The sequence below is a fragment of the Mauremys reevesii genome, linkage group 5 (assembly GCF_016161935.1).
Source record: "Mauremys reevesii isolate NIE-2019 linkage group 5, ASM1616193v1, whole genome shotgun sequence".
NCBI classification, from domain to species: Eukaryota; Metazoa; Chordata; order Testudines; family Geoemydidae; genus Mauremys; species Mauremys reevesii.
In genome coordinates this window covers 99,474,163-99,611,347 of record NC_052627.1, presented here as the reverse complement: position 1 = coordinate 99,611,347, position 137,185 = coordinate 99,474,163, and the positions used below count along the sequence as shown (strand labels likewise).

The 137,185-nt window shown below is 39.2% G+C and overlaps 1 long non-coding RNA gene across 1 annotated transcript; it reads left to right on the top strand.

Moving 5' to 3' along the window:
• Positions 1 to 42,998: 42,998 nt before the first annotated feature.
• Positions 42,999 to 89,461, top strand: LOC120406647. The gene is made up of 3 exons (XR_005599442.1): positions 42,999 to 43,170; positions 45,019 to 45,149; positions 89,361 to 89,461. It is a non-coding gene; the product is annotated as an uncharacterized LOC120406647 (long non-coding RNA).
• Positions 89,462 to 137,185: the final 47,724 nt, after the last annotated feature.

Here is a 137,185-nt window from a genome sequence, read left to right as displayed (position 1 = left end):
CTGCCTGGAAAATGCCATACTCAAGAGGTTAATTAGTGCACATTAGAATTTTTCAATATACTGGAAGTTTAAAAGAAGACCTCTTTCACAACAGATCATTTCTTATGAGAAGTCATTATATATTGCTCATTTAAAACTCCCAGAGTTAAGCTTTTATGAGCACTGAATATATTCTAGAAAACTATTAAAATTAAGGCTCAGAAAAAAGGTAAAATTTTATCCTCAGAAAAGTTAAATATGGGGGAAAATGTTTTCCCTAAATGTGTTAATAGTTTATCCTGTTTGTATAAACATTATGTATTCCATCCTGAACTAAGAAAAGTGCACATGACAGAGAAAATAACAAGTGACTCAGGTCAAATTTTCAGATCTGGGTGTTTAAAGTTAGGCTGTTGAATACAAGTTGCCTGAATCTTCAAAGATGCTGAGCAGTTTCCATTGTTCCAATGAGTTTTATGGACACTCAGTATGTCTGAAAATTAGGGCGTTTATGTTTAGATGCTTAAATATGTAATTAAAAGCCTACATACAAGATCCAGATATGAATACTTTAGCTTAATGGTGGTTCAGAAAAGGACATTCCCGAATGCACCCATCAAGAAGCAACATTTCAAAATATTATAGCTGTCCAAAATATCCTGACCAAGATTTTAAGGATTTATTATATGTAAATTAAAAGCATACAATAGAAATACCTTTTTAGGCCCCAATGAAGGAAAACATTTAAAGCGCACAATGCAACTTAGTAAGTACTATCACAAATAGGGATACTCTCCTGAATCAGGGCCATAACGCATTGAATAGAGAATTTTGGACTATAGCATACTGTGTTCATCTTACTTGAGGGAAGATACAGTGTACAAATTTTAATAGCATCTAAGTGACGTAGGAGCCTAAGTCCCATTTTCAAAAGTGCAATAGGTATTTATTTTATCGAGATGTAGGCACCTAATTCACGTAGGCAATTAAAAAAAAGTTACCAACAGTCAATTTGTACCAATTACTAGATGATAAATAAATAGAAGAGTAAAACATAATATATGTGGGGGCACTGACAGATAATGGGATTCTTAATTGAAAAATAAAAATAAAGTAAGAATTAACCTTAGAGCAACTAGCTAAAGGACAACATGAAATTAAGCTTAATGGTTTATTTGAGGATATAGGCTTGATCAGAAAAAAGGACATATATTTATATTAGGAGTAAATTGAATGTGCTGTATAGAAACAAAAGTTAAAGGAGTTACTGCTTTACAGAAGAATGTAGGTTGAATGCACTTCCAATTGTTGTGGTGGTAGAAACAAGGGACTCTATTCTCAGCTCTCCCATGGCCCTGTACCCCTGCTATGCAAGTGTTCAGGGGTCACGAAGCAGTTGGATTCCTCCACGAGGTAATATCCTAGGAGCATAGGGCAGTTTTAGCAGTTCTCTGCTGAACCCCTGCCCTGCAGCTTCTGGCTTGGTGGGGGAGGGAGGGAGGGAGCCTTTTGGTGGAAGATGGTGGTGTTGCCAAAGTGCTACTGCAATTCTGGGCTGATGCAGGGTCTACAGGGAGCCACTGCAGATTGCCCCAAAGACAACTCAAGCTCATTCTGAGGGACACTCCAGTCCATGGTTGCCTCCAGAATTTGGGAGGCGTTAACTCTAACTGTAATTCTATTATTCTTGAAATATTTTGTTTCCAAAGATATATGTTGTACAAAAATACAAACCACAAGATACTAGAAATTAGATTCAGTACAAAACCACTGCTCAGAATATGGTACGCATGGTCTCCACTTTTAATTTATCATCAATGCCACCTTATATCAAAATTAGAGTAATTACATGGGGCTTTTTCAAATTCTGAAACAGCAAAAAATTAGCAGGCCAGATTGTACTACTCAATATCTGCATTTTAGTGGTACTTCTTTAGGGCTAGTCTACGGTAGAAGCATAATTACTCCACCTCTGTGAGAGGCGGAAGCAATGTCAGCGGTAGAGCATCTCCTGCTGACACAGCACCAGCGTGGACAACAATTAGGGCACTATAACTTGTGTCACTCCAGGGAGTGGTTTTTCACACCCCTGAGTGACATAAGTTAGATCGACTTAAGCGGTAGCGTAGACCTACCCCTAGTGTCATACTACTACTTGTTCATTTCACACCAGGTAGCAGCACAAAACTGACAAGCAAGGAATGATGATCTATAATGGCACAAATATGTCAAATAGATGTCAAAAAATACACATCACTGCTTCACTTATAAAATAAATCCTGGAAATGTTTGTCTCTCGCATTACCTATCTTTCACCTTGTAACCTGTGAATGATACACTCAGCCTGATTACGTGCCATTCTGATAACTATGCACACTCACCAAATCAGAACACTTAAAATTACAATAAAAATACACAACTTTTCTAAAGTGCAGAAATAATTATGATAAGCAGAAATGGTGGTATGTGCATTTGTGAGAACAGAGTTTATTATCTAAATACTGCTTTAGAGACAATATGGGAGAACAAACAAATTATTTCCTTTATGCATTGGTACTTCGCAAGGCTTTGCATAGAGGGACAATGCTTACCTACAGAGTCAATAATCATTGTTAGTCTATAAGGTGCCACAGGACTCTTTGCTGCTTTTACAGATCCAGACTAACACGGCTACCCCTCTGATAATAATCATCTTGCATTAGACAGAGAAAGGAGTTCTCCAGGCTGGCTGACTAATCTCATTTTTCCATGCATCTTCCCTCCATCCTTTTTTGGGATGAGACGTAGGTCTGCCAAGCCCTCAAACCTATGATCCTCATGGAACCACAAAAGAGAAGGATGGTCTTGTGGTTAAGGCCCTGGACTCAGAGGAAGGAGATTTGGGTTACATTCCCAGCTCTGCCACAGACTTCCTGTGTGACCTTGAAGAATTCTCTTAAATCTTTGTGTGCCTCAGTTCTTCATCTGTGAAATAGGAATGATAATACTTCCCTGTGTCACAGGGTGTGGTGAGGATGAATTAACTAATGCTTTGAGTCACTTAGACTCTGCTGGGGACATCATCTACCATAAATATTTACACAGGCAAACAAAGGTCATCTTCATGGTGATTATGTGCTTTTACATCACCTCTAGGTTCCCAGCATCTTCTCTCTCATTCCCTAGTACAGCTGGCTGAAACTTTGCTATCAATACTTTTCTTGGACTGATAATCTGTCTTCCACAGGCAGAATGATAATAGTTGAGCAAAAATTTCATTTTGATCAATGGTTTTCATTTTGAAACAAAAAGAATGATTTCATTTTGGTGAGTGAATTAAAATATGTAAGTTTTGTTTTCCTTTGCCCCCTCTTCCCTCTTCCCCCCCTCCCCCCACTGCAACAAGAGTTGGCGGTTAGAATGAACAAGAAATGGGGGGGAAACATTATTAATTTTTTTCTCTCCTTTTTTTTTTTAATGGTACAAATACAAGACTGAAAGAAAGTCTCCGTGAAAACTCACCACAAACTTTCCTCCTTTTCTTTTTTCTTTTTAATTGTCACCGGAAAAGCAATTAAAAAAGGAATGAAGTTTATCTTTTGTATTTTGTCATACAAATGTCCTTTACTTCTTCAATATATACTATTCTCTAGAAGCACAGCCAGCAAATGTCTCCTCAGGCCATAACTTACTCAGAAACCTTCTGAAAGCATGGGTTAACAACATAAACAATAATTCAACCTATTCTATCTAATCTCCCAAGGTAACTGTGGGGTAATGCTTTCCTACCCATCTTTTGCACAGTCTTCCACAGGCAGATTGTGTCTTATCTAACAAACATATAGCAAAATATGCATATATTATTTAAAAAATCCAAAGCAAAACACTCCACTGCACAGACTTCTCCCCCTGGGATGAGGATGAGAGAACAAAGATGTGACAGATGTTTGTCACAGTGCTTAATATATCAGTGGAAGGCACTCAGATACTATGGTAATAAACATGGTATAAGAACCTATATAGAAAGAATAGGGAGAATATGATCTAGTTGTCAGTTTTTATTTCAAGCCAATGGGGCTCAAACTGAGTCAGGTATTACAGTGAGTATAAATTGAGGAAGGACTTCAAGGTATGGCCCCTCAATTAATTGTCCACCTTACCTGGATGGAAGTAGCTACCTTAAATATGTCTCTCTGCAGATCAGCAACATAATAAAGATATTCACTCTTGCTCCAACAAGGCACCAGGAGCGCAGCTATACTCAGCTCACTAAACAGATGAGTAGCAAAAATATCAACTAAATCAGCAGAGGAAAAAATATGTGTGGGTTTTGACAAACTACATGTGATCTGATCTTGCACCATTAAAACCAAGGAGAGCACTGGGAGCAGGATCAGCCTTTTACTCCTTCCCAAAACCTTACTTGTAAAATTAATTCAATTTAGAATGACTAAGAACACTGCAGTGTAGACATTTGGGCTCGGGCTGCAGCCCAGGCTCTGAGACTTCACAATGGGGAAGGATCTCACACCCTGGGCCCCAGCTTGAGCCCAAACAGCTACGCTGCTATTTCTATCCCCACAGCCCAAGCCCTCTGTGCCTGAGTCAATTGATGAGGGCTCTGGGATTCAGTGCCACAGAAATTTTATTGAAGACTAGATGTTTCCATAGTTAGACCCTGTGTGGATAGAAAATTTGTATCCACATCCAATCGGCGATCCACAAAAATTATTTGTGGATATCCAGGGATATAAAGCGAATATCCAGGGATTTTCAGGGCTCTATCCATAGTATCTACTTTCACTTAAACTGTACTTATGTCCTTGGATCCAATTATTCTCTCTTTCCTTTAAAAAAAATCAGAGTTGGTTGCACCTCTTTGCAAACAACCCTCCTGTCTACTATCAATATGTTATTGATTTTGCATAGCTACCTTTAGTTGAGTCAAAACTATTTGCCTTAAAATGTGTTTGGCTCAGCAGAATCTTGGTAAGCAGGTGTTTCTCCATAGTTCTTAGATCCTTTTTTTTTTTTTTTTTTAATTCAAGGACTATTTCTTTTGATTGCTTCCCTGGAAACCTTTTATTAGATGCTAAACCTGGACAATAAGGACTTCCATAGGCCCATCACTTCCTTGCTAAAAGTATTGTAGAGGTATTGCCTAAACCATTAATTCCATCGCTGTCCAATATTCTTTATGAGTTATGCAGCAAACTCTTCATTTTCTCTGGGGGAAGATAAATAATCTCTCCCCTTTAATTTCAAGACTCCACATAACTGCAATGAGTTTGGTTCACATACAAAATCTCTTGCTGTGTAGATTAAGAAATCATCATGTCCTCTATATAATATAATGATTTCTTAATCTCGATAGAGATTTTATATATAGAACAGGGAAAATGATACCATATCACAGTAATTTTTAATAAAATATATATGAACCATCCTCAGAACTGATCTTTGGTCAGCGTTGTGTTAGTATTGTAGATAAGTGGGTTTGGAGGTTCGAGGCTGGGGGAGGGGGAGACAAGGAGCAGGAAGGCAATTCTTTACAGCAGGTATCTATTGAGTGGCTTGCATGATATAAAATATCATCCTATTTCTATAGATGGCATTTGTTGTTTGTTTGAGCAAACGTGCAGTATCAATAGAAATAACTACTCAGAAGAACACTATATCCAGTATTCTTAATTAAGGCTATACTCCTCTAACATATTTTTGTAATCAACTCTCTTCTCTGTTATATGAGCATTTAACTAGAATGAAAATTTGAATCACGATAAAGAAAACACTAATTTTAATGAATTATATATATATATATATATGCTTTTGAGAGGGAAGAGAAAAGCTGGAGCCACAGAAAGAGGCAGTCAGGAAGAAGGAAAGGAAGAATAAGAAAAAGTAGATGTGTTATGGGAGGCTATTTATTCATCTGAAAGCTGCAAGAAAGCAGAACATTCTTTGAAAAGACATATTTTTACATAACTGAAAAATACTTCCAATGTTTGATTCAAAACTGACTTTGCAGCAGTGCTAGTTGGTAGCTAAGAGAGATGCTGCCAAAAAACATGAATTCATTCATTTAAAGTTTGAAAAGACTAATATTTTGCCACTTTGAGAAAAATAAGTCCTTTTTAGTTTTCCTATGATGCTTGCAAGTTGCTGAAAGAGACTTTTAAAAATGTGATTCATGCACATAAAAATTGAAACACCAAATTATGTTTAGAAAGACTAGTTTTCCCCCTTCAAGCAGGCAGCATTACTATAAAGTTTTCTATTGAAGGTTGGAAGACTTTTCCTTCTGATGTGAAAAGATTATGTTTTTTTATGTTATGCTTTCTTTCAATTTTTGTGACAAATGAATCCACTCTCTTGACAGAGTCTCTCATCTCCGCAGCCTGCAAGCATTACTGAAAATTATTTCACAAAGGAATCAGGAGTGAGGCCTTCCTTACAAACCTTCCAAAGCCCTGTGTTTTAAATGTAACCTGCATTTCAGTTGTTACCTGAATAATCTTTTTAGTCTGAGTGATAGATAGATAGATAGATTAGATAGATGATTTAAAAAACAGTAATTTGAGAGTAAAGTTAATTGAAGTCCATTGAAATCAGTGGAGTTTCTCTGGATTTCCTCTATTAAATCCGAATGTGGCTTTGGAACATAAGAACGGCCATACTGAGTCAGACCAAAGTTAAATGATCAGACAGCAAGTGTGAAAAATCAGGACAGGGGGTGGGAGGTAATAGGCACCTATATAAGACAAAGCCCTGAATATCAGGACTGTCCCTAAAAAATTGGAACATCTAGTCACCCTTGACCAAAGGTCCATCTAGCCCAGTATCCTGTCTTTGGACAGTGGCCAGTGCCAGGTGCTTCAGAGGGAATGAACAGAACAGGTAATCATCATGTGATCCATATGTTTATATATATGGCACCAGATAATAATCGGGGAAAGTCATATTCTGATTTCATAGAGGAAATCCAGAGAAATTACATTGATTTCAATGGATTTCAATTAAATTTACTCTAGAATTACGCTGATGTAAATAAAATCAGAATCTGGTGTTAATTAGCTACAATAAAATCAAAGAGAACTTTTTTAGGTATCACCATGGATATACATAGGTATTTACTTTTACTTTATGTACAATACCCTTCTACACAGCTTAGGCCCCTATTCAGCAAGGCACATGAGTATGTGCTTAAGTATTTTGCTGAGTTGGGGTGTTAACTTTGTTACTTTTGGAGGAGTCTCTGCACAGGACAGATCTACAACTGCAACACCCATTTGCACTCTTAGGGCCAGATTCACAAGGGAGACTTAGGGCATGTCTACATAGCCCTTGACAGTGAGCCTACCAGTGCAGGCTAGTAACATTGTGCAATGAGTGGTTTGAATTTGCAACTCAGGCTGGATCTCGGGCTCTGAACCCAAGGGAGGGAGGTGGGCTTCAGAGCTTGAGCTCCAGCCTAAATCATAACTTCAAAGTGCTGTCCATACAGCTATTTTTACAGAGCTAGTATAAGTCCTACTAGCCTGAGTCAGTCAACCCAGCTTGGGAGGCAGAGGGCGGAAAGAGAAGGAGAGTGAGGCAAATCTGTTCAAGTCATTATTCCAGAATGACTTTAAATTACCACATTTTTGGTAACATTTGTTAAATTACCACAATTAAACAATACCACAATAATTGTTAAATTATTGAAAGACTCTTCAATGTTAATACATAGTGTATTAACATAGATTACATAGTGTATCTTTTTTATCTTATTTACTATGCCTATTCAAAATAGTGACCACAAATAATTAGTACTTACCCCTATTTTTCATTTTACATACCCAGTGTTAAACTGTAATGTGACATAATTAAGTTTTCCCTTTGTTAATGGGTCCCTTTCTCTGATTCATGTTTTCATTGTACAATGATTAGGGAAAAATATGAATATCTGATAAACTTTTAAAGAGGCTTAGTCATCATTATGGCATGAAACTTAGTTATGAATATGAGTGAGTTGGTCAAAACTTACAGGTGAACTGATAGTTGACTATTTTAATATCCATTTTGTAAAAAGTCAATCAATCACTCATGATTAGTCAGAGCATAACAATTAAAATTTAGTGGAAAAAATTGTTTTATTTCTTATTTGTATTGTTTCCCTCTATTTATGGTAATTGCATAACCATTAAATTATGTAAAGCAATTATTGGCAATCATTACAGCTTGAGTAGCAATAACTGTTTAACTCATTAATTAAATGCTTATTTAGGGCACTTCATCTCAAGTGTTACAAATATTTACTAATTCCCTACTATCAAAACCTTGTTTATAACTCATAAGAAGAGCTAAACATTTGTCTCTCAAGGATAATTGAAGAGCTGGAAATAATACTTTATTTGCAAAAGTTAAATAAGCATTGCATGTAAAAGGTTGTTAATTAAGATATGGTATGACATACAACTTTTTTTACAGTAATTTATAACAACCTTTAGCTACCCAATCATCATTCTGGTGGATATCCTAGCTGCATGCTAATTAAATTCTTTTAAAGGTGCTATTTTGTAGCAACAACATTTATATCTGTATAATTTGTAAATTCAAGTGCTGTTTTCAGGACTCCAGAAGTATTTATTAAATTTGCTAAGTAATTATATTTACTCATGATAATTTCAATTCGACAGTGCAAATCAGCACAGGTGTGACTAGCAGTTATATTTCTTCATTCTGTGATTCCCTGCAGTACATCAAGCTTCCACGATTAATTTCCTTAGTTCTGGTAATTGCCTGAGCCTCTCTTTTCACCTAATTTGTTGGTTTCAGATACTATTCACATTGAAGCTAAAAGTCTGAAGAGAGGCCACTTATAATTGCATGAATTGAAGTACATCCACATTTTCAACTAATATAAATTAACATTTAGTCTTATATGTCTCTGACATGCATGTTATAGCTATCAAAGAAATAGAGACAATCAAAAAAAAGCTTTTTGCTGATGTTTTACAGTGGATGAACTAAGGCCAAAGTTCTCACTTTGCTATCTAAGGTTAGATTACCCTATTTTGAAGAGATTGGCCTAGATAACATCTGTTGTGTTTTGAATTCATACTAAGATTATTTGGCTAAATCCTCAAGGATTTTTTACCCACAAATATCTTTGCAAAAAATTATCCTTTTTGTCAACATTGCAATGAAAAATGTTGTTAAAAAAACTCAAATGTGGATAATTTCAAACAGCTCTAGTTGAATCCAGTTAATGTCTTCTCTTCACTAAATTAGAGAACAATGTAATCCATATTTGTAGATGGGAAATACATATTTTCTCTCATCCATTTCAGTGAAAAAATATATTACTACTGGATTCAACCAAGTCAATGAATCATCAGTAGACTTACCATGCAAAAATTATTTTCTGATTATAATTTCACTGGCAGGTTGTGACTGTGTTAGCCAAGGTTTGATCTTGTAGACTACCACTTTGCAACAAGGCAAGAGCTCATTCACCTCTTTCAATTCATTTCCACCAGAGCCGGCGCACGTATAAGCAGACTAAGCAATTGTGTAGGCCTCCACACAGCATGTGTTGTTGGAGAAAGGGGGGAAATATTACTTCTTAGGACCTCCAATGGACTAACACCCCCTCTGATTTCCACTACTCAACCAATTCTGAATTTGTGGAGTTTGGGTGACTCCTAAAGTATCACTGGCGGACAACTTGGTAGAGAGCTAACTGTAGCTATACTTCCCTCTATGGGGGAAGAGAACTTCTTCCCTTCTGGAATACTGTGTACCTAGTTTATGCAGCTAAAACAACACTGTGGCAATTTTTCCCATTCCCCGACATATGGGAACTCCTTACACTCTAGATCTTCAGGCCACAGAGTGCATACAAGTTAATAAGAGGGCAGCTCAACCCTTATACCCAGCACCAAAACCTTCCAGGAAGAGAGAGGTTAATTCTTAGTCCATTTTAATTTCTTCTCTGCCATTTTTTTCTCGGTCACTCCCTCCACTTTCATTTTCTCCTGGGTTGTTCTTGTGTAGTATTCCATTTCTTTTCTTTAACCAACATTCATGTCCTGTACAACTTTTCTTTCCACACACTTCAACTTGCTACCGATTAATACTTCCTCACTGGCTGTCCTATCTATTCACTGTGAGTGGTGCCCTATTATTTTTGTGCCTGACCTTCATTTTAAAATGGTCCATTTCCAACTGCCCAAAATTGATGGAACTCTTATAATATTCAGTACCTCTTCTTACTAAAGGAATTACATTCAATACAGTTGAGGCCTGATTCTCTAGCATGCTTCAGCCCCTTTCAGTCACTCTTATGACTTAAAGGATTCAGAAACTTGCCAGTTCTCATCAAATGAGAATTTACCTGCCATTGGGCATGTTTGTGTCCTCTGGTGGTGTACATGTGGTATCATGAACTCCTATGCCATCCCTCCCATTCTGGTTCCAGTTTAGGGAGTATGCTACCGCTGTGCTCCAGTTAATCTCAGCCTGTGAGCAGACTTTGGAGCTACAGTAGTTTGGGAATGAGTGAGCCCCTGCCCAGCAGTAAGAGTTTTCAGTGGCAGCCCCTCCTGGTGGTTAGGAGTAGGGGAGCCTGGCCCCTCCCACTCCACCAGGTTCCCACCCGGAGCTCCCTTGTGCACTGTAAGACTGGTATTTGCTACCTGTGATCTGGATCCCTTTCTCCCACAGTGTCCCTCCTCATGGAGTGTCGTGGCTTGTGGCTGTCCCTGGTAATCCAATCTGTGGGCATCTGCAGGCTAGGAAATTCCTGCTTTGCTCTGCAGTCCTCCTGGAGGTGTACCCTTCTGGTGTGGTCCTTCTGTAGCAGTACAGGTTTGCCTCCCTCTGCCAACCACCTGGCTGTGCTGATCTGTCTCCATTTTAAGCTTCTCCTCCAACTGGATCATGCCCAACAGGCCTGCCAGGGTAGTGTTTCCTGGGCCTAGAGTTGTTCCTGTAGCCATCTCCCTAGTGAAAGGTTTATCCATCCCATTACAGCTGCCTATGGGTATGAGAGCGCCTACATGAGAATCAGGGAGCGCTCCCCTGTGCCCCTTTCCCCTCAATGTACTCAGAGGAAACTGGATGCAGAAGAGAATCTGGGTCTTTGTTGAAATAGGAAAAAGAGAGGAAAGGATTTTCCCATTATACTCTGAAACGAGAAAGCATCATTATTTATACATGAAAGTACAAACTGCCATTTTATCACCAGCTGCATTGAAGGTATGAGGGTACCCAGATGCACCTTCCTAGGGGGATGTTAGCCAATTCATACATGTTGGGCATAGTATACACCACATTAATAAGTATTATGAGCACAATATGAATATAATATACTCATTTATGTTAAATGAATGTATTATGCTCTTCCAACAATTCTAGTCACCCATGTCAACCATCTCCCTCTCTTTAGCAAAGCTGAAGGCATCTTTGGCATCAGAAAATAGGAAACTCATCAAAGCAAAGATGCATTAATACTTTGTACCAAGTTAGGGAGTACTTTCATGGTGCATCAACACTTTGATTATAGTATTCAAAATGAGATATGGGAAAGAATGGGGAGGTTCTAAGGACAAAACTGGCATCAATTGGTGGGTTAAACTTAAAGTTTAAGCAATATGTAAAGAGTTTTTCAACTTGTAAAATCATACTATAAATATGACTAGCTGAAATGCATATCTTTGAAACACACCTTATGTGTAAAGTGAACAGGATGTGAAAATTTATTTCTCAGAAGGAGGGTATGTCTCTTTTTTGTATTGTACCACTTTGTCTTTAAACAATAAATTTGGCTAAGTTTCGTTATTCAGTCTCTTGAACATATTTAAAGAATGAACTGTGAGTGCAGTCAAACAATTAGCTAAAACCCTTTGCTCAATAGGGAGCTTGAGGAAGTGGCCCTGTGCATTTCAGGAGTGCACAGATTTGTTCAACTATAGATTGACGCAATCCACTCCCTATTTCTTACCTGGCCTACTCTGGGGAAGGGGTCATGTTCAAGTAGGTACAGAGGGGGTGAGCAATGCCCTGTTTCCCCAACAAATGCACAAAAAAGCTGGTCACAATGTGACCCAACATAATGAAATTAATGTTTGTATGAATATAGTGATAAAATAAAAATAATCCTGGCTTGTTATGAGTTTTGATGGAATCTGTGGCTTTCAGACATGAAAAATTAAAATAAACCACTTGTACAGATGTTGCTTCACCCTAGCTAACTGAGTCCCCTCACATGTGGTGAACTAGCCACAACAATTTCCATAATGTATGATATAATATGGGGGTGGAAATGAATCAAAGAGGTATTGCATGGCAAATATTTCTTAGATTTTAATGATTCCTGGGAGTAACAGAAGGCTGCTGAATTAAGTCATAGAAACATACACACACTATAATGATGTATTACTTGTCTAAAGGACTATTGTACATATATTGAACATACATATCATTCCCCACTCAAAGGAATGGATTCACTTCAGCATTAACCTGAGATTTGCTTTCCAGAAATCTCTGGGCACTGGTTACCTAGGGAAAAGCATGAGTGAAATTCTGTACTCAGTTGCATCACTATAACTCCGTTTTAATACTTAGCTCTTATATAAACCCATTGACTTCCATTACAGTGAATTTACAGTGATGTCACAGAGCAGAATTTTGCCCTAAAACTCAAATGGGAACATAGGAGAGTCAGTGGAAACAGTTGCAGAGGAAAGCTTGAATGGATTTATTTTCCAGATTAAAAAAACAAAAAAACAAACTAATATTTACTAATAAAACATGTCACTAAAGGCCTGGAGTTTATTCAGAGTATTAAAGTGACAGCAGTTCATAGTGATTCCTGCTGGTCTTTGAGTGTACACAGAGAGATAAATACAGACTAAAACTAGTGTCATGGTCTTCCCCTTCTGCAAGCAGCACAACGTGGGTGCCTGTCTGAAACATTTCTTACAAATGGTCAAGACAAAATATCTGCATGATATTGGACAATGATAGCTGAAGTCACAGTTAGAGGTTTAATTGCACCTCTCTCTCTCCCTTTCTGGTCTTTCTAAGTGTGCCTGCTCAGGCCTTAAGCTTTGAGCCTTTAACTTTCAGGATTCTGAAGTTCTCCCACTCTTACGCACACAGTAGCCCAAGCCTGGTGTATCAACTTCTCACCCAGCAGGTCAAGTCCAGATGAGTTTGGGAATCTGTAATTCTTCCTTCTGGGAGTCTGTGACCACTAGTTTATAGTATATAGTCATTGAACATATGTATTCAGGGTGGCTAGTCAGCCCTACCATTAGTGCCACTGCAGTTACACTTTTTAGCATGCTAGCTCGGTCACAGTCTGGTTGCCCCAAACAACTTCCCCCTCTCTTGAAGGAGTGTTCTTTTTTAAACCTGCCAGAGTTCTTTTACTCTCCTGTGGTCATGGGTCACTTCCGGTCTTGGCATTATCCCTTAATGACTTGTGTTTGAGGAGAGTCTCTTTATCTCAAGCCATTCTTTTTCCTTGTCTTTTTTCCAGACAGTCTCAGATTTAAACCAATATATTTCCATACAGGAAACGCCTCCAACAAACAGCCCAACATACAGTATTAATAAATGATTACAGAGCAGCTCCAAATCAGTCACAGATAGATCATTTTGGCAGTGCGTGCCAGGGGAACAGGGTCAGGCCTTGAGTCAGCAATCAAATTGCTTCGGTGTATGCCGACTGAAAAGTGTCCATATTGTTCTGAAACAAAGCGTCTTTTTCTGCACTTCTAGAAACTCATAGTGATCCATGTACTAACTAGATTTTGATGTTAGCAATGCCTATTGATTGCTCTTGCATATGCCACCCACCCCAAAAAAGGTTGCATCTGAAGTCTGTGAATTCAAGAGACTTATTATCTTACTGCAAGTTTCAGAAGAAGCCAGCATGCTTAAGTACTTAAATCATCAATGAATGAACTTTGAGGGTTGGAACACAGAGTGAATGTCTGTTGCAGAGTGAGGTAGATATTAACATATAGTCTATATTTTGAAGTACTTCTGCAGAGAAAAAAAAGAGAGAGTGTGTTTTGAAATAAAGATATTTTATAGCAGGTAGCATATCTAAGCATCAAGCAGGGATAAAAGAAAATCAGAGCCAGACATCATTAAACCTACACCCCCAGCATTAACTCTGGTTCAGCAAAAGAAAATGTATGGTATAATGAAAATGCAAAAGGTAAGAAAGAGATGTAAAGAGAATAGATTGCAAATAGAAAATAAACCTGAAATAAGTATACACTATCCTGCATGCTTGATTGTGCAACCCTTGCTCACGCTGGTGTGCACTTACACAACCAAAGCAAGGGATGCACTGTCAGGCACTGTGTATTTAAACAGAAAATACTATTTCACTTCACATAACTCATGGGAAAAAACCACTGAAACAGATATTTTCAGATTATGCAACATTAAGAAATGTCACAAATGGCGTAGAAGTGGAGCAACAAAAGTTTTATCAGTGTCATGAGAAAAGAATGCGAAACAAAGCTGAAGATTTGGATATGATCAGCCCATTCAGGGCTTGTTCACTCTACCAAGCAGTCTCTCTCTGCATTTCTCATGAACTAAAATATACAAACCAAAATGTGAATAAAAACAGAGTTACAACAATAAGTGGTATAACGTTGCCCAAACTTACCTACATCTACCTAAATCTACAGCACATCTACTTGGCCCAACCTAAGAGCCAGATTGTAATAGATACTGTGCAGCTTATGAACTCCAGTTAATTCCAGTGAGTCAATGGGCTCAGTCTTTTGGATCCAATCTTGCAAGTGCTGGTTGTCTGAGGTACTGAGTGCACCCAGCTCCCATTGGCTTCATAGATGTGGGGTGCTTACTATCTCACAAGAGGCTCTCCACCCTTGCAGGGTTGGAACCAAAGTAAGCTGGAAGCGTTTAGAGGATGCTTGAAGTCTCTCAAGCTATGCTCAAAGTTGGTAGATATAGAAAGCATTTCTGCAACCAAAGTAAGCATTTTAAATGCCAAATGATCCATTGTGAAAGTGGCATTGCTAATGATAGATTAGAGCAATCTCTCATTGTCTACGTTTCCATGCATCACAGCTCATAACAGAGCAAGTGTTAATTTTCATCAAATGTTCAGCTATAATTCATACTTTTAGTATCATTCTCAAATTGTTAATTGAAATCTTTAACCTTGCAGCAGGTTGCTCTCATAATTCTATGAATGAGATTAGGTAGTCACAAATGGAAAGCTGAATCTGATTTTGTCAGGATGCAATTTTCACTAAAATGGTAAAAGCTCTTGATCAAACAGAACTTTATTAGATTATAGTATAGTTTCCCAAAGAATGCTCATCACCTGAGTCATTTCAAAACTGGACTGGGTACAGTACTGGAAAATATACTTTAGGAAGTAGGAATGTATTGTTAATATGATAGTTACTATTAATTGGGGGAGGCCAGGTGTCCTAATTGGTCTTTTCCAACTCTTATTTTCAATTGTTCTATGCTCTCATGGTTAAATTTGACTGTCTTATGATAGGAAATTACAAAAGAAAAAGATCCCTGCTGGAGCCACACGAAAGTTGTGAAAATGTCTTCATGATCTTTCAGTTGCAAATTCATCCTTTCATTTCAGGTCATGTCATGACCCAGAATTTTTATTCTGAAATTACAGTGAAGTGGCCATTGGCAAATATATATAAAATTAGGTCAATTGATTTTTGTCCAAAAAACAGTTTGAAAATATTGCTTGGAAATAACAAAATATTGCAGGTTTTTCCTGGGCCAATTTAAAAACTATAGGAAAATGCAAAAAATCTCTCTGCTTGGAATTTTCTTAAATTATATTTTAAATTATGTACCACAGACATTGACTATGTCCCAGTGTAGGGATATTAAGAAGGTTTATATTAGACATGGTTTATATGAAAAATGATTTATTGTTAGAAATGATTTATTGTTAATTGATACTTTATAACTGAAGGTTTATATTAGAAGTAAATGTGATTCCCAAGATTTAGCCTCTAACCTGCAAGCCACCAGCTGTGTCTGTGTGAAGCCTGCTCAAAGAAATACTTTGTATAAAACTTGTTAAACATTAATTAACTCTAAGTAAGCCAAAACAGTAGCTGTTATAATATATAGATAGAGACCCCCACCCTCTGTAAGTTTTCATCTCACTTTATTTTTGAATGTTAAAAGACAGGGAGTCTCACATAAATTGGTAACACCCCAAAAGGTAGAGACAGTGAAATAGATGTGATTAAGATAGAGAATGTATGTGAATAAGTGCCTAGTTTAAATAATGAATGAATGGTTAGGGAGTTACCAGCCTGAAGAATTCAGTGTCGGCCGAAGAAGATGTCAAGTGGGATCAACCAGATGACCCCCGGAGGGCAAACTGGAATCCACCCCACCACCTCAAAGGAAGAAAAAACAAACATCTGACAACATGGAGCCAGCCACCTGCTGATTGATTTAGCAACAGCAGAATGAAGCAACTATCATGGACTGACATAGGAATAAATTCCTATAAAACTGAACTCTGAAGACTAAGGATTTTGAGTCTATGGTTCTGCTGCCAGCCTCCAGAAGCATCAGGTGCATCTGACACAGACTCGGCTCCATCCTCATGACCAAGATACCTGGCCAGTAACTTGGCATGAGCAACGTCTAGGCTGGTAACTATAACACCTATACAGAACCTGAATGAATGATTGTGTGAATGAATATATATATATGTGTGTATAAGGAATAAGTAGTGATAGAAATAAGTAGTAAAACAACATTGTTTGCTTTTATCTTTTGCTTTACTATTATATTTACAATAAATGTTGCATCTTTGCCTTATCCTTCTTAATAAGATCCTGCTGGTTTTTACTATATTGGTATAACACCAGATCCATTGAGGCTTGTATATATTGTTTTGGATAAACAGTTTCAATTCCTGTATTTCCTGTTCTAATTTTACAAGCCAAAATTTCCACTTTTCCCCATCCATTTTCACACCACTACAAAGAGCAATGACAGTATTTGGGGGGAGGAATACTTACTGGAGGATAACAATGGCAGTGTTAGGCACCTGCAACCCATGCAATAGCAGGTGGCCCCAAGGAAGCAAGCAGTCCCCGAAAGCCAGATACGGCCTGATGGATGCTCTGCAAATTGGCACCCTCCATACAGGATGACTTTGCATTCACTGTACATGTGAGATCACCAGTACGGGTCCTGGACCCGAGCTTCATAGAGGGCCTTTCAGGAAAAACCCCATCACTGGGTATAACAATCATGCTTTTACAAGTGAATTGTACTGACTGAAGCTAGCTCAGTTTGCTTTTAAAGCTACAAGGGTCATCCCTGAGCATCACTTTGTTCCGTTCTAACCTACACCAGGGCATTGGCTGGCTAAAAAATGCCGCTCAGAACTTGATCCTATACTCAGTGAAGTCAATGATAACATTCATATTGATTTAAATGATGCAAGATCAAACATTTAGATCAGAAACCAGCCAGTGTCTTCTTTAGGACTTACATAATTCTTATCATTCCTACTTAACATTAGTTCTGCTTTCTATCAAATATGATTTGCTCATGGACAGATTAGTCAATCTAGTACAGTAATTAACCTAATTAAGATAACATTTATTGTAACTCTATTCCTTTTACCCTTGTTTGTTTGCTCTCATTTATTGTGTTATATCTAAAGATAGATAGAGGCAGAGGCCATGGTTTATTTGTTCCGTAAAAGCACCTAGCATACTTTAGGCAATATTTAATTAATAATACATTTTGTTTTCCTAAATTAATGCGGGAGTGTGCATGTTTGCTTTTATTGCTGTTGTAGTGCTAAAAGCAGGTCAATGGTTATTTAAAGATGAAAAGACAATTACGTTTCTAATTTGGGAATGCTGTCTAATAGATTTTCAGGCTGTACTCATCCCCTGTGGTATTTCAACATCTGAATAGGTGAAATTGACTTCTGAAATTCCTAAAGGCCATAGAATCCATAACAAAGAAGATAGCACAAAATTCTCCCTTATATATATACACACCTAGGGCTGTCGCCCTCTATTTGTTACAAATATATATATTTGTATAGTCACAGTCTATATATATATATATATATATATATATATATATATATATATATTTGTAACAAATAGAGAGCGACAGCCCTAGGTGACTCAGAGCAGTAGTCATTGCATGTGGAGAGGAAGAAGGACATAGCTAGCTAGCTTTCTGATCCTGGAGACTGCTGGGCAAACTGGATACCCTGGTGCAAGCCAGAGCATCTGCAGGGCAGCAATGGAGCAAAGGGTCTTACAAAGCTGAGAATCTGGCCTGCAGTTTTCAATATTTTAGTTCAGCTCTTCACCATATATTTAATATATCTTGTAGAACTGAAAAAATTAATCAACCATGCCATAATATTTTCTGTTCAAAATTTTGTACCAGAGCCCATCCATATCATTTCAAACACTCCTTTTCACTCGTGGGAATGGCATGCTATTTCCACAACCAGTAAAAGCAATGCAGCATTGTTTCTGGACTGTGACTAATTATACATGTCTAGTTTTATGTTTCCGATCTAGTGTTTACAGACATATAAATAGTTTCAAATGCTGCATTTGTTCAGTACCTGGACAAAAGACGGAATACTGATGTGTCACATTTTTTCCACAATGTATTAATATATATATATTTGTATAATAATATATATATATTTGTAACAAATAGAGGGCGACAGCCCTAGGTGACTCAGAGCAGTAGTCATTGCTGCATATACATATATATATATACATTCCCTGTTTTTAAAATTTAACAAAGGTAAAAACTGATGAAACTAAAAAAGCTCCACATACCCTTAGTAAATTCTCCCCTGTAAGTCTTTACAGAATCAAGTTCTCTCTTTTATATGCCAGCCTTTTTTCTTTGTACAGACTCCACAACTGCTGGCCACCTCCACCATCTGTCCCAAAAGCTCTATAGCATATATCCTAGTGACTACACCTTTGTTTTTAAAGTGTAACTAGTACTGATAGTACTTAAAGTTTTTAAAAGAAGAAGAATAATCTATGAGAATGATAGAGGCAATAAATACACTTTACTAATGGTCTCATTCTAAAAATTAAATTAATTACAAATACTAAAAATCCTAAATGATTCAAATAGTGCCATAAAATCTCAATGGATAGAAATTCCATGTTTGAATAACAAGAGTATAGCTGCAGGAATATATTACCAACCACCTGACCATAACAGTGATGGTGATTGTGACATGCTCATGAATATTACACTACAAAAATAGAAAACCAAATAATAATGGGGGGCTTCAACTATCCCCATATTAAATGTGTACATATCACATCAGGGTGGGATACAGAAATACATTTTCTAGACACCATTAATGACTGCTTCTTGGAGCAGCTAGTCCTGCAACCAATAAGGGGAAAGGTAATTCTTGATTTAGTTCTAAGTAGAGCACAAGAGATAAATATAGCTGTACCATTTGATAACACAAACATAATGTAATGAAATCCTTGTAGGGAGGAAATACCAAAGAAACCCACTACAGTAGCATTTAATTTGAAAAAGGGGAACTATACAAAAATGAGCAGGCTAGTTAAATGGAAATTAAAAGTTACACTCAAAAGAATGAAATGCTTGCAAGCTGCATGGAAACTTTTAAAAAAAAAACCATCTTAATAGAGTCTCAACTAAAAGTATACCTCAAATTATAAAATAAAATAGTAAGAAAACCAAACAAATGCCACCATAACTAAACAGAGTAGAAGAGACAGACAGAGACAACAAAACATCTTTTAAAAATTGGAAGTCAAATCCTACTGAGGAAAATAGAAAGGGAATATAAACTTTGGCAAGTCAATGTAAAAGTATAATTAGGTAGGCCAAAAAAGAATTGGAAGAGCAACTAGCAAAAGACACAAAAACTAACAGCAAAAAATAAATTGAGTACATCCACGATGGGGAGCTACACTCTCTTCCTAGTCACTCTGGGGAACAGCTTGCCAGGCCAATGCCCTTTCCTGCAGTTGCACACCATCACTCACTCCCGGTCTGCAGCATCTCTCCCACTGCCTGAGCTGCTGCTACTGCCATTGCTCCCTCTTCATGACTCAGCCCTCCAGCCAGGTCACTATATACTTCTTCCCCTTCCAGTGCATCAAAGTCTTTCTCCCTAGCTGTCTCAGGCAGTCGTCCCTTTCACTGCCTTCTGGTGCCCCTCAGTGGTTGACAGAGGAATCCAGACCCACCCTCTACTCCAGTGCTCCCTTCTTCCAGGGAGTGACTGCAGACTTTCCCATCAGCCCTCTTCTCAGCCTGATTTAATCCTTTCAGGGAAAGTCAGGGGTGAACTCCTCATCACAACGTCAGAAGCAAGAGCCAGCCAAACAATCAGTAGGGCCACTAGATGATTGAGGTGCTAAAGGAGCACTCAAGGAAGACAAGGCTGTTGTGGAGAAGCTAAAGCAATTTTTTGCATCAGTCTTCACTGCAGAGGATGTGAGGCAGATTCCCACACCTGAGATATTCCTTTTAGGTGACAACTCGGAGGAACTGTTCCTGGCTGAGGTGTCAGTAGAGGTGGTTTTGGAACAAACTGATAAATTAGTTAGTAATAAGTCACCAGGACCAGATGTGATTCACCCAAGAGCTCTGAAGGAACTCAGATATGAAATTACAAAACTACTAACTGTGGTATGTAACCTATCACTTAAATCACCCTCAGTATCAGATAAAAGGCAGATCGCCAACACAACATCAACTTTTTTTTTAAAGGTTTCAGAGGTGATCCTGGTAATTTCAGTCAAGTAAGCCTAACTTCAGTACCAGGCAAACTGGTTGAAACTATAGTAAAGAACAGAATTGTTACTTACATAGATAAACAAAATATATTGGGGAAGAGTCAACTTGATTTTTGTAAAAGGAAGTCATGCCTCACCAATCTATTAGAATTATTTGAGGGATAAACAAATGTGGACAAGAGGGATAAACAAATGTGGACAAGTGGATTAGTGTACTAAAATTTCAGAAAGCCAAAGGCTTTTACGCAAAGTAGGCAGTCAACAACTGGCTGAAAATAGGTAAACAAAGGGTAGAAATAAAAAGTCAGTTTTCACAGTGGAGAGAGATAAATAGAAGAGTCCCCCATGTCTCTGTACTGTAATCAATGCTGTTCAACATATTCAGAAATGATCTGGAAAAAGGGATAAACCGTGAGGTAGCAAAGTTTGCAGACAATACAAAATTACTCAAGCTAATTAAGTCCAAAGCTGACTAAGAAGAGTTACAAACAGATCTCACAAAACTGAGTGACTGAGCAACAAAATGGCAGATGAAATTCAATGTTGATAAATGCAAAGTAATGCAGATTAGAAAATATAATCCAACTATGCATACAAAATAATGGGGTCAAAATTAGCTGTACCACTCAAGAAAAAGATTTGGAGTCACTGTGGATATTTATCTGAAAACATCTGCTCAATGTACAGCAGTAGTCAAAAAAGCTAATTGATTGTTAAGAATAATTTGGAAAGGGAATAAGACAGAAAATATCATAATGCCACTACATAAATCCATTGTTTGCCTGCACCTTTAATACTGTATTCAGTTCTGGTTGCCCCAGCTCAGAAAAGATATAGATGACTAAGAGTAGATATGATAGAGGTCTATAAAATCATTAATTGGATGCAGAAGGTGAATAGGGAAATTCTATTTACCACTTCACATAACAGAAGAACCAATTAATGCAGGCTTAAAATAAACATAAGGAAATACTTTTTCCACACAACACAAAGTCAGCCTGTGAAACTCATTCCTAGGGAATGTTGTAAAGGCCAAAAGTAACCAGGTTCAAAAAAGAATTAGATAAGTTCATGGAGGATAGGTCCATCTATGGCTATTAGCCAAGATGGTCAGGACACAACCCTGTGCTCTGGATATCCCTAAACCTCTGACTGCTAGAAGCTGAGATGGGACAACAAAGTATGGACCATTCAATAATTGCCCTGTTCTCACACTGGGCACTGTTGGAATACAGGATACTGTCTAGATGGACTTTTGGTCTGACCCAGAATGGCTGTTCTTATACCAACACATAATTTCTCTATGTACAAATCTGAAGCTCCATTTAAATTAACATCAGTTAAATGTACAGTTCTATACGGAATGACAAATAGAATGACAGAGCTATGGCATATAGGTACCAGTAAACTGGAATTTTTTGATGTAGAAAATATATCTGTTTGAATTATGAATATAACACAGCCAAGTGGAACAACTAAAAGCTCGACTTTGGTACTCAGGGGGCAGCTTTTCCACAGAAGATAATAAGTCTGTCAGACTGTCTGGAGTGGTTCATGACCAAGAATACCAAATTCAGGGCAGACTGTCAAAAGCAGGGCAGTCAACCCAACCTGGTGGTATGTTCTATAATTAGATTGCACCAACCCAGTAACAAAAGTGAACTCCGGGATCACAGTAACAATCTTTCTATGGAGTCCCCTTAGGCTCTCCAGTCTATCTTGCCACCCAGGCAAGCGGGACTTGGAGATAAATGGTCACCATAGGCGGCACGTTTGTATAATTTTTGGTGGGGCCCAAAATGGTGGTGCTCCCCCCACTCCCGCCCTGTAAGCCGATATAAAATGAAGCTACAACGCGTCAGTGCCACAAGATTACAAAGGTCAATTAAAAGTGGAAAGTCAGAAGCAGCACTTGCCTACTTCAATATACAGTATTATATTTTGTTGCACCTGTTGTGATGAAGTGGGAATGTCCTTAATATTTTCTCTGAATACTGTGTGGGTGCCTGTTTCCCCTGCAAGATGCCAACTGAAGGTGTTGGGGACAAAGATCAGGTGGCCTCCTTGTCCGGAAGAGACACAGAGGCCAGAGGAGGGAGTGTCAGTTTGGAGCTGGCTGGGGAAATGGGGAGAGACCCAGAACTTGGTTCTGGGCTCCCCACCCCGCAAGATGGACCTGACAGAGGGGTTCTGTTTTCTGTACCAACAAGCTCTGTTTAAACTGTGTTCCCGTCATCTAATAAAGCTTCTGTTTTACTGTCTGGCTGAGAGTCACATCTGACTACGGAGTTGGGGTGCAGGGCCCTCTGGTTGTCCCAGGACCAGCCTGGGCAGACTCACTTTGGAAAGTGCATGACGTGGAAGGGCATGCTGAATGCTCTGAGGTCAGACCCAGGAAGGTGTAAGCTTCTTGCCCTGGAGACAGTCTGCTCAGAGAGAGGAGGCGCCCCCAGAGTCCTGACTGGCTTTGTATGGAGTTGTTCCAAAGCATCACAGCATCCCCTTCCACACCGTGCACTTCCCAGAAGTCCACACAGGCACTGACACTCCCTCCTCCGGCCTTTGTCTGTTTTCCAGGCATTAGGAGGCCACCTGATCTCTCTGTTCTCCAACACCTTCAGTTGGCACCTTGCGGGGGAAACTGATTTGGGAGAAATGAAGTAAAAGCTGCCCAAACCGAGCTTGAGCACTCCTGAATTTTGAGGTGTTCAAATCCGGAAGGCAGGTGCTGGGGGTGGGAGAGGGCTGTGGGCTCCATGGGGGAGCATGGCAGCAACGGGCGGGCGCGGCACGGCGCCAGACACGCGGGTCGGAGGGGCACAGTACGCGGTCGGGGGGTGGGAGAAGAGGTCCGGGGTGCCGGGGGGTAGTCAAGGGAAAAGGAGCAGGGGGGGTTGGATGGGGCAGAGGTTCGAAGGGGCAGCCAGGGGACAGGCAGCAATTGGATAGGCATGGGAGTCCAGGAGGTTTATCAGGGGATAGGTAGGAGGTGCGGTCCTGGGGGGGGGGAAGTTGGGTGGGGTCTCAGGAGGGGGCCGTTGGGGACAAGGAGAAGGGAGGTTTAGATAGGGGCTGAGGTCCCAAGGGGCAGTTAGGGGCAGGGGTCTCGGGAGGGGGTAATCGGGGAACAAGGATCAGTGGTGCTTAGATAGGGGGTGGAGGTCCTGGGGGGCAGTTGGGGCAGAGGTATGGGGAGGGGGCAATCAGCGGCCAGGGTCTGGGATTCAAAGGGCGCTGGGCTGCTGGCAGCCGCGGGGATCCCAGAGCCCTTTAAATCCCAGCCCCGGCTGGGAGTCAGAGGGCTCTGGGCTCCCCTCGGTTGCAGGCAGCCCAGAGCCCTTTAAGTCCCAGTCGCGGCTGGGATTTAAACGGCTCTGGGCTGCCTGCTGCGGCGGGGAGCCCAGAGCCCTTTAAATCCCAGCCGCGGCTGGGCTGCCTGCCTGCGGCGGGGAGCCCAGAGCCTTTTAAATCCCAGCCGCAGCCGGGATTTAAAGGGCTCTGGGCTCCCCGCCGCAGCGGGCAGCCCAGCCGCAGCCGGGATTTAAAGGGCTCTGGGCTCCCCGCCGCAGCGGGCAGCCCAGAGCCCTCTGACTCCCGGCCGCGGCTGGGATTTAAAGGCCTCTGGGCTGCCGGCAGCGCGGAGCAGGGGAGAAACCTAGCTCCAAATATTGCTGGAGCAGAGCCCCTGTCTGTGAATATTCCTGGGGCGCCCATATAAGTTGGTGCCCATGCTGGTCACTTAACCCAAAAATCACAAAATATTCAGGTTGCTCCCAGTCCTAAGAGACTAGTTACTTACTCCAGAACAATTTGTACCTTATATATAACAGGAGATCTAATTAAGGAATTATTAACTAGGAAAAAGTAGTGGGAGAGTCATTTACATGTCAAGCAAGCAACCTAAGTACACCAGTGATTTCAGTCTATGGTTCCAAAAGGTGACAGAGATATTGTAATCTATCAACACTGAATAGGCTAACCCAGATTGATCCTCGGGATTTCTGCTTTACGTTTCTTAGCTGCAAACCTTGTAAGAGTCCAAACAATAAAGAGATGAAAAATCTTCATGTCAGCTGTCTTTATTCCCCCCCTTCCTGAATGCAAGTTGATGGGTCATGCATTCTCTCAGGTAGCATCTTCATGGGTGTAAGAGGACCATTAAACCAGCCTTTCTGTTGTAATGTTCCATAATGGCCCACTTAATCTTGATAGTTCTTCTGATTGGGCGAGAGAAACACTTTCCCTGCCTAACTTCAAATTAGCAGGTATTTTTTACAATTATAAAGCAAAATTTACATATTACCTTGTAGTGTGGGATACAGACATTACAAGTGAGATTAATGCATGCAGCAATTTACAAGCATTCCTGAGAGTCTAAACACTAAATACATTCTTCCAAGTTCAACAGCTATCTTGAACAATATTAACACATAGTTGAGCTCCTCTGGTTTCCAGATAAGAATTTGTCAGTGCTCAGCTGATGCCTACAGACTTCGCAAGAGCTGGCACCTGGTTTACTGGTGTCACAAAGTCTACGAGATATTGATATAGTAACTATCTTGTTTCTTAAAATAGCTCCCATCTGTGTGTGTGATGCACAAATAATTATTTCCCAAAGGAAAATTAAATTTAAAATTCATGAAAAGTGATTACAATCTCTGAAAGAACTGCTAAGCATCAATTAATTACCTGTTTGACATTATCTCTCAGATTTCCATTCAGGATTTTAAAATATGGTTGCTGCTTCTTTTAAACATGTACCTTTATGTTTTCTAAATGACTATTTTTTTCTTTTCCATTTTTACCCTTGTCTTTCCTCTATCTCATTTTTAATTTTTTTTGTTCCTTTTCTTTCTTTTGCACACTTTCCTCCCTTTTCTGGATCCATTACTGTTTTTTCTATATTTTATTTTATCCACTTTCCTGCCTTTCTCTGGTCTTGACCTTTGAACAAATCCTGGACTACATTTCACTCATGATGCCTCTGTAGTTCTAAGCTACTAACAATGTTTTGAATGATGGTTCCTCACATAGTGAAAGATCAATCTCTGAAATTTTAAGTTCCTTTGGAGTTAGACTTGGCTATTTTCTCAGCTGAAAACCTTCTGCTGTGTACTCTGAGCCCATTTACACTAGCTCAGTAGGTGCAGTAGTACCACTCTCATTAGTTCTCATTAGTAGTTCTAGAACTACTCTTTGCAAATAATGGATTAGGTGGATTTAGCCCTCTTTTTAGTTCATAAATTGTCTGTGAAATCATCAGACCTATTATAATTCATGTATAAGCTATGGGTTGATCACAAACTGCTCACAGTAAATATTCAGTTAATTGTTAATAAATATTCAAAACTCCTTATATGAGCTTAGTGGTTAGCCACTTAAGTCACATGCTGTTTCTGTTTTCTTATTGGATGACTTACATCTTCTTGAGGAATAAAGAGTTCCCATGTGACAAGCACCAAGTATGGATGTAGGAGCTGTAGAGCTGGAGGAGGGGGGAATGAAGGCATGTGAGAAAGAACAGTATGAATATATAAAAAGTGACCTCTCCACAGTTGGAAGAATACAGATTGCACATTTTCTATTTCTTTATGATGCTTGTAGATGCTTTGTTATTTCAGAAGGATTTTGGTTCTATTTTCCCCTATTTGTGTTTTGATTGGTTTGGCTTGGGTTTTACTAGCTTAGAAATTCAGGTCTTATCTCGCCAGTTGAGTCTACTAAGGCCTGGCTAACTAGCATGTTTTTTATATCACCAAAACAAAACATATGAAACCTAACTGATTAAAAATCACTTTCTCTCTCTTTCTTTGTTAAAGATTTTTAAATTCTTTTTTCCCTTCCATTTGTTTTGTTGACAACAATTTTACTCAAAGCCTAATGAACGGCTGGAAGAAAATTTCACCCTAACATTTCTAGGTCCTCCAATGAAGATCTCCAGGAAAACAAAATCTCAAGACTAGACAGATCTGATACATAGTTCTAAAGTTAAAAAAAAAAAAATCACGTAAAAAAACCCACGGAAACACCCTCTCACTATTTCTCAAGTCCTTAATGTCAAAATGGATGGAAAAAAGGACAAATGCCCTATTTTCAGATGAGTTTTAAATATCCTGTCAATTTATCAAGAATGTAGAGAAACTGGAAAGGATCCAGAGGTGAGTGACAAAGATGATCAAAGCAATGGAATGCAAATTATATGAGCAAAGGCTGAAGGAATGGGTATGTTTAGATTGGAAAAAAGGAGATTAAGGGGGGACATGATAGTGGTCTTCAAATACTTGATAGGTTGCCATAAAAAAGATGGAGAAAAGTTGTTCTCTTTTGCCACAGAGGACAGGATAAGAGCCAATGGGTTCAAACTACAGAATAGCAGATTTAGATTAAATCTCAGGAAAAACTTCCTAACTGTAAGAACCAGGGGCGGCTGTAGGCACCAGCAAAACAAGCTGGTGCCTAGGGCGGCCAAATCTAGGGGGCGGCAGGCTGCGCCAGCGGACCTTCCGCAGTCATGCCTGCGGGAGGTCCACCGGAGCCCCAGGACGACCGGACCTGCCGCAGGCATGACTGCGGAGGGAGCGCTCGTCCCGCGGCTCGGCTGGACCTCCCTCAGGCATGACTGCGGCAGCTCAAGCGGAGCCGTGGGATCCGCGAACCCTCCGCAGCCGCGGGAGGTCCAGCCGAGCCGCGCGACCGGCGGTCCCTCTGTGGTCATGCCCGCAGGAGGTCCGCTGCTCCCGCGGCTCCGGGGCGCCTCCCGCGCAGGACTGCTGGGGGCGGCCAAAACTGTAGAGCCGCCCCTGGTAAGAACAGTAGGACAATGGAACAGACTGCCTTGGAACATTGTGGAAGCTTTCTCACTGGAGGCAAGAGAGCCATCTATCTTGCATTTTTTAAACACAACAAATTCTGCATCTTGGCAAGGGCTTAGACTAGATGACCCTCTTGGTCCCTTCTAACCCTATGATTCTATGATTAGTATAAGACCTCACTCCAGCATTCTAAAGGTATCTCTCTGCTTAGAAATATATATATATATAGAGAGAACTTTTGTGTGCAAAATACATAGTGTAGTTTATCAAGACTCTAAGATTCTGAACAAGAAAGGAAGAAGACCACTGCCTGTTCCAAGGACTGAGAGCACTTCTGTCTTAAGGTAGAACAAAAGCCTTCCACTTACTCAATCTGTATTCTGTCCCATTTTTTCTTGAGTTCACATGGTCAATGCTTGTACTAGTTTTATCATTTCAGGACAATGGACAATATTTCATTCCCTAAATAAAACAGACTTAATTGCTAAACAAGATTTCAAGGAACTGAACTTCTTTTAATCACAAACAAGCTGCAAGGCAATTTTCAATTACAGCAAGCTTTTTATTTTTATCCAGCTGTGTATCCCTGCTGATTCCTGAAATTACATGTAAATTGTCCCAGATTTTGAAGTGGTGTACCTAGTGAGGCTTTTCTTTTGTCAGTTGATGAAGTATCTGTGATTAGAAACTAACTAAATTGGCATTTCTAAGATGCATTACCCCACCCTGTATAATTTTGGACTAGATGATTGAGTATGAAGAAGGTTTTAGTTGTTCCCAGCAACATTATTCTTCCTAATTAGGCCACTGGTGTTGCAAACCACTCACCTATTCTGTATCAACATCAAGAGGTAATATAGGAACTAAGCTTTAGAAAAGAGTCTGTGGGGTATTGGGGAATCAGGTCAATAACTTTTTTTTTCTTTTTTCTTTTTTAAGTTTTAAATAAATTCACTCTGGAAGAGTTTACTGGCTTTATACTTTTACCACTTCTGTATTAATTATTCAAAATTATGATTAAATGTACAAATATAAGTAGGGTTTATAGAATTTCCATATGATCACTAACTCACTTTTTCTCATGTATAGCTATGAATTAGAGGTATTAAACTAGCAGACTGCTTGTTTTAATTTAACTTGTGTTGATCCTATTTAATCACATTACCTATTCCCATACAATGTTTAATAATGTTTCATAGCCAAATAGAAAAGTAAGGATCAATATTTGTTTAATATTGACAATGAATCTGTATAACTATTCAAAAGGTATTGCAATGCTCTACAGTTATGCTTCTTAACTCAGGCGCCCACTAGATGAATCTCCAGCCTAGTGGTTAGGGCACTCACCTGGATGCTGAAAACAGGGACCTCAACTGGGTGACCTAGACAAATTGGAGGATTGGGCCAAGAGAAATCTAATGAGGTTCAACAAGGACACGTGCAGAGTCCTGCACTTAGAATGGAAGAATCCCATAAGAACTGCATTCTCCCTTTTGATTATTTATTATCATAGCCCCTTTTCCTGCTAATATCCATTAGGAATCTACAATTACATTTAAACACTCAAGATTTTAGAATTCAGCTGGTCAGAAACAAACCCCAACTTTAATTATAAAACAACAATCTTATATCCTCTGGCTTATGATGCAAGCTCCATTTTACTTTAAATAAACCAGCAATGCTGCATCTTTTGAAACAAGTAAACTACATAGGAATCACACCCTGAGGAATATGGAAATGATAAAATTAGAAAAAGACTAGCTTATTCGCATAATTTTTTTCCTCACTGTCTTTTTTGGTTCTTTACTGGATCAGTGCCAGGCCGCTGCTCTGAGCATTCTGCAAATTACAGTTGCAAGTACGTTTTACAGAGCATTCTTAAGTGTTATTTTAAATATAAAACAAAAGGTAATCATAATTGAATTTCCTTTTGTGAAACCTGCATACAGCTAGAAACTACTATCATCCATTTGTGTGCTACCTTGCCTTTCTTTACATTTGTCAAGTGTTCCACCTCTCTCAAAGGTTGGTCAGCAGCTTTTCCATTTCAAATTAGCATGTCCACTCATAAAGAGAAATTAATGTAAGTAGGCAAATACTTCTGTAACGTCACCGTGTTGGTTGGTTTAATAATGCAAGTTTAGTAATTTCTTTCCATCCATGTTACCTGCAAGCAGGGGCGGCTCTAGGAATTTGGCCGCCCCAAGCACGGCGGCATGCCGCAGGGGGCGCACTGCCTGTCGCTGGTCCCGTGGCTCCGGGAGACCTCTTGCAGACGTGCCTGCGGAGGGTGCGCTGGTCCCGCGGCTCCGGTGGACCTCCCGCAGTCATGACTGCGGAAGGTCTGCTGGAGCCGCCTGCCGCCCTGCCGCCCCAAGCGCGTACTTGGCGCGCTGGGGTCTGGAGCCGGCCCTGCCTGCAAGCTTTATAATTAAACTGTGTAAAAAGTTATTACAACCTTATAACTAATAACCAAATATGCAGCCTAGTGTCTTCTAAAAATAAAAAAACAAAATAGCAAAATAGCTTATGTATAAACAAAATATAGTTGTTGCTCTTTATTATCTATATTATTGCTAGTTATTGTCTATAACAAAAGTATAAAAGCTTGCTGTAATTGTTTATCAGTTAAAAAACCTGTCCAAAACTAGGGCGACCCTGTGTCCTATGGCACTCTCTCCCTCCATTGTAAGTACTAAAAAAATAATAAAGTATTTAATTTTACTGCAGCCAAACAAAAAAGCAAAAACTAAGTTTTTCTCCGACAATTTGGGGGCTCGTCCGGGATAGCAACGCCCACAAACCCACAAATGGCTACTACAAATCATTCCCCTTCGAACCCCATGGCGCCACATAAAAAGTATAAAACCTTTAAAAATATCTATTAAAATATCAAAAAAAACCTGTCCGTAAAAACGTCTGTCTCTGTTGGGCTCACGCCATCTAAACTTATTAACTGTGCAGCAAAATCAAATGCAAAGTAATATTAAAAAAAGGCCCCAACAAAGTTAGTTTATAGCAGTATTAAAAACTGCTGAGTTGGCCAACAAGGTAATGCATAAATAAATGCATAAAATAATGCATAGGTAAATGCATTAAAATGCACCAATGCTAAGGGGGTTTTACCACCTCAAGAGGGGTTGTCATACTGCCTCATAATATTAGTCCAAACCAAGTAAAAATGCATCATAATTAAAAAAAAATAAAAAAAAATAAAAAAAAATAAAAAAATAGGCCTTAGTATGTGTGTATGTGTACACCAGTGTAAGTAACTGTTACCAAAAAATGCCCAAAATACCCTGTAAAGCAAACGCTCGTAATCAAAACTACTCTAACGCAAGCCCAATAACTAGTAAATCTTTAAAAAATCCAACCCACGGTGGGCTAACTCGGCCTAGCATAGTCCAGCTAAAAAGCTGCCTAAGTCTAAAAGTATGTAAACCCATCTTCCCTCCCCTTTCCTTTCCATGTGGGCTACTAACAGTCTAATCATCTCACTAAATGCAATCAAAGTAAGCAGCGACATCGCCCAAAAACTAGCCAACGCTCTTTGCTAAAAAAAATATAAAAAAGTTGTAATCATCCTCGTTAGTCTCTCCCGTGTGAGTACCCTATAAAAAAAATCCTTAGTTTCTAAGCCGCTAGCCCAAACAAAGCACCCTCTCTATGTATATAAATAAAAAATAAATAAAAAACAGTCTAAACATTCCACCTCACCCCCTAAAAGTACCCCAGCATATTACATGTACGTACATTATAGTCCGAAAACCTACAAATATTTAAAAAATTAAAATCTTCACACTCATAAAAATCCATCTAAACAATGCCCATTAAAAAAATACCTTCAATCTAAATAAAATCATACATCTCAAAAAAACTTTTAATCACCAAAAAAAAGCCTCTAGCACAGTGTAAGCAATTTGTCTAAAAACAAATTAATTTAAAATTCAGCTTAGCCCAAAAATAAAAAAAAGTTGCTTTGTGTTCAAAATCAAAAATCAGCACAAACTATGCTAAGTGCAAAAAAAACTGCTTTCAGCCCAGCTAATTATAAAAAAATAAAAACAAAAACAAACCAAAAGCAATACAAATTACAAAACTAAAATTACATTTACAAAGCTTAACTGTTCAGTAAAATCCAACAGTCTTTGCAACCACAAAGCCGGACAGGCAACTAACCTAAACTAAAATCTCTAAAAAAAAACACCGCAAAAAATTCCAAAGTGTAAAAAACAGCCATCCCAAAAACAAAAATATGTTAAAAATTCTAAACAAGCTGTATACAAAATATTCTCCCGTCCACCTATTCCCCCTTCTCTAAACGTTATACACAGACGTGGCCAGTCTAAACTTGTGTAAGTATTAAAGTAGCTTAAAGCTTAAAGAATTCAAATTCCATGATGCAGTCCTTTCTGTCCTTTCCATGGGCTTTTGACCATGTTTCACAGCATTTTTCAATTACCCCTGTTTACTGTGTGTCTACCATCTCTGTCTGAAAGGATGGATACCACACTGCTCTCTTTACTCGCTGTTATGAAGATATCATGGGTGGTCATGCAGTATATCAAGAGTTCCCAATCTGAACAGGAATCAGATTTTTCTCATTAATCAGCAGTAATGGAAACAGATAGATATTTGTTTCTTGTCATAATATGCACATGTAGGCCTTGTCTACGCTATAGAGTTTTGTCAGTGCAAGTAAGCCTACCATCAAAAAACAGTATAATTATGTCACTTGTGCATGTTGACACTGTGTTCCTTCTGTTGGCAGAGCATGTCTACAGTTATTGTTCTAGCACTGACAGAGAGAGCAGTGCTCTGTAGGTAGCTACCACACTGTGCTACTTGTCACCTTCTGCAGCTAAGAGATGTGGGAATGTAGAGTGGATCTCAGAAACATGAGGGTGGGCTCAACATTCCCTGATGCAGTCCTTTCTGTCCTTTCCATGGGCTTTTGACCATGTTTCACAGCATTTTTCAATTACCTCTGTTTACTGTGTGTCTACCATCTCTGTCTGAAAGGATGGATACCACACTGCTCTCTTTACTCGCTGTTATGAAGATATCATGGGTGGTCATGCAGTATATCAAGAGTTCCCAATCTGAACAGGAATCAGAGTTTCTTGACATGCTGTGTGCCATGGAAAGAAACAACACCAGATTACTTTTGGCATTCCTAGAGCAGCTGAAAGTGATGGACCATGACTTTTGGGCTTGGGAAACAAGCCCTGAGTGGTGGGATTGCATCTTTATGCAGGTCTGTGATGACGAGCAGTGGGTTCAGAACTTTTGGATGTGGAAAGCCACCTTCCTGGCACTGTGTGCGGCACTTACCCCACCACTGGAGCACAAGAACTCCAAAATGAGAACTGTCCTCTCAGTGGAGAAGCACATGGCAATTGCTGTGTGGAAGCTCGTGACTCCAGACTGTTACCGTTTGATCAAAAATCAGTTTGGAGTTGGGAAGTCACCATTGCAGCTCCATTAATGAAAGTGTGCAGGGCCATTAATCGCATCCTGCTACGAAGGACTGTGACTCTTGGCAATGTGCATAAAATAGTGGATGGCTTTGTGGTAACGGGATTCCCTAATGGTGGAGCGGCAATAGATGGCACGCATATTCCAGTTTTGGCCTTGAACCATCTTGCAATGGAGTACATCAAGAGAAAGGGGTTCTTCTCTATGGTATTGCAGGTGCTTATGGATCACCATGGTCGTTTCACTAACATCAGTGCGGGTTGGTCCACAAAGGTACATGTTGCATGCATCTTCGGGAACACTGGCTTGTGCAGAAAGTTCTAAGCAGGGACTTTCTTTCTAGACCAGAAGATTCCAGTGGAGGATGCTGAAATGCCCATAGTGATTCTGGGAGACCCAGCATACCCCTTACTCCCATGGCTCATGAAGCCTTACACACAAAACCTGGACAGCTGCAAGCAGTGCCTCAACAATAGACTGAGCAAGTGCAGAATGATCATGGAATGTGCCTTTGGCAGATTAAAAGCTCGCTGGTGATGCCTTTATGGCAGGTGAGACCTAAGTGAGGAAAACATTCCCCTGGTCATAACAGCCTGCTGAGTGCTCCATAATGTTTGTGAGGCTAAGGGTCAAAAGTTTTCCCCAGGGTGGAGCACGGAGGTGAATCACAAGGCTGCTGAATTTGAGCAGCCAGATACAAGTGCTATTAGAGGGGTACAATGGGGGTGGGTGGGTGGGTATTCAAATAAAGGAATCTTTGAGGCAACATTTTGATAATGAGCTCCAGTAGGGACAATATTGTAAATTCTGCCACTGTTTTCACAGGCAAGGGTCACTGAAGCCAATATCTCACTCCTGAGGGTAAGCAAGGATGCAAAGATACATCTCCTGTATGCATGTGGCTTCAAACGTAGTCCATATGCTTCTTGCCTTAGTACCACTTTGGTCCCTGCACAAGTTATTGCTGAGTGGTGCAGGAAAGTTTCCTACAATGGAGGAAGGAACAAAGCAGCACTGCCAAGGAATCTTCAGCAGAAGATTGGTGAATACCTCCAGGAAAGTTTCCTTGAGATCTCTCCACAGGATTCCCATGAAATCTCAGTGTGCATTAACACACTGTTCTGCTGTACTGTTTAGTTGCACCGGGGAATGTGGAGCACACTCAAACACAGCTAGTCTTGTACATTTCTATCCCTTCAGCCACTTCTAGAATATACAAAGCAAAGGACACCTCTACCTCATATAATGGAGCAGCATCAACTCAATGGACCACATACCAGGCCCCTCCTCTCCTGCATCATATGCACCAGACACAGTGTCCTGAGACTGGCTAGGCCCCTCTGGAGTGGAGAAGAGGTCCTGCTTGCCATACCATGGACAACCCTGCCATGTGCTCCACATCGGCATCCAACTCAACCTCCTTGTCCACAAATTCTCTGAGTTAGGTCAACTATCCTTGCCTCCAGCCCTGACAAAGTATCCATGGGGTTTTTGGTGGTGGAGGCATGGTCACCACTAAAGATGGTGTCTAGCTCATTATAGAAGCAGCAGGTCTTTGGCGCAGCACCAGAGCAACAGTTTGCCTCCTTTGCCTTCTGATATGCCTCCTTTGTTTTCACATGGCATTGCTGCATGTCTCATTCGTAGCCCTTATCCAACAAGCCATGAGAAATCTGCCCATAGGTATTAAAGTTCTTACAGCTGGAGTGGAGATGGGACTCCACAGCATCCTCTCCCCATGTTGCCAGTAGATCCAAAAACTCAGGCATTCTCCAGGTAGGAGTGCATTTGCTGCACGGAGCCGCCATGGTCACCTGGGACCATTGTGGGACACCTCCTGGAGGCCATTTACAGTCACGTAACCAAGTACTGTGTCGATACTGACACTTTGTCAATATAACCGTGCCACAAAAAAACACTCTGCCTCTCAGAAAGGTGGTTTTATTTTGTTGGTAAAGCAGGAGAGTTTTGTCGGCAGAAGGAGCACTGTAGTGTGTACACCTCCACTGTTTTGTTGACAATACCTGACTTTTGTCAACAAAACTGTGTAGTGTAGACTAGGCCTTAATTTTACTTTTGTGTTCAGTAGCAGTAAAGGGCAACTGTCCATTGCTGTGGTCTAATGGTGTGCCTCCCTGTTTCCAAACTGATTTATCAGTCTGTCCTTCTGAAAGACAAAACATCATAGCCAGTAGGACACTAGCATTTTCTGCTCAATATCAGTTTAATATGTTTTTTTTTCTGAATAATATAGAGTATTGTGAAAAGGAAGGGAAGAGAGATGGAGAGAGAAGCAGAGAGGAAGGGTGAGGAAGATGGGAAACGAGATAGAAAATAGTAGCAGGAGAAGGAGGAAGAGAGGTGATGATGGAGAGAGGGAAGAGAAAGCAGGAGGGAGAATGGATGATTGTTAATGCAAAGAGAAAAAAACAAAATGTGAAATATTAAATTAAAGAAAAGGTAGTAGGGAACTATGAATAAAATCATTGAGGACAACATATGCACACTGTATTGTCATACTGCTAAATATCCCTGATACCAATTCTTCAGGGACTAGAAGGCAACATACTCTAATGAGAAAGACATAGTCAGTGTCACATGTGGAATGTGAGAATAAGCAACCATGTAAAGAAGAGAAGCTGTGCACATAGGACTTAACCCAAAGCCCATTAAAAACAATTAAAAGACTCCCATTGATTTCAGTGGGCTTTGGATCAGTGAATGTCACATTTATATCTAGAAGTTCTCTGTCTGGACTGGAACAAAACAAAATGTGGGCCAGATTCCAATACCTTTACTTAAAATGAATAACATTTTAGTTCTACAGACCACCCATGAATCCCTAGCCTTGGCTGCTGTAAATCATCATAGCTGCCCTGACTTAAATGGAGCTATGCTGATTTATACCAGCTGAGGATCAGGCCCTTTGAGTTCAATGGGATTTCTTGTGAAGGTATCAGAACATGGCTATAAGTGTCTGACTGTTTTGGAGAAATAAATCAAATTTGGTAGGCAGGAGTGATCTGTTGAAACTGCAGTTCAGTGCAGTGTCCATGGCTCTTTGCAGATGGTCCAGAGACCCATTTTAAGAAAGGCATCCAGATACTTACGTTTTCTTGACAGCATGTGCATTGAGTTCTGAAAAGGTGGTAAGCAATCACTGAACTGCTAAAGAAAACTTTTAAATATTTATATTGTACCACCAGAGAAGGTCATCCCCATTATAAACATATTCAGTGTGCCCTTTGAATGATATTCAAAAAAGTTTTACATAGTTACCACAAAGCATTAAGTGATATCTTCAATCAGCAACTTACTTTTCATACAATATTTAAATACCAGATCAAAACAGAGAGTTTTGCATTAATATTATTATTCAGAAGTTTAAAAATGGTATCAAAGAACTCAGTGGCTGTGCTGTGTTTCTTATGAAAGACTATTACTGTGACAGAAGAAATTCTTTCAGGAATTTCTGTATTTTCTCTCTTTCCATCAGTTCATGCTTCTCTTTTTTTGCACATGCCCTTCTCAAGTATATAAGAGAGTGATTAATATAACTTGCCTCCCCAGTTTCTGAATACTCCATGAACGTATATTCATTGTACATTCATTCTTATTTATTAATTTCAAAGGACTCATTATTGAGCACATAGGATAGGATTTAAAAAAAAATCAGTATTGGCCTAATTGTGCACCCACTGAAGTCAGTAGCAATGGGGTCAGAATTCAGTCAATGCTGAGTGTTTTTGAAAATACCATTCATAGCATTAAGTAGTTGGGAGCATATTAGAATGATTGTTTATTAAGAAATGTGTCTCTGAAAAGAGATTTCAGGTTCACTAGCAGTTGCAGACCTTTCCTTATTGTGCAAATTCTGATCCAAATTCAGTTGACGTCAATGGTAGACTTTCCACTGAGTTCAACTGATGTTGCCAAGAGATTTATTGGTAAGCACAATAAGCAAACAAAATACATTTAAAAAAAACTCCTCACTATGTTAAGTAACTTACCCACTGCTTGGAAACATCCATGTCTCAGATTTCATATACTTTTGAAAGTCTGGAAAAGGCCAATTTAACAAAGTAAGAATAAAAATAGAGAATTAATGTATATATTATTTTCCTTTTCTACTGTAAATTGTTTTAAGATGTCACGTGAACTGCAAAGAGTGTTACTGTTGTACCAACAAAAGGAAAAGAAACCTTGCGGAATACTGATTGAGGGTGTTTAAAAAAACACACACAGAGAGAAAAGGACTGACAATCAAGCTTCTATATTATTGTTTCATGTGTTATTCCTATTTCAGTATCACTTAACTGCAGTATTAAATGGTGTGGAGTATTCAGAAAGTGTGCGCACATGAGCATGCACATATACACACACTTTCTTATAATATTACAGGATAACACAATTGTGCTGGCTGCTATAAGTTTTTTTTTAGTGAATCTGCTTTTGGCCTTTATCTGAAAAGATTTTTTAAAAGCATGATTAGCAATAATGCTCAGGAGAGTGAGCTTAACATTGTACAAAGAAAAACAGATATTGAACATAATAGGAGGATTTGTCAAATGTTATGCACACGCACCCTCCCCATCATACACCCCCCACTCCTCCATATAAAAGAGAAGAAGATAAAATGGAAGAAAGAAAATTCAGTAGGCTATACATGTACATTTGGTGTGAAATCTGTCTGGCATATAGAGAACACATTTAGATGGGAAAGCACAGAATTCTGACAACAAAGCAGTCCTAATGGAAGAAGAAAACCTCCAACGAGCAAGTAAAACCAATTATGCCTGATGAGAAGGTAGAACTTGGAAGCTCATTGGGGAACTTTCAAGAGGTCTCTGTAGAACTTAGAAATAAATGGGAGAAGAACTACAGCCACAGCTCCCTGTGGGACAAATACTATTTGCAAGGGGGAGCAAATTCCTGGCTGGGGGGGAGGAGAGAGCTGACATTAGTTTCTTCTGAACCCAGTAAGCTAGTAAGCATAAGCATTTCAGGTCACAGGAAGAAATTGCAATGCATTGCAAGGAAAGAGTGAATCTTACAACAAATTACTTTGTATTGCAGACAAAATAAATGAAAGGAGGGCAGTTGGAACATTGTTTAAAATCAGGGATTTAAGTATTAAAACACTGCAATGCAAGGTATTACTTTTTTCATCTCCTTGAGAAAAGGGGATATTTGTAGTTTGTCTTCTCCCCACCCCCCGCCAGTAATAGAGGAGAGAATGGAAGAAGGGTGCTGGGTGAATATATCATGTTAATTTGGTCACAGGTTCACTACTGGCCCAGAAAGTAGGTTCACACTTCTTGCCAGGCCTGTGACTCAGGCCCAATGCTAGCACTGCAATGTAAAACATTAGGATACTTATATTGTTTAGGCTGTCATCCTTTGAAGGAGATGTAACTATCTGGGGATAGTCCAGAAGGAATTTAAAAAGCTAATGGCCTTTTTTTTTTTTTTTTTGCAAACAATGGATAACCCCAGCTGGCAGATTCAGGCCCTTAAACTGCTTCTCCTTAAGCCTTTTCTGTGCATAATTATCTCCCAGAATTTATAACAGTACATCTTGTGGGTGACTTCCGAGTCTGTGCCTTTTGTGACCAAATCTCCAAAGTGATGTATTCTCCTGCAAACATTCTTTCATTGCCTCTTCTTAGTCATTGGGCAGATTGTTTCAGTTCTTTAGAACTGTCTGTGGGAAATCCCCAAGCAGTCTAACATACTGTGAACACCAGGGGCGGCTCTAGGTATTTTGCCACCCCAAGCACGGCAGGCAGGCTGCCTTCGGCAGCTTGCCTGCGGGAGGTCCCCGGTCTCGCGGATTCGGCAGCAGCCTGCGGGAGGTCCGCTGAAGCTGCGGGACCAGCGGACCCTCCGCAGGCATGCCGCCAAAGGCAACCTGCCTGCCGCCCTCGCGGCGACCAGCAGAGTGCCTCCCGTGGCTTGCTGCCCCAGGCATGCGCTTGGCATGCTGGTGCCTGGAGCCGCCCCTGGTGAACACTAAACAAATAATAATTAATCATATCCTGGCCAACATTTTCATGTGCAATACATGTCATTTAATGTCCAAGGCTGTGTGTGAGCTATTAATGAATGCCTAATGACAGGGACTGAACGAAATAACCTACTATTTCGTCACCATTTGCACTGACCTGGAACAAGATTTCTTCTACCTCAGGCATTAAAGGACTTAGTATCAATAGTGAGTGGATGAACACAATATTTCCAAACAAAATTTGACTATAGAATCCTATTGCTGGTGGAAGGCTTATTCACAGGCATCCGTCCAGGTGAATGTTCTTCACAGAATGACATTGGGAGTGTCAGCTAAGCTGGAAAACCCACTGTCATCCAGAAACTGCTGCAGGTATTGGCTGAGATTTCTTCATGCTGTCCACAACAAGTGGAAATGTTCTGACTTTTCCTGATTTCCCAAAAGCTTCAGTCATGAAATAATCTCAGCTATTGTATCTGAGTTACCTGAATGATGCAACCAGCCAAAGATAATTCTGAACAGAGCTGGTCAGACAAATCAAAGATTTGTGGCTATATTAATAACTAAACCTGCTGACTCTGCTCTACTGCCATGCACAGGCTTATATTATTTTTTAATCAAGAATATGTGGTTGATTGCTGTATTTCTGAAATGCTCACAAAACTTAGAAAGCTTTATGAAATATAGCAGGAATAATTATCCTTTTGAAATTTGTTTTTTTCAGGCATTTATTATTCCTTACTCAATATTCATCAGTCTCCTGTTTAAAACATTCAATTGATCTATTTGGGGAACAGAACCAATATCATGTCACGAAACACAACTCACAAGTACCAAAATAGTCAATAGTCAAAGAGAACAGTTCACAAACACCACACACACTCGAAAAAAGGTCATTAAAACAGTCATCCTATTCCTTGTTTGAAAGTGGGGAAGAAGGGCTACAGAACATTCACAACAAACACAGTTTTGTACCACATATTTCAACCAGCTCTATTCCAAAAGCTTGCAATAAATTGGTCATGAGCTAACTCCTTGTGATGGAGGAAAGGGTGTGAGCATATGCCTGCCAGGCAAACACAAAGAAAGGAAATGTAAATATGAAATCTGAAAGCGCAATAAGTGAGAGAGGAACGGAGATGGAAAGCTCAAGCATTAACAAAAACATGCAGGATATTTCCCTGTGTGAATGACCCTAGTGGAGACAACATAGCTTTAAGCAATTTTTTTTTGTTTATTCCATGGTAGTATTAGCCTATACTTTGTGACCCCACAAAGGCCCTTAGGCAATATACAGTAGAGCTCACTGGTGCCTGTTGTGACTTGGGAATTGTTCTGAATTATAGTTATTTATATTTAAGAATGCAATTTATGGGAAACTGCACTCTGCACTTTCCCATAGTATCACCTAAGCCTGTCTAGTATTGATTACCTGGTGTACAGAATTAAGTATGGAGAGTGAGTTGTATAATGAGGTTTGTTAAATAAGGTCATTTTGATTTAGAAAAAAAAATAGAATATTGCAAACACAATGATTCAAACATAAAGGTGGAAAATGAAACCCCTGATAATCCTCCAACAGTGAGGCGGTTCCCAATGAGTCAGTGTCAGGGGGGCTGTGCCCAAGTCCAGCGGTATTGCCCAGCTGCGAGGGTCAGTGGAGCCAGCGATAGGGGAACCTAGATCCTCCCTTCTCCACCCATTTCCAACTCAGCCCTTGTGACTGGCTGATCAGATATATGGCCTTGGGGCAAACACCTCCAAGCCTGCTACCTGGGTCACCTACTACCATGGCCTCTGTCCTCCAAAGTCACCACAGGGTATGCATATGGACCCATAAAAGGGGAGGCTTCCTCCCTGGCCATTATCCAGAGGTTCTTCTCCATCAGTAATGGCCCGTTCCTGGTCTCCCCAGAGGGACCCCTCTGGCAGCTCTGCAGTGGGGTCCGGTCCTGATGATGTGAAATTCCTGCTGCCTCTTTGCTGAAGTTGACAGTGTAGAACTTCTCCCTTGCTCTGTCCATCCTCACTGAATTGGAATGCTACCTTTTGAATTCTGCCTCCATTGTGAGCAAACCCAGTAGGTGTCATGGCTTGGTGGCACCTTCTGGACAAAGAGCTGCTCATTAACCCTTGGTTCCCTGGTGTGAGGCTTATACAACCCATCACACAGCTTCCCCCTCAGGCTAGAACCCAGAGGCAGGTATTCTTCCTGCCACCCGTCTCCATTCTGAGAGTAGAAATCAGTATTGTTGTGTGTCTTTCCAAGGCAATGGAGTACCTGGAAGTCAGAGGGCTGCAGGAAAAGGTATGTCATTATCTGGATGTTGGTATCCATGGAGTTTAGCCAATGGATGTGGCGCATGGTCTATGATGAGTAGGAAGGGGTTTCCTAGGAGATAATAGTGCAGTGCCTCTATGGCCCATTTCATGGCCAGGGCCTCTTTCTCAATCATCAAGTTGTTCACATCACAAGGGAACAGCTTTCTACTCATCTATGGGATTGGATACATGGTTCTTCGCCCATAACCTCTACGTTTAGCACAGCCTTAAGGTCCACTTCATTTGAAAATGAATTGTTTTGTGAAATCAGGGTGGAAGAAAACTGGTCCCTGAGTTAGCTAGTTCTGTAAGACTCTGAAGGTCCTGTGGCAGGCCTCCATCCATTGCACCTTCTTGGAGCCTTTCACCAGGTCTATAAAAGGGGGAGGCTACTGAGGTGAAGTCATGTACAAACCAACTATAATAGCCAGCCAAGCCTAGGAAGCATTGTACCTGCTTCTTTCGTTGATGATAGTGGACAATCTGTCAGTGCTTGGACCTTGTCAACAAGAGGAAACAGCCAGCCTCACCCCACAGTGTGTGTATCCCAAGTACACACCTCTCTCTGTCTGAGGCAGCATTTGGCAGGATATGCTGTAAGGACTGCCTTCTCAAAGGCCCAAACAAACACAGTGATGTGCTGTAGGTGGTCTTCTCAGTTGCAGTGATAAATTACTATGTCATCAATATAGGTGGCTGCATATTGATTCTGGGGCTGCAGCACCTGGTCCATCAGCCACTGAAAGGTAGCTGCCACTCCATGGAGGCCGAATGGCATAGTCACAAATTGGTACAGGCCAAAGAGGGTAGGGTAGGCTGTCTTTTCCTGGGACTCTGCTATCAGGGGGATCTGCCAGTACCCTTTGGTCAAGTCCAGAGTGGTGATATAATCGGCATTCCCCAATCACTCCAGTAGCTTGTCCACGTGGGGCATGAGATACATGTCAAACCTCAGTATTGTGCTGACTTCCCAAAATCCTATTCAGAGCCACGTTGAGCCATCAGCTTTTGGTACCAGCACAATTGGACTTCTCCACTTTCTGTGGGACTTCTCGATGACTCCGAGGATTAGCATAGCTTGTAGTTCTTTGAGGACCACTACCTACATCTTCCTCGGCAGGGACTGGTGACTCTAGCATAGTTGCCTCCCTGACACTATTGCAAAGGGGTGGTGTCTTAGGAGTGCCATCCCCAGGAGGGCTGAGAACATCGCAAAGAATGCCCGGATAAGTTGCAGCATTTGTGTTCACTGCATCAAGCAGAGCTCTGTCCTCATTGGCTGGATCCAGAGATGTTGCGGCTTGAGGCCAGGTCTGGCTTGAGGCCAGGTCTGGCTCTGCTGAGTACAGTGTTATCAGCAGGCCCTCCTGAGACTTTCAGGACTTTAGGAGAGTGATGTAATATATTTGCATTTCTTTCCATTTTGGGGGGTTGACAGATCTCATAGTTGACTGGCCCTACCTTCCTTACCACTTCAAACTGCCCTTGCCACCAGGCCAGCAATTTTGATTTGGATGTTGAATGTAACAATAATACCCTATTGCCAGGTTCAAATGAGCACAACTGTTTTCCTTTGTAGTAGATGAGTTCCTAGACTTCACAAGTTTCTCCTTCAAGAAGCCCGCTAGGACTTTCAGCCATTTCCATAGCTGAAACACATACGGTATGAAGCCTATGACCCTGGGTTCCTGTTCCTTTCAGGCTTCTCAGAGGCGGTCCAAAATCCCTCTGGGCTATGTCTCATATAATAGTTCAAAAGGTAAGAGGCTTGGGGGACCTCCCATATGGTGAATAGCAATGATGTCAGCAGTCAGTCCCTGTGCCGGGGGGGGTTGTACTCACAAATTTCCTTAACATTGCCTTTGGGGTCCTATTAAACCACTCCACTAGCCCATAAGTCTCTGGATAGTAAACAGAGGTCTTGAGGGCCTTGATCTTTAGTAGTTCTGACAATTCTCATATCAGTTTGGATAAAAAGTTGGATGCCCAGTCTATCACTATTTCCATAGGTATATCAATCCTCACAAAGATCTTCATGTGCTCATTCACAATGCTTGGTGCATTTGTTGCATGGAGGGGTACTCCCAGCACTTGGAATGGAACCAGGTGGGGGATTCAGCATCCCTTTGGGCCCTTCAAGCTGGCATTCGGGGCACAAGGCATAAAAATCACATAGTTGTGTATTCCTGACCAGAAAGACCTGAGGACCACTTTCTCCAGTGCTAGTTGGAGAACCTTATGGCTGAACTTTTGGAAACAAGGAGTTGGCCATCAATAAGTTTAGGTTTGAAATTAGATGAAGGTTTCTAATCATCAGAGGAGTGAAGGTCTGGAACTGTCTTCCAAGGGGAGCAAAAAACCTATTGGCTTCAAGACTGAGCTTGGTAAGTTTATGGAGAGGATGGTATGATGAGACTGCCTAAAATGGCATGTAGCCAATCTGTGACTGCTAGTACCAAATATCTCCAATGGCCACTGATGGGACCCTAGATAAGGAGGGCTCTGAGTTACACAGAATTCTTTCCCAGGTGTCCAGAACTACTCAGTCTTGTGCACATGCTCAGAGTCTAGCTGATCACCATATTTGAAGTCAGGAAGGAATTTTCTCCCAGATCAGACTGACAGAGACCATGATGGATTTTCATTTTTCTCTGCAGCATGAGGCACAGTTCACTTGCAGATTTAAACTAGTGTAAATGGTGGATTTTCTGTAACTTGAAGTCATGATTTGAGGACTTCAGTAACTCTTCACAAGGTTAGGGATCTATTACAGGAATGGGTGGATGAGGTTCTCTGGCCTGCAATCTGCAGTAGTTCAGACTAGATGATTATGATGCTCTGTTCTGGCCTTCAAGTCTATGAGTCCTTAACTCTTGAGTTTGGGAGTCTCATGTTACCCTGTAAAGCTGTTCATTCTGGAGCTCGAAATGGGGACACTGCTTAAGTTATCAAGATTCACCCTCCTTCCCCTTGGAGAAGGCTATCTGCTCCGATGCCTGGCTCACAGTTTTGTCCTCCCATTATTCCCACACTAAATCTTCATCCTTAGGAAGCCATTTGAGACTTACATCTTCAGATACTCCTGAGCTAGCAGGCAGCGGGGCACATCCAGAGTCCACCAGGCCTGTTACCGCAGACCCAGACCCACATTGGGAGTAGCATTTTGGCCATCCTCTATGAACCTGATGCATGAAGTCCATGCTTGTCAGTAGCCACAGTCCATAAAGAGGAATTCCTGCCTAAAATGCCTTTGCTGTCCAAACATGAACCATCTCCCCTTTGGGGTCACGCATGGCTGTCCCTCCTCCAGAGTTGTGGAGGTTTCTAGAGGTTCATACCACCTTTTTTTGGAGACCTCTCTGAGATCCACCTTGGTGTCTGGGCTCCAGCTCTTGGGCAGGAGCGACTTGAAGACAAGACGTTGTTTCAGCAACTCTTGGCTTCCCCTCCCAATCTGGCCTTCAATAGGGTTTTGTGTCCTGAATTTTGGTGCCATAGTCCTAGGTGTCAGAGAGGCCATACTCGCAGCTGCCACTAGTTCTCCATCAGGGTTATGCCTCTACCAGTGTTGCTGATTGATGGCAACTCATCTATTTTCTTCCACCAGCCTGGAAACCTGGACAAACTACTCCAGTATGATGGCCTCCACTACTTATACTTCGGTTTGCTTCTAAGAGTCCAGAGAGTGCCAACACTATTCTTTCAGGCCTTGTGCCACCACTCATGGCCAGACACCAGGTGTGTATTTTTCCTTCCTGAATCATTTTTGGAATGTCACGGGCCTGATATCCATGTTGTTTAAAATGGCTACTTTTACTTTAACATAGTCCAGTATCTCTACAGAATCTAGGGTCCTATAAGCAGCTTGGGTATATCCCATCCAGTATGGGGCTATAAAGATGGCCTAGTGTTCCTGCAGTCAGCGCACTATGGCAGCCACATGCTCAAAGGCAAAGGCTTCTGGCTCATTCCCAGGGCCCATTTTTTTGAGCCTGACAGTAAGCACAATACCACCTGTGGGTCCTGGTGCCAAAGCATTATCTGCCTCCTGGGACTCAGGAATGTTGTTATCTGCTGTTGCTCCTGATGCTGTGCTGCCAGTTCTTGGAGTAGCTGCTGCTGCTGTTGGGCCATTTGCTGTTGTTGCTTGGCTACTATCTGTTGTGGCAGCTGATCCTGTTGTTGCTGGGCTGCCTGCTATTGTTGTCTCCCTATCATCCATTTCTGTGTCCGTGGTCTCCCTTGGTCAGTGTTGTCAGTATGTCTGCTGTCCTCCTAGCAGGACTGGGTCAATGTATTCTCCAGAAGTTAACAGGAGGTGGGGTCATCCAAGTCTATAGTCATGTCACCTTGTGGCAAAAGTCTTGGGGCTAGTGGTACAGGAACCAAGGCCCTCCCTGCTCCACCAGGTCCAACCCAGAGCTCTGTGACTAGTGTTGCGATGGTGCCAAATTATTGTGAATTACTGTGGCTGATATGAATAAGTGTGGTAAGCATGAGCTTGGTATGACTTGGTACATCTGAATTTGCTAGAGGATTCTGGAAGCAGGATTCTCTTAGCATTAGATAAATGGTGTGGAAAATTACTGGAAGTGCTGAAACTGCACTTGAATGGTTAATAAAAGCTTGATTTGTGTGTACATTTCAACATCGAAGTTTGGAATATATCACCCAGGGGAACCAGCTCACAAAGTAAAGAAGACATAAAAACATGCAATAACTGGGCTTGGTAAAGGCTGACCCGGGTCAAAATGACCCCTCTGGATGGTGTCACATTAAGAGATCAAGTGAATGATTGATGAGAGGGTAAACATTGATTGAGCTTTGGTCTGTGCCTGCTTTGCAGCCCTCCTTCTAAAATATTAATTAGAGAAAACCCAGTAATGAATGCATATGTCTGAGACATGTGACTCCTTTAAGAACAAAAGGTATAAATACTAAGCAAAGTAAATTAGTTAGTTAGTCCCCCAATTAACATCTGAAGAGGTCCATGACACTGTGAGACAGAAGGCCTCGGGTTAATCAGGATCTTACTGCAAGGAACTTTTGTGGGACTTTTGAACCAGAAGGCCTTAGGGTAACCTGAACCCTGCTTTGGGGGATGTTTGACAGACCAAGTACCTGAGAGGGGAAAGAAGAGAAGAAATGAAGTCTTCATCTAGAATTTGTAGATATACCTGCTTTATTTGCCAATCAGGATACAGTGTGAGGCCAGCACAGTTACTGAGGGTTTATGCTTGGGGAATTGAGGCTTATTAAGGAGATGTGTAATATATAATCTTTACTGCTTGTGCGATTCTTTCTCAAATAAATTATTATGCATTAAGCCAGTGGTTGGCAACCTTCAGCATGCAACCCATCTGGATAATCCACTGGTGGGCCATGAGACATTTTGTTTACATTGACTGTCTGCAGGCACAGCCCCCTGCAGCTCCCAGTGGCCACAGTTTGCTGTTCCCGGCCAATGGGAGCTGCGGGAAGTGGCAGCCAGCACGTCCCTGAGGCCTGTGCCACTTCCCGCAGCCCCCATTAGCTGGGAATGGTGAACTGCAGCCACTGGGAGCTGCGGGGGGGGGGGGAGATGCGCCTGCGACGGTCAATGTAAACAAAATGTCTCGCAGCCTGCCAGCGAATTATCCTGATGGGCCGCGTGCCGAAGGTTGCCGACCCCGGGATTAAGCATATTGTTTTCTGAATTTTCACTGGTACCGGTAACAATCTGTCCAGCTGTGGGCTATTAAAGATCCATTTCAACAACTAGCCAGTCAGATATCTGGCCTGGGGCAGATGCCTCCGAGCCTGCTCCCGGGGTCACTTCCTATCGCAACTTCTGCCCCTCCAAAGTCATCAGATGGTTGCTTATGGACTCACAAAAGTGATGGTGGAGAGAAAGGTTTTCTCTGACCATGATCTGGAAGTTCTCCTTCAGTCACTTACCATCTCCGAGGGTAGGGGCCTTCAACGGCTTGGCAATGGGGTCTGCTCCGTCCACCCTGACTAATCTGGGCTGCTCCCTTTTGAACTCTACCTCCATTGTGAATAAACCAGCAGATGCAGCTGGGCAGGGCCTTCTGGATCCAGAGTTGCTTGTTAAAGCTTGATTGCCTGGAGTGGGGTTTATAGATCCCATCACAGTCAGATTGTGCCTAGGGCAATGCCAGGCTACACTACTCCAGGCAAAGCTCTGAGAAGAATTATGCCAAATTGGGCATCATGCTTATTAAGGGATTCTGCCTTCTGCAGCTCCCTGGTGCATGGCAGCAGACAGAGGAGCAAATGGATTCGTGTTACCCATCCTCTAGGATGGGTCCAAGCCAGATGACTGGTATGGATGATGGATGAGGCCATAGTCCTGCGTCCTTGCTGCCCTCTTTCATATATATTTCAATGCCAAGGAGCAATAGGAGGAAATAGACCTCAGGGACAGTAGGATCATAGAATCATAAAAGATTAGGGTGGGAAGGGACCTCAGGAGGTCGTCTAGTCCAAAGGAAGGGAAATGTTCTTTGTGCTCTTCCCTACAATCCCTCACCTCTGCACATTCAGGCAAAGACTAGACCAGGGGTTCTCAAACTTCATTCCACTGCGAGCATCTTCTGACAACAAAAATTACTGCATGACCCCAGGAGTGGGGACTGAAGTCTGAGCCTGTCTGAGCCCCACCACCCTGGGTGGGGGAGCCAAAGCCCAATCATCACTTCCCTGGTCAGGGGGATGAAGCCCAAAGGCTTCAGCCCCATGCAGGGGGCCTGTAACCTGAGCCCTGTTGCCCTGGGCTGAAGCCCCCTCATGCTTCAGCTTTGGCCCTGGGAGGTGGGGCTCAGCCTTTGGCTTCAGCCCCAGGCCCCAGCAAATTTAAGCCAGCCCCAATAAAACAGGGTTGCAACTCACTTTGGGGTCTCAGCCCAGTTTGAGAACTGCTGGGCTAGACATAACCTGGAACAAAGGTTGCCTAGAGAGCCAGTTGAGGAGCTTAAGGTGGAGAGAGTCATATATAAAATATCAGCAGAACATAACATATTAAGGGTGGGGGCAAAGCAGAGATTGACTGGGGCTTTGAAGAAGTCTTTAATCTCTGTTTCAGGTCATTTAGTAAACAAGTTACCGGATGGAAGTGACATTGCTCTTCTGAGATCCATAATGGTAGTTGATTCATGTTATTGCCATATAAATACCTGACGGCTGGGGGAATATACTGTCAGACAGCCTCGCATGAAAAGTGGTAGTTAATGAATTATTAAAAGTGAAATAACAGGCATGGGGGAGACTTTAGCTAGCAATAATACAGATATTATCTGACACTTTTCACCAGCAATAATCACAAGTAACTCCCAGCCTGGAGATTTGTGGATTCAGGTGAGTGCCGGGAGAGGTGGGGGAAGACAAAAAAGGCCAGAGGAGAGGCAAGAACTATTCCAATAGTAAACTAACGTGACCAACTCAAATAAGATTCCATAATGATCCCATTCATTTATTTATTCATTGTTAACTTATTTGTTTGGCTAAGACCAAACAGTGAGATATAAAGTGTCAGACACACACAAGAGAAAAAGGAAAGGAAAGGAATGATGTATGCAATGTGGAACAGATATCTTGGAACTTTGGCAAAAAATAAAAGTAGGTGGCAAGGGAACTTGTCACACACACAAACGCGCGCGCGCACACACACACACTGCATTAGTTGTCAGTAAGACAAATACATAAAGTTCTTAATAGTCTAAAAGTAATGTGCTTGCAGCACCATATTTTACTCTATATTCTGCCAAGGCAAATTGTGTTAGCACCTCATATTATGCCCATGCATTGTTACGCCTGGTCTACACTTGTGGGGGGATCGATCTCAGTTACACAACTTTAGCTATGCGAATAATGTAGCTGAAGTCGATGTACTTAGATCGACTTACCGTGTTGTCTTCACCGCAGTGAGTTGACTGCTGCCGCTCCACCACTGACTCTGCCTGCACCTCTTGTGGCGGCGGAGTACAGGAGTCGATGGGAGAGCGCTCAGGGATCGATTTATTGCATCTAGATCCGGCAGGTAGCGTAGGCATATCCTTACTCTAGTAAACTCTATGCCATAAGCAGGATCAGCTCCACTGAATGGAATTGTGCCTGGTTCCTGTAGTTGTGTGAATACAGGGTCTTGGTGAAATATAATAGATTATTATAAGTATTTCATTGCAGACAATGTCTTTGATACTCTTTCCCCTGTGACAGAGCAATCATGCTTGATCTAGGTGTCATGTTTCCAATTGCTCTCTCAAAAATGAATTGTCTACCAATGATGGGATTAAAAAACACAAAAAACATTTAAAGTATTTTTTAAAAAAATCTCTTATAGGCTTGTCTGTTATTGGTTGCAGGCACTCAGTGTAAACCAACATCTTTTAAAGTGGAAGAAACTTTTCAAGTGTGAAAGCACTGTATGCCTTGGGATTCCCTGTAATATATTTTGGAAATAATGAATGCTTAGTAATTTACTATAATTCACTATAGAATATTGCTGAGAAGTGAAATGGTACTGATTTTTATTTATTTATCTCTGTGTGTTCACAATTTATAAAGAGCCATCCCTTAGGAAGATGAAGCATACTTTTCCCTCTACCCCAGATATGGAGGGTTTGGGTGATGGCCCTATTTCTTCCCCACAACTCCAATGTTGCCAGAACCATGACAAACACTTAGAGAGACAAGCAGATATAATGTATAGCACTGGATAGTACTCTTTATGTAATTTGATAGTCCTGTAGTGGCCTTCACATATTTATTCCTGCAGGAATTCTGCTTCACTGCACACATGCAGAATTAATATCCCCAGCAGATTCCCCCCACCCATCTCCCAAAGAAAATATATTCTGCCAAGGAGGCACTGCAATGATACTTTTGCACACTAGGGATTACTGTGGCACCAGAAGAGAGGGCAGCAGGCTCAGGGCTGGAGCAGCCAACTGTGGAGAGGGAGGGGAATAGACTGCCTTCCTCACAGCGCTTTGCCCATGGAAAGATAGAGTAGGAAATATGGGGGTTCGGGGGGGGCACATAGACTGGAGTTCTAAAGGGCTAGTGAGGGGGAAAGACCGGGGTGGGGTATAGGAGCTAGTGGGCTGACAGCATTGTGCCAGGGGCTTAATGGGAGTGGGGGTGTAGGGACACATGGGGACAGGGAGGAGGGGTGGCTGAGTGGGGGTGCAGGGACAGATGAGCCTCACTGAATGGGAGAGGTTAGGGGTCAGCCAGCTCTGCAACTTCCTAAAAATCTCTCCCATCCCAGCCCCTGGAAAACTGTTCCATACATCTCCCACCCACACCCAAACAACCCTTCAGGTTAATTCCCAATCTCCTTCCCAGCAATTGCTTTCCTCTTCCTCAGCTCCTCTGTTACCTGACTCCCCCAATCCCTTGCACTGCTTCTGAGGGTTCTGGGAAATACATTACTGTACTGTAGTTTAAATATTTTTTGACAAATAGATTTCTTACTAGGCATATCAATACTTAATTAATTAATTAAAACCATTTCCTGAACTTTTTTGTTGTTTGTATTGTTACAGATATACATGCTGACAAGTATTTTGAAATAAATCACCAAAATTATTAGGGCTGTCAAGTGATTTAAAAAAATAATTGCTATTAATAAAATTAATCATAAATCACGCAACTAATCACTCTATTTAACAATAATAGAATACCATTTATTTAAATATTTTTGGATGTTTTCTACATTTTCAAATATATTGATTTCACTTACAACACAGAATACAAAGTGTACAGTGCTCACTTCATATTATTTTTACTACAAATATTTGCACTGTAAAAAAAAAAAGTATTTTTTCAATTCACCTAATACAAGTACTGTAGTGCAATTTCTCTACCATGAAAGTTGAATTTAGAAATGTAGAATTATGAACAAAAAATAACTGCACTCAAAAATAAAACAGCTTAAAACTTTAGCGACTACTAGTCCACTCAGTCCTACATCTTGTTCAGCAAATCACTGAGACAAAGACATGCATCCGATGAAGTGGGTATTCACCCACGAAAGCTCATGCTCCAATATGTCTATTAGTCTATAAGATGCCACAGGACTCTCTGCTGCTTATACAAATCCAGACTAACATGGCTACCCCTCTGATACTTGAGACAAAGAAGTTTCTTTACATTTGCTTTTTGTTAACAACGTCACCTGAAAATGAGAACAGGCATTCTCATGGCACTGTTTTAGCCAGCATCGCAAGATATTTATGTACCAGATGCAGTAAAGATTCATATGTCCTTTCATGCATCACCCACCATTCCAGAATCCATACTGATGACAGGTTCTGCTCAATAACAATCCAAAGCAGTGCAGACTGATGCACATTCATTTTCATCATCTGAGTCAGATGCCACCACCAAAAGGTTGATTTGCTTTTTTGGTGGTTCAGGTTCTGTAGTTTCCGCATCGGACTGTTGCTCTTTTAAGACTTCTGAAAACATGCTTCATACCTCGTCCCTCTCAGATCTTGGAAAGCACTTTAGACTCTTAAGCCTTGAGTCAACTGCTGTAGCTATATTTATAAATCTCACATTGGTACCTTCTCTGCATTTTGTCAAATTTGCAGTAAAAGTGTTCTTAAATTGAACAACGTGTGCTGGGTCTTCATCCGAGACTGCCATAACATGAAATATATGGCAGAATGCAGGTAAAACAGATCAAGATACATAAAATTCTCTCCCAAGGAGTTCAGTCACAAATGTAATTAATGCATTAAATTTGTAACAAGCATCATCATCAGGGATGTCCTCTGGAATGGTGGCCAAAGCATCAAGATACATATGTATGTTTATTATATCTGGCACATAAATCTCTAGCAATGCCGACTACAGCAGTGCCATGCATACACCTGTTCTCATTTTCAGGTGACATTGTAAATAAGAAGCGGGCAGCATTATCTCCCATAAATGTAAACAAACTTGTTTGTCTTAGTGACTGGCTGAACAAGAAGTAGGACTGAGTGGACTTGTAGGCTCTAAAGTTTTATATTGTTTTGTTTTTGAGTGCAGTTAACAAAAAATCTACATTTGTAAGTTTCACTTTCACAATAGAGAAATTGCACTACAGTTCTTGTATGAGGTGAATTGAAACATACTTTTTCAATACTATAATAGTGCAAATATTTGCAATAAAAATAATATAAAGTGAGCACTATAGACATATTCTGTATTGTAAATTGAAATAAAATATTTGAAAATGAAGAAAAACCATCCACAAAATTTAATAAATTTCCATTGGTAATCTATTTTTTAACAGTGTGGTTAAACTGTGATTAATCATGATTAATTTTTTTAATCACAATTGCTTTTGAGTTAATCGCATGAGTTAACTGTGATTAATCGACAGCCCTAAAAATAATTGAAACTGGTGTGATTATGTTGTGTTATTTTGACAAATAAAATATAGAGAATTTTGCAGACTTTTTAAATATTGTATGCAGATTTTTTCTTTTGAGGAGGAGCAGAATTCCCCAGGAGTAACATATTTCTGATGTCAACAGAACCCTGAAAGAGCAGCCATGTTTATATGTAGCTAGGTCTTGCATGTTGTACATTACTAGTCAACTTAGCTCTTTGGACACCACTGTGTCCGACTGATTTCTTCATGCTTATGCCATGCCTATCAATAAGGGAAGGAGTAGAATGGAAATCATATAGGAACTCCACCAACAATTCCCAGGTGGCTAGATTAGCCAATTTTATTACTCCTTTTTGCTGGCATCAAAAATAATAATCTTTAGCACTTGTGTCTCTTTCTTAGATGTCTTCTTTCCTTCAGTTTAAACTTCCAGAAAAAAAACCTGAAGTTACCTTCTAGCTTCCCGACTTTACTTTCTATTGCAAGGCAGAAAAAATATTCAGTCTTGTCTGATCTCTATCAATTATCTCTCCTGCTCGCTAGCAGAAAATTTAATAGGACAATCTATTTTCAGAAATTGTAGGCCCAGTTGGATAATGCTAACAAAGGTAGGTGCAAATTCTGCCATCCTCAGACAGCTTATCATCATGCGCTCATGTAAAGGGTGAGCCCCTTAATGGAGTTTTCCCCTAGAGAATGAGTTTAACTTGAGCCAGGGCTCAGTGCAAGATCTGTCAGTTGGAGATATAGAGGATGGGAAATAAATCAGTGTAACCCCAAGTCTCAACCACTTTTTAGGTTGTGTTGGTCACTTTCCTCTTCAAATTAGTTTGTCAAATTAATTGTCAAATTTGTTTGTGGCTACTTTTGTTACCACAATCTTGGCTCAGGCTTTCCATGGTGCCAGAGCTTGCACCAGCACACAGTGTTGAAAGCACTACATGAAACTAGCCATGTATCAGTTATGCTGACTTGCCTAAAGGAAATTTCCTTTCGGCAACACCTGAGCAAAGTTATATATATATATATTATTTTTAAAAGGTTTCCTACTAAGCATAATCATACCTGTAAAAAAAGAAGAGAAAATGTGAATGCAATTATGTGATGGTACTGCAAGCAGCATAATCCATTGTTCCTACGGTAAGTATACAGCTACTATAGGTTTCTTTTCCAGTCAATATTCACTCATAGCCTTGACTGAAGCACTCTGTGCTCTAAAAAAAGAAAATGTAATGTATCCTCAGGAATAACAGGAATGTGCATAGAATATAAATGTCATATTGTGAGTTGTTTCCCAGGAAAAGGCTAAATTTAATTTTCTTACAAGCTGTCTCTTTATATACCTCTTTGATAATCATATACTTTCCGTAGTTTACATGCACAGCTACCACTAATATCAGTGCATTATATATTTTAAAATAGTACACATTGAGTGTGTTCCAGTCTCCCTGTGGATATGTCTGTAGATGTATATATAAATCAGATGTATATGCACACAAATTGAAATATTCATTTTATGTTACAAATATGAGTGCATGGTTCTAGATTGAATACTTGGGTTGTAATTCAATCTCAAAATTTGCTGCTATTTATAAACTGCCTCGGCTGTGATCTTATAGTTTGTATCACTTTCAGAATGTTGTGATTGAATTATTGGTTTGGATTCAATATGGTACCTTGAAATATTCTAAATGTATGTTGCTTCCATTGACAGAAGGCTACTGCAGTAAGTCAAACAAGGAAGTATGATGAAACTGAAATCAGCTGACATCTGTACTGTTAAGTGACATCAGAGACAGAGATGCACTGCAGTCAGCCATCATTTAGCCAAAATGTTTGGGGCCAGATATTCTGCGTAGGGGAAAAAGTGCACAGAAGGGGCACAGAAAATAGTACCTAAAGAGAGGTTCATTGGTAGCACATAGTCATCCTCAGAAAACATGTCCCAAGTGATGTGCACAGAAAGGAAGAGCTATGTTCACAAGTGTTCACCATTTCTATATTAGAAAAGGCAGTAGCTAAAGTGGCAACTTAGCATCTATTATTAAATCCCTCTGTCTCAAAAGTGACTCATTAGTAGTGCTTCACATATTTCCCATAGATAAATCCCCTTAGATTCAAGTGCTGGAAATATTTGGGGGAAAAAAAACGTTATAATAATACTTTATTTCTCGACTCCTTTTCCCATTGATAAAGGGGTGGAGGTACCCACAATTCTTCACCACTTCTTCCCAACCATGGCACAAATTTGTAGGTCTTGGATTTCCAGTCCTTTTTTCTTCACACTTCGCAGAGTCATTCCAATATATCTTCAGCTTCCATGTGCTTTCTTCCTGTCCTCTTCTCTTCTTTGCTGAGCATTCTTTTCCCATGTCTAGCATACCTCATGTATGCTCCCTGTAGCATATTTATCACTGAGAGTCCGAAGCTCATCTTACCCCTAATTTGTTCCATGCACAATCTGCCCTCAATTTATCTGCCAATCTCCTCAGTATGTTATTTTCTACTATCTGTATCTTGTTTTTTTTCTTATTTTCTACTACTTGTATCTTTCATCTCTGTAAATCAAACCATTTCCAAGCCATTGAGCAGGCAGAGAAAAACACATGCAACAAATGCATTTCCTTTCACTTTGCTATTTAATTGCCAGTTCTGTGGTACTCCTGCCACTTTTTTTCACTGCCGCCTTTGCACACTGGATTCTCTCAGGTCTCCAGATCCGTCTCCGATGGCATTAAGTGTGCTTCCCAAGTACCCACATTCTTTCTTCTCCTTCACCTTCTCTCCTGAAACTTCAATCAAAAGCTCTTCTTCCACCTTCCCTACTTCAGTTTTCTGTGTTTTTATCTTCACATCAGGGTACTGAACACAGATTCTCACTTTGATACCATATTTACCCATTCCTCTTTGTTGTCAGCCAAAAGGGCCAGATTGTCAGCATGCATTAGTTTTATCTGTCTCCACAGGCTTGGTTCTCCTATTAAATAATTTTGTTGTGGATAATTTAGGGCCAGATCCTGCCCTAATGACAGGAATGGGAGTTATAGGTCCAATCCTGCTCTTGTTGAACTCAGCAGGAAATGTTTTGTCATTGACGTCAGTGCAGGGTAAGGCACTGTGTGAAAGACAGCACGCTGCCCTCTAGTGATTAGTTGCAATTGAGAAAGAACAAAAGTCCTTCTATAGCTATCAGAGACCTTTGTGTTTGGAGCTATAGGACCAGGATTCTACCCCAGTTCAGCAGGGACAATGTCTATTAAGAAGAGATGGTAGTGCACCATGTTAAGGATTATTTTGCTGTTCCTGTAATGTCAAATAAAATCAATTCATTTTTTTTCAAACATTTAGGAATGCCACTGATAAACGCATTCTGAAAATATTAAATAAAATATGAAGATTAAAAACATTGACTCAATTTACAAATGTTTGTCAAATGTCTACAATTGCTTTATGACTCACATTTGATCATAAAATGCAAAGCTAGTACATTTCATGTACTGTACAATGCTAAGGTACAGCACTAGGGTAAGTACCTAAATAAATGTAAATTGATTAGTCTTGACACAGGCTCATGTAATGGGCAGTTTTCAAATGTAAAAATTAGTCTTATTTATTATACATATTGTACAATATTTAGGATCAGGGTTTCATTACACTGCACATTGTACAAGTGCTGAATAGTAAAATGTTTTAAATTATTGCTGTTTCCTGAAACATAGACACAATTCTCTGTCATTAAAGCAGACAGCGAAAAGAAAAAGATGAAAGGGAATGGTTTATACTAAAACAAAGGTCCCACTGTGATGTCTCATTTGTGCATAAGACACTCTCATTGATGAGTGCTTTCATGACCCTTAAAAACATACAGGGGTGCGGTATATTGCATGAGGACTGCAATTTCTCTGACATACTTTACACAACAAATTACTAAGGGAGAAGAGGTATTGGTTTTACTTCTCAGTCATCATTAGCTTGTCCAACTCCATTCATTCCTTTAATTTAATAATCTGGTGATTGTCTCCATCATATTTATTTATGCCAACTCCATCAGACAAGCTCCCATATCCCAGGGAAGCAAAGCAAGTATATCCAGCAGTAATGATGGAGACCAGAAAAAAATAGCAATAACCTTATAAACTTAGGAATAATATGTAGAATACAGTGGTCAGAAGTGAGAGGCGCAAAAAGGAAATATGATCAGAATGCCCACATTTTTCACATCCTCCACAACAGATACACTCAAAAATCACACAGATGTCAAAATGTTTGCAAAAGGCAAAACATTTGGATGCAAAATAGCTCATTCATACTAGAATTGGTGGGGAAGAGAAACATTTCTAAAGACTTAGTTAATCCATTGATATTATTCTCTAAAGAGATCATCTGTCTTCTGTTTAACACAATAGGGAAACAATAGTGGCTTACTGGGCTCCTAACTCCTCATGTAAGCTCTGATAACAGTGGCAAGCTGTACCCATTCCTCTCAGATGAGGACCCAGCTATTGTGATCCATGAATATTAAATACAAGATAGGACTACCTTGATTCACCCTACATTAAGCTGAAGATTAAAGCAATTTGGAAATCTCAGCTTGTGCAACTTTCAGTCACCCAAATCTAAAACAATAAAATATTCTCAGAACACATCACACTAGCCCTCCATTGGCTCCCCATCCAATTGTAGATCCAGTGTGATGTTACGGGCCTTACTAAACCTCATTGAAAAATGAAGAAGTTATTTTACAGAAGAATTCAAAGTTGTTTCCATTTCACAGGATTTAAAATGGACCTATTTTCAAAGGGAAATGTTGACAATGATGACGTGTTTGGGGATTTTTTAAAAAGTCATTTTTCTGCTCAAAAAATAAACAATTTTTTTTAAGCAAAAATTTCTATCAACTCCAGTCCTGACTGTTAAGACAGCCAATGGCCTTGTGATCTGAGAGATGTTTCACCATTTGTGACTTAATGAGAGAGCTGCAAGACAGTCAACATTTGGGGATCTATAGTAACTTCTGGGACTTCCTTAATGGAAGGGATTAAAATGAGCACAAATGCAACTGTTTTGTGAATGTGATTAAAGTTCACCTTTCCTTAGAGACTTTCTGTAATAACAATTGCCGGGAAACCAGCAAATAGAAATATAACAAAACGACCGACTCATAACCACACACAAACACACACCTCCAAATAAAAGGAGCGCAATCTAGGAGTAGCAAACAGCATAGGCCATTACATGAAGCTTCATGCATTCCTTAATGATATGTTTTGGCACCTATATATTACAGCACTGGACACATTAGAATCATCAAAGATAAATGAGAACATAAAATGGCTAATAGATGCTCATACACAGAATAATAAGATTTTTCCTCCCAGCGGTTATGAAGTTAAATGTGACTCAGGAAATACAGCCTAGGAATAAACTTCCATAAAAAGCCTCTTTTTCTCACAACAAAATACAGCAAGTGATTAAAACAGGATCATTCTATAAATGTGAAGGATTAACATTCATAGACTTGGATTTGTTGGCTAAAGGCAGCCTTTGTTCAACTTGGTATGCCATAAATGTCAAAAGCAGTGTCATTCAACAGTTTTTCATTAGCAAAGCTCAGTACAACTGAAATAACATCTGTAATAGCTGCTAACAATAGTTGGCCTTTTAAGAACTGTAGAAAAACAGAAGAAAGGAAATGCATGCCCAGTATATATCCTAGAGTCCTAGAAATAAACAAAAGCATAACACAAATATCAGGAACACATTAACTATTTTCTAAAATTGAAAGTAAGGGCGCAGACAAGGTCTTTACCATCGCAAAAGCACTTGAATATATGCCCTCCAGAAAGGCATTTTCCTATAGTATATTAGGTCAAAAATGAATGTGAAAGAAAATGAAATAGATTTCAGTCTTTTTCTTTTTTAAGCCGATGACAGTCTACAGCTCTATGTGCTCGCCTCAGGCTTGATGAGCTGACAAGAAAGTTTGCCATGCTTGCCTAGTTTAGCAAGCTCTCTGGACATGCATGCTTTTAAAAGACTCGGTGAAAAAATTTGTAAGGTTTAAATTCCAAACCTTCCTTCATACAGATATGTGCATACAGATTAAAACAATTAAAATGAGATAAGAGTCTTACTCTGCTACCTACAGTTTCCTTATGTATTATCAGATCTCATAGAATAATTTGTATTTATGTGTGTGTGAGCACACTTCAGATTTCATTAAGCAATTAAATAAATGTATTACTCAATTCACTGGCCTCATATCAGATTAAACTGCTTGTTCTTCCCTATTTCCCATAACACTCCTGAGTTACATTGTGCCCCTTTCACTTGACTTCATGCCTCTTTTGTGTCTTCTCCACGTGCCTGTAAATCCCATTAGTCCCCCCTTGATCCTGTAGGCTATTTTACCTTCCTCTCCCCTTCAAATACCTCCTCAAGTGCCACTTTCTGAAATCCCTGTAGTAATAATGCTTTCCCTTGCCAATCTTCTAGCTAACATAAGACCAAAAACTCATGACTTGACTTTAAAGGAGCTATGCCAATTTACACCAGCTGAGGATTTTACCCCTGAAGGGTATCCTGCAAAATCAAGTAATCCCTCCCCTCCTAATCTCCAAACTCTCTCTCCTTGCCTAATGACATTTCTCCCTGCATTATGTCATATGAAGCCTTGCCTGTATAAGTTACTCCTGAGGGAATTTTGCAACCAAAAAACTAAAAATTCTGTGCACAATATTTTAAAATTTTGAAAAATGCTGCATATTTTATTTGTTAAAATAACACAATATAATCACCCTGGTTTCAGTTATTTTGGTAATTTATTTAAACTACACAACAGTGGATGAAGACTGGGAGTGGGGAGCACTTGAGGAAATCCCCTACCCTCCTCTGTCTAATAGTAATGTAGCTTGTGTTGACCCTTTACTTCTAATTATTAGTCAACAAATATATGCAGCTGTATGCTCAGTGTTATATCATAGGAAACTGAAGAGCAAGTGAGAGCTGGGGACTCGAACTCACAATTTACATTGGCTATTGACCGTCTCCAGAAAGGTCAGTAGCAAACAGTTCATGGAGCACATTTTGATAGGAATTTTTTTCAGTCCAAAAATTTAGAACAGTTCTAAAGTACCAAAAGCATTTGTAAGGCCACACTGTCCTTTACAATAAGGTTCCTTTACACCACTCTGTAAAGGAGCACAATTTTACACCTATTTTATACTCCTGGGGGAATCCACAAGGACAATGGAAACAATTCACTAAGCAGGCAGGCTGCTACATTCTGCTTTGCCTGAGAGGACAGACCCTGCCCCATGCCTACCTCCCCAGAAACATCCCAAAGCCCTGTCCCTCCATGCCGAGCATGTCACAATAGCGAGCAAGAGGGACAGAGTGTCTCTCTCACATGGACAACTGCCCAGCCCTCCCACCCTGGTGGTGATTTACCTCTCTACTGGCTGCTCCAGGTGCCCAAAGTGACCTGCCTGCACTGCCAGGGAGAGGTGTGTGACCGCTCTTGCAGCTTCCCTTTGCTTCCCCATCAGAAGTAATTTTTCTTCAGGGAAGCAAAGAAATATTTGGGGGGCATTAATTTTGCGCACGCATAGTAATGCAGAATTCCACCAGGAGTATGCAAGCACCATAAGTCAGGGTTAAACATAAAAGAATTCCAACCATGTTGTCATAGGTCTCACCCCCACTCTGAACTTTAGGGTACAGATGTGCGGACCTGCATGGACACTTCTAAGCTTAATTTCCAGCTTAGATCTGGTCTTGCTGCCACCATCCAGAATTTCTGAGTACCAAGATCACTCCCTTTCCCCCCAAAACCTTCCCCTCCCTGGGTAGCCTTGAGCAATTTCCTGGTGAGTCCAGATCCAATTCCCTTGGATCTCAAAAACAAGGAAGAATTACTCCTTCCCCCTCCCTTTTCCCCCCCACCAATCCTTGGTGAGTCCAGATCCAATTCCCTTGGATCTAAAAAAAACAGGGAAAAAATCAATCAGGTTCTTAAAAGAAGGCTTTTAATTAAAGAAAAGAAAGGTAAAAGAAAGAAAAAAAAAGCCTCTGGGGAACAGCATATCAGCTAATCTCATAGACAATAGATTGAAAGCACAGGATGTTCCCCTGGGCAAAAATCTTAATACACACAAGATCACCCAATTTGATAATTCCCTTAATGGCAGCAGACAGTGTAGTACGACTGCAAGGCATCATCATTTCCTGGGTGCTCGGCAGAAGATGCTGCATTACGATTGCTAGCCATCATCATCTCCTGGCTGCTTGCCAGATGACAGTGCAGTACGATTGCTAGCCATCATCATCTCCTGGGTGCTCGACAGAAGATGGGAATGACCTGGCTGAGTCACTCCCATGTCTGCCCAGGCCCCCCTGACCGATATCACTGAGGTCAGCTAAAAGAGCACCCAGGAATATGACGACCATAGCTATCAATCGTAATGCACCCTCTGCTGCCAAAAGGCAATGAGCTGCTGCTATGTAGCAATGCAGTCCCACGTCTGCCAGCACCCAGGAGAAGTACAATGACGGCGAGCTGAGTGGGCTACATGCTTGCCGTGGTATGGTGTCTGCTCAGGTAACCCAGGAAAAAAGGCATGGAATGATTGTCTGCCGTTGCTTTCATGAATGGAGGGAGGGAGGGAGAGGTGGGCCTGACGACATGTACCCAGAGCCACCCGCGACACTGTTTTTGCCCCATCAGGCATTGGGATCTCAACCCAGAATCCCAATGGGCAGCGGAGACTGCGGGAATTGTGGGATAGCTATTCACAGCTACCCACAGTGCAACGCTCCGGAAGTCAACACTAGCCTCAGTACTGTGATGCAGTCTGCCGACTTAATGAACTTAGAGCATTTTGTGTGGGGACATACACAATTGACTGTATAAAATGATTTCTAAAAGAAACGACTTCTATAAATTTGACCTAATTTCATAGTGTAGACATACCATAAGGCAACTAGGTAGAAGAAGCTAGAAATGAAGCATGGTGCTTACAGAACTAGCCAGGGTACTAGCTAGAGCCCTGGGTCCAAACATTCTGTGTGATCTTGGGTAAGCCACTTAGTGTGTCTGTGCCTCTGTTCCCCATCTTGGAAAAAAAAAGATAATTATGTAATAGCACTTCCTTGTCTCACGCTGATATTGTGAGTATAAATACTTTAAAGATTGTAAGTTGCTCAGATAGTGACTGAGACCATATGAGCAGCTAAGATAGATATAATTCATAAACAGTAAAGATCAGTGATATTGTAATCCACTTTTCAAATGTATAGTTTGGTGTTCTGAGTAGGATAAAGAGGGGAGTTTAATAGCTGAAGAATAAGGGAGTAACTGTTATACTGCAACTGATACCAAGAGAAAATCTTTACAATAGTCTCAAGCTTTTTTTCAAATACTTGTTTTCAGATTTTTACCTTCAGTTGACTCAGGCTATTTCCTTGTATTCTACAACAACCAGTTAGGCTCAGTGAGGTAATAGGTTGAGCTGAGCAATTGAATACCACATATGGTGTGTTTCTTCCTAACAGCATGAATTCTTGGCTTGGGGGCATTGATATAGTAAGCCACATGTTATGATCAAAATGGTGCACACTTGCAGTCATGTTGGGATCTGTGTGTATACACTCCCAGCTCTGTGCAGACCTTAAATAGGTCAAAACTAATTAAAAGATTTGCTACCAATAGAAGGTTATCTTTCAAGGCCTACTTAAATATAGCTACACTCGCAGCTTTACTCTGCTTTCTAGCAAGGGCACTGAATCACTGTGTTCTGAATAACAGACTGGAAAGGGAGTTGTATGAACTATGAAATGTTTCACCTTAGTGTAAAAGTTCAGTGATACTTATAACACCAGCAAGTTCTTGGAAGCTAGTGCCAGGTGAATATGAAAAGGTTGTTGTGAGTGTCTGTTTGGATAAGGAACTAAAACTTTGGATGTTTCTCTTAAGCTCATCTAAACTTCTTCGGTCCAAAAAAGTAGAGCTGAACTGTTCAGGATGTGGCTTTTGTGAAAGCTTGATTGCAATCTGTTTCATTGGAGACTAAAACATCTTAAAACAGTTTTGCTTGCAATATAGCAGTGATGCTAGTCCTAGTAAATGCCAAAAAGGAATTTAAAAAAATGAATATACTTAAGTTAGTCTTACATTTTAAACATTATAAAAGATTTGGTATGGGTTTGGGGTTAATTCTCATTATACTCAAACTATTTGTCCATCCTTACTTGGGATGAAATGGCTACAATTGTGTTCCCAGTTGCACATATTATCACATAATTGGGTACAATGAATCTGGTGACCGGTTTATCTGGTGGGATCATGGACTGGAGAGCATTTTTATTATTAGCTACATTAAGCAGTTGTTACTATGTAAACATTTATATGAAGGTACAATCCAATTTCCCCACCAGGATTTGAATCCTGCTGTGCTTGGTGCTGAACTAACATAGAAGTGGATACATTCCCTTCACTGAAGAGCTTACTGTCTAAGATCAATAATATACCAAGCCTAGGACACAGGGAAAACAATGAAATGTGTATAGTGGGCTGATGTAATCAGAGTAAATCTATTGAAGAGAGGGGAGCTTTGCAGATATCCACCAGCTAGAAGTCTGGCCCTGTGTACTGTCTGTTTACCTTTATTAATTTTGAAATTGACTATAGCACCTCAAGCTAGACTGGACATGTTGGCTGATTTCCTGTAGGCATCTTGGCAGCAGTGTGTCTTATGGAGGAATTTGGAGCAGGAGAGGGTAGTGGCCATATATGTCAGTTCAGGAGGGGTGTTCCATTCATGTGAAAGCATTAATGAGAGGAGATGACAAGTGGACAGTTAAGGCTGGTGTCATTGACAGAATGGAAGGAGACTCAGGGGTGAGGGGAACCACAATAAGGAATGAGTGGAGAACTGTGAGAGAAAACCTGACACACTCATTCCTTTTCTGGGTTTTGACACCCTCCCTTATTCTGAAAGGCTGTAAGATCCATTACCTTACATTTCAAAATCTACTCTACAACTGAAAAAAATGTTTTGTGACATGCAGTGATAACCTGCAGCATATGTATTATGTGATGCAAGATGGCACAAGAACTACAGATGCCAACTGCTATCTACTCATGATAAATTATTCTATTACACACATAAAAACACCTCCAACTTGTAAGAGAATACAAATGCACTTTTTTGCCTCAGGTTATGCATTAAACCAGCAGGATTCAAGTTGTGAGAGCTTGGGAACCTATCTTCCTCCCCCCGCTCCAATCCCCTGGCAAGGAAAAAAACTCACTTAAAAAAAATGTAAGCTGCCATATTTAGGGAATGAGAAAGATAATAAATAATAATGGAAAAGAGAAATATAGGAAAATAAATAGAGCACAAAATAATGAGGAAAGAAGGGGGGGTACCAAAAATAAAAGATACATGGCAATCAATGAGCAGAAAATCATGTTTCTTATTTGTGCTATGGATGTTCTCCTCCAGTCTTATTTTTTCCAAACAGAACATGGAGCATTTTATAGGAAGAAGGTCTTGATATGGACTGGCTTTCGACTGTATGCTGTACATGCTAAAGTAGCTGGGTATAAAGAGAGTTCAGAAACAAAAATCTCACATTTCACAGAGAAATATAACCTTGTCCACTGGATGTAGTACACTCTCACAGTGAAACAAATGCTAAACCACTCTGTATTATCTTTCATTATCGCTGTTCCTCAAACTTCAGTTAATGCTATTTTCTCTTCTCAGATAAATAGAAGATTCTGTTGGCTTCAGAGTGTTGGGTACAGAGGTATGGATAGATCCTCACTGCATATAGATCTCTTAGTGGTTTAAAAACTCAATCAGATAATGTTCTTTTAATAGTTTTTTTCTTTCTTTCTCTCTTTTTCCTTTTTTTTAATAGGGTCATTATTAGGCAAAGCTTTTCTCCAGTGCTCACACAGAGTAACTGGGCTGGAACTGAAGAATTTCAGAAGAGAAGGAAAAGGAATCACAGGCGTTGAATTTGTTTTTGCTGGTTTGTGCTTTCTGCCAAGTACATGGCACCTACTGGTGGTTCATGAATGCTGAGCTCCCCCTATTTTTTTTGAGGGGTACTTGGAGCCCCGGAGCATTGATGAAGTCAGCGTCTATGAAAGGAATCCTTCTCCAGGCTGCGGAGGGGAAGCAGTGACACTTTGCTGAGGGTAGCCCCTTCTTCCTCATGGCTGGAGTAAACTCCATGAGGATGATCTACCACAGTGGTGAATTAGGCTCTATGATCCTAACAGTCCCACCAGGGATTGAAGTAAGAGGAGCATAAAATAGCAGAATTCTTCTTCCTTTCTCTATTTGGATGAGCAGTATTCCCCCATAGTTCCCCATCCTCCTTGGCAGCTGAGGTGAGAATTTTCCCTTATCTTTCAATCTACTTTATCCCTTGATTCCACTCAATGTGTGAGGAAAGCCATAAAATCTACATAGCAAGAAATACTCTGGATGCAACCTGTCCTATGCCCAGATTCTGGAGCACCACAGGAAGCAAGTGATGAATTAGGCTACACAGAAAGTAGGGATGGGCTCTCCCCAAGTACCCTCCTAAAAATCTGCTCTCACCTTGCACAATTAAATGAACCATATTCTACTGCCAGAGCTCCCTCCACACCACCCACAAATGATGGGCAAGATTTGCTCTCAAATGCTTAAAATGCCCACCCAAGGGCTCTTGCCATTTATCCTTCCTCCACCGAAAAATACCCACCATAGCATTTATGCCAAGGGGGCTGAAAGAGTTTGGATTAGAGCTGGTATAACTGACTTTCCTATGCTGGGGAAATACTCAGCTGCCAACTTCCAGCAGCTTTAAATCCACTTTGCATCACCAGAGCATTTAGGGGCAGATTCTCAGCTCATGTAAACTGTCACAGCTCAAAGTCATAGGAACAATACTGATTAACATCCACTCAGGGTCTTCCCTGAAAAATCTAAAGAGATATTCAATTAAGAAAGAAGCCTAAGGGATAAAATATGGAGAAATTTTAAAATATAAACAAATATTTGGTAAAACCTTAACTTAATTAACCTGAAACTCATTTACGTAATCTTAGGTGAGCCATCGATTTCAATTAGGGAGTTTCCTAATTCCATGGATTATCCAAATATTCAGTGTAATGAATCTGTTACATCTGGACTTTCCTGCTTGTTAGCTGTAGTTTTGCTCAGCAAATCTATTTAAAAGAGCAATATATTTACTGTTCTCATACATATAACTACACTTGTAGTTGAACATGCTGAACAGAGAACAAATAGCAAAAACAAAACAAAAGAAACAAAAAAAAACCTTTAGTGAGCAAGAAATAGCACTGGCAGCATGCTTCATCATACTTCTGGTTTAACAAATAACAAAGATCCTGTGACTAAAGCTGCTAAAGCTGAAAGGACTTTAATAGGCTTGCAAGCTAAAGCTCCTGCATCTATTTCTTTATTATCTTTTTTTCTGCTTTGCCAGCTAACTGCATGTGAAAAATTGGCCCAAACACCCAACTTGGGCGTGCAGGCCTAATTATTAAAGTTGTACTGTTGGAACAAAGTCATCTTCACTCTAGAAATGAAAAGTTCACAGTCACTATGGGCATTAGTTAAGCGCTGTGGAATTGTTTCAATGTTATTTTCTAAAGGGAAACACTATTCACTGTCAAATTTGACATGAAGTAGCTCTTATCAAAAATACATGTCAAAATCTGAAATTCTGTATCACCAAAAGGGCTATTCTTAGAACTACCATGTTCTAAATTGTGCTTTGACACTGACTCACATTTTAACCTTGAGCAATTCACTTAACTTATGAACTAATTAGTCTGAGTCAGTGGTACTCCCACTGAAGTCAAAGTTTTCCCTTCACTTCAGCAGGATTAGATTCCTAGGCTCAACTCTTCTGCCCATCATTCAGCCTGAATTACTCATCTGGGTACTGAGTAACTCACAGGGAGAAGGATAAAAGTATTGCTCTTTGAGCAGCTGAGTGGCATTGAGAGAAAAGCTACTTTGTTGTTGTTGCTATTCCATTTTAAGGACTGAAGAAGCTCCTTTGCCCTTCATTCCCAAAACCATAACAGAGGGACATAATACAGGACTCATACAACAGCGGATTTGTATCCCTACCCCCACTCCTCACCCCCGAACAATAATTTTATACAAATATGCCAAGAACACTTATGGCACATAGGTGTCTTTGTTGTGCAGCACTGTCACATGGTCAGAAAGAAAGAGCAATCTGCTATCAGAACTACATGACTTGACCTCTTCTCTCTACATGCACAGAAATCCTATTGATATTACATGGAATACTACCTATAATTAGTAATATTAACGTCAATATCAATATTAACCTTTTAAATTGATAAGTGTCAAACATTTAAATTGATAAGTGTCAAACACTTACCCCTTTTTGTAGGGCATCAGAGAAAATAGTATACAATATACTCTAGGAACTGTATAATGCCATTTTTTCATAGATTATTCTAAATTTGCATCTACAATTATTCCATTTTCTTTATCTTCAAGCTGGTATTTTTTGTTCCCAAACACTATCAATTTTCAAAATCAACATATAATATTAATGCATAACAAATTAGTTTACTTGTAGTGTACTTGTTTCATTCAGAATTACATGCAGACATAGGTTTCACATTTGTCATTATTCATATTTGGTAAGTGTCCCCTGTCTGTCTCTCCCCTCCCCTTCCCCCCATCCCCATAAAGATTTTGTAAGCTATGTCTGTTTGCTGGACAGGTGGAGAAATGAGACAGAGAGAGGGAAATAGAAAGAGAGAGGTTAATTAACTATGTACCTAGAAGCTAAGTATTATTCAGGCATTTCACTTGACCATACCACTATTTCACTGCAATTAGTACACAGACTAAAGGCTTCTGAGAGATTATGCAGCTTTCTAAACAGCTGTGACAGCACAACACTATTGTAGCATATACATAGAGCTGAGTTCAGACATGGTTCAGACAGTGTTGAATCCAGTGGTATTGCATCCACTTACAGTAGGCTTAAATTTCCACCAAAATGGATAAAGTTATTAACACAAGGCTGTATAGAACTCTCCACCTGAGAATGAATTTAGAGGAGCATTTTCCATAAACCTATTGCCAGTTGAAGAACAGCTAAAGGAGTGTTATGCTGATTAAAGTTCTTGAACTTGTTATTTTTAATTAGCATATTGGATTTTTGCCACAGATCAACTGTAAGGCTTGAAATAAATCTGCTGCTGTGGTAGAGGTAAAGTTAACATGGGAGGCGAAGAGGTCCCATAAACAAAACTTGAGCACAAGGATCCCACAATGAACAACAGTCAACAGATGAAACTTATTCATGGCTTTGTGTATATACATGCAGATAGCCATTCCCTTCAGCTTTTTAAAACTCTTGTGAATTGCTATTATGTACTCTGTTGTTGAAAATTGCTTGTTTTTGTAATTATAATTACACCATTGATGTGATTTCACACTGCTTTATGTTAAACATAACGGTCTTGTGAAAACAGACAGAATGTCAGGCGTCATTGGATTACCCTGGCATGAATGTTGTATAAAGGAACCTTAAGATTTACTTCTTTAATTAAAATATAAACAGAACACTATCTTATGAGCTACCAAATCATTAAAAGCTTCTTTATATGAACTGATGCTCATTGATTTTAGAGGTTTACTTTGTACTAATGCATGTAGAACTAAGATTAACAGTGGTATGTGTGATGTTGCACTCTGTATGATTTTATGAAAATATGCTAATGAGTGTGAATATAATGTAACTGGAATATGCTTCATGCAAAAGGTCTCTTGTAAGGTATCATTACAAAGCTTATAATCTACTTAGTGTGTTTATTCTATTTGTATGAATGTTATCATTCTTGTGTCTGAAACAAGAAGTATGAAATATACCTCTGAGGGCCTATTGTAATGATACAATGTGTGGGCCACTAATGGTGGTTTGGAATCTTGATGGCTCCCATTAACCAGGACAATTGTCTGTAGATGGCTGTTTTACTTGTAAGTCTTCCTGTAAGTGTGTGCTGGCAAGTGGGTAATGAAGTCTCACAGTGACATGTGATCATGTCACCTGAACTGGAATCCATCTTTAACCTGGTACTTTTCCATTTAGAAGGGCGGGGGGATGGACGGACCCAGAGAGACAAAATATTCCTGCCTTGTGCCAAAGCTATATAAGGGGGTGAAACAGAACAAAGGGGGCTGCAATCATGAGAAATCCCCTCTCTATGACCTGAGCTGGAACAAGGGCTGTACCAGTGGAAAGGATTGTTTCCAGACTAGGAAGGTATCCAGTCTGTGATAGAAGCTTATTGAAACATCTCTGAGGGTGAGATTTTATCTGTATTCAGTTTTCTTACTGGATTAGGCATACATTTGCATGTTTTATTTTATTTTGCTTGGTAATTCACTTTGTTCTGTCTGCTATTACTTGGAAGCACGTAAATCCTACTTTTTGTATTTAATAAAATCACTTTTTACTTATTAATTAACCCAGAGTATGTATTAATACCTGCCGGGGGTGGGGCGCGGTGTGTGTGGGGGAAAACAGCTATGCATATCTCTCTATCAGTGTTATAGAGGGCAAACAATTTATGAGTTTACCCTGTATAAGTTTTATACAGGGTAAAACGGATTTATGTGGGGTTTGGATCCCATTGGGAGTTGGGCATCTGAGTGTTAAAGACAGGAAGTTGCTTTCAGTTAAGTCTGCAGCTTTGGTTCAGACCCTGGGTCTGTGTTGGAGCAGAATGGCATGTCTGGCTCAACAAGACAGGGTGCTGGAGTCCCAAGCTGGCAGGGAAAGCAGGTGCAGAAGTAGTCTTGGCACATCAGTTGGCAGCACCATCACAGTATGTGTCTAATGAAAAATTAGATGAATTACTGGAATTCTCATGATAAAGGCTTTTCTCCTCACAACAAGGTCATCCTTGTCTACTACTCAATGTGACTTTAATAGAAGATGATGGGTCATATACTCTACTGCTGTAAATCAACGTAACTCCACTGACTTTAATGGATCTATGCCGATTTACATTAGACGAGTATCCAATCCATTAGTGCTCTTGGTCTGATGACATTGATGTATCCTAAAAGATATGTCTTATAATATGGAATACTCTAAACATGGAACCAAAGAGTATGCTGCAAATATAGATTTACATGAATAATAGGTATAATAGGTAATCAATTTCCAAAGTAGAAAAGGGCTCAGCTAGTGTAGTTGTAGTAGAATCTAATGAAGGGCTCTGTGCAGCAGGATCAAACATGACAGATAAAAGAGAGAGAGAGCGAGCAGTGCTAACCCACCAGCAGAGATGCCGAGCACAATATTTTTTTACTCAACGACCATTTAAGTGGAGCTAAAGTGAAGAGACTACAGGGTGGTGGGCTTGTAGGAACACTGTGACACTATTTCTCAGGAGGCACTGAGCAGCTAGCTGTCAGAGATATTGCCTTCTGAGAACCTTCAGACACTGGCTGGCCACCAAAGCCTATCCTGCTCTGAGCTCTTAAGCATAATTGAATGGGCCAGTAAAAGTAAATGAAAATAGCAAATATCACACACAGCAGATAATAATATAGTAAAAATAATAGTTATTTTATTCTGATGTAGTCCCTTCTGCTTCATGTTCAAATAGTTCAGTTTATGCTTCATGAGGTTCATAGCTGACTAGTCTCTTGGTTGAACAAGGTGTTTATCAGGGGATCAAGCAAAGAAAATGCTTAGTGTTGCTGCGGGATTTGGATCACAAAAATGAAAGCTAAAATTGCTGAGATAGGAATTTTCTTGTTAAGTTTATAATTGGTCACTGAGGCTGAACACGCCTGAATTTCTATGCAGGTATCAGTGAAAATAACTTCAGTTGCAAGGGAAATATTGAGAAAAAAACATAATATTGAGAAAAAAACAACCTTAAAGAAGAAAAATACATAGCAGCAGTAGGAAAGCAGAACATCTGCGTAAATAAAACTTCAACAACAGCATGTGTTTTCAATATAAAATTTCTGACAATTCACCATATTCTTCTTATAGCCTCATCCTTTCCTATTTATTAGATTTTTTAAATATTTTGTTAGTTTTCTTTATTCATTTTTATTGCAACCTATTTTCAGCACTTCAGATTGAGTTGACTATTCCTGCACATTATTCAATTCTCATAATTTTGTCTCAGAGTTAATCCAACATGGCCAGTTGTCCTATAATTTATTTCTTTTAGTAAAAAGTTAAACTGTGATTTAAACTATATTTAGGCTTAGCAGAATTCAGTTTTTTATTTTATTATAAAGTTGATGGATCAAATCAATGTTCATTTTTAAGCATTTTTCTTCTTTCAATTTTCACAGTTGCAGGGAATATTTTTAGAGGAAGAGGATCAGACAATAAGTGGCGGCAGGGAGGGTCAGACAATAGTATTTATTTGACCCCACACTATTTAACATTGTTATCAATGGGCTAGAAGAAAACATAAAATCATCACTGGTAAAGCTTGCAGATGACATAAATATTTGTAAATCTTGGTAAATAACAAAAAGGACAAGTATCTTACACAGAGTGATCTGGATATGTGTTTTAAATCAAGAGTAAATGTATACATCTAGGACTAAAGAATGTACCGTATGATATACTTACAACTTTTTTTTAGAAGTTCTCACTATGAAATATGTGGTATTTAACTTACCTGGTAGTACCAGCCCATTGCTGTAAAATGTTCACTCTCAGGACGACTCAGTTGGTATACAGGCTACTTACAACTCTGGGTTGAGTCATAAGAGTTGTGAAACAGTGAGTTTGGAAGTTTAAACTGTGTTTATTTAGAATGACTTCAAAATCAGGGAATAAGATAATATATTTTGCCACAAACAATGGTATGAAATTTACTACCCTACACTTCACCCATTTGGCTGGTGTCTATTAAGCCTTAATTATTTTTGTTATTGGTTACAAAATGTGTTGAAAATGGAATTTTTCCTGTTCAAGAAAGTCAGCAAATCTGTATAGCTTATTCTCTCAGCAGAAAGTAATTCACCATGATAGCAGTTAAAACAAAGTATGTGTTAGCATCTGGATTAAAAACCAAGTTATTAAAAAAATAATTGTTCTTCCATTACAAGAAAAATGGAAGAACTATGCCTATAGGTAGATGTCATCAGCTTCTCTTGAGTATTTCTACCTGCTTATTACTGGTAGCATTTGAGATAAGAAAATTAAAACAGATATATAAATTACCAGATTTAAATGCCTTAAATTGTAATTGATGCTGAGTAGCTGATATACTGAAACCTTTCCCAGTTGTACAGTCACTGTACTAGTTATTTCTGTAAACAAACCACAGCTACATAATCATGGTTCAACATGGTCTAAGTCAGTTGGCCCCTATCAGTGAGTACCTACATGAACTAGGTATATATGTTTGCTATATTCTGATGATTTTCTCTTCCATCTTCACATCAGCCTTGCACTATTATGTAGGTATGTAGCTGTGGGGTGGGGGGAGTTGTTTTTGTTTGTTTGTTGCTTTTAAATCTTTTGGACACCAAATTAAAAAACAACTGACCTACCCAGTACAGGCCAAATTCAGATATAGTGTAAGGAGGTGCAACTGATCTAAAATATGCTTTCAATTATTTTGAAAAACCACCAACATGAATTTGAAATTCTATCATAAATTATATCTAATACTGTGTTCTTTAGCCTGGCAACACAGAAAGAACAGTGTATATGTCCTCACACAACAACCTAAGTCTTGTCTAGGGCATGTGCACATTTTTACCATACAATTAGTCCTGACAAGTTATTTAACATGGCTGGGCTCTGAAGAGTGCAGATTATTTCTGTTGGTCATTATCGAAATGCGCACATGGAAAATGACACAGAGATCCAGAACGTCCGTTTATGCAAATTGGCACAACTCCATTAACTTCAGTGAAGCTATTGTTCAGGCCAGACTTCAGATGTGGTCATAATATTTACCAGATATTTCCATATCCACAACTCCAAAAACATAGAAGACAAAAAGTCAGCATTTACCAATCATTCCTGCTGTACCTCCTCTGTTCTAAGAAGAGGGGAAAACAGTGATCTTCTCAAAAACAACAAGAAGTCTGGTGGCACCTTATAGACTAACAGATTTATTTGGGCATAAGCTTCCATGGGTAAAAATCCTCACTTCTTCAGATGCATGGAGTGAAAATTACAGATGCAGGCATTATATAATGACACATGAAGACAGCACTGTGTACTAATTGTTGGCAAGATTGAGGGTTTCCCCCTCCCCTCAAATCACTGTACATTGGTTGATTTGGGCTGCAGCTAAGTATTCTTACAAACTCACTCACTCTCTCTTGTTCTCTACAACGCTTGTGACCTCAGGCCCATATACTCCACAAGAAAAGATTTGAACTAGATTCAAAGATACATGAAATGATCAACCTGCTCAGAAATATTACTGCCTTTTCTGGCAGCCATTTTCAAACCTAAATACCTAAAGTTAGGCATCTAAATGTATGTTTCATCACCTAAATACCTAGCCTGAATTTCACAAGTGCTGAGCACCTACCAAGTTCTCATTGAAAGCAGGCCTGTGGCGTTTAAGAACGGAAACACAGATTTAGGTGCTTAAAATGTTAACTTTAATTTTTAATGGGGAAGTTGGTTTATGAATGGAAGGTGAAGTAAAAGTTATAAGCTTGTTCTACTCTATGGGCTATCTGCCCTTCTAGTGTAAATCAGGATATTGCCATTCAAGTCAATAGAGGTATGCTGATTTACACCTGCTAGGATTCCAGGCCCACATCTGTATTGCATTATGCTGTATCTTGGGGGGGGGGAATGGGGGAGGGGGGAAATCTGTATCTCTTTATGAAAATTTGTCAGATTAAATATACAATACCCACAACTTACCCTGGCTTTGCCCCTTATCCTGCACTAATGAGGTACATTGCACTAGTTACCATTACTAATGACTCGGTAAACTTTTTTTTTAAAGTTCTAAATATTTTTGTCTCTTTGTGTTTTTAATGTGTTATTTCCAATTATGGGAAATTTAAGTCTTTTTCACAGTCAGTTCTGGTTTGCACATTTTGGACCAGATCTACAGCTAGAATAGCTCTACTAATTTCTGTCTTGTTGCCCCAATTTACACCAGTGGAGGTTCTGGCCAATTGTTTGTGGAACTGAAATAAAATAAGCAATTTTTTTCATTTAGGGCCTGATTTTGCACTCATGGGGAAAAAAATAACACTACCACCACTATGACCTAAAATACAAATCGAACACAACTCCCCCTCACCCTTCACAACCGCCTATTAAAAATTAATGGATGGTTCAGGTCTTTGACATGCTGGATGAATACATTTTGCAAAAATAATCTTATTTATATTCAAGTTAAATGAAACTGATCAAAAAAGGATAGGTTGAAAGTGGGAAATGAAGTAATGTCATTTTGACAGTAATGATAATCTGATACTTCCTAAAGTAATATTATACAGCCGCTTGTTTGCCTCTCAGAAGACTTTGCACTGCTAATTAAAATCTTGTGTTTCCAGAAGCATCATCAATTTGTAAACATCAGTGACAATCTGGGTATCAAATTTCCCCTCACACATCCACAAGATATGCTGAATTTGCTGATTATTGTGGACTATAAAAATAAACATGTGAGTTATAAGGTCTTCAACACTTTGGAGGTGTCATTAGGGGCTCCCACAGCAATAAAGACCCAATATTAGGAGGGGGTAGGGGAGCTGAGAGTGCTCAACACCCTTATGCTAAATCAGTGGTTCTCAAACTGTGTGTTGGGACCCCAAAGTGGGTCTCAACCCCATTTTAATGGAGTTGTCAGGGCCAGCATTAGACTTGCTGGGACCCAGAGTTGAAGCTTGAGCTCCACCCCACCTGGGGTGACGGGGCTCGGGGGCTTGGGGTCTTCCCCCCCACCCCCGACCTGGAGCAGCAGGGCTCGGGCTCTGGCCCTCTGTGCCCCCCCTCCCCAGAGTCATGTAGTAATTTTGTTGTCAGAAGGGGGTTGCGGTGCAATGAAGTTTGAGAACAGCTGTGCTAAATAATACCTTACGCCACAAGTGGTCCTGGTGATATTATTTGGGGAGAAAGGTGCTATTCAGGATAAATAATGGTATCAAAATCTGTCCCTAACTCTGTAGGAGTTAATAGAAATAGAATTCAGATTATAGGGTTACACTATACCTTTAGGCAGAGCTCTGAGGAATGGGTAGTGCAGAAGATGAAGGCATTGTGCCTCAAAACACCCTCTCTGCTTCCCCCTTGCTCTGACTCCTGATGTTCAGGCACTGTCTACTTTCAACCCATTTTCATCATCATCAAACATAAGCAAAGGTGGACCAGACTTAAACATCCTCTACTCGTGTCCACACATAACTGTTACACAAATGACCACATTTTCAGGGATCCAGCCAACTGCTCTGAGTCTAAAAGCACCATCTTTAATAAGAAGAGGACAATTTGACTCCTTTTATTCAGTTCAATGTGATATCATCTCATGTCTAATTAGTAGGGCTTAAATATGAGCAGCCAGTCACTTATATTCATGATTTTAGTTATAATGTCACCTTAATATCTCCAGACCTTAAGAAGAGCTTTGTATAGCTTGAAAGCTTGTCTCTTTTACCAAACAGAAGTTGGTCCAATAAAAGATATTACCTCACTCACCTTGTCTCACCTTCATATTAAAATAGAAATCATTCAAGCTTGGTTGAGTTTTCAGGCCAAAAGAGTTTCAGCTCTAGAAATGGCTTTTAGAAAAACAAAGCTTTTTTGACCTACTCATCTTTTTGAATTGCAAAAAAGCTTTTCTGTTGCAAATTGATTCTGAAGTCTTAAAACCAGCAAATTGCTCACACATGTAATCTCCATTCATTACACTGACAGGCTGCCACCCATGTGTGTTCCCAGTTCCTAACAAATCTACATTAATACATTTAACACTTCAACACTACATATAAAATAGAAGGCTGAAGCTGTACAAGATTTATTTATAATATAGTTATCATACCTGAGTAAATTACCATTAATAAAAGAACCATAAGAACAGTGTCCATGTTGTATGCAAAGTTATTCCCATCTGTTCAAGTTTGTCCCCCACATATCATATCTTTAGCATCCCTTTGAATTAATATTGCATATTATTTTATTAGGTACTATTCCTTAATTACATGATAGGACTGACAATGTTTTAAACAAATTTTGGTCCATTTTCTTCACTTGCAAGAGAAAAACCCAGTCCCATTCATTGCCTTCATTCCTTGAATCCTGAGAAAAGAGACTAAAAAAAAAAAAATCCATTCTTTCACTTATCCCTCTCCTCCCAGTTATTTGAATTAAATTAATATCTATGGTTCTCTTCTTCCCTGTCATGTCCCACCTTCCAAAAAACTATTTTTGTCTTTCTACTCTTGGATATCACCTAAGGTTGGATGCAAGAAATCTTTCAGTTTTCAGGGGCAGTAGAATAGTAGTGGAACAACTATACACTTTCATTCCTGCTATACAGACATGTTAAAATCCTAGAACATTCCATTGTCTTTTCTCCTGAGAAATCTTATCTCCATCAACTTAAAAGGAAGGGGCGGAGGGGGGAGAATCAAGGAGGAGATACATCATGATACAGAACTTGAACACTTTGCATGTGATTCTTGGCTGTAAGCCCCATCATCTCCATTTATAACTCTTTCAAAACTGAACCAGTATTCCGAGAAGGTATAATCTTACATGTTATCTTTGTGACAATGTGGCAGTTTCCTACATATACTTGTGAGACCTTATTGAATTAAGTGTAAGTATCTTTGGGGTCTACTGTAAATGCAAAGTTTATGAATTATTGTGAGCTCTGGGAATTCAAAGGATTATACTGAAAATGTGCTAGACAAGAAGGGACTTTGGGGACAATAAGTGTGAAGAGGATTTCCTAGGGAATACCTAGGGAGAGCTTAATACACATTTCCCATCCCTGCTTATGCAAAACCCCAGCCTTTTGAAGCTAAACCCTCCCAAACTGTGTAAAGAAATGACTGAACTGCCTGGATGGGAGTCCGGTCCTGAATCTGAAACAGTTATAAATTTCAAGTATCAGAGGGGTAGCCATGTTAGTCTGGATCTGTAAAAAGCAACAAAGAGTCCTGTGGCACCTTAAAGACTAACAGATGTATTGGAGCATAGGCTTTCGTGGGTGAATACCCACTTCGTCAGACTGACGAAGTGGGTATTCATCCATGAAAGCTTATGCTCCAATACATCTAACAATACATCTGTTAGTCTTTAAGGTGCCACAGGACAGTTATGAATTTGTAACCACAGGGAAAATTGATCTTTGGATTTTGAAAGACTGATGTGGAATCATAGAAATGTAGACTGAAGTGACCTCAGTAGATCAGCTAGTCCAATCCCCTGCATTGAGGGTGACCTCTGGTAAGCTTTTTAGCATGTATGTAGGTTTTTTGTTGCTTTTAATATGCCTTCTCTGTAATGGTTTCCCCTTAAAAATAAATGTGCTTACTTAGAAAGAACTACGTGGTAAATTATAAGTGCAGGCAATATATGGGTCATAGCTGAGGCTGTGAGTTTGTCACAGAGGTCTCTGAAGTCACAGATTCTGTGACTTTCTGGGACCTCCGTGACTTCTGCAGGTGTGGCTGGCCCGGTGGCTGCCTGAGCAGGTTAGGCAGTCCTTGGGCCAGGCACACCGGCCGTTGCTGGGCCAGTCTCAGGCCACTGCCTCCCTCCCCGCCACAGCAGCAGCAGAAGTTTGGGTGCATATTGGAGGGGACTCAGGGCTGGGGGTCGGGGCGCAGAAGGAAATGAGGGTACTGGGTAGCGCTTATCTTAGGGAGTCCCTGGAAGTGGTGACATGTCCCTCCCTCTCTGCTCCTAACTCCACATGCTGCCTCCACCTCCAGGCACTGCCCCCGCAGCTCCCACCGATCTACTTACAAGAGGCAGAAACAAGAAGATGACAGTGAGGAGGAAAATGAAGCCTAGACCTACTTCTTTATGTTATGTTATTAATGAATAAATTTCCCTTCCCAAAAAAAGAGGTTATGGAAGGTAAACTCTGACTCTGGACTGATTTATATAGCTAAAAAGGGGAAACTGAGGCACAGACCAGGGCCTGGATTTGTGTAAGGCTGTTATAGAGAGGACAACAATCAATTGTTCTCTATGTCCACTGAAGGTAGAACAAGAAGTATTGAGCGTAATCTGACACAAAAAGTTTTAGGTTAGATACTAGGAAAAATCCTAAACTAATCAATTAGGTTACCAAAGCAGGTTGTCTAATTCTCCTTATTGGCGTTTTTTAACAACTGGTTAGACAAACGCCTGTCAGGAGTGGTCTCGGTTTACTTGGTCCTGTCTGAGTGCAGGTGGTTTGACTAGATGACGTCTCAAGGCCCCTTCAAGCCCTACATTTCTATGATTCTCTGAGAGAAAAAATATAATTGCAAATCAATACATTTAATTTACAAAGCCACCCATCCATCACTTGAAAAACTTCAGCTTCTGTACAGCTAATACATAATATCTGCAGCAACTAAAATAAAATAATATAGCCCATAAGTAAACAAACAGAATACTAAAAAGCGAAAACAATGTTGTACTGCTCACTCTAACTGATCATTTTAGTTTGTTTAAAGCCAGTGTTGCTAATATAGAATCCAATTCTGTCCTTGTTGTAAGGCAGTACCATGCACTGCAAACAGCCCCATTTAAATCAGTCCTGTCCGATGACACCAATCAGGCCCTATTGTGCTAGGCGTTGTTCTGAGAAGAAAACACAGACAGGATGTCAAAGAATTTACAGTGTAGTTGAACAGTATAATACAAGAAGTAGCAAACACAGAGGGCTACTGACAAACCCTTTAAAAAACAAGGTTTCCAACTGCAACTTGGATTAGTTATCGCAAGCCCTAGAAATACACATCAAATAACTCAAATTATGATAGCCCTTTTCATTATCAAGAGAACAGTAACCTTACACTCAGTTCAGGGATCTGCTACTACACAAACGGCAAATATTTATTTGGCATGGATATGTATTAAAATATGCATAGCTGCTGACAAAGCACATCTTTTTATTGAAGGATCAGCCTAGGAAGATTGGTTAGGCTGAATGCATAACTATTAGCAGCCAAGTTTCCTCAGCTTGCAAAGTCAAAGTCAGCTATAGCTAATGCTAAAACATTGCCCTATGCCAAATCTTTGAGCAGCATCAGTTTGATTAGGTCAGGCCTCACAAGCTAAGCATGGTGAAGCTGGACAAGTAGTTGAATGGGAGAACTCCAAGGAACAGAGGTGTTTCTGGAAGTGGTGTTGCTGAGTCATCACTGATCCAATGTTCAAAAGTTTGCACTGAAGTAAATCTGGTTTTCTCATAGTTGAATCTTATTGTTTTTTCTCAGAGAAGTTTTGGGTTCAATGAGTTCATGCCCGGGTTCATGTCCAGCCTCATGGTTTAGTGATCATTGACTGGTTTCCCAAAGCCATACATGGGACATGGCCTCATCCCTTTTGCAAAATAGAAATCTCCTAATAAATCTGGGATAAAATTATTCTGCGAGGTAAAATATAAAACAAGACAGTTCTAGGGAAAGCACAGATATTTATCATATTGTTTTTAGAGTCAGATGGACACACAGGATAGAAGACTAAAAAAATCTGTTTTTTCCCAACTAGATCAAAAAGCTCTACTAAAATGCAGCAGCCCGTATCCAAGGAGTTAAAGTGGATTCTGCAGAGCTGGGTTAACTCTGACATTTGTATGGGACAGGCTCAGGCAATGAGGGACAGAGAAAAGTAGCTATCTGATTTCTAGCATGTGATTTGTCCCATGTGTTCTCTCGCAACGAGCCATGCCTGTGCTCTAAATACACTGTTAATCAGCTACTTGATAAAGGTCATAGATACACATACTGTGTAAGGCAGCTTATGAAAAGCCTCTATAAAGTGCTGATGAACACAAATAAAATTTGACCTAACAACTGTTGGTTCACAGCTGAAATTTGAAGAACATAAGAATGGACATACTGAATCAGACTAATGGTCCATCTAGCCAGTGTCCGTCTTCCTACAGTGGCCAATGTCATGTTCTTCAGAGCAGGCAATTATCGAATGATCCACCCCCTGTCGTCCACTCCCAGCTTCTAGCAATCAGAGGCTAAGGACACCCAGAGCATGAGGTTGCGTCCCTGACCATCTTGGCTAGTAGCCAGTGATGAATCTATGCTGCGTGAACTTATCTAATACTTTTTTGAACCCCATTATAGTTTTGGCTTTCAAAGCATCCCCTGGCAATGAGTTGATTATGTTTATCTTAAACCTGCTGTTTATTAATTTCATTGGGTGACCCCTGGTTCTTATGATATGTTAAGGAATAAATAACACTCCCTTATTCACTCCCTTTCTCCACACCATTCACAATTTTATAAACCTCTATCATATACCCTTTTTTTCCAATATGAAAAGTTCAAGTCTTTTTAATCTCTCCTCATATGGAAGCTGTTCCATACCCCTAATCATATTTGTTGACCTTCTCTGTATCTTTTTAAATTCCAGTATATCGTTTTTTGAGATTGGGTGACCAGAACTGCACAGTAATGGTAGTGTATATATATATGGTTCAGACCAGAGTTTATATGGCTCTAGAGGTGATCTCTGCGTTTATGGAAATATTCATCTTTGTGGTAAACTCCATTAAAACCAACAGAGTGACACTGGAGATGAACTTCACCCACAATTTGTATGTCCCTTAGGCTTATCTGTAATGTGCTTTGGAATCCTTAAAGATGAATTGTCCTTGTGCTAGGCCATGTTATTGTTTTAGTTTTATTAGTCTGTTCTTGCTTATATGTGACTTCAAACAACATGTGGCAGTGGGAGAAAAAAAAAGGGTTATGTTTGAGTCGAGTTTCATTTGAGTTGAGTTTGATTTGAGTTCATTCCAAATCTACCCTTCCCTAGTATAGTAACCCCATTCACCCCCACCAATAGTAGTATTTTACTTTTGACAAGTTGAGGAAGAACTGGTGTGGATTCTTACTCAGTTCCTAGTGCCACACGGAGATGCTCCTTCAGCTGTCTATTGATAAGGATTCCTGGTACATATTGATGCCTACCTCATTTCTAAGAGGGTCTTCTGGTGTGAAAAGACTCACCCACCTTGCCCCTTCACAGTGCAGCAGAAGGATGAAAATACCCTTGTTTCAGCCAAATGCTCTGGTTGAGAAATACCATAATGCAAAAGTATGGTTCATTGTGGTAAGAGGAACCCAGCCACTGTGGAAGACCCTATTATATATTGTTGGACACTGTGATCCTTACCAGGAAATTTCTTGAATAAACTGCTGGAGAGAGTGGCATCCTATGAAGAAACAGAGGAATACTCTGAGACATAGATGTCACAGGCTTGTCTACCTTACTGGGGTATATTGACCTTAGTTACACTTCTCCAGTTATATGAATAATGTAGCTGGAGTCGACGTAACTTAAGTCAACTTACTGTAGTGTCTACACCATGCTGCTTCAACTGGAGACGCTCTCCCATTGACTTACCTTATGCTTCTTGTTCCAATGGAGTACTGGAGTCAACTGGAGAGCACTCCGCAGTGGCTTAAGCGGATCTTCACTAGATCCACTAAATCGACCCCTGCTGTATTGATTCCAGCAGAATTGATCCCCGGTATGTGTAGCATGGCCACAGACTCCAGTCTACTGCAGTGGACTAGGATGTAGCCAGCTTTCTGAGGAGATATGCTAATGACCACTTTTGCATTTGCCATATCAAAAAGCAGCAAGGGAACCAATAAAACCCTGATGCTGTAGAGCATGCTGGGAAAGGATAGCACTACATCCTCCCATTGAAGATGTGGAAAAAATCCTTCTATATTTTGTATAGCTATATCTCCTGACACAGCAATTTCCACTTTGTCTGGTTTCAGTCTCTACCTGTTCCTTCTATAACTAATTCATCAGCTAGGTTGTGAGAAAGCAGATACACATCAGATATACATCAGAACTGAGTGTTAGCTGTATACTGTTGACACTCTAGTCTGTAACACCTCAAAATCTCTCCCAGCAGAGTAACACACACATTGAACAGAAGAAATTATAAGATCGAGCCCTGAAGTACCTTGCACTTGAAAGCCCACAAGCATAAAGATGCGAGAGGCAAAAAAGAATATAAAAACAACAACCAACCAAATACTTTAACAGTTCAGAGTTTTTTGTTTGATTTAAGAAACAAAACAAACAAACAAAAACAACCCTATGCATCTATAGGTATATTATACTACTGATGATTGTATGTTTTCTTAGTAGATTTGTGGATGGCTCTAAAGATACTTTTGCTCATGCTGTGCAAATTCATGGAAAGTCTCTTCCTGTCTATTTTTTCTCTAAATTATAGTTTGATGGAAGCTTTAGAACAGCTCCTTGTACTTGTTAAATTGGCTCAATAACACTAAGTATCTCTCACTATACATTATTATTTATTCTTTCTTTTCCATTGCCTAAGTTTTACGATTGTTTTAATTTTTTAGTTTAAGTTTGGAAGGTGCAATTTTATCTTTTCAGGGTTCATTCACTTAATAGTGGTTCCTTTGCATGGTTTATGTTTTTTACTATTCTATTTTTATATGCAATTACTGTATCCTTTTTGAATGGGACATTTCAGTCATTTTTTAGTATCATGTTGACAGAGAATGTAGTGTGGGAATAATTTAGCTTTCAGCTTACCAAGAATAACAGAACCTGAGGGACATTCTTAATAAGCCAAAAGACAAACTATGCACGTACTACAATGACAAAATTGTCTTTCTTTATGAAATCACTGCAGTGCCAAGTATATTGATGAAACAAAAGAAGGGATGCATGCCCAAACTAAACATGTTACAGGCATTACAAATAGAAATTCAAAGGCTTAGAAGGCAAATAATATATACCGTTATAATAGGCTACATAGTGAATGCCAATAAAGTCAGAGTTGTAAACAGCTGAATGAAAATATTCCAAAGACAAATTACCTGTAAAATAGAGAAACGTGCAATGAATTTTATAATTCCCTGGCATTTCATTGTCTACTCAATATTTGCCAGTGGGAAAATTTAATATCACTTGTGGGTGTGTGTGGGTGTGGTTTTTTTTTTCAAAGGAGCTCCCTAATTAGGGAACATAGCCAAAATGGTTTATCTATAGTTAAATAGCGATATAACTTTAATACTGATGATTTCACATATCAGAAATTTAGCTGGGTTGAGTTTTGTCTCATCTGATGTATTATTTTCTACTGGGGTCTGCGTCCTGAACTTGTAGATGGCTGGACATGACAAATGAAGATCCAATAACTCTTTTCCATCACTAACTTCTTTGATCTTATTTGAATGGGTAACCATCACAGAACATCAGATGTTGCCAGAAATGTTGGTGATGACAGTGCTGGCTCAGCAACAGCTATTCTTCCTTCAAAGCCAGTAGCATACAAATAGCTCAGCATATGCTTAGAGGACACTGAACTGCTGGAATCATCATCATATTGATTCCAGGGTATTTCCATAAGATTAATGTTTTGTGGGTGTCTTCACAATATGTAAACACTAATACAAGTAAAATGCTAATAATGGCCAGACACATCAGATTTAATTTATATTGATCAAGGTATCTACACATGCTATAACTGGAGCCAATTTACCAGGCTGGGAATGCATTGCCATAGGAATTAACTTCCTCAAACCCCATCATTTTCCATTCTAAGTTCACACTTCAGAAATTCACACACCTCTATGACCTTGCCGTCATTAATAAAGGTTAAATACAAAGAAACAAACAACTTCTTACTTCCACCAGACATAGGAACAGAGATGAATCCATAACATGACAGATGCTAGTCATGTTGTCCAATGCACCACAGAAAGGCCTTCAGATTGTTAGTAATAATTGTTATGCTTTTATATTTTGCGACCTAAATACCACAGCCAGGCTGGGTCTCATTCTTTCAGTCACTGCACAAACATGTAACAGGTGATGAGTGTGGAATATACATAGAATAGAATATACAATGCTTTGTAGTGTGCCAAGAGAAAATACAGCTGCTACTACATCTTTTGGGCAATATTTCTGAAGTGTACTGGCCCTTTGTGAATTAAATGTATTAAATAGCCATGCAATTAATAAATATAATTTAATTTCTACTGTACCTTTGACTAACTTTATTTTTGTTCAGATAGCTGCCTGAGATAGATAATGTTATGTATTTTTAGTTAAATATATACAGATTTAATTGCTTCAGTGTATTGAAATTATTTGGATGCTCCCATTATTCAAAGGCAGCTACCTAGCATTATTATATGTGGGATCAAATCCTCAGTAGTTGTAAAATGATGTAGCTCCATTGAAACCAATGGTGCTGTGCTCATTTACAGTTCTGGACCATGGGATATAATTGCATTATCTTTTAGACTTCCTGAGTCATAGTAAAAGAAATGCACTCATAACCAAACTATGTATTTCATTTTTGAAGCCACAAAATTAATTGTAAAATGTATGTGAAAAATGGAAAAATATAATTAAATATAGTGTTTATTATTTCACTAACTGAAATTTACAATAATCTCCTATTCTTAAAGGATAAGGTTTTCATAATCATTCATTTGTAAAAACAGTAATACAGTCAAGATTATCATCGTGCTTTTGCTTGGAAGTTACTCTCTGAAAAAAATCTATTTTGGATGTGTACCTTCGAACAACCACCAGTAGAACGATTAACATGAAACTACAGCCTGCAAATCCAAATAAAGCATTAAAACTGATGTTTACTATGGGATGTGATTCAAACTACAGCTGCATTCCCTAACATATACAGGATATTGATCACATTTATAATGTATTAATACAATAAAGCCCAAACCAGTATAGATAGATAGATAGATAGATAGATAGATAGATAGATAGATAGATAGATGCATGCTTTTAAAAGGGCCAATTTAATAAAGCTGAAAACAATTATGAGCCAAATGAGCTAGGAAGAATAATTTAACCAGGAAAATGTGAATAACTGGAAATTGATTAATAACACTTTAATAGATACCGCAACATCCATAGTTCCACAACTGAAGAAGAAGGACACACTGGTTAAAAAAATGACCTGATTCAGAGGGTAAGTGAAGTCAGCTATAAAAGATAAAATTTATTTTAGATAGCTAGATAGATAGATAGATAAAAGAAAGAAGTTGATAGTAATGATATAAATCAGAAACTAGGAATTGTAGAAAATTGATAAGGGAAGCAAAGGGACACCAATAGAAAACCATGTCCATAAGAGTTAAGGATGATAAAGCGGGGAGGGGTTAAAAAGTATATTAGGAAGAAAAACAATCCTAACAATCATATTGATCCATTACTAGATGGAAATGGTAGAATTATCACTAATAATGCAGAAAAGGCAGAAAAGTGTTCTATATGGGATGGGGAGACCAGGTAATGTAGTCATATCATATGATAACACTCTGTCCAATCCTCTAGTATCTCAATAGGATGTTAACAGCAGCTACTAAAATCAGACTTTTTAAAATCAGCAGGTCTGAATAATTTACATCCACAAGTTTTAAAGGAGTTGGCTTAGGAGCTTGCATTAATATTGATCTTCAACAAATCTTAGAAGACTGAGGTAGTTCTAAAAGTCTGGGAGAAGGCTAATGTTGTGCCAATGTTTAAAAAGGGTTAATGGGATAACCCCAGTACTGAAAACAATTATGAGCCAATTATGAAACAATTGTGAATTATGAAACAAATTGAATTATGAAACAATTGTGAATTATGAAACAAATGAAAACAATTATGAGCCAAATGAGCTAGGAAGAATAATTTAACCAGGAAAATGTGAATAACTGGAAATTGATTAATAACACTTTAATAGATACCGCAACATCCATAGTTCCACAACTGAAGAAGAAGGACACACTGGTTAAAAAAATGACCTGATTCAGAGGGTAAGTGAAGTCAGCTATAAAAGATAAAATTTATTTTAGATAGCTAGATAGATAGATAGATAAAAGAAAGAAGTTGATAGTAATGATATAAATCAGAAACTAGGAATTGTAGAAAATTGATAAGGGAAGCAAAGGGACACCAATAGAAAACCATGTCCATAAGAGTTAAGGATGATAAAGCGGGGAGGGGTTAAAAAGTATATTAGGAAGAAAAACAATCCTAACAATCATATTGATCCATTACTAGATGGAAATGGTAGAATTATCACTAATAATGCAGAAAAGGCAGAAAAGTGTTCTATATGGGATGGGGAGACCAGGTAATGTAGTCATATCATATGATAACGCTCTGTCCAATCCTCTAGTATCTCAATAGGATGTTAACAGCAGCTACTAAAATCAGACTTTTTAAAATCAGCAGGTCTGAATAATTTACATCCACAAGTTTTAAAGGAGTTGGCTTAGGAGCTTGCATTAATATTGATCTTCAACAAATCTTAGAAGACTGAGGTAGTTCTAAAAGTCTGGGAGAAGGCTAATGTTGTGCCAATGTTTAAAAAGGGTTAATGGGATAACCCCAGTACTTATAGGCCTGTAAGTCTGACATTGATCCCAGGCAAGATAATGGGGGCTCAATTAATAAAGAATTAAAGGAGAGAACATTTAATTATTACCTATCAATAGGGGTTTATGGAAAATAGATCCTGTCAAGCTAACTTGATACCTCTTTTTGAAGAGATTATATGTTTGGTTGACAAAGATACTAACGTTGATATAATGTACTTAGATTTCTGTAAGGTATTGGACTGGTATTTTGATTAAAAAACTAGAACAATATAAAATGAACATGGCATATATTAAATGGATTGAAAACTAGCTACCTGATAAGTCTCAAAATGTAATTGTAAAAGGGGAATCATTATTGAGTGAATGTATTTTTAGGGGCTTCTTGTCAGGATTGATTCTTGGCCCTTTAAACTATTTAACTTTGTTTTTAATGATCTGGAAGAAAATATAAAATCATCACTGTTTCCAGATGGCACAAAATTTTGGGGAATAGTAAATATTGAAATGGACACATTCCTAATGCAGAATGATCTGGATCACTTAGTAAGCTGGGTGAAAGAAAACAATGTGTGTTTTAATACAATTAAATGTAAATATGTAGAACTAGGAACAAAGAAGGGATTTTTGAAAAAGACTTCAGGGTCATGGTGGATAATCAGCTGAATAACAAGCTCCCTATGTGATGCACTGGCCAAAAGGGCTAATGCAATCCTTGGATATATTAACAGGGAAAATTTGAGTAGGAGTAGAGAGGTTATTTTACCTGTGTATTTGGTACTGCTGGAATACCAGCAGGTGTTCTGGTGTCTACAATTCATTAAGGGTGTTGATAAATTGTTGTGTGTTCAAGAAGAGCCACGAGAATGATTAAAGGATTAGAAAAAATGCCTTTAGTAACAGACTTGAGCTCAATCTAATTAGCTTAATAAGAGAAGGTTAAGGGGTGACAATAAGAATCTTTAAGTACTTAAATGGGGAACAAATATTTATTAATGAGTTCTTCAGTTTAGTCAAGCAGTTGAAGCTAGACAAATTCAGACTGGAAATAAGACACAATTTTTAATAGTGATGGTAATTAACCATTGGAAGAATTTACCAAGGGTTGTGAGGGAGACTCCATCACTGGCAATTTTTAAAATCAAGATTGAATTTTTTTCTAAAAGATCTACTCTAGGAATTATTTTTGGGAAGTTCCAGGGCTTGTGTTATACAGAAGGTCAAACTAGACAATCACTCTGGTCCCTTCTCACCTTGGAATTTAGAAGACTCTCAATTTTTGCTTGCAAAACAAATAAATATTAAGATTTCAATAATTTTAAGATAAGTTATAATTTCATATTTTGTGAAATATCAGTGATTTAAATAATACACCTGAGATCAACAGTATAGCACAAAGGGGGATTTTGGCATTGCTTGACTTAAGCAGCAATCTGCTAGGAGGTGTTAGGACTGAGGTGCCTGAGCTCAAGCCCAGCTGCTGAAATTTAGGCACCGTACAGACTTTAAAGGTGAAAACTTAGGAACCAGGGAATTTAGGCATCTACAGGTTTGGTGGCAGCCGAGAGGGGCTTTAGCAGGGCCGGCTCTAACATTTTTGCCACCCCAAGCAAAATCAAAGAGCGCCACCCCGCTCCCCGAGCGTCGCGTTGCCCAAGTCCCCCGCCCCCCTCTGAGCGTCGCGTTGCGCCGCCCAAGTCCCCCACCCCCCCAAGCGTCGCATCGCGCCGCCCAAGTCTCCCGCCCCCCCCAGTGTTGCGACATGCAACCCAAGTCCCCGCCCGAGCGCCGTGCCACCCAAGTCCCCGCGCCCCAGCACGGCGCCACGCCTCCCAAGCCCCACCTCCCCCCAGCACCGCCCGGCTGAACCAAAAAAAACAAAAACAAACCCGGAGTGCCGCCCCCTCCCAAGGTGCCGTCCCAAGCATGTGCTTGGTAGGCTGGTGTCTGGAGCCGGCCCTGGGCTTTAGTGAATGCCAGGAAAACCTAAAATTTATATTTATAGGTCTGTAGTGCAGTAAGGTGCCTACATTCCTTTCTCAATTTAGCCCATACTTCCTACCACCCAGCTCTAATACATTTATCTTAATATGTTCATGGCTACAAATTGCAATGCATTTCTGAGTAAATTTCATATTCAGATATCGTAACAGAGCAAATTGCACAATTAAATTATTTATAATATATTATATGAGGGGCCAGTCCTGCAGTGTTGAGCACCCATACTCATTTTGAGCCAGATTCTGCACTCACAGCGATGTATTTCTTGAGTGCCTCCTTGGACTCCAGTAGAGTTATTCTGGATTTACATTGAGAGCAGAACCTGACATGCTGTATTCAAATAATAAATAATAATAATAATAATAATAATAATAATAAATACATTCAGTGGGAATTGAGTGCGTTCCCCATCTACTGAGAGGAGCTCAGCTATTTTTTGGCTAGGGTGTCTCTGGCCATTATTGCTTCTTCCTCTAATCTGCAAATCTACAGCCAACTTTCATAGTAGCTAGGTCATATCTTTCACTAACAAGCCAGTATGACTCAGCAAGACAGTAGGCATGGGCTGGGGATCAATAGCATATCAGCAGTAGATTTCAGGTTGTTATAGACCTGACAACACTATGGATTTTACTTTTAGACTGTTATGTTTAAGATCCAAACTGTGAATTTAACCTGAAAAATTGAAAACTTTGTTTTGACATTTCTGATTTTTTTTCTTTTTTCTCCATTTTGAGCAAAACACTTCACTGTAATCAACATGCATTCTCAAAATGTTTTGTTTGACCCAAACATGCATGTTTTGATGAAAAAAGATTGTTGTGCCTGAAAAAATTCACCCACCTCTTATTCTCATCCCTGAAGGAAATTTTGATCTTGAAAAGACAGATAAAAAGGTAAAAAAACATTTTATCTTCAATTTTACAGATGTGGAACTGAGACACAGTGACATTAATTGACTTGCCTAAGGTGCCATATGTCTGTGGCTGAGCTGGGAAATACACCCTGATCTCCTGAGTCCCAATCCAGTACTGTAAGTGAGAGTACAAACTGTGCATAATTAGTAACATTTTTAAATACTTTTGTATCTATGTGGAAGTATACATCTATTGGTCATTATCATTGTCTCATTCACAAAATCTCTCTCTCTGAAGATAAAATTATATAGGCAGGGTTAGAGAGTAAGCAACAGAACAGGGAAGTTCTGTGGTTTCATTTGAGACAAATAATACAAAGTGATAATTTTCAGGAAATCATAACAAGTAGATAAATCTGGAACGGCAAGTGTCTATCTCTATTTCTTATAGGGGACTAGATTCAGGATATTGTCTTATGATCTATTTTGTATATTAGATTTATGGGAAAATACTTTCAAAATTCATAAACAAAATCAAGTCAGGTGCATTTTTGTATTATGTTTAAAATCAAACAAACACACATCAAAATGCAGCTCTTTTGAAAGCCTGATCAATGTCATCCTGATTTGACATGAAACCATATAACTTGGTCCCAACTTGATGTCGCTGACTTCTCCTCCAAACAAAATTAATTATCTAGATAAATGTTTTATTGTAATAAAAAGTGCTATGAGACTTTATTGATTTTCCTTTTTTGTCAAATTCAGCTCAATTTCCCAAAGCATTTGGCTATAGAAATGGCAATACTATCTTAATTGCATGCTGTAAAACTCTACTGGCCTTAGCTTGCTCCAAGTTTTTGTAAGTTTTGCTTGTATTTGTCCACAAGGCATTTTTCATCACTGGTTGAATAAGCTATATTTATAAGCAGTTAAAGTTACTACAGTAACTCAGAAAAAATAATAGAAAATGTGCTTTGAATATTTGTAAATATTTGGTGTGAATGCTGCCTAAACCCCTTGTGAATCTAGTACTACATTTCATTTACCTTTATTAAAAATTCCCTAAACAAAACATTTCATTTCAGGAATAACAAAATGTTTAGTTTAACCCAATCCAAAAATATCTGATCTTTCCAATTATTCAAAAATTTTGAAGAAAAAAAACCAGCATTGGTTTGGACTGAACCAAGTAATTTTTTCAATTTTTTGGAACTGACACAAAAAAACAAAAAAAAATCAGCTATTAAAGCAACTCTACAGGGACTGTCTCTTACTACGTGTATATACGGATATAGTCCCTAATCTCAGTTGCTGTCCCAAGATGCTAGTGTAATAAACAAAATGAATAGCCGTATCTCTGACAACTAATAAATAGATAAAAATAATTTCAACCAACACCGAAAGAGTTGCCTTATTCTGAAAACTGTAAAGAAGCACCACTCAAAAGTTTCAGTCAGGAGCTGAGAAAAAAATATTAGACTATTATTTTCTAATTGCAGATGGATATAATTTGCAGATTGGAATTGGCCAGAACCCTGGATTTAACAATTTTGTAGATTCTTCTCTGAGATCTGTAATGACAATATCAGCTCTTGATTGCATCCAGAGAGCACCTCTGGCAGTTCAGTGTTTTCTTACTGCACTAGTGTTGTGGCATTACTTCAGCTCTGACTCAGACAGGTGCCAAATACGGGGCCCGATCCTGCTTTTTAATATAGATTTACAACAGTGCAAGTAAGTAACTCCATTCTAATCAATGGAGTACACTAATTTCAGACATTCACTCCACCTCCCATTCATTCTCACAAGTGTAAGTGAGGGCAAAAATCAAAAGCCACTGAATCAACAACGCTTCCTAAGGCACTTTACTTTTCTTTTTTTTTAAAGTGGGCTCCCATGCAAATTCTGAGCCAGCCCTGGCCATCTTAATTTGTGCAATTTTACGTGACTGGAATTCAATGAATTAGGGCAGCAAGTATTTAAGTATAAATACAAGGTATAGTTCACGGGTGCTGAAATCAAAGCAGCCTTTTAAAGTGAGAATCATTTTATGCAGGGGAAAGAGATGGAACTGACATTACATTTCAGTAGCTCAGTGATACAATACCAGTCAATGTAGCACACTAGCTTTTAGTCAGCCAAACTGATTAATCCATTAATTAAAATCGGTTCGTGCTAATAAGTTACTTGATTGAAACATAATTGGGTTTAAAACTGTACCCTACTAGAACTGATATATAATTCAAATAATAAATAAATAACCAATCAGTATATCACTTGATTCATTTTTGTGACAGAGAGTGGGAGAAAACGCTGTTTCTGGAGTGTTATTAAACCACAGTGGTCACAATGGATCTTTTCAATTATAAATATGCAGGTGGAGACTGACATGGTCACATTTCAGTAAAGAATGGTTTAGTTTTCTAAACTAAAAATGAAGACAGAGCCTCTGTTTGAAAATTAGATGTGCCAATCACAGAGCTACCCTCCTGTGTATTTACTTCCAGACCATAAAAAGGAGACTTGGAAGTTAAACATTAGTATAAGCCTTGCCTGAAAGAAGGGATTTTTTAGAGTATTTACCCCAAAATGCATCCACATTTCCAGCATTCCTCACTCTCTGAGCCAGACTGACTTCAACAGAATTTCCTACTGCAGGTGAGCAAGCAAAATCAGCATCTGGACCACAGAACACAACTACAGAAACATCATCTGTCACACTAGTATGGTTTGATGACATACCCCTAATACTCCTTTCTCATATTAAATATCTCAATTCATTGTAAGTAAAAGGAGATAGAACAAGTTAATGTCAAGGTGCATTTTTGACTAGTATTTGAGAAATACAAATTGGTGACAACTGACCAGTCACACCATTTCTAATAACAATATGATAGTGTGACAGGGTATAACTTCAGAGGTGGAAGTCAAACTCAAACAGCTTAATGGGACTAATTTGGAGAGCCCAGATAATCACCATCTAGGAATATTAAAGGAATTGGCACAGGAGATTGCAAGCCCAATAGCAAGAATTTTTAATGAATCTAAGACTTATGAATCTTACCCTATAACTGGAGAATTGCTAATATATTACCTATCTTTAAGAAAGGGAAGAAAAGTGATCTGGAAAACTACAAGCCCATTAGTTTGATTTCAATTGTAAAAAGGTTCTTGGAACAAATTTCGAAATAGAAAGCAGTTAAGGACATAGAGGTAAATTGTATTTGGGATAAAAAACCAAGGTTTTACAAAAGGTAGTATGCCAGACCAATCTGATCTTCCTTTTTGAGAAGATAACTGATTTTTTTAGACAAAGGAAATGCAGTAGGTCTAACCTACCAGAATTCCAGTAAAGCATTTGATACAGTTCCACATGGGAAATTATTAGTTAAATTGAAGAAGATGTAGATTAATAATAGAATTAAAAGGTGGATAAGGAATTGGTTAAAGGAGAAACTTCAGTGAGTAATACTGAAAGGTGAACTGTCAGGCTAGAGGGAGGTTACTAGTGGAATTCCTCAGGGATCAGTCTTGGGACCAATCTTATTTAATACTTTCATTCATGACATTGGCACAAAAAGTGGAAATGTGCTAATAAAATTTGCAGATGGCACAAAGATGCCAAAATATTACCAATATGGTGGAGGAGGACCAGAATATCATACAGAAAGATCTGGAGGACCTTGGAAACTGGAATAATAGAAATGGGATGAAATTTAATAGTGCAGAGTGCAAGGTCATGCACTTATGAACTAACAAGAGCTTTTGCTATAAGCGGGGGATGTATTATTGGAAGTGACAGAGGAGGAGAAAGACCTGGGTGCATTGGTCAATCACAGGATGACTATGAGCTGCCAATGTGATATGGCCATGAAAAAGGTTAATGTGACCCTAGGATGCATCAGGCAAGGTATTTCCAGTAGAAACAGGGAAGTGCTATTGCCATTATACAAGGCATAGGTGAGACCTGATCTGGAATACTGTGTCTCCATGTTCAAACTGGAACAGGTGCAGAGATGGTACTAGGATGATCAGAGAAATGAAAAATCTACCTTATGAAAGGAGACTCAAGGAGCTTGGCTTGTTTAGCTTAACCAAATGAAGGCTGAGGGGAGATATGATTGCTCTCTATAAATATATCAGAGGGATAAAAAACCAAAGAGGAAGAGTAGTTATTTAAGTTAAGGGCCAGTGTTCACAAAAGAACAAATAAACTAGTCATCAATAAGTTTAGGCTTGAAATTAGATGAAGATTTCTAACCATCAGAGGAGTGAAGTTCTGGAACAGCCTTCCAAGGGGAGTAGTGGGGGTAAAAAAAACTTAATTTGTTTCAAGACTGAGCTTGATAAGTGTTTTGAGGGGACGGTATGATGAGACTGCCTATGATGGCATGTGGCCCATCTGCAACTGCTGTTAGCAAATTTATCCAATGGCTGGTGATGGGACACTAGATAGGGAGGATTTTGACTTACTACAGAAAATTCTTTCCCAGGTGTTTGGCTGGGGTGTCTTTTCAACATGGTCAGGGTTAAACTGATCACCATATTTGGGTCGGGAAATTTTTTCCCCCAGATCAAATTGGCAGAGACACTGTTTTGGGGGGTGGAGTTGCCTTCCTTTGAAGCATGGGGCATGAGTCACTTGCTATTTTAAACTAGAATAAATGGTGGATTGTCTAACTTGAAGTCTTTAAATCATGATCTGAGGTATTCAGTAACTCAGCCAGAGGCTAGGGATCTATCACAGGAGTGAATGGGTGAGGTTCTGTGGCATGCTATGTACAGGAAGTCAGACTAGATGATCACAACGGTCCCTTCTTGTCTTAAAGTCTATGAATCTATGGGACTTCACACCAGTGGCAGTTGGGTGGGTACCAGTGAGCTCCTGTCTAGAACCATGCTGTCCAGGGAGTGCAGCAAGCCAGAAAGGTTTTTCAGCTATTGGGAAGTTGGACCATCCTTATATTCATGAACCCAATGTTCCACCTCCACAAAAGAAGAATTCAAAAAAAAGCTCTTCAAGTTTCACAACCCCTGTGCTGTTTTTTCCCCCAGCTAAGGGAGAAAAGAGCTCTAAGTTAAATACAAGAAAATACAGGATGCAGGGAGAAGTGACAAAAGGCACAGGAAAGGGAGGGAAGAATCCACAAAATAGGATTATGAGGTTGTTGTTACACAGAATTATTTATTTATTCTCTGTCTACACCACACTTACCAGTGTAGTATCTGAATACTTTTTTATCTAAGTAAATTAAAATTGGCATAGGGCAGTGAATCACTTCTATAGTGACTGTAAAAGAGTTTGGTTTTTAACAAGAAATGAAATGGAAAGTGAATGTTGCATAGAATGGGGAATCAACTATAAACCAAGAGTAGGGGGACAAGATCAGAGAAGGCCTCAAAAGGGGACATGAAGTGAAGAAGAATTGGTGAATTCTGTGGCCCAATGAGATGAGAGGTGAGACACAAGATGAGATATAATCTGGGGGTGAGATGTATCAGGCAGTAAAGATTTAGGGCAGGTCTATACTATGGGGTTAACTCGACCTAAGTTACACAACTCCAGCTACGTGAATAACGTAGCTGGAGTCAACATAGCTGAGGTCAACTTATTGTGGTGTCTACATCAAGCTGGGTTGACGGGAGAAACTCTCCCATTTACTTATTTTACGCTTTTCGTTCTAGTGGAGAACTGGAATCTAAAGGAGAGCGATCTGCGATTGATTTTGCAGGCCTTCACCAGACCCACTAAATTGACCCCCGGTGGATTGATTGCAGCTTCAATCCAAGGTAAGTGTATACATACCCTTAGATATTGATGTTGAAGGAGTTGTAGAGCTTGTGAAAGGATTCAAAGAGCAGGAGGACAGGGCAGAATAGGGTAGACAAATTTGGAAGATTATAAGATTATCAGTAGCTGTATTAATCCCCATTACTTTTCTTGCCTCTTCAATCATTTGTTTGGTTGGGGTTTTTTTAAGCACCATCAAGTATTACTTACTTTATTCCCTTTATACGTAACTAAATATGGTAGAGCCAAACAAACAGCTTGAACCACAATGTTTATGGTGTATCCTAGAGCCTTAATATCCCACTTGTCCTGCATGAAGGTAGGATAGAGGTACAAGTGAGATTTCAGTTTGGCCCATGGTTTCTCTTTTATTAAATGGATAAGACAGAAATTTTAAAATCATAACTAAGTTTTACACCATTTTATTATCTACATGGCAACTCAACGTCAAGTATCTCATCCTCAGTTGATGTAAACCAGTGTATCTCCATTGGTGTTAAGAGACCTATGTAAAACAGCCAGGGGTCTGTCCCTGACTCTGGAAAATACAAGCATTCACTGAAAAGATGTCAAAGGATTAAAGTAATTTACCTTGATTTATGCTTCATTAGAGAGTTTAGGATTTAATTGAAAAGTTAAATGATGTATCATTTTTTCCTGAAAACACATTTGTTGTTAATTATAGAACAAGAGACTTTTTTAAAGTCTGAAATGTTTGTGTCTTAGTGTATTCAAAAAGATAAGAAAGTGCAATGGGGCATTGGGTAGGAGGGGGCACATTTCTGAGTAGAAACTGGAGCTAAGGCTGTCTGATCAAACATAGTTTTAAAATATTTCTGATGAAGCTGGACTACCCTAATAACCCCATACAATTCCTGAAGGTGTTATGTCCCTAGAACACTTTTGTGCAAAAATGGGAATTCAAACAGCTAAAGTAACCCACAGGAAAGCCCTGTTCAGACACATCTGAATTCTAGCCAGTCAGAACAGTGTTGGAAAAATTCCATTTTGGTTGAAGTCCCTCTTCTGCTTGATTCAATGTTGCCAGTCACAATCCAGTGTCCTAACTACCAGGCCACACATACACCTTCACAACTAGCTTAGGTTCCAGTCTGAAAATGGACATTTTGACACAATTTCATTTTCACAAGGACATTCGAAAGGTTTTGGTTTTGTTCCAATTCAGAACAACAACAATTCTGAAACCTTGAAAGTTGCTGCCAAGTGGAATTGTTATCTTCCAGTAAACTCTAATCTGAATATAACACATATACCGAAACTGCGTGGCGAAGCTGCAAAAATGGCCAGACAGACTGTTTAGATGGTCCAGTAGATTGCAGAAGTAGTAATCTGTATTGTACCCAAGGTGGATGCTATGAAAGAGCCCCTCTCAGCATGTGTAGGAGAACATGGAGGATCAAGGATCTGAAGCCACCTTGCAATAATAAATACTACCTTTCTTAACTAAACACTAACAGAAAAGATCACTCAGGGTGGGATTTGCAAAAGTGTTTATTGTTGGCCTAACTGCTACCACTGAATTCAATGAGACCTTGCTATTCGGTTCAATGGGAGCAGAGTTAAGCCAATGCCAAGTGTTCTGAAGAATTCCACTCTGAATATACAAAGAAATGAGATGACTCAGGGCTAGATTGTGACCCCTTTAACTCCACTGGTGAGCAGCTGCTCACATGAGTAATCCCATTGAGGTCAGTGGGACTGCTCTTGAAAATAAGGGATCACACCTTAGAAAATGAGAGCTGCTGTACTAACATTTGCTTTATATAGTTCCCTGAGGGGCTCAGATCCCATTTTGTTTTTTTTATAAATGTATTTTGGAAATCTGGCCTTTACAGCCACAATTTATCACATTTTAGATTCATCTGCCCCCCAAACAATCAGCTCAAAGTCACACATTATCAGTTTGTCTCAGACCTGCAAACAACCTGCAAAATTACAGAGAAAGAACTAATTTTATAGACTGACTGGAGATTCTGACAGAAGAATAATACCATTCTGTCATCAATGACTATCCAGCCAATACGACCTTTAAAACAAGATATTTTAATGTTATGGAGAAGCTAAGAAAAGAAATCAGATCAAGTTTCCTGTGTTTTAATTTCAGGGTTGAGACCTTGTCATTCTGCAACAAGAAATCTGAAGATATGTTCAACACAACAGTGCGGAGGACAAGTATTTAATCCTGAGAGCTGCTGAAAGCTGAAATAATTTCAAAACTTTCCCTAGTGGTTTTATCTTTATGTTTGACTGGCGTTCTTATTCATGCAACCTCCTGGCTTTTTTAATGGCAAAGTTTAAAACAAACAAACACACAAGCAAACAAAAACTAAGCAACTCATTTTGGGATATATTATGAAAAGATTTTATGATGAACATTATTTCTAGAGCTCACTGTTAAGATGAAGCATATCATTAATGCCATGACGTTATACTTTTCAGTAAATGGCAGCTAACAGATTAAAATGGTCAAGTGAGATAAGAAACTTAAGCAATAAATTCAGATTTTATATAAACTATTTAAATAGAAAGTGCTGTGCTAAAAACACAAATGTGTAACAAGAAATTGAATGTCCTTTTGGATGAAGAAACTAATAAACAATTGAATTCCTTTAAATGCAAATAAGGTCCATTAGAACCTGCAGATTCATTTAGTATTGCTGTATATCTCATCTGTGTAGGCAGGAAACAATTACCTTGGTTAACTGCATGAGTATACACTCCTTGAGAATATAGTCAGTAAGAAGCAAGATATTATACTGATAAATTTCCAAATATGTGCTTATTCATGAGCAAAATTTAAAGGTAATTTAAAAAGGGCGGAAAGCTATAGTTTCAAAGTAAAAATACCAGAAGAGAGATGGGACAGATTTCTTTCAAAATATCAGCTTCTGTAAGATATAATAACAGCTAAGATTTAATAAAATAATCTTCCACTATGCATGCACACAAAAATAAATAATTACATTGAAAAAAGGTACATGGATCTAAAGAAATTTAAGGGAGAAACAAACATTATTAAATATGTAGAAAAGACATTTTGTTCCAAAATTCTGCTTGGTTCCATGGGTCAGACTCAGTGGGATTTGTGCCTATGCGAAACATCAGAAGTATTCCCAGTATTTTCTAGAAAGAAGCTGTATTTTGCAGTACTTTATTATTGTTGCTTGCCATATGCTTGCTTAATTGAAGTTTATAATGTCATCTTGTTTTGGGGACTGTGTGCTGAGCCAAGCGGCCTGCTTGGCTAGGCTGAGAGTTTACAAACAAGTTTCTAGCCTGCCATCCTTTGATCCCTAATCTCTTGACAAGGGAGTGGGGCTACCTCATTGAGAGCAGGATTTTAAAAAGGAACAGGACCTGCAAAGGAAGTTTTGTGAGGGAGCTTAGAGTGGGAGCATGAGAGCCAGATATACATAACAAAGACTCTAAATTTAAGCCAATAACTCCCACAAAAAATAAACAAACCCCACAAGAGAAAAAGTGATGCAGGCCAAAGTCCAGTAGCAGTCAGGGGCTACCCAGTTTATTGTGATGAATGAAGCATGTATCCTGTCTTGTGAGCAGGTGGCATATATTAGGTGAAAGCAACTCATAACCCACACAGACCGAGTAGGGCTCTTGAGACCAGAATGGCTGAACTGGAGGAGCTAAGGGAGAGAGAAAGGTATATAGACAAGACTTTCTGGGACACAGTAGAGCTCTCCCACCCCCATCAGACAGCCTGTGTGATGTTGAGGAGGGTGAAAGTCTTGGGGAAGGAGAAAAATCAAGCTGGAGTGGAGGGAAGCAATCCCATGGTTGGGACTCTCCTTCCAGACAATGTCATGGTCTCCTCTCCCTCTGATGATACTTCTCAAGGGGAAGCAACTCCTGTTATTAGGAAGAGACAAGTAATAATAATGGGGGATTTGATTTATAGAAATATAGATAGTTGTTTTGTGATGACCAAGAGAATGTCATGGTGAATTGCTTGCTGGGTGCAAAGCTTGAGCACCTCTTGAGACATCCAGATAGACTTATGTGCTGGGGAGGAGCTAGTGGTCATAGTATATGTAGGTCCCAATACACAAAACTAAAATTAATCACAATTAATTTTTGAGTTAAATGTGTGAGTTAACTGCGATTAATCAACAGCACTAATAAAAATGTGCTTTATTAACTAAGTCAATACTAGCTATATATTTATACTGCACTAATCTACATTTCCAAAATGAAATCCCATCATGTCTGGTACTTTGGTTGTAAAACATGAGACGAATTATCTGAATATAGACAACTGTTTGATGATCCATATTCAGGAATATGGCTGAAAAATCCTCAAGACATTCAACAACAATTCTATGCAGGTGAAATCATGGTCCTGTGTGTATGGGAAGAGAGGGAGGTAAGAATGATGCTGTACTGGATCCTCTCACTTTAAACATAAAATGTTAATTTAATTATATCTGACTACAGTGATTTTGGGGGAGGTGAGGGTTAGGGGAAACGATTTTAACAGCACTGTTTCTGGGCTGACCCCTTCTATATAACAGGTGACTTAGTGACCCACTGAGCCACAGATCATAACCCTCAGAAGTTTGAGAGCTACACCTGCTGGAGCTCGGGTTTCTGTCCTGTGGTGAGGTGGTGGGGATAGGGGTTTCTGTTCTCTGGGGAAGGGGGACTCAGGGCTTCTGCCCTGTGGGAGGCACCTGCCAGGGCTTGAGGCTTCAGCCCTGGAGGGGTGGTATCTGAGGGGAAAGGGGCCCCGCTTTAACAGTAGAAGAATGAAATGTGGCTCGTGAACTGCAGTTTGACCGTCACTGCTATATAACTTTGGGGAGAAATGTGTGGCATTCACAGTGACCTACCCTGAAAATTGGGATTTATAATGAAAATGCTGATACAAAATTAACTGTAGCAGATGTCCTATTTGCTGGTGCTCTTATTAGGAAGAATCATATTACCCCATGGATCACTAGCCTTTAAAATGTGACATGAGTAATTACATACTGTGGGAGTTCTAGTTAATGTTTTCATGTAGGCAAGCCACAAAACATGATAAACATCTGAGTTCCAAAAAATTCCATTCCAAAATCAGTCATCTTCAAATTACATTCAGTGAACCAAATTCAACACTGGTGTAACTGCTTACAATTCCACTGACTGCAATAAAGTTCTATTTCCTTACTCCAGGGCTGAATTTGTTACAATTGTTTTTAAATATATTTAAAAAATTCATATGCTGTATCCCCATGGTAGAGTTTATTTAAAGAAATCAACATTTACTGGGTGTCATGGAAATTTGGAGATATTTCTTTATGTTGTAGAGAAAGAAAGTAATCCTTGTTTGAAATGTCAGATATAATGAAAAGTTGTAGAGTGAAGCAGGAATCAGCCTTTTAGAGTAGTAATAGTGGGAACCCTTTTCTCTGCATCATTATTAATGGGAATTTGATTAAACTGATTTCAGCAATGTACTAGTGAGATGCCAATTTTAAAGAAGAGAGAGGCTCAATTTATATCTAGCAACACTAGAGTCCATAAGGTGTAAATACTCCAGTTATGCCAATCTCTTAACAATTGAGATAAGAATACTTTGATATTAAAGCCAGAAAGGTCCAGACAACTAAAATAGAGCCTTTCATATGTTTAGATGGACATGTATAAGCAAAAGATAAGTAATATTATGATTAAGTTGAAGACTTGAATTCCATCATAAGTTGGGTTTTGGCCCACCCTTCCTTAAAGTGTTCAAGTGGCCCTCTCTAGTTTATGTTTTGCAGGTGCCTTCTGTGACTAGTAGACAACTTTTGCCCGTATTTGAGGAGTTTTAGAAGTAATTTTTGACACATTTAATTGAAGACTGTATGGTAATGTATGTGCATGATGGCATAGTGTTCAAATGGGGTGGCTATTGGGTTACATATGCTGCGTTAATTTCAGAGTTTCCTGAATCTTGAAAGCTTCATTCTGCAATCTTAGTGTAGAATTTTAAAAATGTAAATGTCCTAGCTTTAACTTTCATTATTTGCCTAGACACTTTGGCTAGCCACTTTCATAATGTCAAAAAGTGAAATAGTTTTAACTTGGTAAATCCCATTTCATAAGGCAGTCCTCCTTTTATATAATCTATAATGGTTTTAGCCCAAGATTTTCAAAAGTAACTAATGCTTTTAGATGCCTCACTGTTTGAATGCCCAAATTAAGATACCTTAAAGGTGCCCAATTTTCAAAAACTAGGCCTCTGAAGGATGTCTCCAGTCAGGTAGCCAAATCACTAGTTACTTTTGAAATACTGCCCTTACATTTTTATAATTGGGTTCAATCACAACCAATAATCAGCATCTCTTTGTATCATCTTTGTACCAAATTTTAATCTTCTATCCCACACTGCTGAGGCATTACAAGTGTTTTGGTTTTTTTCCATTTATAATGAGAAAAGTATGTTTTCATCATTCCTTTTGTTCCCCAAAATGGCATAACGCTTTAACTCAAACTTCCAAAAACAGAAGACTTAAAAAATTTCATCCTGAAAGGTGAATATTAACAGAGATGCTTAGGCAATCTTAAACACAGCTGTTGCTAAAAGTTTCACCTATAATATAGCAAAACCCTGCTTCTTACTTTACGAAACGATGTAACTGTTTATATATCCTGCCCACACTGAAGTCAGTGGGAATTTTGACTATGTAAATAAAATAAAAAATAATAAAAAAAAAACATAGCAGCATGGAAATAGAGTCAACAAAGACAAATAAATCATAAATCAACAAGCAGATTTCAGAATTTCAGAATTAGGTAGCTCCCTTAAATGTGCCCTGCTCATGGCTGTTAATTGAAAATTGACTTATTTTTTAAACTTATTCAGATTGTTAATAAATATTAACTTTTCATGATTTTTGTATGTTAAACTTCCATCATTCTTTTATATTCTAACCAAAATCATTTCCATGTTGTATATCTATATATTCAGTGCTCTACATCTATTGAATCTGAAAAAAAAACTGTTCTTCAATTGTAGCTAATGGGTGAAGGGGAAATTAGCTCAGAAATGGAATATGTATAATCTTTTAAACTATTTTTTACCCTGACCTTACTAATATGGACCACACATCGAGGGAAGGAAGTCCTCAAAACTACAGTTCCACGTTATAATACACGAGACTGTGTAATTGATAAGCAGGTGTGCTCATAATCCAATTATGTTCTGTAATTGATAAGATATTTGTTGTTTGCAGATGTTTTCTATAATGAATGAAATGATGACCCATTGAAGGATGTTTAACTCATTAGGAAGTGCTTATTGCATTAGATGTTAATAACAACAGGGTTAACAATCCTTTAGCTTATTGATAATGTAACTGAAGGGACCTATGGAATTTCTGATAAGATAAAATGTTGAAAACAGAACATACAGTGAAATCAACTGTGAGAAGATAGTTTTTCCTCCAAAAGAGAATTTCTTTGTCTCATGCACTATAAAAGGAAAAAGAGGGTTTGGGAGTTATTTTGGGAATGAACACTATTAACATTCCACCAGGTACAGAGGAAGGAACTATATCACATTCTCTTCAACATTGATGTGGGGTTGAAAATGTATGTTTTCATTCTACATTCTGCATAGTACTGTATTAATCTTTGATTGATAATCTTTGATTAAATAAATCCATTTGAGCTGCTTATTTGACATTTTTCATTGTTGTTATTCAATTACAATATACAAGATCAAAATTAAAGGTGATATTTTGCCTTTCAACATCAATAGAAATAAAATGGAAAAAAAAACATGTTTGAAAGAGATAAAATAACAATAAGAATCAGTAATAAAGGATATAGCCAAAATTAGCATTGAAAATTGTTGAAAAGGTAATAAATGCATAAATACACCTCAGCACAGACAGATATTTAAATAATCGTTTTGTAGCTTGTATTTTTCTGCTTATTTCTACTACTGCATGACTTAGCCAAGCATATTCACGGTAGTGTTTTAGCAAGTTTGAAATTCCTAGGTTTGGAGGGGCTTTGTTATGAGTGTTTTGGTGTTGCACAATGCCTCTTCTTTTTTTTTCCTGGGACATAAAAGCCATAGCATGATACCCACAGATTTTACAGATTTCTCCCAAGCTAATGTACTTTCAACCATTATTAGAATGGAAAATTTCCCAATGTGCTACGACAGACATGTAACCAACCATTTAACCATTAATATTAGTGATGAGAGAATCTGAATAAATGCATCTGAAGAAGTGTTTTTTTTACCCATGAAAGCTGATGCCCAAATAAATCTGGACCTCATTGTTTTTGTGGATAACACAGCTACCCCTCTGGTACTTGAGTAAAGTTCTGATCCTTATTAATAAGGACTCAGAAACCAAAGAAGTACCAAAAGGTGAAACAAGTAACCTTTTTAGCATTGTTACAGTGCTATACAGTGTCCCAAACATAAAAGAAAATAAGGTTTCATTCCTCATCCTATCATTGTTTGTCTAGCTGTTTTCACATGTTAATATTTGACCTCTTTTCACTCACTAAAACACTAATTTGGGGGGGCTCGGTTTTGTTTTAGGTATCTAACTTAAAGAATGAGGGATTGAGTATGGACTTTGAGGTTCCAAAACATTTATTAGATTTAGGGCCAAATTCAGCAAAGGCAGCAGAGGGAGCTGTAAATTTCCTATTGTGCCAAAGAAGAAATCCAGCTGGGAAGCCACTACTTCTAGCTCAGCCTGGAGCTCAGGTGTTCTCAAAGGGGGGTTTCTAAGTTACTCTGGGACTTTCTATTCTATTCAGGTTCTTATATTGCTTTTGTCAGCATAGTATCCGAGCCTCTTCCAATAGTGGACTAAGCAACGTGACTATGGAAGTCCACCAGTGGAAGTTAAACTAGAGCATATGGCCTGGCCTTATGACCCTATTCATTCACCTCCCCTTGTACATTTCCGGGGTTGTGCTGTCTTCAGACTGCACCTTGGAAATGGAACTAATCCATTTTGCATTACCACCTCTAATTTAGCAGCAAGGAATCCTGTGGCACCTTATAGACTAACAGATGTTTTGCAGCATGAGCTTTCGTGGGTGAATACCCACTTCTTCGGAACATTCTTCTTCATCCGAAGAAGTGGGTATTCACCCACGAAAGCTCATGCTGCAAAACATCTGTTAGTCTATAAGGTGCCACAGGATTCCTTGCTGCTTCTACAGAACCAGACTAACACGGCTACCCCTCTGATACTTGACACCTCTGATTTGTCTTCAGGCAGTCAGGCCCAGTTTATATTAGTATAACCCACCATAAACCTTTCCGCTGTCTAAGTTCTGACATGGGAGATGTAGTATGGCCAGAGCGAATATGTCTTTTAGAAAAGAAACAGGCACCCAAACTATAATGCCCAGGAGGCACTACAACAGCATTTCTGAATCAAAATTTCACTTTTTGATTTTTTCACTGAAATGTTGATATTCTCCATAGAAACATCTCCAAACATAGTTTTTATACATATATTGGTCAATTTTCAGCAGAAAAAAAAGTTTCTGATCATCTCTCTTATTATAGATGGGTAAATAAGTTTCTAACATACAATTTTTTTAAAAGGAATTGGCTCTGAATTGTTCAGTATTTTCTGTAATTTCTCATTCAAAATTATCCAACAAATAATTTGTCTGTAGATCATTCAAGAACTATTCATTGGGACTAGTCATTACTCAAAATTCAATCTTGATTTATTCAGAACTGAGATTATAGTGTATATTTCTTTTCCCTCATTCAGAGAGCTCAGATTCAAATATTTTGTGCAAATTCCTCATAAATTCAACATTCACTCTTCTGTGCATATACCACAAAATTTGCCAAAATTTCACCATTTATACAAATATTCCTGCCAGTTTGTTTAAAAAATTTAAAAAAAATTATGTCAGTCTTATCTCCCACAGAGGCAGTACAGCTGTAAGCACACTGAAATAAGTTATCTGTCCCTGCAAGAGCACAGTAATGCATATTTACAGCTGAACTTCTACTCTACTGGCTACAGAATGACAATGCCAAAAGTGGCTGTGACAGCTGAAAGAGTAGCAGAAATGAGGCTGCCCATTGCTACATAAGTTTACAAAGTTGAGAAAATTTAAAAAAAGTACTGCTCCAAGGCAGCATGGGAAACAGCTTCTTTTTTTTTTTAAGCTAGATTTCCATTCTGCGGATTAACTTCTGGCCTCTTTCACTGTACCCCTTTTCCTCTCTCTTCTCTCTTGATGTGTGACATACAGCTCCTGTTTAAGACTCAATGGGATATTATCTGTTGTTGATACAAAGAAAACATAGTTCTAGGAACTCTTTCCCAACATCATACAGAGGAACAGCCAAATTTCCCAATAACCCGTTTCTGCAAATCCTTACTCATACAATTAATGTCATTGAGGTGAAAGGCAGTAGTCACATGAGAAGGGCCTACTTGTGGGAATTACAGTTTGGAGGATGTCATGTCACAAAATACTAAGCTAAGGTGCTAATGTATTTACAAACAGTGCAATGAGTATATTTACTCAACCTTGCAATTCTTTCTCATATTTAACAGAAATATAAATGGACTATTCACATTGTCTTTTTCTTTCTGAAATATGTAACTCAACAGATTGTCCCTTGACTCACAATGTTTTAATGTATCAGAGGGGTAACTGTGTTAGTCTGGATCTGTAAAAGCAGGAAAGAGTCCTGCGGCACCTTATAGACTAACAGACGTTTTGGAGCATGAGCTTTCATGGGTGAATACCCACTTCGTCGGATGCAAGACATGTTTTAATGCTAATTTTAGATCTACTAAAGCATTTAGTATTATTGATCAATATCTTACTTTGGTAAGTTTCTTTATATTATAAAAGAACTCTATTAAATACATGCCTCTAGTAAACACTCCAAATTATAACCCCACATCTTGCAATTAACTCCACATGTCCCTGAAATTAAACTGGGCTCCATAAAGCTTCAGGACCCTTCTACACAGATCTGATTTCAGGACTGAGACCATACAGCTAAAATTCAGTTCAAATTCTTCTTAGATGTTATCATTATGGCCACTTAACTTTTAGGACAGCCCATACAGTCTGGTATACTTGAAATACAAAATCTGAAGCAGCTCCCAGGAAATATTCCTGTATATACTGAGAAAAATTACATCTTCAAAGGGGTTGTAAAATGCTCTTGGACAGATTGTGAAGCCCTTTACCCTGAAGTCAAGACTACTTCAGTAAGTCTCTCCTTCACTAACGTTACTATGGTATTCAAAATCTGGCCCTTTGTGTCTCATCTACCATATTTGACACAGGAATGCTTAAAACTTTTTTTCACATAGGCTATTTTCAACAGCTTTTTTAAAAAGGTTATCAGAGAAGATCTGAAAGTGCAGTCAAAATAAATATTCACCTGATTATTATTCTGGGTGTTGGGCAATCACATCATCTTGTTGATGCTATTGGGCATGAAGGCCATGTTCCATTAAGCGTAAACAAGGGAACAATTAAATACCCCATGGTTTACTGATAACTGAAACAATAGAAAGCCACTGCCCAAAGACTAGATCTCACGCAAGCCTGGGCAATGTCTAGGGCATACAATCCAAAAGGTTTTCGATAGGGTTGAAAGCAAACCTATGGGCAGGAAGTGAATTGATTGCAGCAATGTGTTTGTGAGAGAAGAAAGGAGAAACATCACAGAAGCAGACAGAAAAGGCAAGGAGGGATGGGACAAAGGGAGGAAGGGAAGGTAGTCAGAGAAATTCTGGGTCATGACCCTGAGAAAAAGCTGAGAGACGAGAGACAGAGTGCTGGCTGAACTGAGAGAAAAGAAACTGCCTCCTGTTTGATTCTTGCTCTGTTCAGGGAAACAGGATATTACGTACATATTATTTGTAAATCAACAGAAGTGCATCGAAGAAATATCTGACACTATCATCAACTTCTCCTCCTAATGGAAACATCCTGGCAAGGTCTAAAACTTGACTAGCCACTCTGGCCAAAATGGATAATAGTATTATCTGTTTATGTATCATTGAGGCATTAAGGCACACAACTATATTATTAGTGGTTTAGTTACAATATATACATTGATTTATATGAGCCATATCCATAGCAGGTGTAAATCTACACCAATTCTTAATCTACAATTTGCACCAGATAAGGATATCGACCCACTTATTTTAAAAAGGAAAGACTAGATCTACCAAATGTGGTATGCTGCATATACACAGACAAATGAACCGTGTATGAAAGTTACCACATATTATTTATTATTTTTCTACACCGCAAATTTACTAGGGCAACTCAGAGTTCACATAGAGTGGGATTTTCTAAAGTTTTTGGCACTGAGTTAGCACTTCTTTTGAAGTCAACAAAAGTTTTACCATTTACTGCAGTGGGATTAGAACTAGGCCAGTGCTGAGTGCTTTTGAAACATCCCTCCCATAAAGATGCACAAGGTATTTTTTTGGAGGATTTACAACCTCATATCACAGATGATGCAACAAAACGTGCACCAAGCAATAGATTGGACTTGGCTGTCGTGGTGACGAGAAGACTATGGTCAAAGAAATAAGATTGCCGAGTAACTGAAAAAAAACAGCTTGACAGCATGGTTGATTTTATTTTTAAATGTTTTCGTTTGACTGTTTGATTACAAATTAAACCTATGTATTTTTGTGGGTTAGGCAAAACATCATTGAAGCTAGTGCCCTTAACTCTGCCCTTCATTTAAAATAGCTGTAAGAAACAGTTAAGCTCCTTCATGAAACAGCAGCAGCCTCTACCCCAAACACAGGCACAACATTGCCCAAAACAAAGGCACTTGTGAGGCCACTCAGGAATTTTAACTACTTGAGAGAGGGGTTTGGCTGGCTGTTGTTTTTAGTAGAGGGGTGTGTGTGTGTGGGTGTATGGGTGTGAGAGAGAGACAGAGAGAGAGAGAGAGAGAGAGAGAGAGAGAGAGAGAGAGAGAAGCAGGAGAACCATCACAAATATACAGAGAAAAAGGAGAAACTCAGACATAACCTGAATAAGCGTTGAGTGCGTGGCTGTTAGAAAAGCCAGGAGAAAGAGCGAGCTTGTAGGCTGAATGCTGGCTAATGGAGCTTGGAGCTCCGAGCAATGAAACTATGTCCTGTTTGATTCCTCCCATGTTCAGGGAAATAGGACTTTATACATTCTTTTTAAGTAAACAGGCTTGTATTAAAGTTACCTGATTGCATCATCAATTTCTTCTCCTAATGGAAACAACCTGCAAGCCATTTGGCTAACTGCTTTAGTCAAAAGGGGAAACAGTATAATACATGAATATCTTTGTAACTCAGTTTTTATGGTGGTCAAGGCAGAAGTGGGTCTTAACCAGGAATTTCAACAGGGAAAAGTGGTATCTTATCAAGCCAATTTGGAGAGGTTACTCCATTCCCAAGGGGTATTGTGGAAAAAGGTACAGAGATGGTTGTGAATGAAACAGACAAACTGATACATTATCAGAACACAACCATCATTATGAGAAACATATGGGTATGTCTACGCTGGAAAGTTTCTGCACCACAAGTTATACCACTTTTATTAAAATGCTGAAATTAAACCGTTGCATATCCATACTGTGCTCCTTGTGACACTGGAGAGCATCCACATTAGCAGCTCTTGCAACGGCAAAGAGAGTAGTGTATTGTGGTAGTTATCCCAACTGGCCGCAGGGTGCTTTGGGAAGGGTTTGCAATGCCTCATGGGGCAGGCACAGCGTCACATGATGCAGGTTTCCCAGTCCCACTGTTCCATGGGCATCTTACTACATTGCCAGCTGCTTTTCAACTGAAGTGTGTGTGTGTGTGTGTGTGTGGGTGGGTGGGTGGGTGGGGAGGGAGAGAGACAATGTGTTTTGGGGGTACAGAGAGTGTGTCAGCATGCTGTCTTGTAAATTCAGACAGTGGCAGGAAGCAACCAGCTCCGAGGCAGGGGGAGGGTTACCCCTCCCCCGCCTTCCTCCCTGGCCCCTCTCTCTCTCACACACACACACACCCCTGCCTCTGTGTTCAACAGCACAAGCATTCTATATTAATGGCTTGCTTTGTGTCTCAGAGAAGATCAGCACAGCATACAATGGCTGTCAGAAACCATGCTTGGAAAGGGGAGGGGCGCATGTCTCCAGAGCAGCCGAGTTCAAAACAATGAGCAGAGCAGTCATTTGAGGCATTATGGGACAGCTCCAGAGGCCAATTACAGCACAGAAAGCAATCAAGTGTCTACACTAGCAATAGAGCACTGGAGCCTCTGCGCAAATAGCTTTCTGACTCTTGTTGAGGTGGATTTTTTGCAGCGCTGCAACTGAGGAGTTTCTGCACACAAAGTGGCTTAGCAGTGTATACACGTCTGCAGTTTGAGTGCAAAAAAACTGCTTTACTGTGCAGAAACTTGCCAGTGTAGACAAACCCTATGAAGTTTCCAGATGTGACCTTAACCTGTGCGAAGGTTAATATAAAAATGGATGTTAATGAACTAGGGAATTATGAGAAAAAAATAAGTGCTGTGTATTGGCATATAAGAAGTTTAAAAAATTACATGACAAAACACTCATAAAATAGGGGGAGGGATAGCTCAGTGGTTTGAGCATTGGCCTGCTAAACCCAGGGTTGTGAGTTCAATCCTTGAGAAGGCCACTTACGGATCTGGGGCAAAAATTGGTCCTGCTAGTGAAGGCAGGGGGCTGGACTCAATGACCTTTCAAGGTCCCTTCCAGTTTTAGGAGATTGGTATATCTCCAATTATTACCTTTATTACCTCATATGTGGAAAACAGTTCCATGTTAAAGATATGTTACATTGTTGTAGATAGTTCTGTAAAGCTAGGAAAAAAACATTTGTTATAATTAAAGCCTTGGTCACTAGAAGGTAACAAACAGAAAACCATTGCAAGCGACTTCAGTTTAATAATGGCAGAAAGGCTGTGCACTTACTGTACACTGATAAACTGAAACCTGCCTCTGAACTATGACCTACATTCAAACAATAGCAATCTCATCCAGTCTCTACCTGGGAGTTGCCATGATTAAAGGAAAAGGTTGTTTGGACTCTGAATATTCTAGTTTAAATGACTGAGTGGAATAGCTTTATTACCAAAGGACTGCTCACAAAAAAATGAGATTCTGCAGTTCAATTTTTTCTTTCAGTTGGGTTCACTCCCTTTCCATCCTTGGACACCAGATGCCAGCACATGCATTTTTTTTAATGCATCACCAACTACATATGCAAATGATAGAATCCATCTCTTTCATACACAGATGATAGCATACAAAAATTCATGGTTATGTGCTTTGAGACTGGTGAAAATCAGACTTTTAGATATTCAATCCATAATCAGAGGGTCTAATTCCTGGGTGTACTATTGATCAAAATTTTTGTATATCCTGCATTTTGTCCTTTTTCCATTTATCTTATTTTTTCCTCCTCAATTTCTCCATTTTCCAGCTAATCTCCTTCTTCTTTTACAGAGATGACTTAATTTATAACCTTTTCTAGTAGCCATCTCCTAATTGTGATTTGGCAATTAATCTTCAGATTATTAATGACTCTAGATGCATATAATTTTAATTAAAACTTGTACTCTGGTGTGCAGAGAAGAACTTTCAGAAAAATAGGAAACAGAATTTTAATGAAGTAGTGGTGTTGCTGATGTGTCAATATGATTTTGATTATGATTCCTGGCCTGATTTTGTATTCTATGGAATAATTAGAAATGAATTTGATCTATCATATTCTGTGGTATCTTAAAGTATATAATAAAATCATGCACATCGTTTTGGCACTGGAAAGTGCATTTTCTAAGTGAAGAGAATTTTAAATAATTTTTCCTATAAAAAAGAAAGTGTCAATTTTTTTTTCTTTTGTAGAAAAAAAAATAGAATTTTTCCATTGAGGATTTTCCTGACTCAGTATTTCTAATAACCAATTACAAAGGATCATATAAAAATACCTCAAATTTATGTTATATTTCATAATTATAAATATTATTTAGGGTTTGTAATTTTTTGATGTTTTGTTTTGTTTTTTGTTGGGGTTTTTTTTGTTTGTTTTTTTGTTTTTTACTTAAACAAGCTCTCTCTCTCTCTTGTTGGTAAACCATCTTGTGATAATGTGGCTTTATAATCTTCCAGCCTTTGTGTATGAAGTTTAGTGTTAATTACACTGTGACATTTTTCCTAATCATACTTTAGAGGAATAATCATATTGTAGATTTAATTCCTACTGCAGATTTAACTAATATATTATGATCTATTTCTAGAGGAAAGAATTGTATTTGCTGTGTAGTACAAAATCAAACAGACACTAGAATCTGCAGTGAAATGTATCACACTGACTGATGACTTGCTCTACACAAACCACCCTCTGTGATGCTATAGGATTGCCAGAATCTGTTAGGGTACATCCCCCTCCCCCTCCAGTTGATCTTGTGAACCTGGGTCAACAGACTCAGGCTCCTACTATGGCATTAAAAATAGGTTTGTAGTCAGAGCTTTTAAGTTGTGGCTTGGGCTAGATCTCAGGCACTGAAGCCCTTCCCTCTCCATAAGCTTTAGGGCCCGAACTGCAACAAGCTATTTTTAACATTATAGCACAAGCCCTAGTGTCTCGACCTGGTTTTGTGTGCTTGCTGCTGCAGGTTTTGCAGGCATATCCTTAGAGGGATGTATCCTACATATAGAAAATCAGTCACTGATTGATGACACTGCTGTATATACCTCTAAACCTCCAAACTTAAAAAAATAATGAACCCAGGTGTTTTCAGGATGAGTGGCAGGGATTAATGAACCAGACAAACTATCTATTGAAATTAATGAGAAAGGCTTAATTTCTTTTGCTTCTGAGAAGAAATAGTTGTTTCAGAGTATGACAGATTTTTGAATCTGATATACCTATGTGATTAGGCAAGTATAACATTGCTGTTGTGACAAATAGGCCTTTTTGCTGTCAATTTCTTGGCGGTATTATGTGGTGATGTTTAGAGAACCTAGATTAGAAGCAACCTTGGCCATGAGGTAAGCTCACTAGGATAAGCACTATGCCTTATTCTGTATTTTGTAAGCACTTGTACAATATTATGTAAACACCTATAGAACAATTATGGAGGTAATTTGCAAGTTTCAGGGACCTGAAGAAGAGCTCTGTGTAAACTTGTTTCTCTCACCAACTGAAGTTGCTCCACTAAGAGATTACCTCATCTCTCTACATTTCAGGGAGTCAGTCATCTCGCAAAGCAATATTCAGAGTGTATCTCAAAAAAGAGTATACATGTATTATCTTAAATGCCTAGAAATAAACCTTAAGATGTCATCTGAACTGCTCTTTGAGACCAGGCCAGGCATAAGGAAAGAATGTCTGTACTGAAATCCCTGAAGAGCTCTTAACAAATATTTTCAGGAAAAAAGCATTTATTTAAATCCATCCATATTCAGGAGAGCATTTAAGCATGTGCTTAACCACAGCGCTAAATAAAATAGTCTCAACTCTTTGCAACTTGTGTGTTGTTTTCTGGAGGTTGGCCTTAGTGGGGACTCTCTATTTTACTAATTTAGGCCTTGATTGAGGCCTTCACTTCATTGAGGAAATCTGAGGCATAGGCAGATTAAGGCCAAAGTTTTCAAACATGGTGTCCAGCATTAGGCACCAAAATCTACATTTAGACATGCTCAAGGATAAAAATTCCTAAAACATGGCTTGTCCTTGGTTATGCTTGAATCTAAGCCATGTTCAACACTAGTTAGAACATAAGAACAGCCATACTGGGTTCATCTAGCCTAGTATCCTGTCTTCCAACAGTGGCCACAGGTGCCCCAGAGGGAATGAACAGAACAAGTAATCATTAAGTGATCCTTTTCCTGTCACACATTCCCACCTTCTGGCCAACAGAGGATAGGGACACCATACCTGTCCATCCTGGCTAATAGCCAATGATGGACCTATCCTCCATGAATTTATCTAATTCTTTTTGGAACCTTGTTATAGTCTTGGCTTTCACAACATCCTCTGGCAAAAAGTCCCACAGGTTGACTGTGCATTGTGTGAAGAAATACTTCCTTTTGTTTGTTTTAAACCTGATGCCAATTCATTTCATTTGGTGATCCCTAGTTCTTGTGTTATGAGAAGGAGTAAATAATACTTCCTTATTTACTTTCTCCACATCAGTCATGATTTTATAGACCTCTATCATATCCCACATTAGTCATCTCTTTCCCAAGCTGAATAGACCCAGTTTTATTAATCTCTCTTCATATGGCAGCCGTTCCATATATCTACTCATTTTTGTTGCCCTTTTCTGAACATTTTCTAATTCCAATATATCTTTTTTGGGGATGGAAAAACCACATCTTCATGCAGTAGTCAAGATGTGGGTGTACCATAGATTTATGTAGAGGCAATATGATATTTTCTGTCTTATTATCTATCCCTTTAATAATGAATCCCAACATTCTGTTTGCTCTTCTAACTGCCGCTGCACATTGAGTCGATGTTTTCAGAGAACTATCCGCAATGACTCCAAATGACTCTCCCTCACATTCTCAGCTGTGAAGACCGATACAAAGATTCATTTAGTTTCTCCACAATAGCCTTATCATCCTTCAGTGCTCCTTTGGCATCTTGAGCATCCAGTGCCCCAGCGTCCTGTTTCTGGTGTACTTACATTGATTTTTTGCCATTACTTTTTGAGTCCTTGGCTGGCTGTTCTTAAATTTTTTTTTAGCCTAATTGTATTTTACACTTCATTTGCCAGAGTTTATGCTCCTTTCTATTTTTCTCACTAGGATTTAACTTTCACTTTTTAAAGGATTCCTTTTTGCTTCTCACTGCTTCTTTTACATTGTTATTTAGCCATGGTGGCACATTTTGGTTCTCTTACTATTTTTTTTAATTTGGGGTATACATTTAAGTTGATCCTCTATTATGGTGTCTTAAAAAAAAGTTTTTATGCAGCTTGCAGGGATTTCACTTTTGGCACAGTATACCTTTTAATTTCTGTTTAACTAACTTCCTCATTTTTGTACTTCCCCTTTCTGAAATTAAATACTAAGTTTTGTGCTGCTGTGGTGTTTTCCCCACCACAGGGATGTTAAATTTAATTATATTATGTTCACTATTACCAAGTAGCACCTGTTGCTGACAGAAATTGTCAGTCATTGGTATCTTTTGTAGTGAAGACAATGGTTTGGGCCCTGATCCTGCTCCTTTTTAAATCTACAGCAAAATGACTAAGGTTGTTAAATGGTAAGATTTTCAGAACTGCTTAGTAAAGCACCATACATTGTTCTGACATTTTATAAATGTTTAGTAATAACGATAAGACTATTTCATCAGAAATAAGGAAGAATGTTTACTGTAATGGGGGGGGGGATCTACATTTTAGCAGTTCTTTTTAAGGATACGAAAGCACAGATATGTGTCAGGTTAAAAACGAAATACATTTGTTTAAAGAGAACAGGGGAAAAATATACCATAATTGCAATGGAAGAATTCAAAACTACAGTTCAAGCACTTGAATGAGATTCAGCACTAGGCTTAGATGGATCACCCTGTTAGTTTTATAGCAGGCTTTTCAAGCACAACAGCTCTCATCTAATAACCACTTATAATGAGGCATTCCAGTTTCATACACTGTCGGAGGAAGACAGAGAAAAAAGAGAGGAAGTGGAATTAACCATAATTGCCCTTATTCATAAAAAGGAATGAAATCTTGGCTTTGTTCTAACAAGGGTCTTATTTCTTCATTAAATATAGATATGAAGATCTTTCTTTAGTTTTTGAACACAAGTTGGAAAGAATTATTATAGTCCTTTACAAAAAAAAAGATGAGGCACAGTTTATTAAGAGATTTGTGAATGGTTTGGAAGTGTAAGAAATATGTGCCCTGCAGAAACCTTATCATTAGATATCTTTTATAGGGTTTAAAGGCCTCATTTGTACTTCACTCAGTCTAGATTTGTCTTTGGTATCCTTTTAATCAATGAATACAACTGCTATATACAGTCCTAAGGCAGTAATTGCCATAAAGAGTCACTTTTCAGCGGAGGGAAAAAAAAACACTAGGAAGGATGTGCCTTGTTGCTTCTATTAGCATCTGCAGATGAACTTTTCAGAAACCCTGTGCCATGTAGCAGATGAATGATGTTGCTCATATTTTCCCAGGGTTAAAAAAAAAAAAGCATAAATGTTCTTTGTTCAAATCAGAAAGCACTGTACATTACCTCTAAACATAGGATATAAAATTAAATGTATCCTCTATTATAACAGAATCATAAAGGACAAGTTTTCCCTTAAATTGTATGTATGTATCCCCTGACCACTTTGGTACCCAGGGGCACATTTTGGTCCTTAAAATTAAAGATTACATGGAGACTCTATGGCTCCTGATCCACAGAAGCAGCTTTTATTTTCAAAGAGCAAGTATTCACTCCCTACTGCTCACAGAATACAGGCTTGGTTGTTTCACAGCCACTGCTTTCCAGGGTTGGGGCCCATGTCTCAGCTTATCCTGATTGCCACATATAACAAGCAAGTCTTGGGGAAGAATATTAGAGTCACATGCAGGTGGGTTTTCCTATCTGGCTCAATGGTTGATTGATATTACAGGAATTGCCATGTTGTTCCCAGCCAAATGTATCTATCACACTGTGATGTGGTTCACAAAGAACTCAAGATCATTTCTGACCTGTTTAAGAACAATACAAATTTAACTATCCTGAAGAGATAACACTATTTGTAGGTTACATTTAGAGGTACATTCAGCTCCCTCTCCTCCATGGCAAATAGTGACTGAAACCAGCATGGGGATCTATACATGTATTGCACACCTCTTGCATGAGCTTTCCGTGCAGCAGCATGCAAGAGGCAACTGGTGAGCTGTGGGAGAGACATGGCCAGAGTATCTCCTACTGGGCATATCTCCTCTGTTTTAGGAGATGTGCAAAAACCCATAGAATATACGTCAGCCTCACAATCACATACAAGGCTGAATTAACCTCCATGGAACCCTATGTCCTGCAGAACTGATTTTTCCTCTTTGGCACTGACACATACCAGCCTGGCTACTCAGACTGGGTGCTGGAATCAGGTATTGACTCAGAGGGGAATCCTGAGGAACCATACGGAAGATTCAGTTATGGAAACCATAGTTAAAAGATACGTTTGAATGTGATGATATTTTATTCATCTGGAGTTAATATTCAGAGAAAGGGAAAACCTGCTTAAAGTTGGAGAATATTTACATGATAAAAGTTGTCTTCAGGCACGTCAAGTAGTACAGAAAACATCTCCATTCAATTAGCCTAATCTACCAGGTTAGCATATCCTTTTTTTATTGTACACAAATTGTCTTTTATTACTCCAATAGGTTAAGAACTGTATGAGAAATACAGTCAAGTAAATATTTAATTATATTCCTTTCCAAATATAATAGAAATAAAGAAATATTCTACCACAGTTAGGGTGGCCAATCTAAAGTTGAATGGTCAAATATATTATACTGCAGTTGTATTTTAATTCTCCATTGTTTGCAAAAGGTTTTTTAATTTTTTTTCTTATAAAATAATGTTCCATCCAAGGTTAGATACAGGATAATCTGCACGAATGATCTTTCTGCATGAGAAAAAGATTTTCTTTGAATGAAGTGACAGCATAGAAGCAGTAATGGATTTAATTCCTTTGTTACCCTGGATTAATACTAGAAATGTTGTTCTTGGCCAGTTCCCAACTATAGAGTACGTATCTATGGTTATTTAATATGTACCATATTCAAGATTTTTAAAAATAGGTACCTAACGGTCTTATTGTCCATATCTAAGTGACAGTATTTTCACTGGTAGCTACTTGGTCCTTGAAACTTGTGTGTGAAATTGGCACTCTGAAGGAGTACTCTCACTGAGTTAGCTCAAGAGGGCTGCTGCTTCAAAATGAGCCATGTTTTATGTACAACATAAAATAATCCAGACTGAAAGTACATTTATCTAAGGTGCTTGTTTGGCTGCAATTCCATAATATCTGAACACGTCATTGTGATGGGTTATCTCCCACTCCGGGCTGCCAGCTGATGTACTGGGGTACCACTGAGCCTGCTTGTTCCACCAGCCTGGGCTCCCTTACACTGTCCTGCTGAGCCAGGCCCTCAAGCCTCCGCCAGCACACACACAGGTAGGGACACACCCATCTGCAGAAAGACACAGACACTGAAATCAGCCCTGCATGAGAAGATTCAGCTAGGGAGTCTTTGTCTCCTAGATGTTTCCAGCAGTCATCCTGGGCAGGGATTCAATGAAGAACAATCTTGAGTAAGTCTCAGACTAGCAGCCATGTTAGTCTGTATCGGCAAAAAGAACAGGAGTACTTGTGGCAATTGATTGGCCTTTTACAGTTGGCATGGCTACTTCCACCTTTTCATGTTCTCTGTATGTATAAATATCTTCTTGCTGTATGTTCCAGTCTATGCATCCAATGAAGTGGGCTGTAGCCCACAAAAGCTTATGCTCAAATAAATCTGTTAGTCTCTGAGGTGCCACAAGTACTCCTGTTCTTGAGTAAGTCACTTCTCGGCCTTAAATAGGTTTTACATATGGCGGGAACCCTTTGTTTTCCAGTGTGGTTGCCCACACAGTGCAAAAATACTGATATTCTATTATGGAATCCAGTACCAAGTGACTTTGATCACATGACCCTACAATGTCAAAGCAGCCATGAGTCAGAGCATCCCAGGAAGATGGGAGATTAGCATTTTCAAAGACCTATTGTTTTTCCAAATGGCCCATCCAGACTGATTGCATTCTGTCTGGTGGGCATTCCCCAGGTGCAAACATTTTTGTAGTACAGCTTTTTAGTCAATATTCCTAACTTTAGATAAAAAATGATGCATGTATACAAATAGGATAATCATATTCAGTAAATCAAAACATTTAAATGAGAGCTCACATGCCTTATCTTGCACAAAAATATATCCTAGTTATGCTATAATCATATTATAACAATATTTCTATGAAGAATATGGGGTGTAGTGGCACACACATATGCAATGTATTTATCTTCACAACACACCTGTGAAGGCAGGGATTACTATTATCCCATTTTACAGATGGGGAGCTGCAGACATACAGGAGAGTCTGTGGCAAAGCAGGGATTCAAATCCAGCTCTCCAAACTCTCATGCTAACTTCTTAAGCCCTTAGCCATCCTTCTGCTCTGTTTTCTTTTTGTCTAAGGACAGGCATAAACAATTCTGGCAATAACAACAAACATCTCAGAGAAAGAAAACAATAGTGAAGAGCTTTCCCATTTAAAAACCGGAGTGGGAGGGGAGGACGACAAATAGAAGAGGCAAAATGGCTACTTGTGAAAACTGACAGGTTTACAATAAAATGAAAACATTTCAATGAGATGAGAAGAAACAAGATCAGTGTTTTCATGAAAATGTTACTGAGAACAGTGGAGAAAACAACTTTTTACTGATAAAGTAGAAAAAAAAGTTAAATATGGAGTACAAAAAAACCGCCATACAGCTACATGTGCCCTAAGGTAGGAAGTAAAAATATATCTTCCCCATGCCCTATCAGTTGCAGAAGATACTGATGCCAAATTAAGCAAACAGACCATAGTTTAAGTATATGCAAAAATGAGACTGCCATTTTGCATACAGTTTAAAATTGCTTCCTTACTACATCAGTCAGCCACAACTGTATTCCTCAAACTTGTAATAAAGTGGGAAATTTTTAAAGGGTCAGATCTGGAAATAAAACGCCCCCTCCCTACTTGTGTTTACAACACTCGCTTTGCTTATCCCATACCTCCCAAATAATTACACTGCCAGGCCTTCTTCTGTGTAGTTCCCTCCTTCTGTTGGCCCCTCTCTGACCTTTGACATGCCTCTTCCCACTCATCCTTGCAGAGCACCCTCAGAACACACATTTTACCCTTAGATGACAGAAAATCTTTAACAATACAAAGTAACAGAACTAACAAGGCTTGTGCTAAATTTTGTTAATCAATCACAGTGCTTTTCATTGCATCTCATCCATTTCCAGCATTGTATGTTGTCTGTGCGGGCTTTTCACAGCAGAAGCTTTTACTTTATTCGATCTGTGAAGCATGTAGCCTGTTTTTGTTACTATCTAAATAATGAAATATATATATATATATATATAATACTGAAATAACAAATAGTTAATATTGCACACTTTTCCCTGTTTCAGTGGTTATACAGTTAATATGCAAGGTTTCTACTGTAGAGACAGCTAAGATAGACCAACATTTTATTTAGGCCCACACAATATGCAGGAGTGCTAGAACAATTTTTATAGTGGGGGTGCAGATGGAAACAATGTGTTTGGTGTTATTACTACTTCAAGCTTGGGGGTGCGATAGCACCCCTACTTCTAGCACCACTGAAGATATGTGCTTATTTGGGTTGTTATAAGTTTCTCTTTTAATTATGTACTACTTTTACCTTTCATAAGATACTTTTAATTGATATTCAGAATCCTGACTCAGTTCTGTATTGGTTAAACACATTTTAAAGCAGCTCAAATTTCAGGCATTTACTTCCTAATTAAGTCACCTAAGAAATTGCAGGAAAATATCTTGTAATTAAATGTCATTTTATACAGAGCTGTTGTGCCATTCCACCCCTACCCCCCCCCCCCACACACACACACTTTATGCCTGCATAAGGATGGTCTTGGATGAGCAATTAGCGGACTAAACTGAGGCAATTACTATAAAATACTCTTCTGCACAAGAAAAAAAAAAGTCTGTTTACTGCGTGCTTCTATTTTCCTGCACTGGTAGAAACTGATAATAGATTTGCCTATGGCATTTTTCCACATATCCATTAATGAACAATGTGGGGTTTGATGTGAATATCTGTTTCCTTCCTATCTTCAAATGTCCAACTTAATATTGAATGTCCTGAGTTTTTCCCTCTTCTAATTGTAGCATTTTATTGCTTTAGCATTTGCCACCAAATTATTCACCACTGATTAGTGATATTATCCTGTTGTTTCTTTAAGCTATCCTGCATTATTGAACATGGTATCTGGGTTGCTTTAAGACACAGTAGTTTTGTTCTTAGTGGAATCAATTTGCCAAAGATTTTGCTTATCATCCTAATGTCTTTGTAAAGGCTTCCACTTATTTTTAAATCTTTGGCTTGTTTGAATACCTTGAAGGAGATTGCCAAGCACTAGTTATGTCAGGGATTTGTTTTATTTTACAGTGTATTAAAAAGCATGACAGCTTAATGTATTGTTCTTTGTCTTCTCTCAAAACCAACGAATGAATGACAAAAATAACAAAAGCAATAACATTTTGCAGGTATTACCTCCATGAGCACATTAGACATATTTTAATAGTATTACAAATAGCAAATTTTAGGGACAATTTTAAAAGATTTTCTATAAATCCTAGCATTCAATACATGATTACATCCTCATTAATATGGGTTATAGGCATATTTTAATTATTGGGCTGATTTTCTTTTGGAAAAGCCTGATATAGCTGTTACTAGTAGGTTTTTATTGTTTGCTTGGTTTTTTTTAACTGCAAAACACCAGAGCAGCACCAAGAGAAGAACCACATCAGTAAAATTCATAGAAGAGTATGCCAGTGATTTTTAATTAAAACAAACAAAAAACCCTTCTAAACCTCACCTTTGTCACAAATCACATGGTCCTGATAAAATACTCACAACCTCAGGTATGCCCTTTCCATTGAATGCTCCCTAAAGGAGCCTTTTATGTCAGGGTTTAAAAATTTAAAGTATTTTGCTTTAGACTCAAGGTACTGCTAATCTGTGAGGCACCACCGGCATCCATGATACCTCCTCTTCTCTTTAATATCTACATGACACAATGGGGAAAGAATGAGACACCAGTATGTGGATGAGACAACTCTCTCTCTCATTACATCAATTGAGAACCATCTCCATTACTAGTGTGCAAACTGCCTGTGGGAAGTCAACTTTTAGGATGAAGAGAAGCTGGCTCAAGCTGAATTCAAGAAAAACCAACAGGATGCTGGTTGGAAAGGGGAAATGCTTTTAATAACTGGTCAAGATCTTTTGCCCACCTTCCACTGAAGGCAATTCATCAAAGTGCTGTGAATCCTCAGTGTCCTGTCTGACTCTAGCATCAGATTTCAAAGATATCTTTGTTCACCTTCAGTTTGCTAAGAACTTTCCTCCCTCCGAGACAAAGACCTGAACTCAGTAATCCTTATACTTATCTTCAGGCTGGATTTCTGTAATTCACTGTATGTGAAGATGAATGTGCAGAATTTAGCTGCCCACTTCCTCCATGCCTCAGACTGTTGTGATCCCATGAGCTTAGTCATGAGCTTCTAATACCAGTTTAAGGCCTTGGTCCTAATTTTAAAAGCAATCAGTGTATCAGTCCCCAGATAATTCAAAGACCAAACTATGATCTGTAGACCACTACAACAGCTGCACTCTTCTGGAAAAACACTGATCTCAAAATCCAGGATGAAGCATGTGAGAGATGGGGACAAAGATTTTCTGTCAAGGAGATCTGGCTATGAAGCAACCTTCCAGAATGTGAAAACAAAGTTTGACCACCTCTAGGAAACATTTTAAAGTCTCTCTTTGAGAAAGTCTTTCCGCTATGAGTGACACTCACAATGTCAATACCCCTTTTATTCCCAAACTTTTTCAACCCTCCCCCCAACCCAAGGAAACAACTTATCTCAAGTTCTGACCCAATAAAGGCAAGAGACTCCATGAACTCAAGCATGGACTTTGATATTGCTATTAATTTTATGTCAAATGCATTCCAATACATGGTGATGAGTGGAAATATAAAACCCTAAAATAGACATAGATATTGTACCTATCCAAATTCACTCTAGGTTTGCTACTTTCAAACTAATGACATGTCTACACTACAACCACTACTGTGGCACAGCTATGGGGCTGCAGCTGTGCCACTGTAGCACTGTAGTGTAGATACTTCCACCTTTAAACAAAAGGTTTTTTTCCCCCCATTGATATAGTTAAATCATCACTCTGATAAGTGATAGCTCTGTCAACAGAAGATCTAGCTGCATCTATACTGGGGGTTAGGTTGATCTAACTACGATGCTCCAGATGTGAAATTCTTCACAGCCCTTAGCGATATAGCTAGGTTGATCTAATATTTAAGTGTAGATCAGGCCTAAAACAGTATACTGTAGATTAGAACAGCTAGCCATTCTATGGTTCAGAATATAGATTATGTGTGACTTCAGATATTATCTGTTTTATTTCTTAACACTTGTCTAGATTAGTGAAATTTACACCTCTGAAACTACATCAGCATAGTTACACTGATGTAAACCTAACTTAGAAACACTTCATCATAGCAAGACAGAGCTTGCACCAGCACAACTTACCTCAGTATTTTACAGGGACAAGTTGCAAAGTGCAAGGCCCAACTTGCACAAGTGAAACATATGTGCTGGGGGTTTGCACTGGTGTAGCTACATCATTATGAAAACAAAACAACACAGTGGTATAGACAGAGCTTAACTTATTACTATTTTCTAATACTGAGCTCTTTTTTTAATGACTAATTGGCAGAGTTGGGATACTCAAGTCTAGAATTTAACCATGTCCACCAGAAGTGAAAGTGTTCTCTGTCTATGCTTGAATTATTGTGAGGTAGGTCAGGGACATCTTTAACCTGCTAATTCATTTAGATCAAGGGTGGGAAACCTTTTTTCTATTACGGGCCATTGACCCATGAAAAAATCAATCACGTGCCATACACAGCCTTGCGGAGGGGTAAGGTGGGCGTCGAGGCTCAGAGCTTCCCCCCAGAGTGGAGTGAGCCAGCACTCATGGCTCCAGCCTTGTAGGGGGGTGCTGAGGCTTGGGTTTCCAGCCCGCGACTGGATGAAATTAAGCAATGGGCGGTGCCCCATCCCTGATTTAGATAAAGTAATTAGTGAATCATCAGCAGCAGTAGATTCACATAGCTATGCTGTAGCCGTGGTGACACATAGAATGGACTTCCATTTTCAATGGTCCCCCATAGGTCTTCATTCTTTGGCGAGAGTCACTATGGTGGTGGTGATTGGGGGGAGGGGGTACACTTCTTAGATTCTTCCAATTGCATCTTACAATCTCATAGTTGTCCTCTGCCTTGTGCTCTGCTTCCTTCTACCTCCGTTCGATAAAACTTCTGTACATTCTTCTGAATGTTTGACAGGATCCTAATTTCAGTCATCTTGTTTTCAACTGGTGCAAGGCTGCAACTTGCCAGGATTGTCTAAGTAGGTCCACATTTGTAACAAAATCAAATCAATAGATGTTAAGAATAAGCTGTAACTTTTGACACTGAAAACTGTTTAGTTTCCTCTCTTCAGCTGTTTTTACCAGCCATGTTTCTGCTCCATATAACAAAGTTGTCATCACTACTGCATTGAACACTCATATCTTAGTTGTCACGCAAGCATCCCACTGCCCAAACCGAGGCATTTGAAGATACTGAAATGCCGCTGATGCAAGACTAATCCGACGTGTGACTTCTTTGGATATAGAACCTCCTGTTGTCAACAGACTACCCAGATAGATAAAACTATTCACCCATTCAATGTTATTGCCATCTACATGCAGTGTTGGCAGGTTGTTCATTTCTGTTTTATAGGAGACATTCATAGCTTTGGTTTTATCACCACTGATTCACCTGTAATAGTTCTATGTAAAACTGAAGCTAGCATCATAGAAGATTGAGCATTGGCTTGCAAAAAATGACAACTTGATTCAAGAGCTGATCACAAAAAGCTATTTTTACCTCTATTTTCTCTAGTTATTTCTATTCTCACCTTCCTTTATGGGCTGCTAAATCATATAATTTAGTCTCAATCCAGAGCTGTGGGTAAATGTCCTTTTGAGTCAATGCAATTCTCATTTCCTAGGTTAGCTGGTTATAGACTGCAAGTCAGCACCACACTCTGTGGTATCAAATCTTTGTGAAATAACCAATCTCCACTGACCAATTAAAAAATAAATAAAAAAGCTGAGTCTGTTTCATAGAGGTAGAGCTCTCAAAACAGAGTTACTGTCAACCAAAGTATTTCTAAGCAATTTTTGTAAGCATATTTGCTAAAAAGGCATAGCCATTGAGTTTGATTACAGCTGTGTGAGAAATTCTGCAGAGCCAGTGAAACTAGTGAAATATGTTTTGCCAGTTTTACAAAAAGGCAATGTTATTCATGGTTTTTGCAAATGAGAATTAATATAATTTGCTCTAAGTGAAAAGCTGCTTTTGCTGGCTGGTTAAAATTACCATGCACTTTTTCAAACCATTACCTTTGTTGTTTATTCAATGGCCACTATCAATACCAGCCACAATATTAAAATATAAAATAACTATTAACTTTTAATTAGCATTTGGTGCCTTACCTCATGTTGCCTTAACTGTTGTTTCCCTCTATTTCCATTAGTCTCTACCTAGCGTGAGTTGTCAGGATTATCTAATGATGGACAATTTGTTCTCAGCAATTAATAGTTTACAGGATTAGTGGGTTGCACACAAGACAGATTCTACAAGACTTTGCGCCCCCAGCTTAAATACATTTTATTAAGACCCTTGTCAGAGAAATAACCCCATCATGCTACTCTGGCAGAAGTTTTCATAAAGTTTTTCTACTGTTCAAAAAAATAAGGCCCTAATTTCTGTGGTCTTGGTCTAATCATTTAACCTTGCCACCTTAGTTGTCCTTTGTGTAAGCAAGAATATTAACACATAAGCACCTGCTTTATTGTGAAATCAGTGGGACTGTTGACATGATTATAATTAAGCACATGCTTTACTGAATCAATGTATAAAAGCAGATATTGTTTTTCTTCCATCACCTTCTTCATAGTTAATACAGCTGTCAAATACACTGGTGCTTATCTTGTAAAATTAAAAAAAAAATTGGACAATATGTATTTGCATATCTAAGGAAGAATCAGTTCTTAACCTCTACATTGGTATTCAGGATTTGTTAAATATTAGAAGTAGGTTATTTATGAGTAGTAACATAGTAACCCCTAGGAACTCCAAATCAAGAGCCAGAGTAGGCTTATTATAGTAGGTACTATACAGACAAGTACTAAAGAAGACTGGTCATGACCCTGAAGCCATACAAGGTTGATTCTGACTTGTGAAAAACTTTAAAAATTGATACACTACATTCAGTTGACATTCCATTCTCTTGGGCTGCAGGTTTCTTTGTTTTTTGTTTTTTGGGGGGTTTTTTTGGTCTCAAAACATCTTTTCCTTCACAGTCTCAAAATTTCTAATGGTATCTTATGCATGATAGACAATTAAACTTTAGAAGTTCTGTTACTTTCCAGCCTGTTTCATTTTAGTGTGAACTTACCCTGCCTACATCTTTGTAAATTTTTCAATCTCTTACGTCTCTGGGCTCAAAATACATTTACCCTTTGATGTTCATATTCAAATGGAGGCAGAGATGAAGGACAGAAGGGTGCAGAGTTACAGAAACAGGAAAGTATTGTAAGATGTAAGAAATTAGGACAGTATGATAGGCAGGGATGCAATTAGGACTGCAATTCAGAGACAGGAAGATGATGATACAGAGGGCAAGAGATAGCATATGACAGATGAAGAATGAGCTGGCTTATTATATATAAAAGAAAGATGGAGCAATAGGATTGAGAAGGATGGAATCAGATGAACATCAGCTGACTCAGATGAAGTTATCAGCATCCCAAAGGTAAGATGCAAGACTAAACTAGGAAGGAAGTACAGTGTAGCAGGTAGAGGCTTTCTGTTATATAATGAGAAAAAAAGACCAGTTTAGTTGGAAAATAAAGTTTAATTTTGTCTCTGAGACAGGCAGTTTGACTTCTGTCTATCCACTTACTGATGTTCAGACTCCACGGTTTTCCTTCCCCCATCCCCTTCATACATATGATGTTTTATGTGCTGCTGAGTTAATATACCTTCATGCTCATCATCATTTCCAGTGATAGCTGATATAATCTAGTAATCTTTCCTTCTGAGGGTACTGGTAACAAGAGCACTGGCGGAATATGGTTTTACTCAGTGCTTCATGTAAGCCCTTGTTATTCTCACCTGTCTTTGATTGATTGTAGCTGCGAGGAGCAAGCGAGTCTAAAATTATTTAGGTCCAATTACCTGTGCATTGGGAGTCATTTTTTAAATAATTAGGAGATTCTGTTTCATCATAACCTTCAACACTGCAAGGATATTACCCTGCCAGGATCAAAGACTGTTAGGAAGCTTAGTATGATGTAACCAAAATAACAAGCAAAGCTTGATGTTTCAGGGCTCAGTCCTGCAGTCTCACTTGAAATAGGTTGCAAGATTGCACCCCCAATCATGGCAAAGATGTATTTTTAATTAATATTATTGGAATATAGCATGTAGGAGTATATAGAGCAAAATCAGTAGGTTTCCCTATTATGAAAAAGGATTGAATTATTTATATTATAGTAGTACATTGTAAATCCTAACTGAAATCCACTGTAAGACACTGAACATACACATAGTGAGTCCCTGGCCAAAAGAGATTATGATCTAAAGCAATACAATGGCAGAGTGAAGTGACTTCAAGGTCACACAGCAGATCAATAGCAGAGCCAAGATTAGAAATGAGATCTCCTGACTCCCAGCCCAATGCCCTATTGAATGGACAACATTACTGTAGTAGGAGATTAAAAAAAAACACTGTAATTTTATGGAAATTAATAACTGACTCAGAGCAGGGACAGGAGGAAAAACACAATGCCTCTGATCAACTGCCTCTAAAAGCCAGCACTGTTCTGGACTCAAGAAAACTTTCCCAATGAAAATTAATCAAAACCAATACAATCCCCTGAAAAGTTTCAGTTTTGATGAATCAGCATTTTCTGACAAAACACATTTCAGCAAATACTTACCAACCAGTTCTAATCTTGATGTGCACATAGGCTCAGAAATAACTGGCCCATACCAACACATGGACCAACACCAGTTGTGCATATGAACATAACTGGAACTTCTGAAAGTTACTACTTTGGGTCATTCAGCGATGCTCTTTCTACCCCCAGACCCTACAGAACAGCTGCAGCTGAGACTATCTGTCCATGGACTCTTCATGTAGCAGCTAGCAAAAAGAAAATATTGGTAAAGGTATTGGACAGCTTGTCACCTGGATACCAAATATCAGGGAAAACAGTTATTAAATATTGATATTAAATACCTATTAAATTACAACTAATGGGTCATTAACTTGTGCAAAGAGGCTCTGACCATGCAAAATTGCCCACCTCAAATCCTGACAGGCTTTAGCAGCATGTTGAGAGCTCCAAAGCTGTCAAGATGGCCTCTTTACTGGTGCCAATGCCAGGATTATTATAGTCACCCTTTCTAGTTTATATAACAGTGCCCCACAACCAGGCAAGACACAAACCTCATCTTTAGGAGAACTAGGTGTCTCTCTTCCTATCTGACTTTTCTGGTGGTTGTTAAGGTTGCAGAGTTACCTCTTGGGCAGGGGTTACACTTTTTTTTGCTGCCCCATCTTGAAAATAAATATTTCAGGCTGTGATGATTTCCTCCCCGCCCCACTCAAAAAAAAAGTTATAACAAATTACTGTATATACTCAAAAGAGCACTAAATAAGGCATGTAATCATTATCCCTGCAGTCAAAGGCGCTGAAGCCTTTCAAAAAGTGTAAAGTAGGGTTACCATATTCAAGTTCCCAAAAGGGGACACTGAGGGAGGGAAGGAGAACTGGAGGGGTGGTACCATACCATGCCACCCTTACTTCTGTGCTGCTGCTGGTGGCAGTGCTGCCTTCAGAGCTTGGCGCCTGGTCAGCAGCTGCCACTCTCCAGCTGTCCAACTCTGAAGGCAGTGTCACCACCACCAGCAGCACAGAAGTAAGAGTAGCAATTCTGTAACATCTTGCCATCCCCCTACAATAGCCTTGAAACCCCCTTTTGGGCCGGGACCCTCAGTTAAGAAACACTGCTCTAGGGGATGACATTAATCCTTGGTTCTTCTTAAGCATATGTTGAAGACTGAGTATTTAGTTTCTCAGTGCAAAATACTCTGAGAAGTGAGAAAAGGAAACAATACAACCCCCAACATCACTAACAGATTGGGAGCCACAACACTATTTGTACATGTTTTGTGTTGCTCAGTTCACATATTCACGTTTATGTATGTCTGGACTCAGTCTGAACTCTGGACTCAGTCTGTTCATTGTTTGTAAAAAGAACAGGAGTACTTGTGGCACCTTAGAGACTAACAAATTTATTTGAGCATAAACTTTTGTGGGCTACAGCCCACTTCATCAGATGCATAAACTGGAACATATAAGAAGAGTATATACATACAGACAGGGAAGATGTCATACCAGCTCTAAGAGGCTAATTAATTAAGATGACCTGTTATCAGCAGGAAAAATAACTTTTGTAGTGATAATCAAGATGATAAATTACAGATAGTGGACAAGAGGTGTAAGGATAGTTATCATAACGAAATAGATTCAAGTAGTGTAATGACTCAGCCATTCCCAGTCTCTATTCAAGCCAGAGTTAATGGTATCTAATTTGCAAATCAATTCAAGCTCAGCAGTTTCTCCTTGGAGTCTGTTTTTGAAGTCTTTCTGTTGCAAAATTGCCACCTTCAGGTCTGTTACTGAGTGGCCAGAGAGGCTGAAGTGTTTTCCTACTAGTTTTTGAGTGTTATGATTCCTGATGTCAGATTTGTGTCCATTTATTCTTTTGCGCAGAGACTGTCCGGTTTGGCCAATGTACATGGCAGCGGGGCATTGCTGGCACATGAGAGCATATATCACATTAGCAGCATATATCACATTAGCAGCACATGAGAGCATATATCACATTAGCAGCACAACCTCCCTGCTATTGTGTGGCCAGGGAAGTTGAAGTAGCAGATCTTAAGGTGGCCATCCTGCAGCAAAAAAACTTCAGGACCAGACTTCAAAGAGAAACTGCTGAGCTTCAGTTCATCTGCAAATTTGACACCATCAGCTCAGGATTAAACAAAGACTGTGAATGTCTTGCCAACTACAGAACCAGTTTCTCCTCCCTTGGTTTTCACACCTCAACTGCTAGAACAGGGCCTCATCCTCCTTGATTGAACTAACCTCGTTATCTCTAGCTTGCTTCTTGCTTGCATATATATACCTGCCCCTGGAAATTTCCACTACTTGCATCCGACGAAGTGGGTATTCACCCACAAAAGCTCATGCTCCAAAACGTCTGTTAGTCTATAAGGTGTCACAGGATTCTTTGCTGCTTTTACAGATCCAGACTAACACGGCTACCCCTCTGATACTATATCACATTAGTAGGTGTGCAGGTGAATGAGCCCCTGATGGCGTGGCTGATGTGATTAGGTCCAGTGATGGTGTCACTTGAATAGATATGTGGACAGAGTTGGCATCAGGCTTTGTTGCAAGGATGGGAATTGTTTGGGGATGGAATGAGGGTGCAATCAGACAGTAGCACTCATTTCTCCCACAAAATACACCTAAAATTTTTGAAAGGAGGGGTGAAATGCTTGACTACCAGTACAATAGAATCTCAGACAGAAACACTGCTAGACTGGGCAATAAGAAAGGACTTTAATTTTAGCATTGCCTTTTGTAATTTTAACTATTCTAATTAACATTAGAAAGATGCTGTAACAGTCAAAGTTTTATTTTTTAACAGTTAGGTGGTTGTTTTGCAAGAGTATTTCTTATAACTCTGAAAGCTTCCATTATTGTGCATAGAGTTACATGTAGTTCAAATGTTACATTAGGTTATATCACATTAAAATGTAAAGTTGTATCAGGAATCAACTTCGGTATGCTTTTATTTGGTTGCTATCTGACAGAATCCAAATACCTTCAGAGAAACTAGATTCACGTACAGATCAAATCCATATTAGGTATTTGTTACGTACATATTTTTTAACCTGCAGTGTTAAGACTTTAGTTCAGAGATTTCTTTTCTGTTAGAAGTGTTCACAGTATCACTGACAGGGAGAGCCAGGCAAGGAGCTGCATTTTTTACATGCCTTTAGGGCCATGGCTACACTTGCAAATTTGCAGCGCTGCAGCAGGGTGTGAAAACACACCCTCTCCAGCGCTGCAAATTGCGGCGCTGCAAAGCGCCAGTGTGGTCAAAGCCCCAGCACTGGGAGCGCGGCTCCCAGCGCTGTACGTTATTCCCCACAGGGAGGTGGAGTATGGACAACGCTGGGAGAGCTCTCTCCCAGCGCCGGCGCTTTGACTACACTTAGCACTTCAAAGCGCTGCCGCGGTAGCACTTTGAAGTGCAAGTGTAGCCATAGCCTAGGTGTATAACAAAGCACCCCTTAGCACTGTGTCTATCTAAATTATAGAGCATAGGAGAAGACTGCATGGTAGGGGAAGATTGCATTATCTCTTAAATAAGAAAAAAAATATTTAAAATAAAGATTGCGGGTGTCATCTTGGACTGAATAGTTGCTTTACACAGGCATGGAGCTCTTATTTTCTTTGTGTTGTATATTTTTTTCCCTTGGCTTCAAGCTATTAATGCTGAATGCTATGCTGTTTTTCTAATGATTTATTCCTTCCTTACAAATTGGGTATTTTAAAAAAACAACAACAAGCTCATCTTCTCTCTCACCATGTTGGTCTTTTTTCACTGAAAAAAAGAAAAAAAAAAGACTACCATTGACTGGATAGGGCCCAAATTCACTTTTATGTAGTTGTGCTTTAGGATAAAATTAAGATAAACATTGATAATGTATCTTGCTTCCTCACCAGTTAACATGGCTCACCTTTATAAGCAGGGATGTGCTAGCCACCACTTCCCGCAGCTCCCACTGGCCGGGAACTGTGGCAACTGGGAGCTGTGGGGGGCCGAGCCTACGAACAGTTAACATAAACCAAATGTCGCTCGGCCCACCAGCGGATTACCCTGATGGGCCGCATGCCAAAGGTTGCCGACCCCTCACCTAGGGGATAACAGGATTATAAGGAATAGCCAGCAAGAATTTGTCAGAACAAATAATGTGAAACCAACCTAATGTCCATCTTTAATAGGGTTACTGCCCTAGTGGATGTGTGGAAGCAGTATTTTGATTTTAGTAAGGCTTGTGACACAGTCCCACCTGACATTCTCATAAGAAAACTAGGGAAATGAGGTTAGATGAAATTACTGTAAAGTGAGTGTACAACTGGTTGAATGACTATATTAAAAAATAGTTATTAATGGTTTGCTGGCAAACTGGGAGGGCATTACTAGTGGGATTCCACAAGAGTCAATCTGGGTCTGAAACTAGTCAATATTTTCATTAGTAATTTGGATAATGGCATAAAGTACGCTTTGCAGAAATTTGCAGATGACCCCAAATTGGGAGGGATTGCAAGCATTTGGGAGGACAGGATTATAATTCAAAATTAGCTTCACAAATTGGAGAACTGTTCTGAATTCAACAATGATAAGTGCAATATATCGCATCTAGGAAGGAAAAATGGAATACACAACTACAAGATGGGGATTAACTGGTTAGGTGACAGTATTACTTAAAGAGGTCTGGGGACTAATATTGCATCACAAATTGAATCTGATTCAGTGTAATGCAGTTGTGAAAAAAAAGTACATCCTTCTGAGGTTTATTAATAGGAATGTTGTATGTAAGATTAAAGGCGGTAATTGCCCTGCTGAGAATTGGTGTACATGTCCAATTCTGGGCAAACACTTTAAGAAAGATGTGGAGAAATTGAAGAGACCCCAGAGGAGAGCAGCAAAAATAAGTTTTGAAAAACTGACCTATATTTAATCTTGAGAAAAGACTAGTCAGGGAGGTCTTGGTAACAGTTTTTAAATATGTTAAGGGATGTTATAAAGAAGACTATGATCAATTGTTTTCCATATCCACTGGAGATAGGAAAAGAAGTAATGGGCTTAATTTGCAACAAGGGAGATTTAGGTTAGACATTAGAAAACTTTATAATTCTCAGGGTAGTTAAGTAAAGGAATAGCTTCCAAGTTGTGGAATCCCCATCACTGAAGGCTTTTAAGAACAGATTTGACAAACACCTGTTAGGGATGGTTTACATAGTCCTGCTCAGCTCAGGGGGCTGGACTCTATGAGTTCTAGGTCCATTTCAGCCCTACATTTCTATGATTAACATTACAGATGGCACTAAAACAAGTCAACTGGTTATGAGTTACAAGAAAGTAGCTGTTTTATAGGATATTTCTAGCAAATCAGGCAAAACAAATTCAGAGGAGGAGTTTGAAATTTAATGTGTAAAGTGATGCATTTTGGAAGAAATAATGCACAAGCTAAGCGTAGTTTAAATGGCATGGTTCAACTAGTATGGTAGAGAAAAGGGATGAGTATTGATAGCACAGTGATAAACATTAATAGGCTCATAGAGTATATTATGGTCAAGAAACTCAGAAATGGGCATTTTAGGCACAGAAATAAGTACTCTGAATTTCAAAGGCACTGAGCATCCCCCAGCTGCCACTGAAGTCACTTCCCTACCCTGCTACGAGGGAGGCCTATTAATCCTGTCCCTACATCATTTCAATATCAAGTTTGAATGCAAACCAGAAGTCAGCCTGTCCTATAGCTTCATTTATTGTGGTAATGTCAGCAAAAATATTTCCCCAAAATCCCATATTTTGAAAATGATTTTTACATTTAACCAAATGCCTACAAGTCAGCAATGATCCCTAATGGTGTCAGTGTGGCAAGTTTATAAAGGAAGGGTGGAATTTTTGTAGCACACTCAGGTTTGTTTATTTATATTAATTTATTTTCTTTAACAAAAAGGAGAGAATAACCACAAAAACAAAGACAAAAGAGCAACAACAAAAAAGAATAAAGGAATTGTAATGGAGGAAAAGGAAATGAGGGAAGGGAGGCAAGGAGAAGAAAGAAGAGTGACATCTTGGCTTCCATCCACAAGGTATTAATCAGAGGTTATGTAAAGTTAGCCCAATTCTTTTCAAAATTTTCGGAGGTCCCTCTTCTCTGAAATGTTGCCTTTAATAGGAAGGTCACCCATGTTATTGTGCCAAGCTTCTAAAAGTAAAAGTAATTTTTAAGGAGACTTCCATAATCAAATTAATCCTCCTGCCTATTTCTAGTGGAGAGGATTATATCCAGTTACAGTCCCAGAACCGCTCTTGCTCACATGTTTTGTGAAACCCATATCTCCAGCAGCAGTCTATTTAGGGAAGGCCAATCCAGTGTAACCTATGTGGGGCCCAATATGAATGAAATACAATTTTCTGAAAATTCTCACACGCATGGGCCAATACTGGTCATGTTTCAAACACTGACATATCATTGGGCTGATGCAGGATGTTGGGCCGCTCACCTTCAAGTACCCTGACTGCCAGACTAACTGAATTTTGTTATTGAATCTTGGGTTTATTTTTTAAGAGGGGTTATTTCCTTCTTAATGTAAAGCATTTTGAAAGGATGAGGGTGCAATCAGACAGTAGCAATCATTTCCCCCACAAAATATATAAGGATGTTTATATGAGTCAGGATGCGGGTTGGGTACTCAGCCTGAAAGTTGAGCTTGGCCTGGGCCTCTGACCATCCTGAAATACTGTGTGTATTGTAAGTTGAAAGGTATTGTTTAGTTTGATTATTATTCCTTTTTCCAAATATGTATGATGTTTAATGCATTCCCCCCTCCCCACACCTTCACCACTTTTGTTTTTCTTTCTGTTTTCCTCTTTTATCCCTGTTCTGAGATAGATCTTATTCTTCCACTAGAGACCGGTTTCTTGGTACTGAACTGTCAAAGTCAAAGTCTTAGAACCATGATGGTAATTTGTCTAAGTCCACAGTCCACTCCCTTTGGGGGTGCTGCATAGGGGATGACTGGAGAAGGATATCTGAACTAATGTTCTACTATATTCCTAGTGCATTCATGTTCTGTGGCACTATTCTAATACTTTTAGTGACATGTACCTTTAGTGACATGTTTCACTAAACTGGGTGTCGTACCTCTCACTTAAGGGGGTTTCTCAGTTGCTAGAGGTTGTATGTGTGTTTATTTTTTAAGAGGTGGGGGTATAAGGGAGCAGGAAAAATGTAGGGCCGGCTCCAGGGGTTTTGCCACCCCCAAGCAGTTCCCCCCCCCAAAACATCGCGATCACGATCTGCAGCAATTCAGCGGGAGGTCCTTCGCTCCGAGTGGGAGTGAGGGACCCTCCGCCGAATTGCTGCCGAATATCTAAAAGTGCCGCCCCGCTCCGGAGTTTCCGTCCCAAGCACCTGCTTGATAAACTGGTGCCTGGAGCCGGCCCTGGAGAAATGTACTGCATTAGCCAGTAGTGGTTAACGTGGCACAATGTATTTGGCAGTTTCTTCTCCTCATTTTTTGTTCTTGAAAATGCCCCTTGTTCTCCTCTAAAAGCACTCTGCAGGCAGCACAGGAAGAGACAACTAGAGAACATAGGGGAGAAAAAATGGCCCCTCACTCTTCATCCAGCCAAGGGAGAGGCAGTGGCTCCTTGTGGCTCTTCCTTCCCCAAAGTTTCCCCTTTGGATTGGGAAGGAAAGATCAAGACAACCTCTGCAAACTCCTATACATGTACCATGGATGAGAGCAGATCTTCACCCTCATCTTGGCTGGGGAAGGAAAGGCAGTATCCTCACCCCCATACCTCAGCTTCCCCATCTGCTTTGGAGAGCAGGCAAACACTAAGCCCACCTAAATCATCATATTTTGATAAGGGAGAAAGACAGGATCCCTGTGGATGGGCCAAAGGGAATCCTTCCTTCATTGCGACTGAGAGACAGATTGTTTCCTAAGTACCTATATTCCAACCAGGAGAAAGGAAAAGTAGAAAAGAAGTAGAGAGATGCAACAGAGGAGAGCATTTTTATGTGTAAATTATTTTATATATACTTGAGTATTTAGCTTACTTACACCTACACTTTGAGTGTGAATTCACAATGCTGCAAACATGGAATGAGCAGCAAGAAACTGTTCTGGTGAGTCTGGACCCTCCATTTAGTAATCCACCACTGATCTGCCAGGGGCACAGAAATGGCAGTAGGAGATTTGAGGCGACTTCATATTCACAGTGGGGCCTCTAGAATGCTAAGCCTTCCTTTGACAAATGGTACAAAGTATTGCATCCATCTCTCCCATTCAGGACACATCTCCACTGAAGCTGTAGCTATAATTTCCAGGTTGGGTAGACATGCCTGTGCTAGCACACTAAAAATAGAAACATAGCCATGGGTGTGGGAGGGGCTAGGTGCCTGAGAATGTTACCTAGGGTTTCAAACAGGATTGTACTCAGGGCGGCTAGCTGGTCCTGCCACTCATGCTGTGGCAGCTACACTTTTCTATTTTGAGCATGCTACCTCAATGAGAGCTAGCATGGTATGTTTATCCAACTGGGAAATTACACCCCCAGCTCCTGAATGTGAGCAATTTCCTTCAGTTGTGTTCTCACTCAGTTGACTAAAGTTCAAATATTGTTAGTGTTCCTAACTTTTTCCATATGAAAATCTCTCCATTTATTAATCAGTGTAACCCTTTCATTGAATTCTGCATGTGAAGTCCATCTAGCAATTTTCACATCTATTTGATATCCTTGAGTGCTACATTTTTCATTTGGGTGTCTGACTGAGCTGAAAGCTGTGTGAAGCATGATGTAGCGCAACAGCTTCCTATTGGTTACACAGATGAAAAGGCTAAAGAGCACAAATTAATCCTTTCAAGGTGATTTGTACCATCACTACATTGGCTCACATTCCTACCCTCTACATTTTATTTATTTACAGTTAACTAATAAAGACTCCTTTTCTAAATTCCAACTACCTAAGCAAGTAATTTTTTCCACAAACGTAAATACTCTGACTATAGAAACTTCACTACCCCACAATCACATCACAACGAAACCTGTAAAATTCCACATAAGCATAGTTAAAATCCTTAACAAAACCAACCACTCTTTCCCCCGCTGCCAAGCAAAATAAAAACAAAGTTCCTCGAACCCACCCTTTCCGTGAAAAACTTGCACCATTGCCCAAAAGTCAATGGCTCTGATCTAGCAAATCCAGTAAAAGAGTGAGGAAGAGGGGCTTGCTGTGCCATTGATTTGGCACAAAGACCTTGGACAAGTCACTTACCTTCTCTGTGTACATTTTGTTGCCTGATTTTAGGAGGTTAATGTTATTATTTTGGATAATATGGGTTATAGGTTCACCAATTAATCAGAAGATAATAAGGTTCTTGTCTAGAACCATGCTACACAGAGTTTGCAAGGACCCTCGCTGGTATTACAAGGACACTCACAGTGAGACAAATTTAGCCTTAAAGACTTTTATTGAGATAAATGGAATAGTACTCAAATAGTAATCATATGGTAAAATAATCAGAGTTACAAATGCAATAATATTGTTCTAGGGATATATGTGATATTATATACTATAAAGCTTTGATAAATATATGTGCAGGCTTTCTTGATGACCTGGTGATAAGAGACAAAGGACCAGCCTTGCCTCTGGCATGCCAAGAGATTCAGATCCAGGTTCCTCAATTCTTGAGTGAAAGGTGCAGAGCTTAGGAGAAGCTAAAGAGCTATCAGAGCTAACTTTAGAGTTTTACTTAACTAACTGACTTAAACTTACCATTATGAATTAACAGACTAATAAACAAAGAAGCCTGAAACTTGAAGCCTGAAACTTAGAAACCCTGAAGCTTAGAAGCTTCCTTGGCATGGTGGGTCACCCCTCTTATAGAACTTGAGTATTTGACCCCTCTTTCTATGTCCAAACTTAGTTTCCTCACTCACAAAATGTTAGGGTACACTTACTCCATAGGCTGGTATATGTGTGTGTGTATGTATTAATGGTATTAGATCATTGTCACATCTGTTATTTTTGTCCTGCCCAGTTATTTCCGTTCTTTCATTGTGGTGTACCTGTTAAGTTTAAGGGTAGGAGCTTAGAAAGGCCCCTGTGCCAACCTGCTTCTAAGTATTGTTTATGTATCTATGTTAAAAGTTGCAGCCATATATGGACCATATGCTTTAGCTCCTTACCACCTAGTTTGG